Below are 144,179 nucleotides of genomic sequence, written 5' to 3'. Positions count from 1 at the left end.
TTCTGCTGCGAAAATATGATATTGTTTGCAACCGCTCAGTACTTGTGTCACTCTCAAAACTTTTGGCCATGGCTGTCACTTCCACCGCTGCCGCCACTGATCATGTCCGGCGACTGCTCCTAGGTACCGGTTATTCACTGGGGGGCAGCGCTGATCTTACATGTCCCCGGCAGCTGCTCCTTTCTGCAGTCACTGGGGACATGCAAGTTCAGTGCTGCCCCCTATTGAATACCCAGCATCTGCAGAGAGGAGGACATGCAAGATCAGTGCTACTCCCCAGTGAATACCTGACAGCTGCAGAGGGGATCAGCTGTTAGGAACATATAAACATATCAGCCTCCGCCCTCCAGTGTGTCCTGACATGCAATATATGGATTTATTTACTATTATTTTTTAAAGTAAAATAGTGTTGGATGAGTTTTAAAGAGATGTTCAGAACCTAATTCAGTCATAAAAAAAAACAGACAATTTTTTAATTAGCTAATATTATTTATAAAAAAAAAAACATTAAGTGGTTACATTTTGTTGCATGCAGGGTAAATACTGGCTGCTTCCAGTCCCTCTGCTTGCTTGCACCCTCCCCCAGTATCTGTCATTCTGCTGATCACTGCTGACCAATCAGCACAACAGGTCCCCCCACCCAGCAGCTGCAGAGATTAGCAGCCGTTGGGAAGAGGTAAATTAACCTCCCCCCTCACCCAGTGTCTCAGCAACCAGCGCTGCCCCATGCTCCTCCTCCGCCCCTTACCTCACTGTGCCCTCCCAGAGCTTAAAATAATAAACAGCACAGGTGGGTGGAGGGATGGATTCTTCTGCAGCCGGACCCTGGCGCCCCTATGCGGCCGCATGCATGGAGTGTGCATTGGGCCAGTCCTGCCCTCACCCCCTAAATTGTACCGGATGCCTGAAGCCATTGTAAAATGGAAATTCGCGATGTTCCCGATGTTTGATTTTTTTTTTTTTTTTTTTTTACAAATATAGAAAAAAAAATAAAAAATCTTTTTTTATTAAATCATTTTGGCAGGGACGTGCAGTTAGGGGAGGCAGAGCCTCCCCTGTCATAATGATTAAAATAATACAAATATCTATAACAGATTCTGTGTCACAAATATCTCCTTTGCATTATTCTATAGTAAAAATCAGTCCCACTCACAATAAAAAAAAGCAGGGGAAGCTGAGGGCTGGGCCATTCCATGGGCTCTATTTTCAATGGGCTTTTACAGTTTAAAAGCCCATTGAAAATGGACGAGAAGTGGCACGTATACAAATGCCTCATTGACAGGGACATACTTTCAGCCTACATGAAAGCACGCCAGTCAGTCAATTAGGCAGATGTGATTGGAGAGCGGATCCACTGTCATCGCTGGGTGGGTATATGGCGGGGACACAAAGGAGGTGCGTGCGTTAGAGGCGGCGGGACCCAGCAGAGATAGCTGGAATGGCGGCAGGCCTGGATCAGAGAGCCATTTTGCAGATATCGTAGCGGTGCAAATTTTAAAAATGGCGCCTCGGCGTAATTTTTTGAAATTCAAGATGGCCGCCATGAGCCAAACCGCTTGCAACGTCATTGCACCGCCCCCTCGGCTGCCTTAAATAAGCCAGCATGAGGTAGGGTATGCAGTCGGGAAGCCGGCTGTCGGGATTAGGTCCGCCGGCTTCCCGACTGCATACCCTACTTCGTGCCATATCCCAGCAAGGGTCTAAAGACAGGCGTCGATATGCCAACGCCTGTCAGACATACGCCGGGAGCCCGACGCCTGGCATCCCAATCGAAGGGACGCTGGGCGCAGAGCACGGATAGCTGCAGGGTTTTGGGGTGGGTTAGGTTTAGGGTTCCCGGGGGAGACTTAGGGTTAGGCACCCCCCCGGGAAGTTAGATTTAGGCCAGGGGAAGGGGGGGTTAGCGTTCGGCACCCCTGGGGGGGGGGGGACTTCAGGTTAGGCACAGGCACTTAGAGTGGGGGGGGATTAGGGATAGGTACTGGGGGAAGGTTAGGCACCCCTAAGGGAGGATTAGGGTTAGGGGGTAGAAATAGGTTAGTCAAGCCTTACCTTAGGACGATCGGGATTTCCTCCTCTGCCGGGATGCTGCTGTTGGGATTCCAACCGCCTGGCATGGGTCCGGCGGTAAATCATACCGATTCCCGAGGTAGCAGCTGGCAGTACACCAGCATAGAGGTAGCGTGCAAGAGCTCCTGAAGACAGCCCTAGGAAGCCAGTGGCCTTGTAAAAGAGTTTAGAGGTCGCCGCCCCCCAGGTGAAGACGCTGGAAGCCCTGGGGAAGTGGGCCAGAGGAGGCCCCCCAGGTGTAGATGCCAGAAACCCTGGGGAGGCAGCGGCCATGCAAAAGAGCTTCAAAGCCACTGCCCCCCCCCCCCATTATCCCCCTGGCTGGTTCCGCCTGATGCTGGTTGCGGTTATATAGGGGGAACCCTACGCTTTATTTATTTATTTTAAGAAGGGGGTGTTAATCAGCCAGTGCCTCCCCAGCCTTTGATCTTACCTCACGTCACTGCATTTTGGAAAAGTTGAAATAGATGTTCTTCAACTAATTCACTCATAAAAAAAAAAAAAAAATTTCTAAAAACTGCTCAGAAATTGTCAGTTAAGTGGTTAAAAAGAAATACTGTGTAGCCAATAGCTGGTGCAACAATTTGTAAAGCACTTTATTTAGTACGTAAAATTGTTTGAACTACCTTATGACTAAAATGTCTGGCAGATCACCAACCTGGCAAGATAGGAATAAAATGTTCTCACTTCTGATGTGGCATTATAAATGGCAGCCATTAGTTATCTATCTCTCTCTCCTAGAATATTCTTGCATTCAGTTAAAAAAGCATTAAAAAGGAGAATGTAGTTGACATTCTGGCACGCACAAAATCGGCGCTTACAAGCCCAGCGCTGAAATCCTGATAAAGGCACAGGATTCCTGCTGCTGAATCCCGGCAGATGCGATACCAAAGATAAGTATTAAGGGTTAGGTTTAGGAAGTAGGGGGTGGGTCAGGAGAAGGGTTACCCATACTTGCCTAGTTTCAGCTCTCTCCTTCCGGGAGGGAGCCGTTAAACTTCCACGGTGGGGGGGCGTGTCGCGTCTGAAAGGGGGCATGATGTGGGGATGCTCCATTGAGAGTGGAGCATGGGGTATGACCGCGTGATCGCGTCATCATGGCCCCTGCAAAATTGACAGCATTGTGAAGCAGTGGGCGGGGCCACAATGACATGATTGAGAGGGAGTTTCTATTATTAGCGCTGGGGTAGCCGGATTGGTCAGCAGCCAACGGTAGGCTTGCCTACCTTTATGGGGAGCCAGGGAACGGCACACGATTTTCGGGAGGCTCCCGGCCAAATCGGGAGGGTAGGGAAGTCTGGGGTTACCTTAACTGCAGCCGTCTGCATTTCAGCCACCGGCATTACAACTGCCGGCATTGGGTACGTCTGAATCGCGTACCCAACCCATTAAAAGGATGACCTGCTGCACGCTTGTTACATGGCTATTTTGTATAGTTGTATTCTTTTAAAAAGGGTTTTAAAAGTTCAATTTATTGAAAGCAGATATTTGCTTATTGAATTAGAAGATTATTAGGATGAAAGCATAATTGTTTTCAAAGAACACATCTTCAGAAAAAAAAATTCCAAGTGAGGTTTTTGGCTAGGTTTGGTTACAGCACAAGCTACAAAACAAAGATTTGTCAGCATATTTCACAGCTACAGTTTCCACATCAGCCAATTAAATGCAGAACAAAAATATACAAAACACTTCTGTTCAAACTCATGTTACAGAGTTGAACCCATGCCATTGATGATACCAGATAAAGTTGGTATCCTTAGCACACCGGTTTAATCTGCACAATTACCATGTATAATATACAGTACATTAGCAGTTTTATGTCAGAACAACAAGGAGCACTAAAGGGTCTCTTGCAAAAGTTTGACATTTAATAAAAAAAAAAGTGGGGGATGGGTCTGGTCCTAGATTCTCACAAAGTGACAAAGTGCAGCCTGGTGGCGCTGGAACACATCGTTACACACTATTAAGGGGAAAAACCCTAGTCTCTAAGGACCTCATTCAGAGGTGGTCGTTAGTTGCAAGCGGTCGCCCTGAATCAGGGCGGCTGCTTGCATCCTGAACGGCCGCCTCCTTGTCGATCGTTAAGCTGTGGGTTATCACCCACAGCTTAACGACCAACCAGGTTGATGGTCACGATGGTGATCACCATCGTGACCATCGGGGCTTACGACCAGACCCTAAAGGTTGGGTCCGGGCACTTGTAAGTCCCAGGGAGCTTTCTGCTCTGACGGAGTAGGAAGCTCCTCACTGACATCACTGATGATGTCAGTGTGGCCGCCCACAAAATGGTAGGCGTTCGTAAAGGAACGCCTCCGTTTTGGAAACCACCCCCCCGACCCACCTACCAAACGGGGGCAGCTGTCGATCAACATCGACAGCCGCCCCTTTGGTAACGAGCTCTGGAGCGACAGAGTTTTTCTGTCGCTCCGGGGCTTGCGCACGCACAGTGCGGCCGCTGCCCGTGCGCAGGCCAAACCATCGAGTCGGTTACGAGCGCATCGGCGCTCGCGACTGACTCTGATTGAGTTCCTAAATGTATTTCTCCTAAATACATGCATTTGTTTCCTCCCTGAAGAAGTTCAAATGCTTTTAAGAGGAGAAAAGAGAAGATCTCCAGTCATTTAAGATGTCGGGACACACACCTTAGGGGGTTCCATCCCCCCCCCCCCACATACACACACACACAATAAAACAATATTGTCCCTGTATACTGTTTATGAAAAACATAGGCCCCTTTAGACAGGTTGATTTAATTTTTCCCATAATTAACATGAATAGTGTCCTCTTATTTAAGTTAAGAGATAATTTTTTGACACTTGTTGCCCCTGTAAAATTTTCTGCAGTGTAATGGTTTGAATACATACTTAACTATAATCTTATTTTCTTGATCTGACATAATCTATCAGGGAAGGCATGGGGGGAAAAACGATCAACATTAAAATAAAAAAAAATAAAAAAAATGCTGCCAGTTTCCTTGTTGCTTTTTTTTAAACTAATTAAAAAAAAAAAACTAATACATTTCCTCCTTAGTCTCGTTTCAAAATACCAGGATTTTCACACAATATTGAAAATAAATTGTATTTTAATTAGGGATGAGCGGGTTCGGATTTCTGAAATCCGAACCCCCCCGATCCGAGCCGGGAACAGAGTCAGGCTCGGGTTTTCCCACCTGACTCGGACCTGAAATCAAGGCAAAAGGTCATCATCCCGCTGTTGGATCTCGCGGGTTTTGGATTCTAAAAAAAAGGTCCCCGCGTCGGCGCCATTTTTCACTCCGGCTGTGGACAGTGAAGAGGGAGGGTGGGAGTTGTGCTGCTGTTGTGCATAGGGGCTGTGTCCACTCCAAAGTCCATAGGGGCTGGCTGGGCTGTATTGTGCTGCTGTTGTCCATAGGGGCTGTGTCCACTCCAAAGTCCATAGGGGCTGGCTGGGCTGTGTTGTGCAGTAGTCCTAAAGGGGTGCTGTAGTGTTGTCCAGGGGGTGCTCTGTCCATCAGGGGTGCTCCCCCCAAGTGCAAAAGAAAAACAATTTTTTTTCTGTTTGTGTGCGCTGTAGCCGCACGTGCATCAACAAAGTAGCAGCGCCATAAATCAAGGGCCGGCTGGATAGTCTGTTGAAGGGTGGTGTAACCCCCAAAGTGCCTGAAAAAAAAAATAATCTTTTTCTGCGTTTGTGTGCATCTTAGCCGCACGTGCATCAATATCACATAAATGGAGGACAAAAATTTGTCCGATAAAAATAAAATAGGGAAAGATCAAGAACCACTTCCTCCTAGTGCTGAAGCTGCTGGAACTAGTCATGACAGATGATGAAATGCCATCGTTGTCTGTAAAGGCCGATGCCCAATGTCATAGTAGAGGGCATATAAAATCCCAAATGGCAAAGTTCAGGAAAATGACCTTAAAATTTTTTAAATAGTCTAAGGATAAACTTAAACTTTCCAATGTGCAATTTACGACACGGAGTGGCAAGGAACAGCTAAGGTCCTCCCCTATGTTCATGACTAGTGGTTTAGCTTCACATGACGATGGAAGCCCTCCTCCCACTACAAAAATCAAACGAGTTAAGCTGGCAAAAGCACAGCAAAGAACTGTGCTTTCTAATTCTAAGAAGATATCACAAATCCCCATGGACAGTCCAAGTGTGGCAACGGTTGCGATGCCTGCCCTTCCCAACACTGGACGGGAAGAGGTGGCTCCTTCCACCATTTGCACGCCCTCTGCAAGTGCTGGAAGGAGCACCCACAGTCCACTTGCTGATATTCAAATTGAAGAAGTCACTGTTGAATTACCAACAGGATGAGGATATTGGTGTAACTGGCACTGAGGAGGAAGTTGATGAGGAGGATTTTGATGGTGAGGTGGTTTGTTTAAATCAGGCACCGGGGGAGACTGTTGTCCGTGGGATGAAAAAGCCCATCACGGTCATATGCCTGGGCAGAAGACCAAACATTCCACCTCTTTGGTCTGGAAATATTTCTATCCAAATCCGGACAACTATCTTGCCATATGTAAAGGTGGAATAAGTAGGGGTAGGGACGTTAACCACCTAGGAACATCCTTCCTTATACGTCACCTGCAGCACGTTCATAAAAAGTTACTGTCAAGTTCAGAAACTGTGGTCAAGACAGTAAGCAATCCAGGGACACCTAAATCCCTTTTTCCTGTTGTATCCAAGAGCCTGCAAACCACACAGTCAACTCCCTCCTCATCAATTTCCTCCTCAGTCAGGATCAGTAGTAGTCCTGCAGGCCAGGTCACTGGCATGACTGACTCTCCTATCCGGGATTCCTCGGGAGGATCCTGCATTGCTACGCCAACTGCTGCTGTGAGTCATTCATCATCCCAGAGAGGAAGTAGGAACACCACTACTTCTTTTACTAAGCAATTGACCCTCCAACAGTCCTTAGTGAGGATGAAGTACGACAGCAGTCATCCTGAAGCAAAGCGAATAACCAAGGCCTTGACAGCTATGTTGGTGTTAGACGTGCATCCGGTATCCACCATTAGTGCAGTGGGATTTAGACAATTGATGGAGGTAGTGTCTCCCCGGTACCAAATCCCATCTAGATTCCACTTCACTAGGCAGGTGATACCGAGAATGTACATAGACGTCAGAAAAAGTGTCCTCAGTGTCCTAAAAAATGCGGTGTCCACTTAACCACGGACATGTGGACAAGTGGAACAGGGCAGACTATATGACTGACAGCCGGAATCGGTATGGAATACCGGCTGCAGCATGGCCGGCAGTTCGATTCCAGGCCGCAGCAGCCCAACAGATCAGCAGAGCCCGGCAGCGGAAGCCCGACAGCGCTGGAAATCCCGATCGTCCCTAAGGTAAGTATAAACTAACCTAACCCCCTAACACTCCTTAGGGGTGCCCAACCTCTCCCCCAAGTGCCTAACCCTAATCCCCCCCTTCCTAACCTTAAGTCCCCCCCGGGTACCCTAAACCTAACCCTGCCCCCCTGCGGCTGTCCGCTCGCGGCGCCCGGCATCCCTTTGATCGGGATGCCGGGCGCCGGTCTCCTGGCATCAGGTAAATGACAGGCGTCTAGATATAGATGCCGGTCATTTATCCTATGCCGGGAGACCGACTGCATACCCTGACAGCCCACTGAGTAAATGTATCACCTTATGCAGCAAAAACAGCAACGTCACCAGTAGCAGCATCTCAGAAATGCCAGCTCGTTCCAAGGCAGACTACGCTGTGTATCACCGGTTTCAGTAAGAGGCACACCACCGACAACCTCTTAGAGAAACTGAGGGAAATAATTGCCCAGTGGCTTACCCCACTTAGACTCTCCTGGGGATTTGTGATATCTGACAATGCCACGAATATTGTGCGGGCATTACATCTGGGCAAATTCCAGCACATCCCATGTTTTGCTCACACAATAAATTTGGTGGTGCTGAATTCTCTGAAAAACAACAGGGACATGCAGGAGACTGTGTGGCCCAAAAAATGTGTCCACTTTCGCCATTCAGCGACTGCGTGGCGAAGACTGAAGCACCAGCAAACACTCTTGAACCTGCCCTGCCATTACCTGAAGCAAGAGGTTGTGACATGGTGGAACTCAACCCTCTATATGCTTCAGAGGATGGAGGAGCAGCAAAAGGCCATTTAAGCCTATGCATCCACCTATGACACAGGCAAAGGAGGGGGGTATGCACCTGACTCAAGCGCAGTGGAGAATGATGAAGTCAGTTCAGACACTGCCAGCTTGAGTCAAGTCATTCCCCTCATCAGGCTTTTGCAGAACTAGCTGGAGAAAGTGAAGGAGGAGATAAGATGGAGCGATTCTGCTCGGTATGTGGGACTTGTGGATGAAGCCCTTCATTCGCTTTGCCAGGATTCGAGGGCGGCCACTCTGTTGAAATCAGACCACTACATTTTGGCCACCGTGCTCGATCCTAGATTTAAAGCCTACGTGGTCTCTCTTTCCGGCCGACACAAGCCTGCAGAGGCGCAAAGACCTGCTGGTGAAAACACTGTCAACTGAAGTGGAACGTGACATGTCAACAGCTCCTTCTTCATTTTCTCCCGCAACTGGGACTGCCAGGAAAAAACTTAGCTATCCTAAGCAACCCACTGGCGGTGATGCAGGGCAGACAGGACCAAGTTTGGACATCTGGTCCGGACTGAAGGACCTGGCAACAATTTCTGACATGTCTACTGTCACTGCATATGATACTGTCACCATTAACAGAATGGTGGAGGATTACATCGGTGACAGCATCCAAGTAGGCATGTCAGACAGTCCGTACCTGTACTGGCAGGAAAAAAAGGCAATTTGGAGGCCCCTGTACAAACTGGCTCTATTTTACCTAAGTTGCCCCCCCTCCAGTGTGTACTCCGAAAGAGCGTTTACTGCAGCCGGGAACCTTGTCAGCGAAAAGTGTAGAAGGTTGCTTCCACAAAATGTGGAGAAGATTATGTTCATCAAAATGAATTATCAATTCTTCCAGGGAGTCCAGCCTCCAGAAAGTACACAGGGACCTGTGGTGGTGGATTCCAGCGGGGACAAATTAATACTCTATGAGGATGAGGATGTACACAACACTGAAGAGGGTGAGGAATCGGTGGATGAAGAAGATGAGGATGACATCATGCCTCCGTAGAGCCAGTTTGTGCAGGGACAGATTAATTGCCAGCTTGTTTTGTGGGGGCCCAAACAAACCAGTCATTTCAGCCACAGTCGTGTGGCAGACCCTGGCGCTGAAATTATTGGTTTGTTAAAAGTGTGCATGTCCTGTTTATACAACATAAGGGTGGATGGGAGGGCCCAAGGATGATTCCATCTTGCACCTCTTTTTTTTTTCTTTGCATTATGTACTGTCTGGGGCCTAGTTTTTCAAACTGCCATCCTGTCGCTTAGCATAGTCATCCAGCTACATCGGTGCAACCTTTTGGCCTAAAAACAATATTGTGAGGTGTCCAGAATAGACTGGAAATGAGTGGAAATGTTATTGAGGTTAATAATAGCATAGGAACAGAAAAAAACCCAAATTCTGTGATTTTAGCTGTTTTTATGCTTTTTTCCAAAAAAATACATATCCAAAACACAAAACCGAGAACCCAAAATATGGAAGGGTGGTTTTGGCAAAACCAATCTAGATCCAAAAACATGAAGATCCAGATCCAAAACACAAAAAGTGGCCGGGGCACACCCCTAAATTTTAATAGGTTCACAATTAAGGCTTTGTTTGAAAAACAAAATTTTTGGTACTTACCAGTTAAATCTCTTTAAATAGCACTATAGGGACATGGCATGGATGGGATCAGCATTGGGAGGGTGTGCTGGCTCCTGTAGTGCTATTTGGAGGCTCCTTCAGCCGAGTTGGCTCCCAACTTCGATATATTAATGTATGTGCTATTATCATGTGGCATAACAGTATGCAATTATGTGACTAAAAGTGGATGGTATTATCATGTAGCGTTAGGGACACCGGTACAGAGACGCCTTGACGTGGCCCGGCGCTTAACATATCTTTGCAAATATATGCAACAAAGATCTCTGGATTTCTATTATCATGTAATATTCAAATCTTATTGCTGGGTGTATATATATACTAAAGGGTAGTTTTTTTTTTTTTTTTTTAGAAGTGGAGATGTTGCCCGTAGCAACCAGACCTACTTAACATTTATCTAGCACCTTCTACAAGATAATAGCTAGAATCTGATTGGTTGGTATGGGCAACATCTCCACTTCTAAAAACCTGCACTTTAGTATTTATACCCCCTGGTCTTTTGTAGTGTGCTGGTGGGAGTTAATTTTTTTTTTAATTTCTAGTCTAAAGTAAACAGAAAAAGCCAATACTTTCACCTTTATGGATCCTAGTCTGAGACCTAAAGAGAAACTATCCTGTAAGAAATAAAGCATTCTAGGTAAATAAAAAAAAAAAGAGAAATGCGACACTTTCCCTTTTTGCACCAATCAATATACCATTTCTAGATTTTATGATAATTATCTGCAGAAACCTTTTTCGCATCTATAATCATAGTTTTGATTAGGGAATCTGAAAACCCTTTTTTCCCCTTTAAATATCTTGGCTTCAAGAGCCATGCCAATTTTAATTTCTGAATTTCCCGACATAAAATCAGACCTTGTGACAACAGATCCTGATGTAGAGGGAGCTTGACTCCCAGCCAGACGGCCATTTTCACTCTGTCAGTGTACCACACTCTTGACCAGTTTGACGTTACTAGTATTATGGAATTCCTTCCTTTGTTTTTATAAATTTTCCTTAGGACCCATTGAAGCATTGGAAATATGTACTGCAGTCGAAATTCCCAAGGTACTACCATAGCATCTATCAGAAATGCTGAAGGATCCCTGAAAATCTGACTGACTGTCTTTGTTGAATCAAGAAGTCATCAAATCGGTCTCTAGCTGTACCCATTTTTTCTAGCAGATTCTGGAAAACTTCAGTGTGCAGACCATTCTCCTGGGAGGATTGTTTGAAGACTAAAAAAAAAAAAAAAAAAAAAAAAAAAAAGTCTACCTCCCAATTTTCTTCCTCAGAATAAAGACTGCTGATATAGCCGTGACCCTGGTCTCTGCCAAGCACATGATCTGAAGTTTCCTTCATGGCTAAGGAACCAGAAGAAAGTCTTCCACCTTCCTTATTGTGTTCAGAACTGCTTTTAGTTCCAACACATTTATGGGAAGCCTTGTTTCCTTCTCGGACCATAACCTCTAAAATGGTGGTTTCCCATGATCGCCCCCCCAACCCTGGAGATGATCATCTGTGGTGATCACTATACCAGTCCAGGAAATGGAAGCTTCTGCCTTTTTTCAGGTTTTCCACATTGGACCACCACCTGAGAGAATGTCTTGTCTCTGGCGACAGGATAATGACCTGTTTTGATAGGTGATGATTGGAACCTGACTAACCCCTTAAGATGTTTAATTGGAACATTCTGGAATTGAACCTCGCATATTGGATAGTTTTGAATGAAAAGACCATCTTCCTAACAGTTTCATGCAATAAATAACGGAGTCCTAAAATCCTTTTGACTAGCTTCCAAATGTTTCTGATCTTTTCCTCCGTCAAACACTCTGGCCAATTCGCTGTTGAATTGTAGACCCAAATTTGTTGAATTTGTCAACTGAGATTCAACCTGGATTTCTTCCAATTGATAACCCAACCATGGTACTGTAACACTTCCAGTGCTCCTAGGAGATCTGACTGAAGTGCCTCTTCTGACTCTGCTTTTAACAGTAAATCATCTAAAATAAGGAAATCATTTATATTCCCATCTTTGTTAGAACACCTGACATAACGGCAATTACTTTTGAATACATGCGGGGCTATTGCTAGTCCAAAGGACAGTACCCCAAACTGCTTTTCTCAGATTGCAAGCCTTAACAGACTGATGGCCAAAAGAGTATACAGAGGTAGGCATTCTTGATGTTTATGCACCCCAACATCTCATTTGCTTCCATTCCATTGATGGCTGACCATACAGACTCGATCCTGAATTTGTCAATTTTTAACCTTAAATTTAACTAATTTAAGACTGGTCTGTGACTGCCATCTGGTTTCTAAACCAGAAAAAGGATTGGAATAAAGCCCTATTTTTCTTTGGTATTCGGTACAGGGATGATTACTCCTGAATCCAAACAGACTCTTTATGGGCCGATTATAGTCTATATATTTCTGTCTGTTGGCCATCTTGTGGTAAAGAATGTTCTCAGAGTTGGACCAAAGATGCTGATAACCTCTTTCTATAATATCTGTTACCCACTTGTCTGTGAAAGATATCCTCCACTGGTCTCTGAATGACAGTAAATGGGCACCTACCCGAGAAACCTGAGGGTAGGCACTGAGCACATCTACCCCTACGGTCAACCCTCTTAGATAGGGTAAGAGGCGCTTGTTTCCAAAAATACAGCCACCCCTCCTTTCCAAAGGAGTGTGGTTTGATCCGGTTTCACTTCCTGGATGCGGCTGCCCAGTGGAGTCATGAGGGGGGGCTCGGGGAGGTGCTGGCTCCCCCTCAGGTGACAGGAACCGGGTGCTGCACTGTACTGTAGCATTAAGTGCAGCACTCGGCTCCTGTCACAGTGAAGGAGCTGGCACTCCGCACCACCAGCACCCCACACCACCCCAGTGATTTTACCCACGGCACGGCCCGGGCAGCGAGACCACACCCGTTAGCAAGGCCACACTCCCTTTTCAGCAACACGCGCATGGCATCCCTCCCTGCACCGGGTGTCACAGCAACTTCCTGTTCTCTAATGCCGCCGACCTGCATCATGGGAAAGCCTGCTGCCCTTCCCTGCTGGCAGTTGCAACATGCAGTATGGGCACCCGGCTGCAAACCCCAGCTCCTGTGGACCACACCACGGTGCCTCCCGCCACGTCTGCTTGCAGTCTCTGTTCCTCCTCCCCCCACCAGGCCAGCACCAGCCCTGCTGCAACCCTCAGAGATGACGGCCTCTACCATATGTAAGCAGAGGATTACAGTCACACTCCACCCAGAAACCTGAACCAAAGGGTTAAACTGGGGAAGCAGAGAGAACAGAGAGAAAGTAAAAAAAATATATTATATTTATTTTGTATATCGTTGTATTTGAAACCTTCATCAGTTAACAAAAGGTTTGAAATAAACACTTTGAAATTCAAAGATGGCCGCCATGAGCCAATCACGGCTCGCTGCGTCATCGCCCCGCCCCCTCGGCTGGCTTATATAAAGCCAGCGCGGGGCGCCGTCAGGCCAGTCTGTCGGCCGAGTGGCAGCTGTGAAGAGCTGCCGAAGAAAGAAGATGCCGGGGAAGACCTGGATTAGCGGCACCCTGCAGGTGAAGTCACCATGAAAGTCCTGGGGCAGGCGGCAGCCAAGAAAACTAGCTTAAAGTCTGTCGCCCCCCAGATGAAGATGCAGAACAATAAAATAAAACAAATGGTGTCTTTTTTTTTTTACATTTCTTTTGCTGTAGAACTACAGGTACCAGTGGGCCCCTAATGTCCTGCATACTGATACTTGTGATTCACCAAATATCAGCATGTGGGGGAGGCTTGCTAGGAACTGTAGTTCCACAGCAAAAGACAATATTTATCATCTATTTTTTACACCACATTTCACAAATTTTGCTGCTTCAATGTTTTTAGACCTTTTTGTCATTTCATAAGTGTCAAAGGCTTTTATAGACCATTACATTAAGTTTATGTAAAGAGTCAATATTTGCAGAGTTGACCCTTCTTTTTCAAGACCTCTGCAACTCGGTCTGGCATGCTGTCAATCAACTTCTGGGCCACATACTGACTGATGGCCGCCCATTCTTGCCTAATCAATGCTTGGAGTTCGTCAGAATTTGTGGGTTTTTGTTTGTCCACCCGCCTCATTGAGAACCACAAGTTCTCAATGGGATTAAGGTCTGGGGAGTTTCCTGGCCATGGACCCAAAATTTAGATGTTTTGTTCCCCGAGCCACTTCGTTATCACTTTTGCCTTATGGCAAGGTGCTACATTATGCTGGAAAAGGCATTGTTCGTCAAACTGTTCTTGGATGGTTGGGAGAAGTTGCTCTTGGAGAATGTTTTGGTACCATTCTTTATTCATGGCTGTGTTCTTAGGCAAAATTGTGAGTGAGCCCATTCCCTTGGCTGAGAAGCAATCCCACACATGAATGGTCTCAGGATGCAGCTTGCGTCTTCCCATCTGACTTGGATTCCACTTCTCATGGGTTTTGGATTCTAAATAAGGTGCAGCAGACGGGACCCGGCACCATTTCCGTCAGGCACTCTGCTGTATGCTGCAATGTACATAGGCTGTGCTGTTTACAGACTCACAAGTGGCTGTGCTGCTCTTAGTCAATGTACATAGGGGGTGAAAGATGCTTTATGTGGTGTTGTGAGTTTGGACACAGCACAGCCTGTATACAGCAGAGTACAACACAGCATACAGCAGCTTGCAGCCCCTATACACATTGACTAAAAGCAGCACAGACACTTGTGAGTCTGTAAACAGCACAGCCTATATATAGCAGAGTACAAGTGGCTGTGCTACTCTTAGTCAATGTGTACAGGGAGTGCAAGCTGCTGTATGCTGTGCTATACTCTGCTGTGTCCATCAGTAAAGACGTTCATGTGCATATATACTGTAAGCCCTGTGACTCCACAGTTAGAATTGAGTTGCAACAAAAAAAAAAAAAAAAAAAAAAAATTAAAAAAAAGTTCAATTCTATTGTTTTTATGGTTTGGTGTGCCTTACGCTAGTGTGCTCTGTTCACGTGCATATATAAGCCCTGTGACTCCACACAGTGTGAGCCATGTGCCAGGTTTGAACTGCCACATGTTTGCGCCGCCCACTGCTGTCGCTTAGCTTAGTCAGTCAGCTCGCTCAGTGCAACCTTTTGGTCCAAACTGGATGAAAACAATATTGTGAGCTGTGAGGTGGTCAAAATTGTCTGGAAATGACTGTTATTGAGGTTAATACGTAAGGAAAAAAAAAAGGCTAAAATGTGATTTGAGTTTATTTTGCCAAGATTTGGAAAAAATTCCAAAATCACAACCAGTCGCGCCAGTTTGGCAAAACCAAAACCGGCCGGCGATTTAGAGCAAAAACTAGCAAAAATGGTCCAGCGCACATCTCTAATATTTACCATTTTTATTAACCCTTACGTTCTAAAAAGAACTTCTGTGCAACTATTAATCTTATTCTATCCTGCTGACCGATTATGCACTTTATACCATATTAATTGAACCCTTTTTTTCAGTAGATGCCTTCAATGGGTAATCATAGAAGGCATCTACTGAAATAAAGGGTACCTCTATTGTTATCTATACAGAGGTTACTATGTATATAATATACCAATATAATCCTATCCTGCAATGGAAGCCTTCCATGCAACCCCCTCTCCAAGGCTCTCATCTCCATGCTTTTTTTTGTCCATGCAGTCTACCAATCTTCTAGCGATGACTTCCAGCAGAAAAACATGCCAGGTGACAGCACAGGTCGTCTTAAGCACAGTCACTAGATCTCCAACCAATACGAGAACCTTTTGTATGATGAATTCAATATCAGCTTTTTTGCAAAAAAAATAAAAAAACAAATACATGCATCATTCTAAGTGCTAGATCTGCACTATTTTTTTTTCCTAGCAACCCCATTGTTTACAGGAAGCCAAACTAGGAACACTAAATTGTGTGAACAGTCAAATGACTAAAAACTCTGAAACCTCTAACAAATGTCTTAAAAAAAAAAAATACTTTAGAAAAACTTGTTTAAATAGATTAAGACAGAATAATAAAACATTTTAAAATTTGTTTTAACTTACAATGCCTTCTTCCTGTCAGGATGCAGCCATTGCTAAGGCAGCATTGAGTTTGATATCACTGTTATCTGAGCTCTTGAAATCATCTCAGTTTGCTTCAGGCTTTCAATGAATTTAGCACTGCAATAGCTCCAACCAAAATGTATGTATTCAAATTTACAGGTATATGTATATTATTATAAAATATTGGGACAACCTTAAACTTGACCCTGTTTCTACAGAAAATTATACCTGAAAAAACAGATATAACTTTCAGAAGAGCTCCTACACTTAAAAATCGATTAGCAACTTATCTGTACTAAGAAGGGGGGATGGAAATTGGTTAGATAAACAGAATGGCCTCTTCCCATGTTCACATTGTAAGTTATGTCAATATTGTGATAAGAACAGAAAAGTGTTTTTTTGTTTGATAACACTGTCAAGGAAAATCAAGAACAGGAGGAACTGCCTTACCACGTGTGTGGGTGTGTGTGTGTACACACACACACACACACACACACACACACAAAAATATAATTGGGAAAAAGACTAGACAGCTTAAAATACGCATCTTAGAACATACACGGAATATTAAAAACAAAGTATTAAATCACAGTGTGCTTAGACACTTCTTCGAATGTCTGAATGTAAACCCATTAAGGGAAGCATACTAAGGAATTGAACACGTAGAATTAGACGAGTGCGGAGGCAATATTTAAAAAAAAAGAGACAATATAAATATATAAATAAAATACACCAAGCAGCATTTTTTAATATATAATTAATCGGGTTACATACAAAATTGATATGTTTAGGTTTATATACTTGTGAATAGTTACCTGTTCAATTGTCTCCATCATGACCAATCTCTGTATAATCTAGGTTTCAAAAATGGTTATTGAGGCTACAAGAGCAGATCCCATACTTGGTGTTTATTTTTTTTAAGTTATTTATTTTTTATTATTGCTCTTTTATATTGATTTTATTGAATATATATCAATTTAGATACTGTAGCAGTATCACCAGAGATAGCACTGGTGAGCAGCAGATTCTGTGTGGGGCAGGAAAGATCCACCCACACAGAGGGGAAAAGGATTCTGGGAAGAGGTGTAATTGCTGCCTTGTGGAGAGAGCTCAGGTGCAGGACCACCATGAGCAGCTGCGGGCCCGGGTAACGGGACATGGCCATGCCCCTTCCCAGTAAAAAATATTATAAATTTTTTTTTGCAGCGCCGTGTGCTGGGGAGGGGGGGCGCTTTGAGCCCCCTCAGCCCGGCGCAAAGCCAGGGGGGGGGGGGGGGCGTGATCAGTGTGATCGCTCCCACCCACAGGCATAGACTGCTGTGGCTCAGCAGCAGTCTCCTACTACAGCTCAGCACACGCTGTGTGCTGGGCTGCTGTGAGGTGGGGGGGTGGTGCCGGGTCCAGGCCCCCGCCAGGCCCCTCAGGAAGCCCGGGGCCGGGTAACCTGTAGCCGCTCCACCCCCCCCTCTCAGCGCCTCTGCTCAGGTGTGGGCTGATGAGAAGGCAGACCAGTCAGGCTGCCATTGGAGATGGTCTAATTGGGACTGTGGCAGCCAAAGAGCCCAGTGAAGCTAAACAACCCATTGGGGACCAGGAGGCCAGAGTCCTGACCTGGAGGAGGCAGGAAGGGACCACAAACCTCTCAGACTGTGTGACATTGAAGCAGCTGGGCTGCAGGCTAAGGAAGCCAGGGCCTATACCTGTAGGATACAGGGAAGGCTACCAAGCCAAGCCATGCTGGAGCCGGCAATAGACCTGCAGAGAAGCAGGCAGAGACTTTGTTGGCAGACTAGCTGCACCATGATAGTCAGTGGTCAAGAAGTGAGTTAGACGCCCTAAACAGCGGCTAGGGTGTATTTTTTACTTAAAAGCAGTGTGTGGACCCTCATTAAGCACCTAAACACCGCACCAATCCACCCTCTACTGAGCTATTTACCCCAAGTTATCACAATACATATAATTATTATATTCTTTATATGGTTTTGTATTTATTAATTCAAGATATTGTATTTTAAATGCGAAGATAACCAACAAAATGGCAGATGCCATGTGTGACACATTATGAATGCAACCAAGCTAAATGAATATGTAGGTTATGTAGAATGGATTGATTGATTTACACAATATTATGGTGTTGGTCTCATGTGATGTGCTTCCACATCTCGCACTAGTAGTAGCAAAGTGCTACTGTCAGGTTAAAGGAAAAAAAAAAAAGAAAAAATAAACTATAAAATGGTGCAGAGTGATCCAGCAAACCACACCCACTAAGTCGTTCTGACGAAACGTGTGTGGGCACATGGTACAGTGACGTCATCACATCACTCAGGAATTAGGACCAGCAACCTGACAGTGAGACCTAACACTACTCTCTGAGAGATGGAGCAAAGTTCGAATGGCCGCTGACAGGCCATCTATTCATGCTGATTTTCTTTTACTTTGATGTAGGTTTTTATGAACTAGGTTTTAATTATACTTCACTATATAGCGCTTTCCTTCTCTGTCTTTGCCTATATGTATAATAGTTAATTTAGAATGCCCCTAGTCACAAAGGTCAGCATGTACCACATCAAGTTTGCAACAATAAACTTATTAAAATGCATACGGATTTGCTTTACTTACCGCGCTATACCCCTACATGTGGTGTGTGTACCTTAGTCTAATAAAGATTTGGATGGATAATGAGTGAAAAATCTGTTTAATGGTTAAACACAGTGTCAACCACAGAATTGTAATACAAATATTTGTGACAAACTATACAGGTGTAGAAAAAGATTGTATCGACTGAAATACAATATCACAACCCTGTAATAAATGTACAAATGAACAATATACTCTCAAATAATGACGATACTACAGAGTATAGGCAAGAAAATGAAACAGTATTACAGTAAATGCATTTTCTTTGCTTTACTTACCCATACATTTAAACCCCTCATGCATAAATCTAAGATAATTATGCACTGTACATACAAACTGCTAATTGTATGTTAAGTTTCAGTCTAAAATCCAAAGTGAGGAAAAGGAGGGAGATGCAATCGGGAAGCCGGCTGACGTAAGCCAGACAGCAGTCTTCCCGACTACTTTATCCCGGCGAGGGTTAAATGACAGGCGTCTAAACCTAGAGACGCCTGTCATTTTTCTGACGCCGGGAGACCAGCACCCGGCATCCTGATCGAAGGGATGCCGGGTACCACGAGCGGACAGCTGCGGGGAGGGGGGAATGTTAGGTTTAGGGCTCCCAGGGTGGACTTGGGGTTAGGCACCCCCCAGGAGGGTTAGGCTAGGGGGAGGGAGGGTTAGGCACCCCCAGGAGGAGGTTAGGCACCCCCCGGGGGACCTAGGTTTAGGCAGCGGGGAAGGGGGGGGGGTTAGGTTTAGGCACCCCTGAGGAGGGTTAGGTTAGTAAGTACTCACCTATGGACTATCGGTATTTCCAGCGCTGTCTGGCTGCCGCTACCGGGATCTCTTCATTTGTCTGCCTGACGCTGCCGGGATTCAAACTACCGCTTCCAAAAGGAGGGGCTGCTGGGGACAGAGACGGGGAGGCTACTATGGATAAATAAGGGGCGGCTGCTGGGGACTGAGAACTGGAGGCTGCTGGAGACAGAAGGGGAGCTTCTGGTGACAGATGGGGGGGGGGGGGGACTGCCATGGAGGCAGCTGGGGACAGAGAAGGGGGGCAGCTAGAGACAGAAGGAGGGCTGCTGGGTACTGAGAAGGGGGCTTCTGGGGACAGAGAGGTGGGCTGGAGACAGCAGAGAGACTACTGGGGACACAGAAGACACAAAAGGGGGGCTGCTCGTGCTGGGGACACGTAGCGGAAACCAACTTCTGTTTCCTTTCGGGGTGAGTGTTAGCAGCAATACAAATTAATTCAAACTAATATACTTCTACAGTACTGTGTGTGCGCATCCTAAAAGGTGCGTAACAACTTGCAGATCTAAATGAGCGGTTGAACGATTAAGACATTGTAATCGTTCAATCGCTCATTAATCCCGCTGGTCGTTTCAGACATCAATCATCGCCTGAACATGCCGGTCAATCTGCCGATAACGACAGATTGGGCATGTTCGGGGATGACAGAGTGCCTGAACTGAACGACACATCATTCAGTGTAGGCACAGCACAGGAGGAACGACTGTACGATTACAATGTTGTAATCGTACTGTCGTCCCTCTATTGGCAAGTGGATACGCACCATTAGGCTGCTTCTTTAAGGATACTGGAATCAAAATTTGGTTACAGGTTATCAGAGGAAAAAAGTGACTTCTAGGACAGTGGTTATCAAACTGTTCCCACACAGTTCCCATTTTCCAGTTCACCAGGCAGGTGCTCAGGTTTAGTCATTACTGGCTGACACATTTTAAAAGATCCACAGGTGGAACTAATTATTTCATTGATTCTGTAAGGAGACATAGAAAACATGTACTGTTTGGGGTCTGGAGGATAGAGTTTGAGAACCTGTGTTCCAGGGACCATTACAGAGGTGGAGGGCGCAAATTTGTAGTTCGAATTGGGGAGTCGAACATCCTAGCACGTGTGTGTGTGTGTGTGTGTGTCTTACACATTATTACACCCAGACCTTCCCGCACAGCACTCACCTGGTCAATAAAACTGTGACCTTGTCACCTCAGCCTGCCTGGACTCTGCTGAGCATAGAGTGAGGAGCGGCTTCAATATTTGCAAAGCACTGTGTGTCTGCCTGGCAACAGGCCGAGCCTGCTGGACTCCGCAAAACGTCCGTAAGAGGAGGAGCTGCGGCTGGGCATGTGCAGCAGCCCTCCTCCATCTGCAATTTTTGTTACTGCCCTATGCCTCCACTCCCTGCTCCCACTGCTGCTAGCTGTATGAGCTGCCACCCAATCGGAGCTGAGAGGTCCGGTCATGGTAGGGCAGCCAAAACAGGGCTGCCAGCGCTGTCTGCCCGTCACCGCCGCTGCCAAGTTGAGCTGGCCCTAGGGCTTGGAATGCACGCCCCTAGGCATTTGCCTAGCTTGCCTATACCCATGGGCGGCTCTGAGGGCACTGGTGCTACCACCCGCCGATGTATTTACCGCAACCACGCTCAGCGTGCTACAATGCCCAGCAAGACTTTAAGCTTCAGGTTGCTGTCACATATATTCCGCATACCACTGTTACAGCGATATCCGTGTCATTTGCCATTTGTTGTTCTACCCAATTTAATAAATCTAAGAACTGGTTAAGCTGTACCATGTGTGGACTAACTGCCACCAGCACCAACAACTGTATTACATATTTAACACCACATGTACCTTGGCCAACGTGCATTACACCCTGGATTAACTTTTTCTGGAGGACTACTACTCCCAGCACATCCGCTCGCATTTCATATTGGATAGCCACATTAACCCTAGGAGGTTGTGTCACCCAGTAACTATCAAAGCTTACTCTGCTAATAACTTTAACAAGGCTACATCCTGTGTCTTGTCATATTTCAACTGCAGTTTGAAAAGCGCAGTGGGCACCCAGTCCTTAGAAAAATTTTTTTCCTATCATAAGGTGAAATAAAAGTATTTTTAAGACAGGAGAGACTTTAGGTCATTCAAACAGTGACCATGGATAGAGAATGTTTGCTAGAATTGCAGTGGAGCTAGTCGGAGAGACTTCAAATAATGGTCAGCAGCAGGTCACTTGGGAAGTGTGGAAAATTATTTAATTATGGGGTTGATTCAACTGTGGGCAATGCTAGCGATGTCCCATTACTATGGCTTTGGAACAGCAAGAACAGTACATCAAATTGCCCTCAAGTCTCTCAGATTTTGCCCAGCATATTTTGGTTTGCATATTTTTGCATGCACCCCTATGGTGCTGCATTCTAGGCGATCCCGTAAATGCAACATTGCCTGCAAATTGAATTGACCCTATGAGTTTAATGGAGGGAAACCAGATAGGTCCCAATCAAGGATAGGATGGGCAAAGCACTCAGGGATGTGGAGAAAGATGGGGGTTCCTAGAACAGATGCTAACCAGGTCCAGTACATGGCAATATGAACAGCAAGGGGAAAGAAAAAAAAATGTTCCAAGTGGCTATCTAAGCAAAGGTCTATAAAAGGTTATTGATTGTTCATAGTCGCTAGTCACTATTTAGCGCTGCAACTCTCTTAAGAAATAATTGCTTTCCAGTCCAATCCAGGGCTGTCTTAACAGCAGTGTGGGCCCCTATCCACTCATTCACAGGAAAAAATGTAAATGGTCAATAAAATTAAACCCTCCTGCATGCCCATCAGACCTCCCACACGTGCAGAGAGACTCTGTCTGACTGGTCTGAAGCCAGCGGATGAAGTGAAACTGGGACTCAGGTAAGTACTCGTCATGGGGGGGGGAGGTTAGATCGGAATGCAGTGCACCGACGGCGTCTCATAAAAATATCACAAATTTACCAAATGGACGCAGCTGCAGGGTTGGTGGGCCCCTATAAGCTTCGGGCCCTTGGGCAACTGCCCAACAAGCCCAATGGAAGAGATGGCCCTGGTCCAATCGTGTGGTTCCAAAGCACAAAAAGTTATTTATGTAAAGAAAAAGTAACACGATGAAAGATTTAACAATTACAGTAAAAAGCAATAAAATAGTACAAGCCAATACATACGCATGAGCACTGGTCCCAGTATACAGTCATCAATCCAGAAGCCTGTGGTCATCAAAGAGGATGTCTTTGCAAGGTATATAAGCGGTGTCCCGATCCCAGTGAAGAGTTCAGAGTTAAAGGGACTAGTTGACAAGTTTCCATTGGTTCTTGCTTCTGGATGATCTGGTCATTGGTCGGTTCATACGGTGTCATCAGGGGTATGGCTCAGTTCTCCAACGGTCTTTGTGTAGCTTCCCGCCGAACAACTGGTTAATACTGGCTACAACACTATATGCATGTTATAACATTTCTATCCAATAACTCCCTATCATCCATAACTAGCGGACGCATGATGAGACTTCTTTGCCGATACGGATGTCTGCAATTAAACAGGGATTTAGTAGGATACCAAACATGACATGTCCACTATCTTCTAAACCTTAGATCTCGTTTAAGTACATATTACATCATAATTATTAGCTAAAAATACCTTTAATAACACTGGTTATTAACTATAATGTGTGGGAACCATCTTGCACATATGCATCCACATATGTGCGTCTGTGTTGAAATTACTATATACACAAATGAGCATCCATGTGTAAGTATGTGCATATGCATATGAGCATCCGTATATATATACATTTATATGTGTGTGCGTTATGTGCATCAGTGTGTTTGTGAATACGCAGTTTAGCGCATTGGATTGCGCGACGCAAAGTAGCGTCCTCGTAAGAAGTCTTCCGACCATAGACTACTATATATCGTCAGATAATTGTACGACGATCGCAACCAATTATTTGACAAGGTAATCCAGTGTTGGAAATGCCGGAAGATGTACCAGCTGGTCCTTATAGTGTCCAGTCATGAGTGATCGCGCGCAACAAGGCACTGAGGGTGGCCCCAGGAACAGCGGTGGAGGCAGCACTCGTGTCTTCAGGTCACCGGTGACAGGGGCAAGCAGAATTTTCTGGGAGAACATATACATTTCACAAGATCAGATTAGAGTTGCAATCTCCTGAGGTAAACAGCAGTCAATTAGTAGCACGCCATCCAGGGTCTTGGTTCAGGTATACCCAGCTAGTTTTATTTGAGAGCACAAAATAAATAAACAAAAATATAAAAATAAATCCTAGCCTGTCTGAATCTAACCAACACTGGGCATACAATATACAATTATCTGTCAGACATCTGTCCAATCTGGCTGGTTGGAATGAAAACCTGGTAATGTATCATCATCATTATCCTTTATTTATATGGCACCGCGAGTGCAGCGCCTAACAAATTACATATACAAATAATTTGCCAAGCGACTTACAGTACAATACAATATAGGACAAGGACATGGATAATATACATTGCAACATCAGTGACCATAACACCTAGATATGCAACAGAGCGTAAGCAACCAAGTGTTAGGTGCCCTGGTGGGGGGTAAGTAGTAAGTAAAGTAAGGAGAAGCATAAGAGGGTAGAGGGCCCTGCTCGTAAGAGCTTACATGCTAAAGGGGAGGCAAAGAAAGAACAGGTGTGACACAGATGGGTAAACAGGGAAGGAGCATGTTGCAGCAAGTATGTATGGGAGAAAATGACAATCAACCATATGGTCCCAAACACTGGAAAATGGACACAAATGATTGTTCAAATTGGTTAATACAGTTTGATTTAACCAATTTGTCTGAACTATCATTTGTGTCTGTTTTCCAGTGTTTGTGAGCAAATGGTCGATTGTCACTCTCACAAACTACCAGATTATCATTCCAACCAGCCAGATTGGACAGATAATTGTATAGTGCAAAGGTTCCCAAACTTGTTCCTCAAAGCATTTTAACAGTCCAGATTTTAGGGATATCCATGCTAGACTACAGATGACTTAATTAGTACCTCAGTCAAATTAACCACTTCTGCTCAACCATGGATATCTGTAAAACCTGAACTGTTGGGGTGCCTTGAGGACCAAGTTTGGGAACCTCTGGTATAGTGTATGCCCAGCATAGCATACAATTCCCTCTCTCAAGTTGAAAAGACCTGGGGATATAATTACTACAGTTTGGGTTTCGAAAAAGAGGCTAGATAAATAAATACAATCTGATTGGTTGCTATGGGCAACAACTCAACTTCTAAAAACCCACACTGTAGTAAATAAACCCCCTAAGTGTCCAACTGCAGCATTTAGCACAGCACTTACAATCACAAGCAATGGTCTCAGTTTCTCTCTGCAGGCCTCAACTTGCTCCCCAGGCAGTGAGAGACTAGAGAAACTGATTCACCTTTTATTAGCCTCTTACAGGTGGTCTGGCAATCAAGGTTGCTAATTAGCAACCTGTATACCAGCCAGAAGCTAGGAAGCATATATATCTCCCCTTGATAACTTCTCAGTGTGAATACTAGTGGCTTAAGGCCCCCATACATCAGCAATTGATTGTGACAATTCTGCAATCGATAAAAATCTTTCCCTTTTTCAAATCGATTGCAAATTGCAGAATTGTCACAATCAATTGCTGATGTATGGGGGCCTGTACTTACTACCTCAGTCAGTCAATTTGATTTACCAATCTGTGCTGAGCAGTAATATCGCTAATGTCTGGACTGGGAGAGGACCATGAGGACCGGGTTTGGGAAACACTACTAGTTTTTTTTAAAGCAGGATTAATTTAAAATATTGAAACCATTATTCACTTGATATGAAAGAGCATCCTTTACCTCATTTAGGGGCCTATTCATTATGGATAAAAAAATAAAAAAAACTCGACTGATAATTATGAGAGCATTCACTGCAAATATCCGAGGCATTCATCATGCCTCCTTTACAGAATTATCACTTCCGAAAAACTGCTTTTCGGAAGTGCAAGATACTTCCCCTGTCTGCTCCCATCACCTCTGCTCAGCACCACAGGAGCCAGCTCACCAACATTGGGCTGCCAGCCTCATCATTCCCCAGTGCCCCCCACACTGTCTCCTCAGTGTCCATGCTCCCTGCCCACATCCTCTCCCCAGTATCCACTGCCCAGTGCCCGCTCCCTCACAGCATCCTCTCTCCAGTGTCTCATCCCACCTTTCCCCTTCCACTGTCCACAGTTGTTTTTTTTTGGATAAGACAGTGGGAGCCAGCTTACCAGCATCGCGCTGTGAGCAACTACTAGACTGAGAGCAGCGAGCCAGTCTGCAGCTGTAATTCCCCTGAAGCAGTTTTGTTCTCAGGCTCCAGGTGGCGGCACCTCTCGCTCCCTCCAGCCCAAAGACACAGCAGCCAGCAGGTGAGTCCTAGACTGAATGGGCATGCAGCAACGGGTGGAGTGGGAGGGTTGGAGATCGAGCTGACTGCCGCAAGTAGGACACAGACCTTTTTCACTGCACAAGGCGCAGTGTAAAGGGTAGCTTGTTGTGTACTGGTTGTGGTTTGCCATCTCAGGATGGTGTAGTGTTTCACTGTCAAGTTCTGTAAAAAAAGGGATTTTCAGAACTTTTAGTATAGGAATGTAGAAATCATGAATTACATAAAGTATGGGGACTGGAAGTTATTGGGGCAGATTTGTAACCAGGAGATATGAGTGATATCTCATGCGTTACAGGAATGATTAAAGACCCAAACACAATTTATACAAAAGAAGATGCAGTGATCATGCTGAGCGAAAACAAAAATTGTGGTTCCCAAGAACCCCTCACTTTTAAAAAAATTGGGGTCCTACTCCAGTTTCTGGGTCCCATCACATATTATGGGAGGTGAGGTCAGGCAGCAGTTGGGACAGTACTGGGGGCAAGCAGCAGTTGCAGCAGAGCTGGGGGTATAGGCAACGATAAGTTGGGGTAGAGCTGTGGGTAGAGGGGAGTAAGGGCAGGCAGTACCACGGGTAGGGAGAAGTATGTGAAGACAGCCATTGTGACAGTGCTGGGGGGCAAGGAGGGAGCTAAGGCAGGCAGTGCTGGGAGTAGGGAGTGGCGGAAAGGGTAATTAGCAGCTGTTGCAGTACTGGGGGGCAAGGAGGGGTGTTAGGGGCATAGGTAAACAGCAGCTGGGGCAGTATTGTGGCAAGGTGGTTAGGGACAAGCAGAGCTGTGGGTAGGGTGGGGGTAAGGGTCCTAGATAGCATCTGGGGCAGTACTGGGGGTAGGAATAGCAGCTGGGGCAGTACTTGGGGTAGGGAAGGTGGTAAGAAATAGCAGTTGGGGCTAGAGGCCTCCTGCATGCAGAGAGCTGGGATGGAGCGCAGGCAGCGCTGCTGTAACCAATGAGGATCCACCAACACTGAGGTCAGGAAGGGCAGAGTACGCTGGTGGGCAGGAAGGGAAGGAGGTGCTCCAAGGTGGTCTCCGGTCAGTGGCAGTGATGGATGAGATGTTGCCGGCGGCGATTGGTTGAGAGAGGCTGCTGCCAGTAATTGGCTGAGAGGGCCTGCAGGACGCGCTGTGTGTGCCAGCAGTGTTTGGTTGGGGAGACGTTGCGGGCAGTGATTGACTGCTGCAGACACAGCACGTCCTGCTGGACCCCCTCAGTTTTAAAAACCAGGTCCTCAACTGCCCGTATCGCGTAAAGACGCGTTATAGTGCGTATTTTGTGATCACTGAGTGAAAATTTAAATTTTCACCTGCTTTTGTATCAATTGAGTGATGATGAATAGCCCCTTAAGCTGGCCATACACCAGACCAACTTTCCTCCAACCATCCAACTAGTTGGTTGGAATGAAAATCCTGTAATGCATGGGAGCAAATAACAATCAGCCATTTTTTTTTTTTTTTAATCGGTACTTGTGTACTTTACGGACTCATTGCAGAGAGAACCCAATTAATGTTTTAAATGGTACTTGTGTACTTTACGTACACAAGTACCGAAAGTTGTCCCCACCTAAAGAAGAAAATAGTCCCCTCGCGGGCTCGCTACAAGGTTATATTCCCCCTCTATACCCACTTGGATGGTAGGGAATGACGCTGGACACTGGCTGATGACGTCAGGGTCCTCTCCGTTAAGGGGATTTAGACATTACCATGATTGATAATAATAAGTGTAGGACACTTGGGTTCTCTCTGCAATGAGTCCGTAAAGTACATAAGTACCTTTAAATCAAACAGATTTAACCAACTTGCCTGAATGACCTTTTCATGTTTTCTGGTGTTTGGGAGCAAATGGCTAATTGGAATAAAAATCCGGTAATGCATAGGAGCAAATGACAACCAACCATCTATTTGGATGGTTGGAGGAAAGTTAGTCAGCTTATTACTTACAGTGTAAGTACTTACACTGTGATTCTTAAATGCTTACCAAATCCAGTTTAAAGTCCAAGAACCCAATTTTACAGCTGTCACTTCCACAGTTAAATGGTTTGGTGCCACTCACACCTCTGCACTGTTTAGGCCAGTGATTTTCAACCTTTCAACTCGAGGAACACTACATAAGATTTAAAAATGTGTCAAGGCACACTATCCGGCCATGTGGCGTGAATGACCAATGAAAAAATCATACACATTGGTTCCCACATAAAAAGAAATACACACACACACACATTGGCCTCCATAGGAATAAAAACACTACAGTATAAGTGCGCTGAGTTGACCGTCACAGCACACTAGTGTGCCGCGACAGACGTTGAAAAACACTGGTTTTGGCACTTTAAACACCCTTGATGGAGCCCATTTTGAGTCATACAAATCAGACTTCAACATCAGTAATTCTTCATGCAAATATATTTTTTTTAATCTTCCTAAAAGTTGTTGGTTTTCCAACAAGATTACAAAATAAATAAATTCACTGCATACTAGTTTGACTGGTTTACTGATGTCCCAAAAAAATATTTATATAAAAAAACTTTATGGTTTACTGATGTGTATACTCCTTTCACTATTTGATTATATTGGTTTATATATTTTACCTCGGATATGCATACAAACTTGGAAGCAAGGGCTGTACGAGTCCCTCAGGTCATCGGTACAGATTTTTCCATCAATTACAGTTTTGTGTTCAGTGATCTTACTGCGGACAGATGAAATCCAGCCCTATCCGTAATGGTCTCATGCAAGTTTCTTTGTCACCACTACAGATACTGTGTAAACCAGTGGTTCCCAAACTGTGCGCCGTGGCACCCTTGGGTGCCTCGGGACACTTGCAGGGGTGCCCCAGGTTGGTGGTCCAGCACCAAATCAAATTTTCTATAGTCAATGTAATGTAAAAATGTGAACAAAACTGAAGTTCAAACCTGTCTACCGCTACATAACTGAACCTAAGGATGACCGATAAGCAAAATTTATTTCACTTTACATTTTATCAGAATTTCTCTATAAAAAAAAAAAAAACTTTTGGCTTAGGGGTGCCGTGAAAACAATGCAGTATTGTTGCTACTCCCCATTTGGTTATGACCAACATGAAGGGAAGAAGTGCAACATATGGTGAAGGGCTTTGACCAGACTAAGGGGACTTGAAGGTGTAAGCTCTTGACAGAGACTGGCTGCGCCCATCAAAGTCTGGTTCTCTATTAAACATTTATCCTAAGTTCAGCAAACAGTATGCCTTCGTGACCCTTGATCCTCTTTCTGTTCAATGTACTAGATCACTGCAATCAAACATTCAAAAAGCATTCATCATATAAGAAGTCAGCACTAGATTGTTACTTGAGTCATGATTTTATCATATTTTCATATTTAAATTTACCACCCATTTAAGACCATGATCTTCATACAGAAAATTGTGCGAAATACAAGAAAAACAGGAATGCTGTGAGAAATATACAACACCTCTAGAAAGACAATAGATTAGAATTAAGACAAAACAAATGGATTTCAGTTAGGTTCTATGGTCCTGTACAGCTCTTCAGTTTAGACTCTGGTGCTGACTGTCATGCTCTGCAGCTGTCTGCTACAGCTCCTAACAGGTTCTGCAACCTAGGAGATATGACAATGTATGCCAGAAACTGTAGCACATTAAGTCTGTAAGCAAAAGTTGGGCTAATCAGCCCATTAAATCATCAGACTACTAGAGATTAGCACTGCAGAGCATGCAGCCATATTGGTCTCCAAAATGGCACAAGTCAGAATATGATACTACCAGCACAAAGGCTTGTAGAGGGAAAGGTACAAAGCCTAGTGTAGGTTGAAAGGCTAAATTTCATACACAAAATGGATACATTTTACAGAAAGGATTTGTACACATTCAGTCATCATATACACATGTATCAATTGCATAGATATAATTTACATGACTTACACTATTTTATAAATTACTTTTCATAAGAATATAAAAAGACACCATAAATTAATTGAACTTATTGATGGAAGATCAAAACCCTCCTGTATCTGTAGGCACTGCAGTACTGAGTGTGCTAGTGTGTTTCATCTTTAGTATTATTGTACACATAATCCCTTGAGATGTAAGGCCTAGAATTAAGATGTACTATTGAAACCTTTAATACAGTAAACCCAAAAATGTACTAAAAACTTAACTAGAAGCTTTTTTCCTGAGTTCATACTAACACCATAACTGAAAGACATGGCATAGGAGTTAGTGACCCTACTGAACAGGAAATATTTTAAGTGCCTTAGAAAATTAGTAAACATGACAAAAAGATTCAGTGTTTAAGCATAAATTAAAACATTTTGCAAGGGATGAAAGCTGAATATACCAGTCTTCACTTTACATGTGCATTGCTAGCTCATTCTCTGGGGCACATAGAAGGGTTGTGGCAGTTTGTGGTGGTGTGGTGGTGGGGTTGTTGGGTCCTTGACCACAGCTCAGTCAGGTAGTAAGTGAATGCGCTGACCAATAGCTTTCGATAGGACCATATAGGTCAGATCCCCCCCGGCTTTGTAGAGACTGTGGTGGTCACCAATTAGCAGCAGCGGTACCTGAGATTCCACTTGAAGGTCCTGCTCATTATATATGCTCATCCTCAAATGTTTTGGCCTGGGACTTCTGCACAAGCCCAGACATAATCCTACCCTTTCCTACGCTGTGCTACAGTGCATTTTCAAGCTTCCAAGGGTTTAATGCCAAGGGAAACAGAAAACCAAAAATAGTCAAACACCCTGAAATTACATAAAAGATATTACGTTGGCATGTGGTTCTAATCGGTTTACCTATTTAAGTTAAAGTAGAAGTGTATTTTTTATTATTATTATATTTATTTTTTAACAGCCACCAAAAAACTAAAATTACTATGCCGTAGTGAAGACTAAATCAGTCACTTGCATCAAACTGCAAGATGCCAAGCTGTGGGTTAATAAGCAGAAGGCTGCAGTTTGCTATACATTCTATTCATATCAATGAAAGATAATGCACTGGAAAACTGCATAGTTTCTGCAAGACAAATTTCAGGGATCCAAACAAGAAACAAAATGAATGGACACTTCGGATGAGCACCTCAATCGCATATCTAAATATATTTTAGGGGAGAAACAGTGCTTAAAATTGTGATACCTCTGGATGCCAGAGGATCTAGTATGATGTTGGTTCCTCAGCCAATAAACCGATCACCACACAAGCTAAACTGGCAAGAAAGCTACATCTGTTGTGACCAATAAGAGCACCTTCATACTGTAAGATCTTAAAGGTTTCAGCAGTTGCCAATTTAATTATAGTTCACTAGCATCAGTTATAATAATTTACTATGGAACAAAGATTCTTTGGACATCACGGCAGTAGCTTAGTTTTCCTAATTTCCTGAAGTTGAATGTTCTTTTGTGTAGATACCTCACCCAGCTGGTGACATCTATCTGAAACCCACCAGTTTAGCTCAGTGATTAAAAAAAAAGTGTCCCTTAAAATCAGGTATTCCAAAGGGTCCATTAAAGTGGTCATCATGATATATCAGGTTTGATGTGAATAGTATAGATCTTGAATAAGTTTTGAGTCATCAGAATATTGATCTGCATCAGTTATTTCACCTTTATCTTGCAGGATGCTTTCCTGTTTCTAAAAGATTTAAAACATAGGAAAAATTAATAAATGGTCACATAATTTCTAGATTAATATTGGTTACTTCTAAGGCTGTAAAATAGTCTAAGTGAAATGTGTCAGTTTATTAATTTATTTATGAACAATGGCTTTTAAAAACAGCTGTGTTCATTCTTACCTTATGTGATGCTGGTCTCATTTCACAAAACAAATTATAACCTAGGTTTATAATAAAGCTGCAGGCTGATCATAAGTGACATTAGCAAAGACTAACATTTCATAAAGCGTTTTTTAGCGACCCATTTCATTATACTAGTTTGTTACAAAAGCATAGGGAACATTATAGTTTTATATTGTAACAGTGTAAAATTGAGAAAGAATGGCAATGGATCTGAAATGATGAATGAGGAGGTACAATAAGCACTGTATGGAAATACAGAGCCTGGCAAATCACAATGAAGTATAAAACACATGTACAGTTGTCATATGGGCAAAACAGATTGGTAAATTTTGATTTTAATGTGTTAGTATGATTAACTTCAACAAGCAAACATAACATAGCATGCACACAGAGGTTCCTTGCCTCTTCTGTAGTAGTAAAACTACTAAAAAAACAAAAATGTTGCTTGAAGAGCCATCTCAATATACAGAGGAGCTTTGTGAAATGCCCCTTGCCCATACATCGGACAATCCAGAACATGTCATCTGCACAATAAACCTCAACTAGTTTATGTTAACTGTGCAATAGGAATTTAATCATATCTACAACTGCTGTATAACACTGTACAGTAGCTCACCACTCATGTTTACATTAACAGGCCAATATGAGAGAGAATGCAGCGTCATTCTTGCTAAAATTCTGTACACTTCTTTTGCTGAACACAAAGTATGCAAAATCTCACAGATGAGACCAGCAAAATAGTTGTGGGTTCAACAAACTTAGGGCCCCATTTAATTACAAAGCATGACCCCTTTAGGGCTCACTAAAAGGGTCATGTCATCTATTCTGTATTCAACAAACAGCGGTAACCTAAGATTACCGCTGTTTGTCACAGCATTGTTCTCACCATCTTTAGACGGCGAGAGAGATGCGGTTCCCATTGATGGCAATGGGTACCCGGCACTGCCTTTCCGGCTTCAGCGAAGCCTTCCACGAACTGCCGGATCCCAGTGTCACGCACATGCACATTACACAGGAGCCCATTGCTGGCAGTTAGGCTGCCAGCAGCTGAGCTGAGGATCTCGCCAACAAGGAGGACTTCGCTAGACCTCGCCGGAGGGGTAAGTATTGATAAATACTAGTTGCACTAGTAGTATCAGTGATACTAAACGAAAATGCCACTGGTATTAAGATTTGTTTTTAAATGGAGCCCCAAATTAGAAAATATAAACATATAAAAATTAAGGGGGAGATTAATAAAATTTTGGAGTGAGAAAGTGGAGAGAGAAAGTACCAACCAAGCAGCTTCTAACTGTCACTTTACAGGCTGTGCAAGAAAAATGACAGTTAGGAGCTGATTGGTTGGTACTTCTCCAATTTATCTCTCTCCAAGCTTTGATAAATCTCCCCCTAAGCCTCTGGAATAAATAGCATAGGATATATTGGTATGCTGGAATGTACCACTGAGCTAGACAATAATAGAACTACTGACTATCAATATATAGATATTCCTACTACGGCCATAACTGTGTGGAGTTTGTATATTCTCCCTGTGCTTGCATGGGTTTCCTCCCAGACTCCAAAAATATACTGGCAAGTTAATTGGCTCCCAACAAAAATTAACCCTAGTGTGTATGTGTGTGCGTACATGTGGTAGGGAATATAGGATTGTAAGCTCTACTGGGGCAGGGACTGATGTGAATGGCTAAGTACTCTCTCTGTAAAGCGCTGCGGAATATGTATGAACTATATAAATAAATATAAATGAAAGATTCCGAGTAGGACGCATCTACACTTCCTTTTCCATATGGCTGCAGCATCCTACTCACTAGCTTATGATAATGAGATATTCCGCCTGTGTATAACGACCATCCATGTATCTGCATGTGGCATGCCAATTGGTCCCCTGTTTATTCATCTGCAACAGTTATCCTTCATATTTGAACATGCACCCACTCCATGCTGGCTGCACATTATCTGTCTGAAACCGGCATCCCATCTCCATCCGTAAGCTACTGAGGTTGGCTTACACACCCATCACATTCCCACTAGGTAGACCAGTTCCCTGCATCTGCATGCTCACTGCCCATATACCACAGAGAATCCCCATTTCACAGAAATAGTGGTCCAATCAGTCAGTCTGCATTTGCTATATGTCCAACCAGGTATGTATGCCAGCTCTGTTACATGCACAGTTGCAGCTTTCTGCAGCGCATCCTGAAATCCACAATATCCATCTGCAAACCCGCTCGATTCAAACTCCGAACCAGGCCCATAATACTTACCCCTGTCAACTGAACAAATCTTTATTTGAGGAATCAAGGAATTCATTTGTTCGATTGTGGTTTAGGAAATTGTGAGATTTAACACAACAGGGAACAACATTCACCAACATTTCTAGTGAGCAGAAATTTAAAGTTCAATAAAAACTAGCGACAGGGAAATTACTCTCCTAGTTTGGCGATCATCAGTGATACTTTAAAATTCAATGCAATTCTTTTTCCAGGGATACAGTAGTCAGTATTCATCATCATCAGTTGTAAAGCATGCAGTAGGCTAGTCTATATTAGCAATGAATAATATTAGTAGCACATGTCTTTTTATACAAGCATCTTAATTAAAATGTACTAAAAAAGAAGAAGAGGTAAAAAAATAGGGTAATATAATATTATTCTTCTAAAATATAATGTATTAAAACTCCCTCAAAGAAAAAACAAAACAAAAAGTTTACTTTTTACCTTGTACGCACCTATAATTTGGCTTCCAGTATCACAGTTCCATTAGAAGAAGTCAACTTTTCTTTTTGGGCTTTACTGATATCAAGATTTTCATCAAGCTTTTTATTACTACTCCAAAATAAGAATTTTTCCTAAAAAAATAATTAGTCTAGTTTGTAATTTAGAATTGAGGGCAAGGAGAAACATATCAACGTTAGCTGTAATAGGCTTAAAATGTGGAAATCTTCAATTGATGTATAGGAGGGGTTAACGATTTGTTTTAAGAACACAAATCCATAAAATTAGGAGATGTAAATTGTGCTTTGGATTGTTCTTGGATTTGTCATCAATATGGAATTTATTGCACAATTACTGTAAATCAAAGGCTAATATTAAAAATGAAATGTTTAAAAATATAGACAATTTAGAGGGGTCAGAAAGATCAGTGCATTGCAGGATAGGGTTAGCTCTAGTATCAAAATAAATAGACCAAAAAAAGAAAAAAAAAAAAAAGTGAGGAAAAAAAACAAACAAAAACCTTAAAATTCATGTAGTATTGCTTCCAAATGTAAAAATGTTGGGAGAATTAGATGATATAAAAAGAAAAAAAAAGTTGCTTTCAATTTTAAACAGCTCCAATTTAGAGCAGTTTCTGTGATTCACATTGTGGGTTATATAATTAATGGATTGGTTTCACCCACATTTACACAATACTGCAGGCCTACGCATAATTTAAAAAAAAAAATGGAACACTGCATTTTTATATTTTCAGCTGATTTAATCAGCTGACGATGCGGATTCTTAAATCAAAGACTATCTTCCATTTATCTTTATGTTTATTGGGGAATCAAGGACCTATTGTGGCTGACAACTTTGATTAACTAATTAGATTTGTTTCAGATTGCTTACGCAAGCAATATTTTAAATGAATTAGGATGCTTTCAATATGGAACAGTTGTAAAGGAACATTTATAGCAGAGACTGAAATTGAAAAGATTTGTAACTTTAAAAAAAAAAAAAAGTAAACTGCATTCATTTTTGAAACATGAAAGAAAAAAACAGAATAAATGTTAGTACATTTAGTATCATGGTCGATATAGATCACTCTGCTGTATGAAAATAGCATATCAAGAAGGCAGTAACAACTACCACAGAGACATAAAGAGGGTTCTAATCAAAGGTCAGAATAAAAGACACTCATGATAAACATGATGCTGATACAATGACATAATGCAGATGAAGAATGACATGAACAATAGCAACTTGCCTCTGTGTGTGAACAAGTCAAATCAGAAACATTTACAACAGTTATTATCTTTAATAAATCAGTCATTTATGGATGATCACAGACAGTCCTTGATTTACATACACTGCTCTCCATATGGATGCTTGCTGTACACACCGGCAAGCCATACTGGATGTGGTAACAAGATACCATTTATAGTTTTAGAAACACTAATACGCTTAAGTGTAGTGGAAGGTGGTCAGTGCATGGACTGCAAACAGTCTGACCTCAGAATTATAAGAAACTGTAAGAAGAGTAATACTTATCTGATAAACGTATAAGTACTCATATCTAAAATTTTGTTGGGCACATGCAAAGCATCCTGCCAGAATAAGGTTTAAAATTAAAGTAAAATAAATGAAAGTGCACATTTTCTAGCTAATAAGAAAAACACAAAGACAAAAACAGTGCCATTGTAACCCAAATCAAGATATAATTTTTTTCATTGTTTTAGATTTTGTTAAGAGAAATAACTTTGAAATCCGTTTACAGCAATGCTCAACGTTCTCTTACACACTGATGTAAAATCTGAGCGCCTCGTAATTGGATAGTTGTAGAAGGCAGTACAATACCACCAGAAGACATGAGGTACAATAGCGGTGTTATGTATAATGGTAATTAACATGCTCTTTTGCCTTCAGAGCAATCGCATGACTTAGTAACTGCCCACCTTAAACAGCATGGCAAACTTGGTTATGGCTCCTGACTCATAGGTTAAGTATCACTGCAGTAATTATTAAATTATCCAAAGTTTAGTATAAAATTTTACTATATTATTTTAAACCACATTACCAGATACTTAGACCTTATGTTGCCAAGGAGTTTAATCCACATTTTTCTTATACTCAATGATGTGAATTATAGTGCAGTGATATTTTATAGGTGTTTATCGTGTGTGGTTTAGTCTATAGTCCTGATCCAGAGATGTACACGAATGCAATCAACTGCATTATCTATCACGGATCGCTGCTGCTAAAATGCCAATACCTTCCAAAGTACAGCCTAGCATACAATCAGCTCCAAACTATCATTTCTTAAACACAGCCTGCAAAATGTAAGTTAGGAGCCGTTTAGTTGGTGATATATATCTCACAATTTTATCTCACATCAAGCTTTGATACATATGCCCCTTAGACACTGTTTCAAGTAAATAATCCCCCACCTCACATAATCATGCACACATTAACGCAGAGGTTCCCAAACACGGTCCTCAAGGCTCCCCAACAGTCCTAGTTTTAGAGATATCTATGGTTCAGCTAAGATGACTTAATTAGTACCTCAGTCAATTTGATTTAACCACCTGTGCTCATCCATGGATCTCTCTAAAACCAGAACTGTTGGGGAGCCCTGAGGAGTGCGTCTGGGAACCTCTGCATTAACTAAAAGGCTGGAAATATGGCCAGTAACTATTTTGCTTTGCCTGAGCCGTAAACAAAAAGCATGGGGTGATTTCTAGAGGTTGAGTAAACCTAATGGTAACACAGAAGCTCTTGAACGGAACTCCATGCAGAGGGTAAAATATTAATTATGATATATATATATATATATATATATATATAGATTTATACAGCTATTTTGGGATAAAAGCTTATTGCATTAAATAAAACATCTACCAGAAATCACACATGGTAAGACTCTGGCATGTCTGTTGCCACCATATGGCAGAGGCGCTTAAATATCGACACACCTTAGCAACTTCTGTAAGTATGGAGACAAACCTGGCTACAGTACCGGTTTCTATAATTGCAGAGCGTTAAGGCATGTCATTTACAAAATGCCTGCCAAACATACTAGAATAGACCATTAAAAAGGTGCCCTTTCAAGAACAAGCTGTACATTTATTCTGTTTTGCGCTCTGTCAATTTCCACTAAAAGATAGTTTCTATATAGTAAGATGGAAAGAACAGACGTCACTATGTGATCCAATGTTAAACTTTAGACTAATGTAGACTAATTAGAATACAAACATCAGTTACTATAATAAAGGCTAACATGGGTACTGGTAAGAAAATCTTTTAAATTCACTGCAACTTTTACTTCTATATAGTTGTTTAACTATAAACTGGTGAAAAGTGCCTGAGATAGTTTATTAAGCATTGCATTTCATGAAGTTTATATTGAGACCCACAATAGAACACCAAGAGTATTAATGCGGCCTGCAAGAGATTGTAAGTTTATTATATAGTGGAGCGAGATGGTTTCAGAATTCTTACCTTATTTACAAACGGAAGGATTGCTGCTATCAGTATAAAAAGGAGACCCAGGGCAATGAGGATGTATTGAAGGTAGTCAAGCACAAGAGGGAGCACAATGAGAATGTTGTAGTAGGTAGTATACACATAACCATCAAGATATCCACTCTGCAGGAAAATATATAGGTTACAAAAACATTGGCTGAATAGTAACAATAAAAAAAAAATAATAATAATTGTTCCTCTTATTTATAGATTTTAAAAGGAGGCCACCAACTATGCACTTGCTAGTTCCAAGTCAAGGCATTCCAGATTATGTGCACAATGAAATTTAGATTATCCAACTATCAATTTGCAGATCACCATAACAGACATTGTGTTTGACTACAGGGCAAGAGCAGGTTTTTTTTTTTTTTTTAGAAAGAGAGAAACATCCAGTTTTAAAGGGAATATGAGGTTTATGATGTTTATCTACAGCCACATGCCTGGTAATCACATCAAAATCTGGGATCCATTATTTAGGGTAAATACAATTAAAGTACTACAGAACTACAAGATATGGAAAAAACTACATTACTGATGACAATTTCCACTTCTCTGTATAACAGTTTACAAGTACTATATTTATCATAGATATAGAATCAGGAGTGTACCAATACAGGGTTGCAGCGATTGTAATACCAGGCCAGTGGTATGACACCAATATCACGGCTGGGCGTCCAAATCCTCCTTACCTACAATAGTGTCTAACATTCCCCTAGTGCTGCCACTGACACTCATGCCCACTGCATAATTTTTGTTGACCTGCTTCTCAATCAAGGATTTCTGACAGCCAATGTGATTACAGGCTACAAGCAGCTGCTCTCTTCACCACTGGGCCAGATTCAAGGGCAGCATAAGGAGGAGAATAGGACGGATCCTTAAAAAGTGTTGTCACATGGGTTGTATATGGAGTCGTAATATATAGGCAAAAGTTAACTTTTCTTGTAAAATGATGTCTGGCTAGTATGAGGGTTCAGGGATTGTGTGTGTACAGGGAACAATAACATAGATCCTGTGTTTTCCATGCACACTCGTTTTAATCAGTTAACAGAAGTATTAAAATGTACTAATACACAGAACCCGATTCAGATGTGGATGCAAATACCATCACAGATGCGATCGCTCATGGATTCGCAATTGCGAAAATATTCTAATGACCCGCTCAGCGTCCAGTGCTTAGAGACGCCCACTGATAAGCATCTCGTATCCGCCGCTCACATACAAAACCGGAAACATTGAAAACAGATCATGCGGCCATCAGCAGACTTAGGGGGAAACTCAATTAGCCCAGATCAATTTTCGTGGTCGAAGAACTGGACAAATGTTGTAGCTTTGGGCAATGCAATTAAAGCCCATTTTTTGTGCCCAAAAAAATTCTGTTTTCAGGCGAACACACATAAGAGTCTGTGATAAGTTCATGGACCTGTGAGCTTCACTGCCAGCTTCACAAAAACAGGCTAATTATTGTTGATTTTTTTTTCGGATGCCTGCTGAGGTCCTGCAAAAAAAAAAATCCCCGATATGTGCTGCAGGTGGCCTCACTTCGGGGATAATTGGATATTCCCGGGGATAAATTAGTGCACAGTAATTTACTGCGGCTAATTTAATTCCTCCCCATATGGCTCTCCAGACACAAACAGTCCGACACGCCTGCATTTGTCTAACCACCCCCAAACACTGTCACTTTGCGAGTCCTGAGTGAGCGTATTCGCAATTCAATGCTGCGTGGTCGCAGTACGGCATACGCATGTGCAATGGCTAACAATTTCTCAATCTGAGTAAATATCCGAGTCAGGCCCTGAAGGCCAATTCTAGGTGTCTTGGCACCCAGCGCCAACCTTACCTCCCCTTCCCTCTCCTGCAGCTCCGTCCCCCTGAGCTTACCAATAATGCCAGCAGGAGGGTGGAGGGCGGCGTTAGTCTGGACCCAGCCAGGTAGCGGATGCTGCACTATGCAGCGGCACCTAGCGCCCGTGTGTCTGCACACACTGAACTTGTCTGAAGCCGGCCCTGGGCCCATAGTACAAAATTGTGGGTAGTCTTTGTTTACTTGCTATTCCTGATTGACACGTGAACTTATAAAAAAAAAAAAAAAAGTAGTAGAAACAAACTCACAGCACTTTAAGTTTGATATTATTCATCATTTTAGGTTTCAGCCTTTGGAAAAACAACAAGCTGAAAAAGGTAATCTTAAACTCACCTCTGAAAACCACAGGATTGGTAAAATTACAGGCTTAATTTTTCCAGTTTGCCTAAAAAAAAATTAAATGGAGATATTCGTGTTGAAATTGTACAAAGCATTGCACCAAAACAAAACTACAGTACATGCATTTTGTTTCCCCAGTTTGATATGACCAGTAGTATCTTCTTACAGCCTGCAGGTGGCACCAGAACAGTGGCTATACATAGAACTAGGACTTTTTGTTGTGACATCTAAAGATGAAATTTTAGAAGTGACAATTAAACAGTGGTCAATGTAACCTCAGACTCCAGTTCTTCACTCAGTGGTCCTGAGCTGTTGTAGCACATTCACTGCAAGGATCAACATGTGTGTTCATAGATGCTCTTCTGCATACCACTGTGGTAAGTTTAGTTACCATCGCCTTCCAGTCAGCTGGAACAAGTCTGGCCATTACCAAGAAGTTTACTCTGCAAGCCACATGCAGGTACCCTGCGCAGCGGCCACGCTTCCATCTATCATTAAAGCTAATCATCAGGGTGCCAGCTAGATATTAAGTTACTTAAAAAATGCCTTCCTCACAATGTGTTCGCTCTCTTCTACATTAGGTAGAGGTAGGATGCTGAAATGCTCCCTGTCAGTAGTATAAAAGGAGCTCTCTTGTGTACTATCAGTGTGGAACTATCAGAGCGGCTAATTTGTTTTTTCCTCTTCAATGACAAGAGGTTGCCACCAGAGTGCGCCTTTAGTAGGACTGTAACCTAAAGCTGTTACCATTGCAGTAAACCAGGAAAAAGACTAAGGGGGGATGCACGTTCCCTGCCCAAATGGCACCTTCTTCCACCTTGTGGGTGCCTAGCGAGACATGACACTACATCCTGCTTCCCCAATGCATGTTCAGGGGTGCCGGGCCAGGACAAACCCGCCATATAGAAAGGCATAGGACCAATTGTTAAAATGTAGCACACATATTAAACCTTCCTTTTGCTCGTCTGGTGCTTGTTCAGTGAGGTCATTTGCACCAGGGAGCTGCTGCACAGGGCATCTCTGCCCCCTGCTATGGCAATAATGGTTCCTGAAGCTCATTTTTTTTTATTGTACGAATTAGCAGTTACTTCCCTTATCCATGTAGTATTAGCATACCTGGAGGGAGCGCAAACCTTTCTAGATCCTGCAAGAATGATAAATTATTGTTCAGTTTTTGCAAGATCCGGCCCTGATATTACCGGCGCCGTAATCCCGATGCCTACCACAATCCCAGCTACCAGGATACCGAAGCCAAGTAGCGGAGTGGAGGGTTAGTCGAGATGGGGAGGGTTAGGTTTAGGGTGCAGTGAGGGGGGAGGTTAGGTTCAGGCACTATGGTGGGAGAGGGGTGTATAGGTATAGGGTTAGGCACCAAAGAGGGAGGATTAGGGTAGGGGGAGGGGTAGCATACCGAATAACAAGACGTGTAAGTATGCTAGCCCTGTCGGGATGTTGGTGTCGGGATCCCGACTGCCGGAATCCCATACAGATTCCCTTGAAACACAGGTGTTGTATCTGAGGTGGGAGCAAAGCAAAAGTAAGTTTGTATCTGGTACAAACCATGTTGCAATGCAAGGGGTGCAAAAACATTTATATTTTTTGTATGCAGGGTAAATATCTGCTTTTTCATATAGCCCACAAATGCTGGACAGATTAATTTAGTTTTGACACGCCCCTCTCACAGCAAAATATCTCTGCACATTTTAAATCTTCTTTTATCCAGGTGCAAAGTTACTTGCTGTATATTTGCTTACTCCTAACCCAGAATCGGCCACCTATTGTAGTTTGTGCGGAATCAGTATGAATAACCGCCGGCCCTATGGCGACGCTGGAAGGCCAGCAGGCGTGAAAATCCCGACAGGGGATTAAGGCAAGTATCCCTAACCCTACACCCCCCTAACCCTCCCTTAGGGGTGCCTAACCCTAACCTCTCCCTCTAGTGCCTAAACCTAACCCCTCCCCCCCCCCCCGTCCCCACAGCCTAAACCTAAATCTCCCAGTAGGGGGAGGGGGGGGGTGCCTAACCCTAACCTCCCTTCCCCTAGCCCAACCCTCCCAGGGGGGTTGCCTAACCGTAAGTCCCCCCTGGGAACTCAACCTAAAACGGCTGTCCACGCCCGCCGCACCTTCGTCCGGTATGCCGGGCTCCTGGCGTAGGGATAATGACAGGCGTCGGGATTTCGATGCCTATCATTAGACCCCTGCCGGGATTTGACAGTCGGGAAGGCTTCCTGACTGCATTCAGTTTGTGCTTGTACCAAATCGTGAATGAATTTTCTTCTCCAGTCACCACCTGAAAATGGTAATACAATTTCCTGATTAATAATAAAATGTTCATACTACTTTAGGCAAGAAATTTGGAGGAGAGTGTAAGTAAGTCATTTAACATTACTAAGATTAGACTATTTATAATTTAACTGTTTGGCTAGAAGGCGAGGTACATTTGGAATATAGTCTCATCCTTTTGTACCATAAACAGTTGTCACATGCAGAAACTTCTATGCAAAAGTCTCTATTGCTGTAGGACCTGCAATAATACTGTAGAAACAACCTATTACTATCTAACTTTTGTCCAGATATCCATCTAATTTAAGGGCTTACCTTAAGCAGGGAGGCTTTTTCACAAGAAGCTGAAGCTTAAGCATTGAAATAACGAATATGTGCACAGAAGCATTGACAACTAGGCAAGCATTTCTTAAGTGAGTATTGCTACTGGGTAGCAAGCGGCAACAGATCAACCTCTTTGGAATGGGGAATACTCAGGACCTATAAAGAAGGACTCTGCTTGCAGCAGACAATAAAACTCACTACCTACCATTCTTATCTAGAGACAAGAAAAACCACTAAGAAAGGAGAATAGCTCTCCTATGAAATTCAAAAATATCATCCATATACTCCCAAGCTATATCTTACTATAGCTATATTCACACTGGATAGGGAGGAAAAGGGCAAAGAAGCAGAGGAACCACAAACTACAATTGCAGCCTGTACAGAATTTCGGAATTGCATACAGTAAGGCATGTCGGACACAGTGTCTGATCAACCATTAGGTTGATCAGGATGCAACCTACGGCACAGGTATTTTGGGAGTGTCACTGCATTTCTTTCACCACCCTATGGAATCCAGAGAATCATAATTACATGCTGTAATGCTACTACGGCTTTCCACAGTGCCCAATGTTAACCCCACCCAAGCAGGCTTGGACATCGGTAACAGCTCGGAGGATGTTGTGCATGAGCTGAGAGTATAGCTGCTGGTGAGCACTGATGGGATGGCCCAGGTGGGCCTTCAGAGAGCAGCCATAAGCAGGGAGAACTAGTAAAAAGGAATACAAGATGGGCAGCAGGGACAAACAAAAATGCACATCTTAAGCCCATGTTTAGTTTGAGGTTTTACTATGGCGATTACAGCAATTATGTGGCGATTATAGCCATACAGTTCTAAGGACAGACTAATCCTACAGTGTACCTGTATCTCAGTGTACCCCATTGTTAAGTTGTCGACAGCAGCCTGCGTCTGTACTGTATAGTAACACTGTATTGTATGACAGCCTCTGGAATGTTACCTGCAGTGTATGGTGGTCCCTAAAATAGCTGCCTTTGATGTGAGTGAATGTAATCATTTGGGTGGAGGGGGGATTTGGATGCTATAAGTAGTAGCCTTTAGGTGTCCTAGGATAAACAACAGCTATGAACAAAATTGTAGTGTACAAATAATGACAAGTTATTATATAGGGCTTTAAACCATCTGCTATAGCATGTGAGCCGGGGTATGGCGGAAGCCTAATATTTACTTAAAGCACAAGGCACTATGTACTGTAGATGTGAGAAGCCAATGCAAAAACAGATTATAAAAAAAAAGCCTTTTTTCCTCCCTTTCACTTTGGATTATTTTTTTATTATTTATAATTAACAGAAGTGAGAGATACTTACACAATGCCATTGACACCCATTGTAAGCATACTGATCTGCATCTTGACTGACACATTCATTGGAATTCCTGTGAGCTAAAAAAAATAAAATAAAAGCGATGCTTTATATCACCAGTTATACACTTTCTAAAGTTCTACTCAAAAACAGGATTACCTTATTACTTTTATTGGCATTATCAGTTCTAATTTATAATCAAGAGTACAAGCCTAATAATTAAAAAGAACTACAAAATCCAATCTTTATAAAGTAAGAACATTCTTAAATCAAGAACAGTTCAAATCAGTGTTCTATTGGACAGTAGAATGCAATAGGACTTGCAATTAATGGCATTTTGCCATGACGGAGGAGGGGCCTAATGAAAAAAAAAAAAAGGCCAGCTACACCCACAAAATATCCAGCTTAATCTTCTCTCCCAGAAAACAGCAACTAAAGCCTGTAAGTATGGGTTGCAAAATATTTTATTACTTTTTTTATTTGTATAAGGCCTTAGAATAGAACATTGATGATCCTGGTCATTAAGAAGGATCACAAAGTTGAAAAAGCATGGTTCAGAGTGAGTTACCAAAGGAATGTCACGCAGGGTAAAATGTCACAGTTCTCTCAAGATCACATGTATACTGAAACTGTACAAGTCTAAAACAGATTATGAATGAATAAATGGTATTGTGTAGAGATCAAAGCTTTTTTTTTTACCATACTAATGGATAGCATTAAAAAATAGCCAATTATATTTTTTTTTATAGCAGATGTTAAACGATAACATTGTGATCCACTGAGCATTGGAAGTATTAAATCTACATGCCTGCACCATGGCTTACCTTTCGACTCTACTAATTTGGATAGAACAGTCCCCATTTGAGGTGAACCAAAAAACCTGGGGAGGTATGTCCAGTTTACTGAATAGCAGAGTAGTGGTGTACAGGTGCCTCGGTCACAATTGTGCATGACATTGAAGGAATATTTATAGGTAAGGGAAAGATAGATCGAGGTGGCACAACTCTCCAGAAGTGATTGTTACATTACCTAGGGCATACCCAAGCACAATGACATATCTATAAATATACTTAACTCTCCGCAGTCCTGCATCTGCCCGCGGCCTGGAGTGGCAGAGCAGCAAAATTCACTAAGAAAATGGCACGGTGACCATTTTCCTAGAGACCTGCGCATGCCAGAGAGGAGGGGGCCCACACGGAGGCTGCACACAGGCCTTCTCCTCTTAAACCACCCCTGGCCAAGCCCCTGTGACTTGTGACCATACTGCCTTCTCATGCATACAATATAAAGACAAAATAGTAACAGCGCTACACCTTTTGACTCTAGATGTTATGCTTAGTTCAGGCAGATGCCTGTACCACGTGGCCTGATTCTGCACGTGGTACAAGCATCTGCCTGAACGAAGCATAACATCTACAGTCAAAAGGTGTAGCGCTGTTACTATTTTGTCTTTATATTGTATCCAATGGTAAGGGAAGAACACCCTTTGTATATAGCAGCTCCCTAAACAAAAAATAGGGTGGCAGCCCAGTGTTCAGTACTATTTTTTGGTATTTCTTCTCATGCATACGCCTCAATAACCTGACTTAAAATGCTGGAGGTATGCCATGCTATAGAAAACAGATATTGTTGACCGTGTGTATGCACCATAAGGGCAGTCTATAGTGTTGAGAAATGTTTATTATTAATAACAAACGGCACAGAAGCAAATCTTTAGAAAACCAATTGACAGGGACTTAGACAGTTGCTGGGTACTGAATTTATAGGCAGTGCCATTAGCAATATCAGATTGGTCTAGAAATTAACTAGTATTGATTGCATTGCAAGGGTCTAAAAGCTGCCTGTAGAGGGAGCAAGAAGCTTGAACTTCAGGTCATTATTGTTGCTAAAGTATGCACACAACGCTTACTTGGGGGGGCATTTTTCACTTTATTTCACCATTTTTAGGACCATGATGAAAAGCGATTTATATAACCAGATGGGTGGCTTTTACACTTAGGAAATATCTGTCTGATCTGAAAAGGGATTGGCAGTCTAAAGAGTTCATTAATATAGGGGTAATAAAAGCTCACTTTGCGATAGTATATCTCCACATGATTAAAAATCTGCACATTTTATTTACAGCAAAGGCAAGATATTTATTATGACTGCAGGAGTGTCAGACATGGATAAGTCTAGTAAAAGGAGAGACAATATTAGTAAACACACTGTTGTAAGTGTCCCAGCTTTACTCCTGCTAGAAAGATTGAGGAGACATTTTATCATAAAAAAACAAAAAAAAAACAACCAAATAATGGATGAATGCAATTTTAAACTTGTGCGTATATAAAACAAGTTTATGGGGGGGAAAAAACAAAAACACATTTCCTCCATAGTAAAATATATTAAAAAAAGGTTTGTCCCTATAGAAGACAATTTTATATACTCCCGAGCAAGCTTCTGGAACTATATTCCAAATAAGACTTCTGGTCTGAAGGGTTTGTAGTGGACAAGTTAGACGAGTATAGCCTGAATGACATTTCAGACTAAAATATCTGTATCCAATACATCTATAGAATAAGCGAGAAAGCGTCTGTCTGTCCTTTATGCATGGCCAGTTTTGGACCTAGCACCACCAAATTTGTCATGGTGGTGTAGTTTGACCAGGATTAGGTTATTGAATTTAGTCAGGGCCACACACTGTCACCCAATCCCTAAAAATGGGGACACTTAAATTACACAGGTTCCAGGGCTGGCTCAAGTGGAAATTGAAAAAAAACCTGTGTGAAACTTTATGACTCATGCAAGTTCATATTAAATCCAGAGTTAGTCGTTTTTAAAGTGACCATATATATTAGTCAGCCCTCTGTGCTTGCATGCAAAGGAGTAACTAGAACTTTGGGGGCCGCATAGCAAGATCTTAAAAGGGCCTTCCCCCACACGTAAAAAAATGCACACTTTTGCCACCACACAGTTATACCTCTTATACACATTATGCCACACAGTAATGCCCTTTCCATATTATGCCACATAGTAGTAGTGCCCCATATAACACATGCCACACTATAGTAGTGCCCATTACACATTATGCCACACAGTAATGTCCTTTACATATTACCTTCCAGTCTCCCTCCAGCAGCTTCTCGCCTCCCCATGTGCCATCAGCAGCCAGCAGTTGTGTATTTGGGGCTGGGCTGCAAGCTCATTACAGCTGGTGCACCGAAAAGGCAGCAGCAAGCGCCTGCACAATTTGAATCTGGTGTCGGTCGTGAGCCAATCAGAGCTCACAGACCAACAGCCAATCAGGAGCCACCACTGCTGATTGCCTTGTGACCAGCGGCGCTGTCCCCATGTCTGCCTGTCGGTGCGACAGCTGTAATCAGCTGGCGGGCCAGCACCAAATAAACACCACTGCCACCAGGGCCCCCATTGGCGGCCCTAACTTGACTGGCCCACCTGGTGTGTATGACTAGGTGCAGGGGGAGCAGCGGGCCACAGAGGCAGCTTGGGCATTATAGCAGTCAATCCCCTTGCACCTACGAAAGGTATGCCACTGTTTGCATGCATGTTAGCAAATAGTGGGATCCTTTTCAGGATCAATGGAATGGGGGTATAGGAGAAGACAATGTAAACAAAAAAGGCTGCAGGTGTACTTCAGAGTCCAGTCTTCAACCCGGGCAACACCGGGTATCCCAGCTAGTAATATAACAACCCATCTTGCTGCCACCCAAAAAACGCACCTAACAGCTGCACATACAGTACCTACTGTATCAACCACTTTGTCATCCTTTCCAAATGGACTGCTTCTCAATCACAATTTTTAAAATTTTGAATTGGTCTAGCCTGTAAAAGGGGACAATTCAATTTCAGGAGACGTGCACACGAGGGGATTATGGTACATCGCAAATCTTTCAATACACTTCTATGGGATGCAAGGAAAATTGTGCAATATTGACGGCCATTGAATTGCCCTCTTATAATCTAGTGCAATAAGTCTGTCAACATGGCTAAGGATGCTTAAAAAGTTTAATGGAAGCTTTATCTTTGGGTTTTCACTCTACATTGTATCCCTCAGAAACAAGCCACTCTCCACAATGGCTCCTGGCTCAGGTATCATTTACATTTTTCGTTCAGGGATAAAATCTACAACGTATTTATTTTCTTTAGGTTTCCAGCTGCTATTTGTTTTTCTCTTTTTTGCCACTTTCGTTAAAACACTGCTTGCTTCTGTAATAGAGATAGACAGATAGCTCTATCTGCAATCCAGTTATATTAAAACTTCTGTCTTATCAACGCTTTCCGTACTAGGTCGCAGTCTCCCCCATCACTGCTCTGCAGGTTTGAACGTATTACGCCAGTTCATTTGTGACTGCAGTGCAAGGAAAAATGGCTGCCCCACTTGTGATTTGCACAAAAGAGCAACGTGCAGCAATTAGTTTTTTGTGGTCTGAGGGCGTGTCTGGTGCCAATATTTATCGAAGATTTTGTGCACAGTATGGAAAAAGTGTTTTGTCGCACAGAAGTGTGTATGAATGGATACAGAAGTTCAAGGAATGTCACACAAGTGTCAGCCATGAAGGAGCTGGACGCCCGTCCACGTTGATAACATTGAGCTTGCACGTAAACGGATTCTGTTGCATAGACGAGTGACAGTGTATGTTGCAAATCATTTGCAAATCAGCCATGGCTCTACCTATGCAATAATCCACAACAGACTTGGGTTTGAAAAGGTTTGTGAGATATGGATACCGAAACAACTCATGGAAGAGCACAAACAGAAGCATTTGGACATCTGCAAACAAAATTTAGACAGATGAAAGTTTCTTAAAAAAAAAAAAAAAAAAAAAAAAGGAAGAATCAATCCTGATGAGACATGGACTCATCACTACGAGCCTGAGAGTAAATGGTAGAGTTTCGAATGAAAACATTCTCAATCGCCAAAGAAGAAAACGTTCAAATGTCAACCATCAGCTGGAAAATGGATGCTTACAGTTTTCCGGAATTCTCAAGGGCCAGTTTTGGAACATTATCAGGAAAAAGGTTCAACAATCAACAGTGCTCGTTACAGTGAGATGCTCACTGAAGAGATGAAGCCTAAAATTCAAACAAAACGCAGAGGACTGCTATCCAAGGGTGTCGTGTTGTTGCATGACAATGCACGTCTGCACACCGCTGTTCATACGGTCGACGCTCTACAAAAACTTTGTTTTGAGGTGTTAAAGCATCCTCCCTATAGTCCAGATCTTGCCCCATTAAACTATCATCTGTTTGGTCCCCTGAAAAAAGCCCTAAGATTCACGTCTGATGCAGAGGTGAAGACAGCGGTGCATTCGGGGCTCGCAGCTCACATTAAACCACCTGCCTAATACTGTGTAGGTCCCCCTGGTGCCACCAAATCAGCTCTGACCCTTCGAAAAAAGGGTTCTAAAATTCTGGCACCACTGTCCGGTTATATCCTCTGTATTTATACACAAATGCAGAAAATGATGGTAATCACCATCTAGGGAACTGTGTCACATTTTTAACATCATGTATAGAATTTGCTAGACTTATTAAGAGTGTGCCTCTTTTCCAGAGTATTGCTTCTCACCATTTGATCATAGCCAGCATTAACTTTTTCAGCAATTTGCGCTACAGTAGCTCTTCTGTGGATCGGATCAGATGGGCTAGCCTGTGCTCCCCACGTGCATCAATGATCCTTGGGCACCGAGGACTCACCAGTTGTCCATCCTTGGACCACTTTGGTAGGTACTAACCACTGCATACCAGGAACATCCCACACCACAAGACCTGTCATTTTGGAGATGCTCTGACCCAGTTGTCTAGCCATCACAATTTGGCCCTTGCCAAAGTCGCTCAGATCCTTACACTTACCCATTTCCTGCTTCTAAGTAGGGATGTGCAGGCTCGGATAGGTTCGAATTTGCATGCAGAGTTTGGATCTTTCCCTCCAAAAAACGGGACTCAGAATGAGGCAAAACGTCACCTTGCATGGACAAACATCATCATTCCTGGACCAAAAGTCCAGGAATGATGAAGTTTGTCCATGCAATATGACGTTTTGCCTCTTTGAGTCACGTTTTTTGGAGGGAAAGTTCCGAACTCTGCGTGCAAATTCGAACCTGCACATCCCTACTTCTAACACATCCACTTCAAGAACAGAGTGCTGACTTGCTGCCTAATATATCCTATACCTTGACAGATGTTATTGTAACTAGATACTCAATGTTGTCCACTTTAAATCGGTCATCAGTGGTGTTAATGTTACACACTATTTTTTTCCTACATCTGAACAATAAGTTCATAAAGACAAGACCACTTACCATAAGTGTTAGCAGCATTTCAGACTGCTATATAACAGTTGGGCTTATGCAGGGGAGAATTAGAAAGTGTTCATTACTGATGGCTTTACCTTGAGTTAGGTGGGCTATGCCCCACTGAAGCATCGGGATTGGGTGCAATCAGGATGAGCAGCAAGCAGTCCCCCTGTGCAGCCCAGCACACAGCAGAGTGTGCTGGGCTGCTCAGTTGACAGGGAGGAGGCATTGGACCCGGCCCCTGCTGCACTACTCTATATTAGACCATATTTGACATTGACAACATTGGACTTGCACCAGTTAATCATCTAGTATTTTTCATTTATCACATTCTGTACCAAAGTTTAATGCTATTATAATGGCAATAAAAACAATGAACAAATAAAAAAACAGAAGGTAATATTTGACCTAAGACTAGAAAAAAGTATGGTCTGTGTTTGTCTCTTATGATAATGAGCCTAATGAATTTATGAGTTTAAGTGCCTCTTATCAAAGTCACTGCTCGTGTTGCAGCAATATGAAATCCTTGTACTATGGAATAGTGGATGCTTAAAACTACACGCAACCGCCTGCTAAGATATTGTTGTTTTTCAGAAATGAAAAAACACATTTAAAGCTTGAAAATGTTTAATCCAACCATTTTTGTATTGGAAACAGTATTGTTCAATAGTCCTAATCCCACTACATAGCCCATTATGAGAAAAGATAGGAACAAAAATTCAGGAAGCGACCAGGTTGTGAACCCTGGAATAGACAGAATGATACTCTGAATTTGGGGCAAGGGGCTGATCAGTGAGGAGGGCACATTTTAAATTTTGATGGGAAAATTTTTGTATACGATGCTATAGCATCCCATATGCCCCATCAATGCCCCTCAGACTACTCAAACATGCCCCTTCAATTGGATACCTACAGGAGGAGTTGCGATTGCCGATCAGTCTGTCCCAAGGAAGATGAGCTGGTTCTCCCAATGCACATTTTGACAGCATTTGGGGTGACCTTTGGTGTGGCTCCCCTATTTGAACATTCGACTGTGCTGCAGCCCCACCTCTAGGTTTTTTTTTGCATTGGAATACTTCACTTGCTTTGTATTTTTCATTTTCTCGAACATGGCAATTGAGATTTTGAATGTTTAAAAGGAAAATGATGCCTGACACCATTGTCCCCATCACAGGACACAAAGCCTGCTTGTTCCGATCTCATGTATGATACTCAGCTAATGGCTAGGGAGGTGCATGAACTAATTGTGAGGCAAGTGGAGGATAACTGGAAGGAGTTCTCCATGTCCCACGACAGCAAGGGGGACCACTACACCAGCTCAGCTGAGTACCTCCTTGACATGTCCCAACCCTTTACTTCTGCTGGTTTATGTGAATTGGTGGTGGCTGGGCAACTGTTAGAGTTGGTCTTCGAGGTTTACTGCAATGGTGAGTACTACGAGAGTTTCGGTGCTGAACGTCACCCTGTAAGGAGGCTACGATTTACGCAGGACCTCTCAAGGGGCCATTGCCATGAGTACCTGCGGTGTGAACCTCAAAAAGTTTTCACCACATCACCCTCCTCAAGCCAGACTCCTATCACAGACATCACTTCTTCCTGTCCCCAAGAAGGCTCCTGCTAAGCATTGTGCCAGATAAACACACTCTAAAAGAAGAAAGATACTTCAGGATGTGGCAAAGAAATATTCGCAGACTAATCCTACTAGAACACTCGTTTACACCAGGGCCAAAAAATGAAAGTAAGCATACAAGTTAAAATTGTATGAAGGAAATTAAAATATCTAAAAAAGGTCTACTCTAGAGAAACCAGGTACAAGAGCATATTTTAATTATATATATATATATATACACATACACACACACATATATATACACATACATACACATATATTTTCATTCATTCTCTTTGCTACATAGGTCAGAGTAACAATCCTTGTACCTCTGATTGTAAAGATAAAAAGTAATTGATCATGAGAATTGTGAAACCCATTTATCAGCCAAACATATGATGCTCCAAGATACAGTATGGTTACATAAGATTAACATGATGACATTATTATTATTATATTATTAATATAAGGCTGTTCAGTCTCTTCAATGTGCGAGCACTCATTTACACCAGGGCCAAAAAATAAAAGTAAGCATACATGTTAAAATGGTATTGAGGAAATTACAATATCTAAAAGGTCTACTCTAGTGAAACCAGGTACAAGAGCATATTTTATTATATAATATATATATATATTTTCATTCACTTTGCTATATAGGTCAGAGTGACAATCCTTGTACCTTTGATTGTAAAGATAAAAAGTAATTGATCATGAGAATTGTGAAACATGTTTATCAGCCAAACATATGATGCTCCAAGATACAGTATGGTTACACAAGATTAACATGGTGACATTATTACTACTACTATATTATTAATATAAGGCTGTTCAGTCTCTTCAATGTGCGAGCCCCAACGGCTCCCGCTGCAAGTGAGACAAGACAGCCTTAGAAGAGGAGGACTCGCCGCCGGTGTAAGTATGGGAGAAGGGGGAATGCCGCAGCAGTGATAGGGCAACAGCCAAGAGGGGACATTAAACTAATAATACCACCACCACCACTATTTTCTTCCAATAGGTCTGAAAGTACTTGAGTAAATTTTAGTTTTTTTTAATCATAAGTATTAATAGACCAAAGAAATGAGAGCCAAGTAATTGGGATAGACCGAGATATATATACATATTTTTTTTTAGAAATTAAAAAGGTGTATTAATGAAACACTTGTGGGTAAGTCTGTATTTGAAGGGTTCTAGAGTGGAGGCCTCTTGAACTGTGCGAGGAAGTGAGGTCCAAAGAAATCCGCAAAGCTAAAAGCTCATCCCCCAAATAAAGTAAGGGATATTCCAGGAACTTCCAATAGTCATTCATCTGCAGACCACCACAAGTAAGTGGAGATGTAAGGAATCAGAAGCTGTGTCAGGTACCTTGAAGCCTGGTTATGTAGGGCTTTGAAAGTCATTAAGCCAATCTTGAAATAAGGTCATCTCAGGAAGCCAGTGAAGGGAAAGGAAGGGTTATGTGGCAGAAATAGGGCTGGTTAATCAAGACAATTTATATTAGGAATAATAAAGCACAAGTAGAGATAATTAACCTGTCAAATAGAAATGTGAACAGCACACAATACAGGGTGTCCCTAAAGTCTGGACACGGTAAAAAAAATATATTTGATGCGATTTCCTAACACAGATTTAATATGGCTTTGGCGAAAGAAGAAAGAATTGAAGTGGTACTTCTCAGGGGACGTGAAGGATGGTCATATCGAAAAATAGCAGATGAATTTAATGCACGTCATTTTATTTATTGAACATATGTTTTTTTGCCTATGTGTCCAGACTTTTGGGACACCCTGTATTAAGGGTTGTATTTCTAATTTAAAACAACCTTGACAGGAAAGATACTATTCAGTTAATAATGACAATTGTCCATCTACGCTGTAAACTCACCTCAGGAAGCAGAGAGTTGAGTTTTATTTTCATTCCCAAAAAAATACAATCTCCATTAGAGGCTGTGTTTCAGCACCAGAGCCGTAACTAGACTTTTTGGTGCCCTAGGCCAGAGAGCATTGGCATCCCCCCATTTTTCAAATAAGGACCTAAGACACGCCAAATAAAAGGGGCATAAAAGGGGCATAGCCTCATGGGTAAGGGCCATTACAAGTCTGATTTGTCCCATACCAGTGTTCTCTCTGTCACTGCCAAACACAGGGCCCCATTTACAAACAAAAAGAAATACCAGCTGGAATTTTCGTTTAGTATCACTGTGATACAAACGAAAATTCCACTGGTATTTAGTAATACTTAACCCTCCGGCGAGGTCCCGCGGAATCCTCGTCCTCGAAGAGGTCCTCTGCTGGGCTGCTGGCAGCCGAACGCTGCCAGCGACGGGGCTCCAGGGTCATGCGCGACGGTCCGTCTGCGCATGTGCATGACAGGGAGTCTCGGCAGTGCCTGGAAGGCTTCGTTGAAGCCGGAAAAGTACCGCCGGGTCTCCATTACTGGCAATGGGGCCCGCATCGCTCTCGCCATCTTTTAGATGGCGAGAGCGATGCTGTACAAACAGCGGTAATCTTAGATTACCGCTGTTTACTAAATACAACAAGAAGGTATAACCCCTTTAGCGAGCGCTAAAGGGGTTATATTTCGTTTGTAAATGGGGCCCACAGTGTGAATCCAATGGCTGCAGTGATGATACACAGTAATTATACAGTATAACTCCCCAGCCCTGCAGCAGGATTTGTCCATCGGACAGCCTTTCACAAGCCTGGAGCCGGCAGTGTAGATCAACGACTGATGGTATAGAGAGCGCTACTTGTAATGTATATGCAGCAAATATCAGCGACGGGGAGATCTGTGTATGTACCCTGTGCCGAAGGCTGAACTCACCAGCAAAGGGTAATCAAGGTGTGCTGCTAACACCTGGGTCGGGAATCAGTGGCTGTGTTTAGGGCTGCGATCATAAATTGTGGGGCATGTAGCTATGTGTATTAAATAAAGGAGGATGTGACTGAAGGTGCTTGGGGGATGTGGCCAGATGGATGGGGGAGTCAGCCAGGGAGGAGATAGGGGCGGGTAGGAAATGCCATGGATAAAATAAGAGGAAGCTACAAGTGAGAATAAAAAAAAAAAAAAAAAAAATGACAGGCCTGAACAGCGCCCTCTGCCCTGCCGTGCATTGCCATGGTACCTGTCGCACTGCCCTAGTTACAGCCATGTTTAGCGCACCAAATAACAACTAAATATCTTGCTATGTGAGTTACTACAAACCAATCTTGTTCCAATGAGAAATATACAGCAAAACATAAAAAAACACAAATATAAAATTGTCCCTAGTACATATTCATCAGTAAATTACACTACGAAAAAATGAAAATCTATATGTATGTATGTACACACACACCTATATAAAAAAATGTTTTATTTATTAATTAATTTTTTTTTTGGGGGGGGGGGGGCGCAGCTAAACTTACTATAACAGTTCTGCTAAATAATTGCACTATTGATTATCTGTACAAGTAAAAGTGCTGATTGGACTTAAAAATAAAACTGCGCTCGAGTGTGTAGGTGCCACAATGGGAAAAATATAGCATGTTCAGTGTCCTCCCTCATTTAGTGCACCAGACAATACCCACCAAGAGCCCACATAACTTGAAAGAGAAGACTTACCCCTTTTCAATTAGAGTGCCCCTGAGAATCTCCCATCCCAGGACTATCATAATGATTACAGTGCAGGAGTTACTCTCAGGTGCTCGTCAGTGGCGTATCCATAATGGGTGCGCGGTGCCTACAGGCCCCTGGGGGCCCAACACTACATTGGCATCAGCGAATCTCTCCTGGGTGCAGTCCCCTTTCCCTTTATAGCTCCGGCTGTGTGACTATCTTTCCAGGAAAGATAGTCATGTAATCGGAAATCGCATCGACACAGCAGAAAGCAAAGACTAGCACTGTGCCAGAGGCTTGGCTCAATTCCGCGCATGCACCATCTTTCAGATGATGCCCCAGTTACTGGTAGCACAGGTATGAGGGGGGGGTTATGCTGCATGCAGGCCGCCTCATCTCGTGAAATCCCCTGGTGCTCACACAAATACCAGAGAATAAATTCTCAGGGGTCACATAAGTCACTTGATGTCAGATAGATCACAGTGCTCTCTACTTCATTCACTGGCTTTTAAAAATGTATGCAGCATAGTGCATGGAGGAGTCAGTCTTAATGAGTTACTCAATCCCAGAGATAGGGGTGGCTTTTAAGTCCCCCCTCCTTCCCCCTCCCTCATATTTGTGCCCAGACAGTGAAATTAAAATTCTATATACTCTGCTGATCTAGAGATTACTATTCTCATATCTGCAAAAAATAGAATAAAAAAATCCTCCCTATTGAAAAAACATTCTGCAAATATGTTCACATTGAAAAGATGAAATGATATTTAAGGTAATTGTAAAAGCCTATCACCACTGATGAAATGATATTTGAGGTAATTGTAAAAGCCTATCACCACATTCATAAGCTCAATAGCTTTAAACTTGAAAATGCCTGGATGGCTACTGCAAGAGTCATGTGACACTGTGGTTGTTGAAAGACACCCATCCCCCTCAGGTGCTTTTATCATTTGGTTTTAACCAACACTGCTCTATTAAGATTGCAGGCACCCACCAGTTCCAACATTGTTCATTAAGACACTGCTATATACAAACCCATCCTACAACATTTTTATGCAGCCACCTCTCTATGTACAAGTACAATAAGGAGTTCTTTTTAGTAAGCCACAAAGAGACTCAGATGTCCTATGGGAAGCACCCCACCTAGAAACTTCACTTGTGCCACAGTTTTCAGAGTGTTTCCAGATGTCCTGAATGCCTCCCATTTAGTAGAATGGAATTCCCGTTGCCAACAGAGGCTGCAGTACTCAATATCAAGATACATACAAAATAATGTTCCTATTGTCTTCAACATAACCAACTCTCAAATGAGCAGCTGAATAATGTGGTGCCTGGAGACTACAAACTGCTTCGCTGCCAGTGCCAATCACTGTAGGAAAACATGATTTTCGCAGATAGCATATGATAGTTTGTATAGCAAACTTAATAGTTAAAGTAACTGTACAACATGGTAATACACCTGTAGAAAAATACATTTTATACACCGATTATCTGCATCTGTAATAGTAAAAGCAATAAGAAAGTTTTTATGTGGCATTTCTCTTTTTGCCAACAGTGTGTTATCCTTTACAATGTTAGATAAAAGAAAATAAGAGTTATGGTATAACATGCCTTTGTTAACTCTTTTTCTTCGAGGTCCATAGCCATTACGTTGGGGTATGAATCCCGGTCACCAAACAGTTAATGCAAACGAGTTCTCTGCTCCCAGGATGCACCGGGGTTCCTCCTCATATACCCCACCCCCTGCCTCAGGTAGCCAGTGCGTTACCAAGCTCAAGCAGGCAGAGACAAACAAAGGGTAAGAAAGAAAAGACCTATACTCACTAGTTCAGACTCTTGACAAAGGTATGGATGGAAGACCATGTGGCTGCTTTGCATAATTGCTCAGCAGAAGCACCCCGGCGGGCCGTCCATGATGGACCATACTTGCCGACATTCAGCTCCCTCCTTCCGGGAGGGAGCTGAATGCCTGCATTGTGTGGGGGCGTGGCCGGGCTATGATGCCGTTTTGGGGGTGGGGCCGGGGGCGTGACCGCACAATCGCGTCATTGTGGCCCCGCCCCCTCTTCACAATGCCGGAAAAAAGGCATTGTGAAGCATGGGGCGGAGCCACGATGACGCGATTCAGCGCGAATCGCGTCATCGGGCCCCCGGCAGCGGGGGTTTTTGCTAGTAGTCTGGGGGGGGTAGGCAGCAGCCGGGAGGCTTGCCTGCCTTTCCGGGGGGTCAGGAGCGGCATCCGATATTCGGGAGGCTCCCGACCAAATCGGGAGGGTAGGCAAGCCTGTAATGGACCCACCGCCTTAGTAGAATGTGCCGTCACCGAATCAGGCACCCGCATACCAGCCTGTGTATAAGCCAATGAAATTGCCATGCGAATATATCTGGCCAGTGTCTGTTTACTGGCTGGCCAGCCACGCTTACGACAACCATAAAGCACAAAAAGTGAATCGGACTTCCTCCATATGCTCGTGCGTTTAACACATTCTTAACGCACGGACCACATCCAGGGAAGCCTCACCTTGTGAGAGACTTGTGCCCTGAAATGCTGGAACTACTATTTCTTCATTAATATGAAATTTAGACACCACTTTCGGGAGGTAACCCTCCCTAGTACGTAGCACTGCTCTATCTTGATGAAATACCAAGAACGGCTCCCGGAAGGAAAGCGCAGCTAAATCCGACACTCTACGTGCAGATGCCATAGCAAGGAGGAATACAGTCTTTGCTGTTAGCCACTTGATGTCTATTGAAATTAAAGGCTCGAACGGAGGAGCCTGTAAAACCTTCAGAACTAGAGTCAAGTCCCACGGAACAACAGGGGAAACGAAGGGAGGCTGAATCCTCAACACCCCCTGAAAAAAAGGTCTTTATATCCGGTCTCAAAACAATTTTATGTTGAAACCAGACTGAAAAAGCTGACACCTGTACCCTCAAAGAGGCCAGGCGGAGGCCTTTTTCCCGACCGCTTTGAAGAAAATCAAGCACGCTGGATATCAGGAACTTCTGTGGATCATACCCTTTCAGTTCACACCACTGAAAGAAAGTATGCCAAACCCTATAGTATATACGGGCTGAGGATGGTTTCCGTGCCTTCAACATCGTCCGTATAACAGACTCGGAAAACCCCTTCTTCCTCAAGAGGGAGGCCTCAAGAGCCATGCCGTCAGTGATAACCGATGAAGATCCGGGTACCAGCAGGTACCCTGTAGTAACAGATCCGGTCTCAATGGCAGAGGCCATGAGTGTCTACAGAGAGACTGTAGATCTGTGAACCAGTGCCGTCTCGGCCATGCTGCAGCTATTAATATGACGGTGTTTCCCTCTTGTTTGATCTTTTTGACAACTCTGGGCAGAAGAGCAAACGGGGGAAACCGATATACCAGCTTGTAACGCCACTTTACTGTCAGTGCGTCTACAAACTCTTGTCCAGGATCCGTACCTGGGAACCTTGTTGTTCCTTCTTGATGCCATCAGATCTATTTCTGGTAGACCCCACCTGTCCACAAGGTTCCGAAAAACCTGTGGATGTAGGGCCCATTCCCCTGCATTTATCTCTTGCAGACTGAGAAAATTGGCCTCCCAATTCAGGATTCCTGGAATGAAAATGGCAGATATCGTGGGCAGATGAGTCTCTGCCCATACCAGGATCTTTGATACCTCTGCCAAGGCAGCCCGACTCCATGTGCCCCCTTGATGATTTAGGTAGGCGACCGCGGTGCAATTGTCCGACTGTATCTGCACCGACCTGCCCTTTAAGATTTCCTGAGCCTGCACTAAAGCTTTGAATATAGCTCTTAGTTCCAGAATGTTTATCGGTAGCTGGCTTTCCGCCACTGACCACTTTCCCTGGAAAGTGTGTGACCCCGTCATCGCCCCCCAACCTTGAAGACTGGCGTCGGTTTTGACTAATGTCCAATCCGGCACCCAAAAGGGACGACCCTGTCTGAGATGCTTTGTCTGCAACCACCAGGTCAGGGACAACCATACCTCTGGAGAGAGACGCAGCAGCTGAGACCTGATCGTGCGATGAACCTTGTTCCAGCAAGACAGAACTAATTGCTGCAGTGGTCTGGAGTGGAATTCAGCGTATTCCGCCATCCTGAAGGTGGCCACCATCGACCCCAGGACCTGTATGGCAACTAGAACGGATATCTGCCTGTTGCAAAGCAACCTGCGTATTCGTGATTGTAGGGCAAGGATCTTCTCCTCCAGCAGATAGAATTTCTGCACCACGGAGTCCAATCTCGCTCCCAAATGACACATCTGTTGTACTGGCAGGGTGACGACTTTTGCCAGTTTATGATCCAGCCGTGACGGTACAGACATGATACAGTCAGCCTCAAATGATCCTGTACCTGCTGTGTGGACTGCCCCAGCAACAGGAGGTTGTCCAAGTAAGTCAAAATCCTGACGCCTTGGCGTCTGAGGCATGCCATCATCACCGCCATCACCTTGGTGAATACCCGAGGGGCTGTGGACAGGCCAAACGGCAGGGCCTGGAACTGAAAGTGTTCCTCCTCTACCACAAAACGAAGAAGTTTTTGATGAGTCTGTGTGATTGGGATGTGAAGGTAGGCATCCTGTATATCTAAGGATACCATATAGTCCCCCTGTTCCATTGCCAACACAATCGATCGCAATGTTTCCATCCTGAACCTGGGGGCTCGAACAAATTTGTTGAGCTCCCTCAGATTCAGAATAGGCCGGTATGACCCATTCGGTTTCTGAACCAAGAACAGATTGGAGTAAAACCCCTCTCAGAAGTGATTCTCTGGCACCGGAATCACTACTTCTGATGCTAGCAAGGCAAGAATAGCCTTCTGAAGGGACAAATCTTTTCCTGAACCCACCTGCGGGTTTACACAAAAGAACCTTTGCGGAGGAGTCCTCCAAAACGTCAGGGCGTAACCCCGGGAAACAACTCCTCGAATCCAGGCATCCTCCGTTGTGAGGTGCCAGGGCTCTGAGAACCGAAGTAGTCGGCCCCCTACCCTGGGATCCCCCAGGGGGAGGCCCGTCCCATCAGACCACTGGTTTATCCTGGACCCTAGATCCTGGACGTTTGTTCTGCCAGGGCTTCCTGGGTCCTGCCTTTTTTGGTGGAAATCTCGCTGAGGGGTGACCTTTGGCCTTGCCCTGCGGCCGAAACCGCCGAAAGGACGCCCTCCTCAATTTAGACGAGGTTGCTGATGGCAAACCTGCAGTCTTTGAGGCTGCCATGGAGGCTACAATTTTGTCCATTTCTGGACCAAAGCGAACACCTGTGAATGGAAGGAATTCTAGGGCCTTTTTGCACCCGGCATCTGCCTTCCAATCCTTCAACCAGAGGATTCTACGTGCCACCACGGACTCTGCTGAAACCTTAGAGGAAAGGATCCCTGCATCCAAGGCGGCATCTCCCAAATAAGAGGCCCCTTCTCTAACAAAGGAGATCATATCCAGTTGCTCCTTAGAGGCATCTGGTAAAGACTCTGTTAGAGTTTTGGCCCACTCCTCAATAGCTCTTGCTACCCAGGCGGTGGCCATAGCTAGGCGGGTGGCCGTTCCTGCCAGCGAAAAAATTGATTTGAGACAAGTCTCCAGTCTCCTATCCGTGGTTTCCTTCAGCGAAACTGCTGGGATTAGCAGAGTGGTACATTTAATCAGCTGTGCCACATGCGCATCAACTGATGGTGGATTCTCCCACTTGGCACAGTCCTCTGCTGGAAAAGGATACAGAAGCGCCATTCTTTCAGAAGAATGGCTCATCTTAACCGGACGGACCCAGGCTTCCTCCATAATTTCTGATAAATGTTCAGACTTTGGGAATTCTGCCTTAACCACTTTATGGCGCTTAAACAGGGGGGCTTTCCTAGGCGGAAGATCCCCTTCCTCGATATTTAACACCAATTTTACCGCCCTGATCAGAAAGGGGACATTGGTTACTGGGAAATGATCATCATCCTCCTTGGAGCTAGACTCCTGTGAAGAATCCTGTGCCTGTTCCTCCTCGGAGGAGGCACTGGAGTACTCACCCATATGAGGAGATACATGGCGCCTAGATTTAGGCTGCTTTGGCTTGACAGCCTGAGGCTGAAAAACCCCTGAGAATGGTGCCATAACCTTACCAGCACCAGGGTCCATCCAAGGCGGCCACATCATGTGCATAGGATGCATCTGCTGAGGCAAACCCCAAACCGGTGGTACCGGGGCAGCCAGCCGTTCCACCACCTGAGCCATAACCTGAGAAAATGACGCCCAAGGGGGCTCAGGGCCTGAAACAGGCAAACTTAATTGGTGTGGAGGCTGTCTGAAACAGTTCCCACAAAGCCCATTTTGTAGAAAGTCCTGTGAGGACAATCCTGCCTTGCAGGCTATACAGGATATCAGCAACGGGGCTCCCGCCCCCTGACCCTCAGACTTCTTAGAACCAATGGCATAGTGATATGTCTGAGTGTCTATGTGCTGCTTTCTACTCTCAACCCACACACCTGTAGCAAGGGAAGGGGAGAGACAGTGACATTATACAGGAATTACAGTTCTTTTACAGAAGAAACAGTATCCATAAACAATAACATGTCATTCATAAATACTCCGTGAGCCATATGCATATAAGCCCTCACTACCACAATCAGCCTAAGCTTAGGTAGGATAGAGCCCTGTAAATACCTAAACCAGCAGTAGGCAAGGTATACAGGGAGACTGCCCAGCGTCCTGTAGGAGCAGCGTTCAGAGAGCAACTGACATCCACGCTGGCTGCCCTATATGGAGGCTGGGAGGAGCAATCCACAATCACTGTGCCAGAGGACTGAACTAGCGTGTGGATTGGTGGAGGGGCCGCCGGGGAAGCGTACCTCCCCTATGCTGCTTGGACCTGCCCGGTAAACTGACCTGGCCGCCGCCACAAGCCCCGGATGGTCAGGAACATCATATCCCGGCGGTCTAGGCTAGGAAACAAGCCGTATGCCTCCTGACTGCAGCGCGCCTCCGGCCAGTCTCACCGCCGAAGGCCGGACTGCCACGTGGTCCCGGCGTCAGCGGAAGCCGCAACCACCTGCTTACCTGCCATCCCCTTGATCCGGTTGTGGTCCAGGGCCTGAGAGCCCCTGCCGAAACCCCTGCCATGGACCCACCAAGGCTAGCGGTGCGACGAAGGAGGAGGTAGTTGCAGCGTGTGGCCGGTGCGCCTCCAATCAGGTGGGAGGCTGCTTCCAGAACAGCTCAGACCACCCGCTGAGATAGAGTGTAAACTCTCCCTTTTTTTTTTTACTTGTCTGCAGGACTGCTCCAGCAGTCCTATTGTCTATGTGGTGAAACACCAAACAGGAAGAACTGGCTACCTGAGGCAGGGGGTGGGGTATATGAGGAGGAACCCTGGTGCATCGTGGGAGCAGAGAACTCATTTGCATTAACTGTTTGGTGACCGGGATTCATACCCCAACATAATGGCTGTGGACCCCGAAGAAGAAAAACTGGGAGAATGTCTGGATTACTGGTGGTGCTGTGTATCGGAGATTCATACACATACTGTATTTCTACTGAAGATTTCAATACTGCCTAGGGCCCACGAGCAGTTGTGTACTTTATAGCCAGCTTAAGCTGGGTACACACTTTGCCGGCGAATCCGCCGACACAGCGGCCGATCAGGTAAGCTCAATGTGTGTTCCCCGACATCAAAACTGGATGGGCATTTGAATTTGCCCACCCAGTTAAGCGGTCAGCCACCGGCAGTCCCTGCAACTGACCGTCCGTACAAACAGGCAGATGTGCAGGTATATCAGCCATCTGCTGTCATCGTTCACAGATTTATCGGGGGTACACACCAGACCAGCTCACAATATATCGGTTCTTAGATTGAACGGCCGATATCATCCAGTGTGTACCCAGCTTTACTCAGGTCCAGTGTGTAGGAGACAGAGACACAGACCTACCAATTACTGCAAAAGCAGATTATTCTGTCCACTACAATTTGCACTCCACTTGGTGCTACACTGCTGGCTGTAAGGACTGTAGGGTACTGCAGCTGCTGAAACATACAGATGAATATACTTACAGGATGTAGGTCAAGGAAGAGCGAATGTAGTTTTTCACTTGGGTGTAGCCCATGCACAGCCTCCGCAAACCCGGGGTCAGCATTGTAGAAATGAGGAAAAGATAAAAACAAGGGAGCATCTGGTAAAACAGAAAGATTCTTATAAACCAAACAATTGAAATTAAAATGTAAATACATCCAGGGAACACAGATAATCAATTGTTTTAAATGCCAAATAAATATATCTTATATATGGGAAAATGCTTTTCAGCAGCTGCGTGTGGAGCCTTAACAAGATGCACTTGGTAATAGGTGTTTAGCTGCTCACTCAGTCCTAAAGGTATGGGCCAATAGCAGTCAGACTTACTTGTTTATGAATAAAAACTGCAAGAATAGACTACTATAAAGATGGTTTGTGGTTATAGCTGGTCTGAGCTCATCCAATATCAATTACTGATTTAGGTTAGTGAATTAAAGGAAAACATACTAATCGAATACAAAAATGAATTACCCCAAACTAAAATGTTTACATGATTTTGCAGGCTGAAGGTCAGTCTCCCAGAGTTGGATTACAAAAAAAAAAAAAAACTGAGTAAGTTGCATACTGCAAATCACTTTAATAGTTCAACACACACGGCATATTTATCAACAAGAACACCACCATCATCAATTCCTCGAAAGCAGCAGCACTCACAATCCATCTCAATGAACATTAAAATTATAACATGTCCTAAGGTTAAATCTACATTTTGGTGTTTATATGGAAGTACAGGTTGAGTCTCCCATATCCAAATATTCCGAAATACAGAATTTTTTTTGTCTTGACTTAGATAATGAAACCTTTGATTTTTGATTGTCCACTGTACACAAACTTTGTCTAAGGCACAAATTATTAAAAATATTGTATAAAATTACCTTCAGGCTGTGTGTATAAGGTGTATATGAAACATATCTGAAGTTTATGTATGTACACAAACTGAGTCACAAAATTATTGAAAATATTGTATAAAATGACCTGAAGGCTGTGTGTATAAGGTGTATATAACAAATGCATGGTGTGTGTATATTTGGGTCCCATTCCCAAGATATTTAATTTTGATATGCAAATATTCCAAAATACGTAATATTCAGTTATCCAAAATACAGGGGTACTTTGGATATCGGAGACTCAACCGGTATTGCTTAAAAAAAAAAAAAAAAAAAAAAGTATTTTTTGGGTTCCAATACAGACCACTACCTATTGGACATGTAATACTGTACATGTCCAAAGATAATCAAAATGGATTTAGAAAAAAAAAATAAAAAAAAAAAAAAATAAAGAAAAAGTTATTTAAGTGCCATTGCTTTCTATAAAAGGAGAATGCAAGTTAGTTATTTATATTCAGAGTTCATGTAAATTCTCCAGCCAAACTTCCATAATGCTGTCAATTTTATTTCTTACTTGTGGGCAAAAAGTTTCAAGTAGATGATCAAGAATAACTTATGGAGTAAAGGGTTCTACCCACTATGAGTCAGGGCAACTAACAATTTCCACATTTATTAGGTTGAGCTATAAAACTAAAACTTAAGAAACTCATTGAAAGGAAGAAATATTCAGCATCATTAAACAAACACTTAGGTGGAATGGTCTTGCATAGAGTGGCTGCATTTTCGTTTCACAACGTTCTCTTTATTTGACCTGAGTTGAACATGTTTATGTAGTTAAATCAATGAAGAGTCTGTGCTCCACGTCTGCATCACATCTTAAAAACGGTTGAAGGCTCATCAAGGCTGTTCTATTCTATATGTATAATGCGGATTCTAAAGAACTAAGCGCCCCATTTAATAAACAAGATCTATGCTTATTATCACTCATTAATTATCTTAAATGGTACTAGTTCAGTCAGCTCCTAACTTTACAAGTTGTTTGAAAAAAATATAGGAGATGATTGGTTGGAACGCCATTTAAGATGAGATAACAAGCATACCACTCGTTATTAAATGGGGCCCTAAATTATTATCTACCTCTATTTTCCATCTCTTCCAGGTTACATTACCATTACCTCATATTTCCTATGTCTCTGCATATCTCACTCATTTTAACTTAATCACTCAACCAGTGAGAAAAGCAACTGACAGTAATAAAGTTACCAATAAAAAAAATGAAAACAAAAATATAATATTCCTACTAAATCTAGTGTCCATATCAGGCATAAAGAAAGGCTATAAGGCCATAGTACAGTACATTTGGATATAATTTGGAGGTAACAAACACTACCCCATATATTGCTGAAAGTATGAGAAGGAAATTTAATACAGGATTGAAATGCATTAACTGTATATTCACTAAATGATCACTGCTGTTGCAGAGAGCTCCGGAGGCCAGCTTGTAATTAAAAAATAAAATAAAATTACTAGTTCTGTAAGAACTATACCAAGATTCTCACTGTGTGAGCAACAGATCAAAACCACCATATTATAATGTGTTGGTAACTGCTTGCAGCAAAGGACAGATGACTGGTAACAAAATCAGAGTTCCATCCCCATAATGCACCATATGAAATGTACTACATTATAGATTTGTTTTTATTACCTACCAAAAAAAAAAAACAGTTTCCAAGCTTTAAATAACAAACCATCACTAAAGTACTGCAAACTTCTAAGCCATTAAAGCATTTCTCACTGCATGGCTTCATTCCATCAAATTAATTCATAAAGATCAGATTTCTAAGGTTACTTGTCCAGTCTCTATATGGAAAGTTTTGTTGTACTTGGAGGACATATGAGGAAAAGCTTAATATTGTGTCCTCTAATAAATATTACAGCGCATCATTCTGTAAGGCATTATCAAACAAAGGAATTGTCAGAATACCACACATTTGCTCTAGTGCACTCAGACACAAATCAACTGCAATTTCATATGTACAAAACCAAATTATTAGTATTGGGGACTGGCCCTAAAGGCAGGCTTTTACATAACTGGGGCAAAAGTGGGCCCATTACAAATGCCCAACAACTATGAGGAGATTAACTTAATCCCCATCTACTATAGACAAAACAAAAACTCATGCTCTACAAAATAATAAACAAAAAATCTGAAAATCTCCTAACTTGTCATATCATCCCAGCTACATGGAAAGCACGCATTTATAAAAAATAAATTTCTCTGCAATGTGCAGGCATGATATTAGCTGCATACATTGGATCAGAATACGCTACCTCAATATTGGCATTTGTATTGCTCACCGCTATGGGTTGTGGGGGAAAACTAGCAGCCAAACAATGCAACTGTTCAAACAGCACCAAGCGGTATATGGACAGCTGAATCGGCTGCATGAGGTCTTTGATAACCTTGAAATGCTATATTCTTCGTAACAAATTGGATAAGAGAAAGAAAAAAATAAAAATAAAATATCAGAAGTACATACTAAACCGACAGGTGCTGACGTTCATCACACCAGAGGCGAGACATGGGCAAAACCCTTCGTTTGGAGGATAATCTGTTCCATTTGCAAAGAGATAGTCAGGGGTAGTGTATCGATAAGTCGGTATACCTCGAAAAGATTCCTCTTTTTCATATACTAATGTCAAGGACCTGTAATATTTGAAAAAAAATAAATAAATAATCAAAGTATTAAAAACAAAATTGGATTTAATTTCTTGTGGATTACAAAACCTGAACACTGTCTATAGCAATAATGCAGACATCACAAACAGATTATATGATAAGGTTAAATTGGCTAATCTAGAAATTAGAGATCGCTTCTGCATCTAGCCATCTTACAGTGCTTTAATGACTGGAGCCACTAAGATGGTGGTAATCAATACAGAATGAGAAAATCATACTGAAGAGGATGTTCCATATCTAAGCACATTGCTCTGTGAGAAGCGACTTGACAATGACTTACTGTGTAGCCATGAAAGTGGTGAAAGTCACAGACTGGCACACACTATCATGTAAGAGAGTGTAGTGTATTATTGTTCTTTTGATAGCTTTACGACATATGGTGTACTTGTCTAGTTCCCACTTCTGGGGAGACTTTGGTAATCCAATAATGTAATAAAGAGAAGGATGCCAGGAATGACATGTGAATTAAGTGACATTTTATTCTTTCCTTAGAAGCTTGCGAAACAGCCCTATAGAATCTACGCAAGTACAGATGTCCTTCACTACTACGATTAAGCTGTCCCTTTAGGGGTCATGTTTTAAATCATCTAATACTGGCAGATCCAAGGTCAGATGTACGTTCTCAATGTCAACATTTTCATCATGATTCTCTGCAGTGGTGGATATTGCAAAATCCAGTAAAATGACAATTCTTTCTGCATTGGAAGAACTTTGGTTTAGAGCACATTACCTGCAAGCGTCTGGACTGTAAAACTGTAGAGGTTGGGAAGGAGTCCGGAATGGGGGCCACATCTGACCAGCAGTTCCATTGATCATATTGGCTTCTTCGGATTGCCAGAAATTAACCTATGATTCATAACCCATCAAGAATATAAAATACTTTAAACAGGTAACTTTACATACAATTTCTATACACGATTAGTTTACTTCTATCGGAGAGGCTTAATTCAAAAGCAGCTAAAATGAATTGTGACAGTGTTTGAGAAACGACAAACACGGAAAAAAAATAAATTTATGACAATTTCTAAAATTGACGGATATAAAATTTTTTAAAACCCATACTAGACAAAGAAGAAACAAATCGCTAATTCTGGTCCATTAAAATGGCAATTTTGAAGCTCTATTTGGATAACGATAATACACTCTAAGAGTAATCTATAGATTATTCATATATAAATAAATGCAAAGCCATTACCTCTTTGAGTCCGTTCCATGTATCTACAATTTGGACTTTGTTGATATCATCTACGCCAGTGTGGACAGTAAATAGGCCCGAGGCAGTGTTATTAAACTGCAAACAAAAAAAAAAAAATTATCCTTTTTGATTGTAATACAATTAAACATCTTTCTAGACATTTAAACCATGACTTTGCAGTGACATTAAAGTGTAACACCTTCCAACGTTTACTGCATGCAGCCTCTACCTGGAACCAGAGCCTATTTTCAATGATGCTGCATAAGTCCCAAGATATGGGCTAGCTCCCCATAGACTAAAGACATATGTATGGGGGCCTCTGGGTTATTTAAGATTCCTTGCCTAAAGCAGGCAGCGAGTCACAAGGCCTCTGTGTGGCTCACTACCCGGGACCCAGAAAATTTCAACATGCATAAGTGCCTGCTTGACAACCTTCATGAAGAGGGCAGCACAAAATGCTTCTGTTTTTTTACCATATTTACATAAAGAGAGGGTTTAAGGCTTTCAGCAGACTGCATACCATGAGGAATTTTACCATACAGTGCCCTCTACTCACCATGGTAACAAAGCAAGTCATATGCCACCTCTCTGCGCAATTCTGAATACAGATGGAAACCTGCAAGCAGCGACCAACTTTCAGGATTGCAGCAATAGAGTATTAAGGCCATCTCCAATAGGTGGAGTCTGCAGCATCTAAAAAGGGCGCATACTAGATGGTAGGGGCTTATGGGAGGGACTATGTAAAAATTCATCCAGAGCGTACAAAATTTAAATATGTTTAGAGTTAGCCACAGAAGAATAGGTATACGAGAGCATAGGAAATTGCAAGTTTAGAATGTCTTTCACCCTCACCTCCTGTAACAGATGCCAGTCAGCATGAATGGCGAGCTGCACACAGTAAACAGTGGTGTGAATAACATTACAAGGGAGAATGCAAGGAGCTGATGGCAAACTACCACTTAAAGTTCTAGACCCGGAGACTCCAGAATGACCACATTCCCTCCAACAGCAAGCTGCAATGCAATTGACCTGATGTATTATGCACAGGAATTTACAAATTGAGGGCCCGATACACACTTCGGAATAGAGTAAGAGAGAGCAAGTAACTGTACCTGGAAAAGCCATGCTGCAATTACATGATTTTTTTTGCATGTGGAGTAAATACTGGCTGTTTTTGCATGTAACCCACAGTTGCTGACAGCTTTATAACAGGTTTAAATTTACACTGCAATTTAGATGTCAGTTTGGACACGCCCCTCCCAAATCTAAATCTCTGCACATGTTACATCTTCCCCACCTGTAGTGCAGCATGATTTTACCAAGTTGCATTTACTTGCTGTATTCACAAATCTGAATCAGGCCCTAAGCATGGACTTAAAGGCTACATGAAAACAAAATTTTACTCAAAAGAAGGATAGAGTTGGCTTACATCTGTAAATATGCCAAACTTGTCCTTGAAGGGAAGTGCGCCAGGGAGGATTGTATTTATAAAATTCAGAAATGGCTCATCATAACCCCACAAAATATCCTTTACTGTTCTGTTCATAAATGGCTCCAGGCCGAAACTTGTAAATGCTCCACTAATGATCCATTTAAGTGGCATGGACAGATCCTTCATCATTATTGCAGAACCCTGCAAAAAAAAAAAAAAAAAGTGGATGTATGAACTTTTAAAATACAGGTGTGGTGAGACTACAGTCAGAACCTCACATTACTACTGTGCTGACAGGATTATAGGTCTTCCACCATCCCAGTGGCAGTGTCCTCAGTACTCCACACCGTTCACATTTTCCGGGTCACCTAGCAGGTGCACAGGTGTATTCTTTAAACGGACACATTTTAAAATATTGGAAAAAAAAAAAAAAGTTTCCCTCCAGCATACTGCAAAATAAAACAAGCACAAAGGATTGAATACTACATGATAATAGAAATCCAGGGGTCTTTGTTGCATATATATGCTTAAGCGCCAGGCCACGTCAAGGCTTCTCTATATGGGCGTCCCTAACGCTACAGAACAACTGGGCCTAATGGTTTTTCACAGGTGCTTGGGAGGGTGTGCTGGTTCCTGTAGTGCTATTTTGAGATTTCCATCATGTAGTATTCAAGCCTTTTTGCTGTTTTTTTTGCAGTGTGCTGGAGGGAAACTTTTCTGTAGTCAGAGTAAACCCCTCCCTTTACAAACACCTGTAAAAAACCATTAAGCTGATATGAGCAACCACTATTTTATATTGACATTTTAAAAGATCCACAGGTTGAGCTAATTATTTAATTTGTGATTCTATGAGGAGACCTGGAAAAGGGGATTTTTGGTTACTTATCATTGTATCCTTTTCTCTGAATCAGGCTGGGGGACATTGGACCATGGGTTTATAAATTAGGACTGCAGGCACTTAAATTAAATCTGTAGCTTTAAATCCTAACCTCTTACCTTCTGCAACCCCAAGCAGTAACCCAGTGAAACGGTCGTAACAAGAAAACAAACTAGTGTTGAAACAGAATGGTCAAGAACAAGAAACCGCACAACTGAGCATGAAGTAGGGAACACAGCCTGATTCAGAGAAAATAATTCAACAGTAAGTGAACAAAAAGCCCCTTTTCTCCTTCATCAATGCTGGGGGAAACTGGTCCATGGGACGTTCAACAGCCACCCCCTGGGGAGGGTATGCTTAGACTGCCTGACCAGAGACCCGCAAGCCCAAAGTGGGCGTCCCTGGACCAAATACATAAAAATTGTAAAAATTAGCAAACGCGTGGACAGAGAACCAGGTAGCTACACGGCAGATTTGCTCAGCTGAAGGCCCATGTCGCGCCACCCAGGTGGTCACCACCGCCCTAGTAGAATGAGCAGACACCCGGTCCGGTGTCAGTCACCCCGCACCAGAATAGGCATGAGTGATGGCGTAGCAGGTGCAATGGTCTGCTTAGTAGTCTGCCAATTCTGTGATCATTGTCAAGAACCAGCAGGGAATCAATACGATGGATGGAAGAAGTTTTGTCGAAATGGATGTCATCCAGGCCCTCCGGATCCAAATCGTCCCTGTCCCAGAAAGCCACGGATGAAGAAAAACACTGAAAAGACAATTTCCTGCTTCAAGTAGAAAGCCAAAATAACCTTCAGTTGGAATGAAAGAACCAAACGGAGTACCGCCCTATCATGGAATATGAGAAATGGCGGCTTGCAAGACAAAGCACCAACTTGGAAGCCTGCCGAACTGAGGAAAAAGCCATAAAGGAATATCTAATTCCAAGTAACAAATTTAAGGTCCACAAAATCCAAAGTCTTAAAGGGAGCCTGCTTAAGAGTCAAAAGAGCCAGGTTAGGATCCCATGGAGCTACAGATGGGTGAAAGGGTGGTTGAACCCTTTCACACCCTGTAAAAAGGTCTGAACCGCTGGAAGAAAGGCCAAACGCCGCTGGAAATAGACCTAGCCAAAATTTCAAGGAGCAAAGTCGTAACCCAGCCTCTAAACTTCCCTGTAGGAAGGCCAATAAAAGAGGAAGGCAAAACCTGAAAAGTATGAACCCCGCGCCCTTCACACCACAAGAGGTACTGTAGATCTTCCAAACCCTGTAGTAATTGTACAACAAAACTGGTTTCCGGGCCCTCATAGTATGGACCATCGAAAGTGAAAGCCCCTTATCTTTCAAGTGCCTGGCCTCAAAAGTCAGGCAGGTAAATCCAAAAATCGAGAAAGGTCCACGTGCCGAAACAGACCCTGCAGCAGATCAGGAAGCGGCAGATCGCTTGAGAACGTCAGCGTACCAGGATCTGCGTGGCAAGCCCGAAGCCACCAGAATCTCCATCATTTGTTGATCCTTGACCCGCTTGGGAACCTCAGGCAACATTGGGACTGAAGTCCCACGGAACAGTCAAGCATCCACCACAAAATCTCTTGGGTCCCTGGACCTTGCACAAGAGCGGAGAACCTTGAAGTTGTGATGAGGCCATTAGGTCCATCTCCAGAAGACCCCGGGATGGAACGACCACTGAATCCACACTGGCTGGCCAGCCAGGACGGACTGGGCCTCCAATAGAGCTAAAAAGATGGCTCAGAGGTTGAGCACACTGATTGATAGTGCCATTTCAGACAATAGCCCAAGACCCTGAAATCGCAGATGTAATGTCACGGCACCCCAACAGAGTAGACTTGCGTCAGTGCTCCAATCTGGGGGACCAAGGATCGACCCTGGAGCAAATGATACCAGCATCAATGCAGGGACAGACCAAAAAAAAAAAACCTGGTAAGAGGGACTCCGTGCACCCTGCCATACTGAATGGTCCAGAAGGTAGAGACCAGATTGGATCCCTCTCACAGCACTGTCCCAATAGAAGCCCATAGACTTCTATAGGGTAACACCAATCAGGCAATGGAGTTACCCACCGCAACTAAGCATTCCGGGGCTTGGTGTATATGAGAAATGCGGTCAAAGGCACATTTTCCGGGGTTTGCTGCATCCCGCCCCTAATGGTTTCAGACAGTGCACTTGAATTATACATGGTTGCTCTATTACAGAGTTCGTTACCTGGCAGAGCAGGACCATGGATGAACAGACCATACATTGTAGTAACAATGTCTGTAGGCTGACCTCTATAATGGTCAGCCAAGTCTCTGATGGCTGGCCACACTGCTCTGGAGGCTGGCCATATCCTTTAAGTATGGGCCCCTACCACTGCCTTCCCCTGGTGGGCCCTTCATGCACCAGAAAGTCTACCCCTAAGAGCCGAACCCCCGCTGGGGAAAAACCAGCAGACTGGCCTCTATTGGACAATCCGCTTTTTTTTCCTATCGAGGTGAATATCCCAAAAATGTGGACCCTGCTGTTTCGGGGCAGCCACAGGCAGAAAAATGTTTCTCCCCAAGTAGCTTGGGCAATAATGGTATCGAACTCTGGTCCGAAAAGAACACCCCCACCGAAGAGAAGAAGGAGATTCCAATAAATGCTTGGATTCGCTGGCCGCATCACAAGCTCCCTCTAACAGCGCACCCCTCCCTCCCGTCCCCCGCGGTTGCAATCCGGCAAGTGAGTCAGCTCCCCGCAGCTGCTGCACTTGGGGGTTCTGAGGACAGAGTTTGAGAACAGTGCACTATCCAATGCTCAGCATACAATCTCTATCATACACAAACTTATATATGTAAATATATAGAATGTATAACACATTTCATTCAGTAGTCATTAAAACTGTACAACTTTTATGTTGGATCTAAAATAAAGTGGAATCAAAGTAATTTATTTTGTCAGAGGACGTTAACTGTTCTAATTAAGCTTTACAGTGTTATTGCTTTTAAAAAGAAAATATATTACCAGGACAAGAATGTTTGGAACCACTATAAAGTCCTCTTCGGTTCCTGCAGATTTTTCAGGATTAAAGTGAAGAATTCTATATTCCATAAATGAGACTGTTCCATTTTCATGAAAGGTTATGTTCGCTTTCTGCTTTCGTTCACTGTGAAGGAAGACAGATAGGTTTGAATTCTCTGCAATGTGCCGCAGACTGCCTCCAGATTGGCACTTACATGTTTAAAAGTTAACATGTATGTTACAAACTTTAATACAGGTGTCATATGTGCACAGGAGCTATAACAAATTAAATTTGTCAACCACTAAATTAAAGGGAAAACAAGAACATAATAAAATGTAAAGAAGGGGAGGGGTGCTAATGCATTATGTAAAACCTGCTCAGAATAGAGAGCACTGATAAATGCATGATGCCTAACCGATGAACAACTCACAATATTTGTGTACAATCTCAGTATAAACGGCAGGTAGGAAACGCAGGCGTGCCAGTGCGTTTGAACGCTGTTGCAAGGGCGTGCATAAATTTTCCACTACGATGCCGTATGCAGCTTGTGTACTCACCGCGTGCAACTAGGTTAGCAATTCCCGAGTAAGGTCAAAGCTTGTGCAAGTGTGCGTGAGGCTGCAATGGTCCTCGATGTTACCGATGGTTTTGCAGTCTTGCTAAGTATTACGGATGTGTGTAAGGTAAATTGGACATCCTTATGTTGTGCTGCAACAGCAAAGCTATCGCAGTGGATTAGCATACTATCGCAGCGAGACCGCATGCATAATCGCTATTGCATTCACAGTTGCAATCAGTAATGAATTAGGCCCTGAGATCACTGAGGAATAACTCAACCCTTGCCACCAATGAGGGAGGAAGGACATTTCTTAAGAACATAACAATGAAGCATTTGATTTGCATGGGAAATGTATTCCTAAGGTCCACTTTTCTATTTCAATTTAAAATTGGATTCACAATATAATTTAGCTTCATGCAGTTGATAAGTTATGCCATATAGCTAAACTTTTCTAAATGCAGAATCAGGATGTCATGCGCACACGCCACTGATTTGCCACAGCACAAAGGAGGTAATGGTTCCAACACAATTCATTTCTGCCCGCACGCTGTAACACAGCACAACTGTTGTACACAGGAAATGGGGATGAACTACCCATACGCAACACACAAGGTCCATTGAGCATTGGAGAAACATCAACTAGTAGGGAAGGCGACAAATTCGTGATGTTCTGTAGAAGATAGGCATACTGGATCTATAGATTGGAGTCTTTACATCCCCATTCAAGCCATGGGGTATCACTGAGGAAGCAGACGGTCAAAACGCCGACCGCCGGCATCCCGACAGTGAAAGCCTGGCATGGGACCAACGATAGGAGTTTAAATATCGACGTCTATCATCAGCCCCACGCCGAAATCCAGGCATACGAGAGGGTTAGGTTTAGGGACTCCGGGGGGGGACTTCGGGCCAGGCACCCACCCGAAAGGGTTAGGGCTAGGCGAGGGGGAAGGGGGGTCAGGCACCACCGAGGGGAGGTTAGGGCAAGGCACCCCCCCCACCCTGGGAGGGTTGGGGTGCAGGGAGGGGGGGGGGGTTGTTTGGTTCAGGCACCCCTGGGGGAGGTTAGGGTACTTTACCTTAGTCGGGACCTTCATCTGCCGGTCTTCCGGAGTCAGGATTTCATCCGCCGTGTTTACATCCGGCGGTAATGGATGCCGGTTCAGTTTGAATGATACGATTGAACTGAACAACATTTAAGCTATTAACCAGAAGATAACCACCTATGTTAAAATCTATTGTTAGAACAGCATGTGCAGAGTCAATTAAACCAGCAGTGTATCACTAGAGTTCCCTCTGGGATAGGCTGTTTGTTTTTGTTTTTTATCGCATTTCACTATAAAGACAAAGTATGTTTGGCTGATGATTTATACTTCTTTGCTGTATTGATTTGTTATAATCTAGTGTATTCAATAACCTTATAAACTCCTTCCTAATATCAGATATATAAACTTAGACTGTTTATATTTATATACGAGGTGATAGAAAGAAGGTGCAAAGTATTTGTTTTTTTTAAATGTATAAAATCCCAAAGTGTTTTAGTAAATTGTATGCCTTTGCATCCGGATCTGAATAGAGTATAGATATAATATAGTTATATATTAAGTGTCCATTCTAGGTCCAGAGCCCTGTGGGGCAGGCCACCCGACCGTAGAACTGGCACTCCCGCGTGCGCCGCAGGTCACAAGAAAAGGGGACGGGTCTTTAAGACGCGCTCACTTTTCGTCACTCTTGGGGGTGTGCCCAGCACTTACAGGCATGCTGGCCTGCCCACAGCTCTCCTCTCACTGAATAGCATGCGCACGGAATCTATTCACTGGTGGTGACCGCTGCATCGCAATTCCCACCTCCACGGGACACTGTGGCCCGCAGGTGAGGATGGCACCCAGTAGGTTGTATTAGCAGAGTGCAACCATAAGGGCAGGGCACATTCTGCCCTTTTGAAATTGGGCAGGGCGCCCCGCTAAAACAGACTAGCGGGAACTGTATAAATTTTCAGGTGTTCTTAATAATGTCTATGGGCTAATATTTAGTTTAAACTAAACATACTTTCAATAAATTCTAAATATATTTTCATTAAATGTTTTTCTTTATATAGTTGCCTCTCTTTTTTAAGAGGACAATTTCCGAATATATAATAAACATTTTTATAAAATTATACATATACACACACACACACATATACATATACACACATATACATACACACACATATACATCCCTTTTCCAATGCAAAGTTATTAAGAATGCTACATCAGTGCAATATTTTAACCAGAATATTGCATGATGGGCCTGAATCGGCACAGATCACAATTGCGAGTTGTGCAAGTAGATCAATGCGGAGACATAGGAGACATAGGAGACATAGGAGACATAGGAGACATAGGAGACATAGGAGACATGTACTAAGAATGTGATTTTGCAGAACCGGTTAGTTCACTGCGCAGATGTACTCATTTCTGGAAAGGGATAAATTACCAACCAATCAGCTCCTGTCCTTTTTATTTCAGTTTATCACTCTCCAATTTATCACTTTCCAGAGTTTAGTACATCTGCCCACTGTGAACAGGAACTGCTAAATCACATTCTGATGAAGCCGCCGATTGGTCATGGATGCGGGGAAATGTGTCATTGCCACAAGGAGCACCACCTGGATACTTTTTACAAGTTTCTGAGAGGAGACTGCAGCCATTTCTTGAGGATTCTATCTCCACTGCATTTTAGGACTGCACCAGCAGCCAGGAGGTACTTCACTGCAATCTCACTCCAATCACTGAGGACGTGGTAAAGAAACACTATAACCATACTAACCCCATCTCTGAATAAGCTACATAACTTGCTCAATTCCTTGCCAGGATGGGACATTGTGTTATCACTAAATGAACTGTTCTATAACATTTCTTCCAACTAACAAATAACTAACCTTTGTGGTACACAAATTCTAATATTGCTTCATCTGAGAAGTTAAACCCATTCATTGTGCATGGACTGGTTTTGGGATTATTGATACAATGCTTTATTCTTACTTAGGGTGATTGTTTTTATTCTTCAAATGCTGGCTGGTGTTTTAATTTTATCTGGATATATAAGATTTTAAAGAAATATTCCATATTTGACTACTAGCGCTTTCTATATTTTATGTTTATTCCTTATAAGGGTTGAGTAATCCCTATTTGAAGGCCGCAAGTAAACAAGTGATTGCACTAATTGTTCATTAGCGCCAGGTCTTCTTTTCTCTTTTTATGATTAAGACATACCAACCAACATTAAGACCATTGAGACAAAAATGTGCTGGCCTCTCAAATTGGCACGGTCTCCAGCGTTATTGTCAATTGGCACCTGTATTTGGCTTGCAGGGTGCCTCAAACACCACCCTGCAGCCTTTAGAGTCACCCAGAGCATCGGTAAGAAACTCCAGACAATTCTCTTTTTTTGGTCCCGGCAGCCCCACCCCCTAGACGGGACATCAAAGCATCACCTGTTCTGGGGCGGCACAGGGTGGAATATCATCCTACTATGGCACTGCAAAACAATATTGTTTTGCCTAAACCTGGACTGTTTGCAGGTATACTGTATTCGACAGCATACCTCCAAACATCTGCGATTTAAAAATCGCAACCCCATGTGCCGATACACCCTCTGTTTCATCGAGCTGGGGGTGTACTATGTAGATGCCAACAGCAGTTTGCGCTAGCCCCAACAGGACACTGCGGCCCATGGGTGGGACAGTCTCTGAAAAGAGGGACCATCCTGCCCAAAGTGGCACAGATGGGAGGTATGCAACAACTTTTTTATGCTCACCTACTTCGGAGTATCTCCATGAGTCATGTGTGACAAATCGCAAAGTAATGCTTTCCCAGCAGTCAAATAATTCACACCTTGGCAAGATTAACAACAGATTTTAAATTAAGCATTGAATATGTTGCCTAACATACACATTAATACAGGTTCCTCACACAGGGAGAAATGTATGAAACCATTGAAAGTGTGGTAAAAAAAAAAAAAAAAAAAAAATGATGATAGGTATAAACTTGTTGCTATGGCAACTTCACTTAATTTATATAATGTACTTCATAAATGCTAGCTAGAAAGCAGATTGGTTGCTATAGGCAACATCCCCACTCTTTAGAAGATTTGATACATTTAGCCTCTAGTAAGGTTTCTGCATATTCAAATACCACTGTACCTGTAAACATAAGGTCCACGTTGTTCAACCCTTGGCTTCTCTCCCAAAAGAACTTCCTTAGTATTCATTACTTCAAATACGTAGATGGACATAAAGAAGGGGACCGGGAGATCCCTCCACATTTCATAAGCAAACCCACTACTGGGATTTATGCGGACATTCTGCAAAAGAGAGAAAGATTAGACTATCATTAAACAAAAGCAAAATGTTCCTATGGCTATAATGCAAAGTGGTCATTTTATCACGGAAAGCCAGAAGCAAGAGTCAGATAAAACTTTAAAACAAGGCATTGAGTGTGGAATACTATATTCTAGATCACAGAAAGGAGTCCTTGTGTGTACTCTACCATTCAATTATGTAAATCAGTGAATAAATGAAATATCAAAAACCATAATAAAAATCAATTAATGCTACTTCTTTCTCAATCCTTCAGAAAGTATGGGAATAGTCAGTCATTGGAGATAAAATAGTAGGAGAATGCAAGGGATGTAGTTAGCTTATCGACAAGCACAAAGGGAACAGCAGTATGTTGAACATGACATGTTAATAATGCGTTGTAAAGCATTGTAACAGTCTCGGCTTTACAACTGTAAAACATCAGGTTTGAAATCATGTTTAAAGTTCTAAAGCTGAGACATTTACACTGCTGCACATGGCATTACTAGCATCCCGGCATGCCAGTTTCAACATACCACTCTCCTCCTTGTTCTTTTCGACATTCTGAACGTTGATAAACCATTCCCACCCACCCGAAAGTGCAGTATATTAAAAAATCAAATATTTCAAGCTGCATACTTGAAGCACATTGAGAAGATAATCTAGTCAATTCACAGGTTGTTTCCACAAAACAATTTAGGACCAACTTGCCTGAATCCATTTATAGTGGTATGAGGTACTTCCACAATGGAACTTTTTCTGGTATGTAATAAAATTCCTCTAAGCGTTCCATGTAGAATGAAAACGATCTGAGGTGCAAAAGGCTGCTTAGGTGTACTAAATCACAATAATAAATTGTGAATTATTAGCGTCTTGTGCATTGATATATATATCAATGCACAAGACGCTAATAATTCACATCAATGCACAAGACGCTAATAATTCACAATTTATTATTGCAATTTAGTACACCCAAGCAGCCTTTTGCATCTCAGATAATTATTCTAATTTCTAAATGAAACATTGCTTGGAGGAATGTTACATACCAGAAATAAATAAATAAATATATATATATAAATATATATATATATATATATATATATATATATATATATATATATATATATACACACACACATATACATATATACACACACATACATACATACATAAAAAATAAATCATTTTATATCTGAAGCACCAATTATGTGGGTTAGTGGGTGGTGACACTACCCCATCAGCAGGCTCCATCAATGCAGTGTTCTATATCTATAGATCTTTCAGATTTCCTGAAATTTCGTCCACTCAAAAGGTTCCAACTATCCATCCAGTATTACAAGATACTAGATCCAAACTAATCTTAGTCATATGCTCTCATCTCCCAACTAATGGGCTCCTGGCTGCTACTATGGAGTGCTTTTTTTTTTTTTTTTAAAAAACACACACAATATTTATAATTACACACTATAGATCCTCACACAGTACAGTGGAGTAGAAGTCACTTTTAACCAGTTAGTGATACAGTAAGATTTTTGCAATGTGTCCTACAAAACAGAGAGCAACAGCATGAAAGAAAAAAAACAAGTCCCAGGTCTGGTATTTGCAATTTTTATGGAATTTATAATCAAAATGTGTTCAGGAGGAAAAAGGGTCAAATATCTGACCAGTCCAATCATCCCCTCCCTCCCTTCGCCCTCAGCCACACACACAAAACAAAGGTCTTTGAACCAAAAGGTTGGCTGAGGCACACGTACCATGGAGAGAAGAGTGCAAGATGGAATTGGTATGGACAAAACGTGGGTATTTGGAATTCGTAGCCCTCTGAATTAAGCTGCAAAGGGCGTGAGGCTCTGCACAAAAGTCTACATACCCTTATTGAAATTGCAGGTTTTTGTGAAATAAGGCCTGAAATCATGATAATTCATTACACATGTAAAAAGTGAAAACCAAATAGTTTACGGAAAAAAAAAAAAAGTGAAATGAACACCACCACCATGGTTGCACAAGTGTGCCCACCGCTTAATGAATACTTTGTGGCAGCACCATACTTACCCACTTTTGAAAAAGCATTTCAGGGAGATTGTGAAAGTAACACCTATGAGTGCGGTGGTAAAGTGGACATGTACTGCTACATCTGAGATGAGTGTCGTAAAACGAGCCCCAAAGCAGTCAGTAATATCCATGAAAACACACCGATGCTTTTCAGGGTTTTCTCATCTATTGTGTTTTACAAGGGGTTCCATATAAGTGTCAGAGAAACCTTGAACATGCATGCATGTATGACTGTCTGCGCGCATATATGACTTAAAACAGGAGGAAAGCAGTAGGATAACAGTCAACCTGAAGTCTCTACTACTGTAAAAAGACTGTTTTGGCTTCTCTCCAATCACATGCTTTCTCCATGTCCTGGACACTACTTGCTAGGCACCCGGTTTGAACATTGCAAGATGATAACACTTGCTTGATACACCCGAGTGTTCTAAGTCTTTACCCTGGACACTCTCCCCAGCTGGGACTTAGTGTCCTGGCTGGGAGTATCTGTCCATATACCCCAACTCTCACCCCAATACCATAACCCTTAACACTAATACCCTATCCTTCACCCTTTTATTCATTACCAGTTATTTATATAGCACACACTCTGCAGCGCTTTACAGAGAATATTTGGCCATTCGCATCAGTCCCTGCCCCAGTGGAGCTTACAATCTATATTCCATATCACACAAACAAGGGTTAATTTTGAGGGGAGCCAATTAACCTACCAGTATATTTTTGGAGTGTGGAAGGAACCTGGAGTAAACCCACACAAGCTCAGGGAGAATATACAAACTCCACACAGTTAGGGCCGTAGTGGGAATCAAACAAATTACAGTATTGATTAATATATAATCTATGATGAAATCAAATACCTTTGGTGTGTGTGAAACAACTGGATTAGGTGGCACATTTTACATATAAGAAAAGTATCATACTGAGACAGAATCAAAGAGCATTGTTATTGGACAATTAAAGAAATCCCACAACCATCCTACATTGTCCGTTTAGGTGTTGGAAAAAAAAAAATAAAAAAAAATCTCTAGTCTGCATATCAAACACCTTTCACTCACTAACATGCCATCAGGGAATCTAGAAGTGTTCTTCCAGATGGCATGATGCGGCAGACCTGTTCCATCTTCACTACGAGTGTGTAGTCTGACAGCTAGCAAAACCTTTCCAATAAGCTAAACTACACTAAATAATCTAAAGTATGGTGTATTTATTGTAGCAAGAGTATACACTTGCATAAAGCTGAGAAAAATGTATCAAGCAATTGTACAATAACATAACATTGCAAAAATTGCAGAAGGATGGGAAACATGTTACAGGTTCAAGTTGCAACATTTAGAAAGAAAAGCAGATGTTAGTGGCACAATACAGTATGTTCTCATTATTACTGTGACCAGGAACTGACTTTTCCAATTTGTTTTGTACAATAAGAGTCAAATGGGTAACTTATTGAGGAGACTGCAGAGTTATGATTGGTTGCTACAGGACCCCACTATTTTGGATAGATGGGTCAGCTGATCTGTAGCACCCTATTGCTGACATAAGTGTGGAATCATCTGGTTTTGTTGCAATTGTAGCAAACACTAGTTCAATTTCTTTGAGCTCAATGGTCAATTCCGATGTAATGAGTTCAGGTAGCTCAGCAGCATTAGCCGCTATTGCTCTGACAAACACAGACAAGAGAATATTACTTTTTTTGTGAATGTGACAAATTGTAGCAGTGGAAATACTCTAACTGCCCTGTCTACAAATTAAAAATTTTCCTTTAATCTGGGGGCAGTGGGGTGTCCCAGGTCAGATTTCTCACAGGTTATGGTCTAATGGGTTCATTTTGTGTAGACTTCACGCATTTGTAGACTTGAGACATGATGTGCTGCAAACTGTTTGACTCGAACCTCTGTCCGTGTACTGGAGACCGGATAGACATGATATTATGTGCATTGCAATGAATCTTGAGGTTAATGTTCTGAACAGAGTACATTGCGGATTCTTCTGATATATCAGAAGAATCCGCAATCTCCAAAAACTGCTTCAGCTGTGGCAGTGCAGCCTCCTTCTCTGGATCAAGTTTCTCCAGGGTTGCTTGATTCTTGCTGCAATTTTCTGCCTCACTATTTTCAGTCGTACTTCTTGCATGGCAAAAGGTGGCTTGTGTTTCTGTGGCTTCACCTTTTGCATTGGCAAGGATGGCTGCATTACTGACCGATACAGACTGAGGAACCAAAAGGTTTGTGATCTTGTCTCGTGTAAAAGTAACTAGCTCTGTTGCATCGTGCTGTTGTGAAGAGGTTTGCCATGTAACCAGCTATATTGCTGTATGCAGGTGGCTGCGCTGACAAGTCTATAGGTCAAGTGTTCATATCCACTTGTTGGGTAGCTGTCGTGGGCATACAGTCTAGAGACTGCTGAATTGTCATATGCAACTAACTGTCCTGACAGGATAGCAGGTCGCTGTAGGTAAGAATGTATGTGCTCCTCTTGCTGGCAGCTACCATTTTACTCTTCTGCTCTTGTGTAGTTGAACTAGATGTATAAATAGGAAGTATTGTGTATTTATTGTAATTAGAGGGAGGAGTGTGTTAAATCTGAAAGAAAAATAGACAAGAAAATGTGCTATTATAATAGGAATACATCATAGAACACAAACATCTGTAGGATGTATGAGAAATATGATAAGCACATGACAGGATCAAGTTGCAGCAGTTAGATAGGCTAATGGTAGTTGCACAGAAAAGGTCACAATGCTGGAGTGGATGGTCACTAATAATGCCAGCATAAGACTAAGCTTGCCAGCAGTGCAGATATGAGGGAGAAGCGAGAACATTCAGTTTCTGATCAGAGTACAGGTGGGAAAAAAATATAAAATAATTCTGCTCCTTCCACCTAAAATGGACTTTTATCACAGGTTTTCCAATGGCACCTGCTGCTGCAGAGTCCACATTGCTCCTCCCTTACTGCTCCTCTTTCCATAACCGCCGCCCAGACCTCTGATGAACCTGCATTCTGTTAGGGCGTTTGACTCCCACAACCCCCATCGGCAGATAGATTGAAAACCACAATTGCAGTACTACACCACTAAAATAAGGACTCAGACAATGATGTGGCATTTAAAATATGGGCAGTCTTTTTATTTAAAACTTCACATTATCTAATGGTAGCAGAAAGGACATATGATCAGTGACTAGGACATCTTATGCAAAGGTCAGATCCCTTCTTAACGGCAAGTAAATAAGGTCTCCAAACACACACTTGCCGGGCCAATTAACATGTTCAATGGCAATCAATAGGGTCTCTACCTCCCATACCAAGAGACCATATAATGCCTGTCCAGTCAGCCACTGCTGCTGACCCTAGCAGGATAAAATCAGTCAAACCAGTGTATTGAAAAGGAGCACAGCCAGGTGTATTTGCAGAAAAATATCTACTAGACTGCTGTGCTTTCCCACAGGCCCATAAAAAAAAAAAAAAAAAGTGGGAAATTCACAGGAAAATAAAATAAATGAGGCAGATCCCTGCCTCGCACTAGGCTAAAAACAGACTCCCCCAAACCCTGGTTATAGGCTAGATATCTAATGTGCTTTATGTGAAGAAACATACATAATCCCCCATCTCCTTATACCTTATTTTACACTGCAGCTAGATTTCCGTGGGAGAGATGTACCAAGCTTTGGAGAGGGAAAGTACCATTCAATCATCTCCTAACTGACATTTTCCAAACACAAATTGTTACATGTAAAATGACAGTTAGGAGCTGATTAAGTATCAACCAATCACTCTCCACTATCTCTTTCCAATGCTTAGTAGATTTCCCCCAGAGTATGTAGTATTATTAACACTTGTCAATTTTACTAATAAGTTCTAAATGGTGCTTCACACAGTATCCAGGTTTTAATAAAAGTTAAAAAACTGCTTCTACATTTTAGTAATCATCTATTAATGTTCATAAAGATTGTTACATGTGGTAATATGCAGGTTTTAGTTTTTGCTAGTAATATTGAACATCTGGCACCTGAAGACAAATGTTGCCAACCTCTGGACTGAGGTAATAGGCTGACCACTAGATTGAGCTCACACAAGTAAGTGATGCTGCCCGAAAAGCATATGTGTCACCCCGCAATAAAAAGAATCATAAAACCCCTATTATATTCTACTTCATATAAGGCAGAGGTGTTACATCGAACAAGCATATAATATGAGATATGGTAAGAACTTACCCTTGTTATCTCTATTTCTACGAAGTCCATAGGGTTCCACAGGATACCTTGGGGTATAGGTGTGACGTCAGTCGCAGGGCACCAAAGAGTTAAGCTTTCAGCCTCCCAGGATGCACTAGGTCCCCCTCCTATACCCCGCCCCCGGGCCAAGGCACCTCAGTTAGTTACCAAGCCATAGGCCGGAGGAGGAGAAGGAAGAGAGAGAACAAAGATCTGGACACATACAAGAATCACATTCTCACCAGAGGGAGACGGAAAACCGGTGACCAGAGCAAAGCCCATCTGCAGCACAGGTGCCACAGGGCGGGAGTCCTGTGGAACCCTATGGACTTCGTAGAAATAGAGATAACAAGGGTAAGTTCTTACCATATCTCATATTTTCTACTTCAGGGTCCATAGGGTATCCACAGGATACCTTGGGGATGTCCCAAAGCAGTATCCTTTAAGGGTGGGGACGCTCCTGTGCAGAAAGGAGAATCCGCCGCCCGAAGGAAGCATCCTGAGAGGCGAAGGTGTCAAACCTGTAATACCTCACGAAGGTATGGACAGAAGACCACGTAGCAGCCTTGCAGATCTGAACTGCCGAGGCACCACGTCGAGCTGCCCACGAAGGACCCACAGACCTAGTGGAATGAGCCTTCAGAGAAGGAGGGACCGGTAGGCCTTCATGAAGATAAGCTTCAGAAATAGCCATACGGATCCAGGCTGCCAAAGTTTCCTTTGAAGCAGGCCAACCCTTTTTACGGAAGCCATAGAGGACAAACAAAGCGTCCGACTTCCTAAACGAAGAAGTGCGGTCAACATAAGTCCTTAAGGCCCGCACAACATCCAAAGAGGCCTCACCCACGGAAAGACCCGGTGAGTTAAAGGCCGGAACAACTATTTCCTCGTTAACATGAAACTGGAAAACAACTTTGGGAAGAAACTCGGGCCGAGTGCGGAGCACTGCCCTGTTCCCATGAAAAACCAAGAAAGGGGGTCTACAAGAAAGAGCCCCTAACTCAGAAACACGTCTGGCCGAAGCAATGGCCAGAAGGAAAACAGTCTTAGCTGTTAGCCATTTAATATCCACAGAGCCCAGTGGTTCAAACGGCGGTCCTTGGAGAGCCCTCAGGACCACAGCCAAATCCCAAGGCGCCACAGGTGGAACAAAGGGCGGCTGAATACGGAGAACACCTTGCATAAAGGTGCGCACATCCGGGATTGTAGCAATCCTACGGTGAAACCAGACAGATAGGGCCGAAACCTGTACCTTCAAAGAAGCAAGGCGAAGCCCATGATCTAGTCCCGCTTGCAGGAAGGTGAGAATCCGAGACAGACGAAACTCCCGCGGTGCATAACCTCTCGGTCGACACCACTGGAAGAACGTATGCCACACGCGATGGTATATCCTCGCGGAAGACTGTTTCTGAGCTCGTAACATGGTACGCACCATAGAGCTGGAAAACCCCCGGGACCTCAGCATGGCCGTCTCAACAGCCACGCCGTCAAAGACAGCAGTGTCAGGTCCGGGTGAAGGCAAGGACCCTGAGACAGAAGGTCCGGTCGTAGCGGCAACCGCAGAGGACTGTCCACGGACAGACCCTGAAGGTCTGAGAACCAGTGCCGTCTGGGCCACGCGGAAGCTATCAACAGGAGCGTCCCTCCTTCCTGTTTGAATTTCCGGATTACCCGTGGAAGAAGGGAGACCGGAGGGAACAGGTATGCGAACCGGAACGTCCACCGGACGGACAGAGCATCCACCAGAGACGCCCCTTCGTCTCTTGTGCGAGACCTGTACACCGGCAACTTGTTGTTGTGCCGGGACGCCATGAGGTCGATTTCTGGAAGACCCCACCTGTCCACCAGTAGTTGAAAAACATCCGGGTGCAGGGACCATTCCCCTGGATGAACGTCCTGGCGACTTAGAAAGTCTGCCTCCCAATTTAGCACTCCCGGGATGAAGACCGCTGATATGGCCGGAAGATTGCGCTCCGCCCATACCAGGATCCGAGAGACCTCTACGAGAGCCGCCCGACTGCGAGTTCCTCCTTGCCTGTTTATGTAGGCCACGGTGGTAGCGTTGTCCGACTGGACCTGCACCGGGTGACCCTGGAGAAACTGCTGTGCCTGCAGGAGAGCATTGAAGACCGCACGGAGTTCCAAGATATTTATTGGAAGCTCCGCTTCTGTCGGCGTCAACCTGTCCTGGAACAAGTGTGGACCCGAAACTGCTCCCCAGCCCCGAAGACTGGCGTCCGTTGTCAACAGGACCCAATTTGGAACCCAGAACGGACGTCCCTTGTTGAGGTGGGTTGTCTTTAACCACCACGCAAGGGACAGGCGAACCTCCGGGGTGAGCACAATCGTCTGGGACTTCAGAGACTGAGTCAGCCCGTTCCACTTGGACAGGATCAGGTGCTGCAGAGGTCTGGAGTGAAACTGGGCGTATTCCACCATGTCGAACACCGACACCATGGAGCCCAGTAACCTCATCGCCGAGTGTAAGGACACCCGGCGGCTGTGCAGACAACTGCGCACCCTTGACTGTAAAGCAGAGATCTTGTCCTCCGTCACGAAGATCCTTTGCTGTCCCGAGTCCAATAAGGCTCCAAGATGCAGAATCCTCCGAGACGGGATTAGAGTGGACTTCTGCCAGTTGATTAGCCAGCCGTGCCGTTGCAGCAGTGCAATGGTCAGGTCCAAGTGGTGTAACAGGAACTCTGGAGATCATGCCACCAATAACAGGTCGTCCAAGTACGGCAACATGCGGACTCCTTGCAGCCGCAGAGAAGCCGCCATGACCGCCATCACCTTGGTGAAAACACGTGGTGCTGTCGCCAGGCCAAAAGGTAACGCCCGAAACTGGAAGTGGTCGCTGCGGATTGCAAACCGAAGGAACTCTTGATGGCGCAAAAGAAAAGGGACATGCAGGTAAGCGTCCTGTATGTCCAATGACACTATGTAGTCCCCAGGTTCCAGCGCCAGAATGATGGACCGTAGGGTCTCCATCCGAAACTTCGGGACCCGCAAAGACTTGTTGAGTGCTTTGAGGTTGAGAATCGGACGATATGACCCATTGGGTTTCTGTACCAAAAATAGATTTGAATACAAACCCTGGCCCCTCTGGGAGAATGGAACAGGCACTATAACTCCAGCCTGGAGCATAGTGTGCAATACCTACCGCAGCTCCGTAGCCTTGTTCCGGTCTGATGGTAGACCCGTGGTGAAGAATCGAGCCGGGGGTCTGTGCCGGAAGGAGAGGGCGTACCCGTGGGAGACCACCTCCAGAATCCAAGTGTCTGTCGTAGTGAACGACCAACACCGGGAGAACTGCAGCAGGCGGCCTCCCACCCTGGGATCCCCCAAAGGGAGGCCCGGACCGTCAGGCCGCAGGCTTGTCATCTGGCTTGGGGGCCGGACGTCTGGTACTCCATACCTGTTTCCGGGGCTTGACCGATTTCTTAGGGCCAGCCTGTCGAGGAAACGACTGTGGTTTGGGCCTGCCCTGGGCCCTAGATGACCGAAAGGACGATGGTCCAGAACCAGAAGGAGCAGCGGCCGACAAGCAGATTTGGCTGCCGCCAGCATGGCCACAATCTTATCCAGATCCGGACCGAAGAGAACTTCTCCGGTAAATGGCAACGCTTCCAGACCTTTCTTGGAATCTGCGTCCGCCTTCCAGGATCGCAGCCACAAGGTGCGACGAGCAGCTACCGCTGCTGAAGAAATTCTAGACACCAGAGTACTAATGTCTAGAGGCACCTCGTTGATGTAGGTGGCCGAATCACGGAGATTGCCAATCAACTCCGCCTGTTCGGTCGGACAGTCGGATTCAAAAGAAGCCTCTAATGAATCCGCCCAGTGCTCCATTGCTCTGGCAACCCAGCAAATGGCCATAGCCGGCCGTGCTGCCCCCCCTGCAAGGGAATAAGCGGACTTCAGGCAGATTTCTACCTTGCGGTCCGTAGCATCCTTAAAGGAGGACATGGATGGCATCGGCAATGTGGCACTACGGACAAGACGGGTCACGTGAGAATCCACCTGTGGAGGGGATTCCCACTTAGCAAAATAATTATCCGCGAACGGATAAGCCGCCAGGCGTCTCTGCGGCTGGTATCTTTTGCCAGGTTGTTTCCACGCCTCCTCTAAATGGTCCACCAACTGACCCGAAAGAGGAAAGACTGTGGCATCGCCCTTCACATCTTTGAAAAAGGCATACTTAGATTTAGCCGCTGGGGGAACTTCGTCCTCAATCACCAAGGCTGTGCGGACCGCCCGAATAAGTCCAGGAATATATACTTTGGACTTAGCATCAGCGTCCTTAGTATGGAGAGGTTCCTGATCGTAAGGATCCAGAATCTCCCCATCATCAGACGTCCCTTCGTCATCCTCATAAGGAGCGGACAGAGACGCCACCGGCCTTTTATGAGGCCGCATCACAGACTCCCCTTTTTGCAACACATCCGACAAGTGCTGTACAGAACTCGTCAGGGAGTTAACCCACGCTGGCTCCTGAGAACCCGGGAGCGGGGAAATAGGGAGACTGTGGGGTACCACCAATTGTCGTGGGAACCCCTGCATGGGTGACGACACCACAGACTGCTGGGACAAACCCATCGGAGTAAACGCGGGCTGCGGAGCTAACTGGCCCACTAAAGCTGTTAACGCCTGAGCGATACAAGCCCAGGGCGGCTCCTGTACCGGTGCTGTAACCGTAATAGGCCGCGCCATGGACAAACACTGCCGGCAAAGGCCCTCCGCGCTACCCTCCCCCTCCGCTAACGGTACTTTGCACGTGGTACACTGTAGCCGGAGGGGAAAATCACTTTCAGACATGATGGCACCACGTATGTGACCTCTCTCACCAATTAAGTATTAAATAGGCGAGAGACCACCCTGCAGCACCGCACTGCAAGGGCTTTAGCAGAAAGAACAGGGACAGTAATAAAGCTGACAGTTTTGAGAAGATAAAGTTACAGGCAGCAGCGCTAACAGTCACATACAATGCAGAGAAATAACAATTCCTGCACTAACAGCGCTGATCACTCAACTACACAGACACAGGGCCTGGTAGGACACAGCACTGCATACACAGACCTGAGCCACAGCGGAGGAGAGGTATGCGGGGGGACCCAGACCACGATGCTTCCTTCCAGGCTTCCAGCAGCGTTCACCATGCGTTGCAGAGAAGATGGCCGCCGAGGAGCAGAGAGAAGCTGGCCTGGGGAAGGAGCGCTGACACAGGACCAGTCAGCACAGTGCAGAGAGGGCTGTGTGCAGCGGGGGAGGCGCCGGCTGTGAGACAGGGAAGGCGCGCTCCCCTGGCATGCATTTAACCCCTGGGACGCTGCAGCGCTACCGCTCTGCTGCGATCCGCTGTCCCAGGGGGTAGTGGAAAGCGCAGGTTCAGTACCTGGCTCCACGCTGCAGCCAGTCCCCAGGGAGCCCCCTGCCTGGGGACTTAGGACCATGTGACCAGCGGGGACCCACCGCGGGACCCCGCTGCTTACCTTTGTCCCCCTTGGATCCGGCCATGGTCCGGAACATCTGGGGTCACCGCTAGCTGTGACCCCAGATGCTCACCAGCATCCCCGGATCGGTACCGGCGTTCTGGTACCGGCGGGGGTGTAGGGAAGACAGCATGGACGTCAGGACTGACTGTCCATGCTGTTCATCCAGATGTGCAGCCACAGCTGCACTGAAGAAAGCTTCAGGGGCTCTTCTAGCCCCCACTCCGACAGGTGCACCCGACGCCGGCCGGGCACCAAACTAAACTGAGGTGCCTTGGCCCGGGGGCGGGGTATAGGAGGGGGACCTAGTGCATCCTGGGAGGCTGAAAGCTTAACTCTTTGGTGCCCTGCGACTGACGTCACACCTATACCCCAAGGTATCCTGTGGATACCCTATGGACCCTGAAGTAGAAATACTCCAAATAAAATCCACAGAGGTAACGGATGTTTTTGTTTTTTTTTTGTCTAGTGTAAAAAAGATGAAATGGGATAATCCACAAAGTTGCCTGAAAATGCAAGTGGCCGCTTTAATTTAGTATAGTTTAAGGACTATTTAAATGAACATTTCCTACCAAAATAACCATATGAAACATTTTATACAGTTTGGCTTCTGAAAGGTCCCCATTAGCAGAATAAAAAAAAATAAAAAAATAAAAAATGATGTAGTAGTTACTATTGACAACGTACCATATTTGGCACATTTTTGTTCTTCATCTTGACCAATGACCCAACAAGAGCTAGATCTGCTGAGCATTGCAAATGCTATCAGTATTTACTGTGTCCAAGAGATAATTTTTCTGGAAAGGTTACAGTTAACTATAACTTGGTGCCATGCCATAGTCATGTGGAATAGTTTTATAAGGAAACTATGTTCTGGGAATCTAAGATTGCACACAGCGGTGCAAATAGGTCTAACAAAATAGAGTAGCACTCCCCACTAGCAACACTCCAATCTCTGCAGTACCTAGGTTTACAAAAGGGCAGAATCATAAAGTTTCTCTATTTTGTGCATCCTTCTGGCTTACTTCCATGCTTTTCAGGCAAGCCTGTTTATTATCAGGCAGAGCTATTATTTCCCTTTCCCTTTGACAACTGTACAGAGTGCAGATATATCTGGGAATCTTCATATTTTAATATCTCCTTATTCTATATGATAAACACTATTTTTTCTTATTTAAATATTAGACAAGCAATATTTAAATGTGTTGCTTCTGGGGCCCGGCCTGAAAATACAGTATGCTTATAGCGAAATTCCCAGGTGGAGAGATGTGTGATGTCTTCATGTGATAAAGTGTAACAAACTGTATCCTGCTATACATTTTGCATAGTGTTCAAAGTCCTTCCAAAAATTGTTTGCTGTGACCATCCCCCTCTCAGAAACACACACACACGGTACCTGTATGCCTGGATTGACCGTGGCGACAATGCACTAAATGCCAAGTGCCGATTATAATTATATATTACCAATGCAAGAGTCGAACAAGTAAAAATGCTCTCTAGCTAGCAATGGCAGTGTCAACTAACTCCATAACCAGAGAATTACATTTTTATCAATACAAATAAGTTTGAATACATTTTTTAATTACTTGCACATTCAGTATATAAAATTAAGGATAATGCAAAAAAAATTAAAAATAAAATAAGAATCCCAATTTTAGATGGTTTTCTTCATTTAACTTTCAACATTTGGATTGCACAATGTCTGAACAGAAATTCAGCCAACATTAGCAAACAAGACCCTGAAACATGTTGCAGATGACTGCTGAATTTATCAGGTCAAAGAGGAAGAGTAATATGCAAGCATAAGCAAGATATCAGTCGGCTGATGGAAAAATAAAACAAATCATCACACAAGATAGAACTTGAAAATGTATAGTATTGAACCCTTACAATGTCACCCACTATATTTAGAACCCCGAGATAAAGGGCCTTGGGAATAATCTAGAGGCATCAAAAAGGTTTTTCACCTTCACCCTGCTTTACATGTGTGAACTACAGCAAAGTTTACTGAATACAGAGTGTTATATTTTTTCCAGCATGACTGGAGGCTGCTGCACAGGCATATGCAGTCAGCTTTGGCACAGTGACCATATAGAAAGTATTTTAAGTCAGCAGCTGAGTGTGGGCGTCCTTACTCAATTTTCTATTGTGGTTACCATATAGAAAAGCAGGTCTCTGAGGCACCATGGAAAAGAAAAAAAAGTTCTTATTTGTGAAATCCTTTTCTTTGACTCCATATGGGGCACAGAGATCACACACACACACACACACACACACACACACACACACACACACACACACACACACACACACACACACACACACACACACACACACACACACACACACACACACACACACACACACACACACACACACACACACACACACACACACACACACACACACACTTCTTCCTCCACTAGGGGGCACAGGGATAATTCTGTGACATCCCAAAGCTGTCCCCCTATGGGAGGGGACACTCCTGAGCTGCGCTAAGAACATTATGCCCGAAGAATGCATCCATAGATGCAAAAGTGTCAAAAGCATAGGAAACAAATGAAGGCGTGGACACAGGATCAAGTGGCTGCCTTGCAAAGCTGCTCTGCAGAGGCACCACGGTTAGCCACCCAAGAAGCTCCCACTGATCAGATGGAATGGGCAGTCGCCACGACAGGGGAATCGACCGAAGAACAGGTCTGGCAGATAGTCAAACAGAGCCACCTGGCCAAGCTCTGCTTAGTAGCCAGCCAGCCCAGCTTGTGAAACTCACACAGGACAAACAGAATATCTAGTCCTGTCCACATAAATCTGGAGAGTCCTCACAACATCCAAAGAGGCCTCCTCCAGCAAAGAATCTGAAACTCAAAAGACGGGACCACGATATCCTGATTCATATGAAAACTAGACACTCTTGGGAAGATAACCCAAAAGGGTCCACAAAATGACCCGATCAAAGTGGAAAATCAGAAATTGGGAGCAACACAACAAGGCGCTCAAGTCAGACACTCACCAAGCAGATGTGATGGCAAGCAGGAAGAGTGTCTGTTATATAAGCCAACTTAAGTCCACTGTAACATAGGACTAAAAAAAGGGAGCCAACTGTAGATCCCTAAGAACCAAAAAGACAAGTTCCAGGGAGCCACCAGAGGAACAAAGGGTGGCTGGACATTGAGAACTCCCTGAAAAAAAACGTACGCACATCAGGCAGAAGTGCAATCTGCCTCTGGAAGAGAACAGACAGCACCTGCACCTTCAAGGAAGAATGTTGTAGGCCCAAATCCAGACCCGCTTGTAAAAAAGGAAGGGAGTCAGGAGAGGCGGAATGACCTCGGGTTGAAGCACCTGGCCGAACACCAATCAAAATAAGTCTGCAAAAACGCAGTGATGCGCCGAATAGGGCTTCCGAGCATTAAGCATGGCATGAACAAACCTTCAGGAAAGTCCTTTTGCTCTCAGGAAGAATGTCTTAAGAGCCACCCCATCAAGGAGAAGCAGGCCAGATCCGGATGACAGCACGGGCCCAGAGACAGAAGATCCGGCCACAGGGAAAGACCCAGCGAGGAGTCGATGGAAAGGCCCAGAAGATCCGCATACCATGCCCGCCGTGGCCAGTCTGGTGCCACGAGGATCACCATGCCTCCCTCCAACTTGAATTTGCGAAGGACCCACAGGATCACAAAGACCTAAATGAGCGGAAAGGTCTACAGTACCCCCAAAGAGTCTACCAGGAAAGAGTCAGAATCCTTGGTGTGAGAGCAGTATCTCGGTAATTGGTGGTTGCAATGAGACGCCACTGTGCCTGAGTGAATGTCTTGGCGGCTTAAGAAGTTCACCACCAATCCTGGACTCTGGGGATGAACACCGCTGGCCATGTCAGAAAAGGATGCCCTGCCCAGAGAAGAATGCGGCTGACCTCAGTCATGGCGCTGTGACAGAGTGCTATCCTGGTGGTTTATGTCGCGTTGTCAGACTATCTTGACTGGACGACCCTGGACTACAGGATGTTGGACAGTTGACTCTCCTGAGACATCCATTTACCCTGTAACGTCCGATGACCAATCACTGCCGCATAGCCAAAGATTTGCATTAGCGGTAAGGAGGGCCCAGTCCTGTAAAAAAAACAAAACAAAAAACACAACAACCCCTGGCGCTACCACAGGGAAGGCAGGGGTGAGATCTGTTCCACCATGCTAGGATGACTAGCGAAGGAGGACAAGAGTTAAATTGGGCATAGTCCACCATGTTGAAGGTGCAGACAAGAAACCCCAGGACCTGCATACAGGAGTGGATTGACACCAGACAGTGGCTGAGGAATGTGCCAATGTTGGACTGCAGAGCCAGTATCTTGTCTGCAGGATGGAATACTTGCTGAGCCCTGGAATCCAGTAATGCCCCTAAGGTGGACTTCCGCCAGTTGATTATCCATCTGTGCAACTGTAGAAGATACACCATCAAGCGGATGTGGCCCCGCAACCTCCTGAGACTGGGCCAGAAGAAGGTAGTCCAGATAGGGCAGGATTCGGATGCACCTGCAGCGAAGATGCGCAGTCATTACTGCCATGACTTTCGAGAACACACAACACACCCCTAAAACTGGTAGTGATTGCCCTTTACCGCAAATCTGAGGAAGCACTGGTGGCCGACTCATACTTTGGAATATGTAAACAGGCATGCTGGATGTCCAATGATGCCACAAAAATAATCCAGTTCCAAAGCCAGTAGCAGAGATATTTCATGCAGAACTTGGGAAATCAGAGGAACTTGTTCAGCGCCTTGAAGGTTGAAGACGGGCCAAATCGAGCGTCTGGCTTATGGATCAGGAAGAGATTGGCTTAGAACCCCATACCTCTCTAAGACAGGGAGGGCAATGACCTGAGGCCAGGAGGGAGCGAATCGGCCCCTCGAGAGCTCCTAGCTTTCCTGGGTGTGCTGGAAAGTAAAAAAAAAAAAAAAAAAAAAAAAAACACACATAACCCACCACGGGCTGGGGGACGCCTCTGAAAAGTTAGAGCGTAGCCCTGAGAAATTATACCTCTAACCAGGTGTCAGTCGTTGCCCCCATCCAAACCTCGGAAAAAAGCAGAAGCAATCTCCCACATTGGGGTCCCCTGGTGGAGGCCTGCCTCATCATGCGGCAGGCTTGGACACAGGGCATCTGGTGGACCAGCACTGCAAGATGGCCATTTCAGCGGTGCCTAGAGAGAATATTTATGAAGAAGTCAGCCAATTAGTAATTTATTTATTTCATGCAGCAATGATATTTCTTACCATAGTGCAAAAGAAAATGCAAGTATCAAAAAACAAACAAACAAAAAAGGCTTGAAATAGGGCTGTGCAATGATATAGCTGCTGGTCCAGTATTTACCTTGTAGATAAAAGGATACAACATAGGCCTGTATTCAACTAGAGGCGAAAAGTCAGAAAAGTTTCGCCTGTCTGACTTCCCGCCTCCTTCGCTTATCTTCCTATTCAATTCCTAAAACAGGTGAAAACGGCAAATTCGGAACAGCCGGAAAGTACTGTCAGAAGTGGGGAAAATCAGTCTTTACCCCAACAAAAGATGTACTAACATAGGGAATCAATGTAGCGGTGTACCAATAGCCCTAATAAAATTGTTTGGGGTACTTAAATAGTTTAAATTGCTTCTTAGCATCTTTGCAAAAGTGGTGAAGAATGGCATAAAGCAGTATTTTTTGGTGAAAATAAGGAGTCCAGTCAAATTTGGGGTACTTGAAAATGGGTGCTAGCATATTTTTAGAGACGTCAAAAACGCACCTGTAAGCCTAAAAACACCTGACCCATCCTTGCAGACCCCCCAAGAAGTCTATTTCACTATTTTTTATGCTTGTCCCCCTACTTTTTCACCCCCAAAATGAAAGTACTTTTTTGGGGTGTTCTGAGGTAAAAAAGTTTTTATTGATTTGACCTTTGGGGTGCTATCCCAAGGGTTCTAAGTAGTTTCCCCAAGTTTGCACCCCAAAATAACAATTTTGCACTTTTTCCTCCTGCTATTCATAGGAGATGATACTTTTCAGCCTATTACAATGCATTGAGTTTCCGCTTAGGCCAAATGTCCTGGAATTGAATATGGAGATACTCTGAAAACAGGCGGAAAGTCAGAATCTGTGGAATCTTTTCACCTCTAATTGACTTGAGAACAACTTTATGGGCCGGATTCAGTGTATCGAAAACAAAATCACAGCAAAGTTGTGTCATATTGTAAGACCACAATAGAAGAAAAAAGTAAAGACTAAGCTTTAATCTCTAAAACAAGGTTTCCCAACTCCTGTCATTAGGGAACTCTAACCATGCCAGTTTTCCATATCCTCTTACTGGAGCACAAGTATATTAATCGCCAACTAAAGCTGGGTACACACTATACTAGAACATATTTATCAACCTTGCAATCTCCAATGGATCGCACTGGCAATTGTATAGTGCAGACCTGGCCAACATATGGCTCTCCAGCTGTTGTGAAACTACACATACCAGCATGCCCTGCTACAGTTTTGCTATTAGGGAATGCTAAAACTGTAGCAGGGCAAGCTGAGATGTGTAGTTTCACAACAGCTGGCTAGCCACATCAGATGGAATGATGCAACCAACAAACACAATGTACTTACATTAAGCATGTAGAGCTATACGTATGTATTGCATTTTCGTAAGATGGATCATGTAGAGTGTACAGCAATGTGATATTTTGATACAACGCTTTGGTGTGTACCCCCAGTTTAAAAAAAATCGAAGGGGAACAAGGAGTAGCGCTAAATAAATGTAACAATTTCATTCATACACATATGGAAATCATTGAAAACAATACATTCCAGGATACATATATATATATTAAAATAGTATATAAATGAGAGCATTGATTGCGGATTGACAGCAGATACCCTGAGACACTAATTGATTAAAGGGAGCCTATTGCACTGATGGTTATTACTCACAGGAATGAGAGTTCCACAAATGTCCTTAATTAGCGATGGTCCCACAATGAGGTTTATCCAACGCAGAGAAGCGGACCTTATGGTAATGAGATGGCCTTGAAAAAGCTGCCCAGAGCAGCAAAACGCGTAGGTGCTCACCCTGATTGCACTCGGGACACTTGCCATTGGATTATCTGCACTGTTCTAGTATTTACAGCGGCGATCTTGGACTTTGAATCAGCCATTTCCAGCCCACCTCATTACCATCAGGTCCGCTTCTCTGCGTTGGATAAACTTCATTGTGGGACCATCGCTAATTAAGGACATTTGTGGAACTCTCATTCCAGTGAGTAATAACCATCAGTGCTGCTTTGCTGGACAGTATTTTTAGCATCAGTGCAATAGGCTCCCTTCCATCAATTAGTGTCTCAGGGTATCCGCTGTCAATCAGCAATCAATGCTCTCATTTATATACTATTTTAATATATATATGTATCCAGGAATGTATTGTGTTTTTAATGATTTCCATATGTGTATGAATTAAATTGTTACATTTTATAATATTTAGCGCTGCTCCTTGTTCCTTTTCGATTTTATTGGAGATTAACTGTCTCCTTTTTGCAGCTGCTCGGGGCAGCACCACATGTCAGCGCCTTTCTATATTCATTTATAGTTTTCTTGCTATCACATTTTAAAAAATCCTCTGGTGGTACCATTTATATCACATATGAGGAGAACTGGAAAACATGAAATATCAGGGTTCCCTGAAGAGTGGAATTGGGAAAATACTAATCTATCTACTCACCATCTCTGGACGGCAGCAGCGACTTTTTTTATTCAACAAACTTTATTTACAAACAGCCAACCTGACACAGCTCAAGTCCTGCTTCTCCAGTGAGTAGAAGCAGATACCAGCAGCTACAGGAGGTGATATCCGGTAAGTGACATCTTCTCTTAGTAATAACTGGGACACTTATACCTGCCATAGGTGTTTATGGCACCGCCAAGTGCCCCAGGTGCAGTGTGATATTGTAACCTGCACTTAGCGCTGGCAGAGAAAATCCCTTTAGTACATACTGAGAAGCGGTATATACAGGGATTTTCTTTGTCTTTAGCGTTTTTCTCCCCTCAGTAACTAGACCCCCAAGAGTTACAGTAAGCCATGTATAAGCAAATAAATTTGTTGTCGGAAGGCATAGCCCAGTTTAAGAGAAAGACTAATATACATGAACGAAAAAGTGTTGTATACACAAATCGATTGCAAATTGCAGATATGCCACACTCTATTGCTGATGTATGGGGGACTTTAGTCAGTGCAGTCTCTGTGGAATATTGGGAACTAAAGACTGACTCAAGTGGGAATAATAAGCTGTGAGAGTTAAGAAAGCATGTGAAGTGTGGTGAAGTGTGGTTCATATAGGCACCTATCCCAACAAATAGACATCTGCTCACCGCAAACCAATCAATTTACTTCCGGCTAGGACAATGTTCATGTGTGGTGATCAGGTCATGCATACCAAAACTGATTGCCAGGAGGGAAGGAGAATAGAGGCTGCCAGGGCGGAATCTGAAGATCCCTCTCTGGTGATGCCCTCCACATAGGTGCAGATCATTTAATGACTACTGAAGACTGCCATTTCTGTATGATTTCAGGGATGAATACACTTAATAAACAGGCCCCTTACAGTTGATAACATTTTGCAAAACCTTAAGCTTTTGAGTCTGGCAGAAAAAAAAAAAAAAAAAAAAAAAAATGTAATTACTTACAAGCTACTGTACCTTTCAACAAATGCACAAAATGATTTGAAAAGTTTGGACGCTAAAATTCCCATCCATATCCCTTGCAATTAATTGAACATGGCTTTTTTTTTTTTTTTTTTTTGGGGGTGGGGGTGGATGATATTAGAAAACAATTAACTCTCTGCACTAGAAAACGTCAATCAGATTTGCGCTGGAGTGCTCAAATTGTAGTTAAACTGGAGGCAAAAGTCCAGCCTAGAGAACAATCATCTCTCTATTGTATTTGTTCACACAAACAGTTAAATGCTGAAAAGAGCCTGATCCTGGCCTGCAGGTCAGAATGTACGATCACAAGTGAGCAGGAAAGTTTACTACAAATATATTATTATTATTATCAGTTTCTTATATAGCACAGCATATTCCGTTGCGCTTTACAATTGTAAACATTAATAGAACAAAACTGGGTAATAACACAGATATATAGGTAGGAAGGCCCTGCTCGCAAGCTTACAATCTACTTGCCAGTGGTTGAATTACCACCTCTGCAAAAAAGGTGCAGATGCTGCAAGGCCCAGAGGTGAGTGGCTTCACTGTGCATGCGCTTTCCCTGAAGAGGAGAGGGCAGGTCCTCGAGAGGGTGGCTCTCCCCAAAATTTTAGCATGGTGCTCAGGGGTGCAGTGTTCCACCCCTTTTTCTTGGAAATGTATATTATTTTTCCTTTGGTTTACATGCACCAAAAGAATGTATTTCCATCACTAATATATGAAGATATAATAAGATGCAGGAAAAACAAACAGGACTACCAAATGCTCAATAGAAGCAAGAGATGGACAGGACATTTTTAAATATCAAATGCTATCATCTTGTGGATTTTAGGTTATTGCATATCCTTACAATTTTAGATACTATTGATATATATCCAAATATGAACTTTTAAAATATAGTTTAGGTTAAATAAGTAGAACAGATTTATTTTATTTTTTTTTTTAAAAACACACAACTGTTCTCCACCAAATTGTGAAATATATGGACAACTAGCTGAAGTACCCGGCATTGCCAGAGTTTAAGTCTTGAAGTTCTTATGTTTTATTATCTGATGTCAGCCAAATCCATCCAGTGGAAGTCCCAGAACAGGCTCCTTGGGTCAAAGTTCTGCCCGATGCACTCTGCCATGAGGTCCGCCCAGGGCCCCAACCACTCCTTTAGGCATCATATACCAATTGCTACCCCTCTGAGCTTTTCATCCAAATCCATCCAGTGGAAGGCTCAGAGCAGACTACCCAGGTCAAAGTTCTGCCTAGTATATACCAACTGGATGTCTGACAGGAACCTCAACCACCTATATGTCTTCTGGGATCCAAAGTTACCACTCTGAAGTTTCCGTCCAAATTATCTGAAGTCAACCAAATCCATCCAGTGGAAGGCCCAGAACAGGGCCCCCGGGTCAAGGTTCTACCCAGTGTACACCAAAGGAAGGTTCGACACTAACCCCCATAAAACCTGGCAAGTATCCAACTGGATCACCTCACGTTGGTTTCATCCCATTTGGTGCAGGGGAGTCCGAATGCACAACCGGACAGACAAACAAACCAACCATTGAAGTTTATATTTAAGATTCACTGATTTGGGTCTTAATGGGTCTAGCATGAGGCAAAAAACTAAGTCAAACAAACTAGCTGATTTAATTCTGTAAAAATAGTTTCTTTAAATAAAACTTTAAAACAGAAGCTCTTTTAATTTTCTATGATGTGAATTACCTGTTCCATTCACTAAGCAGTCGAGGATCACTGTAACAATTTTAAAATGTAAAGATTAGACATCAAACATTTACTTTGTTGCTGAGCAGGGTCAGTCCTCAGCACTTTTAATGCTGTGTGTCGCAAGTTATTGTCTGGTGTGTCAAGCAGGGCAAGATTAAGGGGGTGAGGGGGAGGGGGGGGGGGGGGAGGAGACAGGGGCGGTCGTCCCTGGGCCCCCACACTTGGAGGGGCCCCCCCACTAGCAGCAGTGCAGCCTGCACCCGCCGCTAGTGTCCCCACCGCTAGTGTAGTGTAGACCGCAGTGAGCGTGGCCACACTACACAGTTCCAAACACAGCTGTGTGTTTGACTCATCGGCTGCTCTAACAGACTCATTAGCTGCTGCGTCAACGGAGGGAGCAGGCTGGAGCTCACTCATGAGCTCCGCCTTCCGGCTCCCCCTGCAGCATGTGATGATGGGAGAGAAGTCATGACTCTGACGTCTCTCCCATAGTGCAGTGGAAGAGCCGGCGGTCGCGTCAGGAGCGGGGATTCAGGTAAGTTGTGATTTTTTTTTGTGTGAGCTTGTAAAAAAAGCACTACATTGGGGTTGGCCGCTACAGGGGGCACTGCATAGGGGGGCCGCTACAGGGGGGCCCTACTAGGGTCAATGCATAGGGGGGACAACTACTAGTCCCACTGTATAGGGTGGGGCTACTATTGGGGGAACTACATGGGGGGGACCTCTACTGGGTCTAGGGGCACTATGTAAGGGGCACCATTACTGGGGGGCAATATATATAAGCACTGCATAGGGGGACCACTACTTGGGGGCACTGCATAAGGGGAATTACTACAGTGGGCACTGCTACTGGGGACATTGCATAAATGGGCCCCCACAAGTTTGTTGCCCAGGGGGCTCCACAGTCCTTAATCCAGCCCTGGTGTCATCTACAATGACACCCCTATTGTGTCGCACACAATGGCAGCAGGGTGAAAGGCTGGGTCCTGTGCAAGGATGCGCTCCAGCCAATCAGCAGAGCAATCGAAGGAGCTTGTACATTCCCGCTCTCCTTCTACTCCACTGGATACTGTATTGGGAGTCATCCGACTACCAACGTCGTCAGAGCGAGCAGGCAGCAAAGAAGTGTCAGCATCATGACGTCTGTCATGAAGAGGAGCCAGCAGCTGCAGACTCAGTAGAACTAGGAGGAAATTAAATCCCAAGGGTAAGAAAACTACTATGGTTAAAGAGAAGGGGAGTAGGGAGAGTGAGTAAAGCTCAGGTGTGGTGTTTTTTTTTTTTTTTTTCAGAGGGGTCCAGCAAAATTTTAACACCATAATAAGGTTAATTAATGTATATTTGTCACACTTCAGGAAAAACAAAAAACACACCAACTGCACTCGTACATCGATTCATACGCATTCCTGACATATATAGGAGAAAAGTAGATAAAAAAAACAAACAAAAAAACACCACACAGCAGAATGGATAATACAAAACCATGTAGCACATATATACCAATTAAAATACTAGAATCAGCATCAAAAGAGTATATCAGAGGCAATAGAGTATTAGTGACCATTATTACAAAAAAGTCGGCGCTAATCTTAGAAGACTCAGAGTGGCGATACAAAGTCACTAGATGCAAGTAATACATTCGAATGTGTCAAAACCTACATAGATTTATGGTTTAAAAAAAAAAAAAAAAAAAAAGCCAACTATAAAGAGCATACAGTAATATATAAACAGTATTAAAAATTATTATATAAATATATATATATATATATATTTCTTGATAAAAGTCTAAGCGACTGAAATGTTGAGCGAATGTGCCCTTGGTTGGCGTTATTCTTTATTACAAGACCCGTGAGTGCCACTGTGTTTTGCTGCATATACATGAGTATTTTATACTATAGATTGCACCAGGGCCATTATAATGCGTTAGCTGTGGAGTGGAGTGAGTGAGAAAATATATGGGAGGTACCAGTTCAGACAACCAGCTCTACATACCTTAATCAGATTGCCGCATTATGGCAGTGTTCCTTAAGCCAGTCCTGGAAGTACGTAAGTGGTATCACTACTGACTACTTCACATTGCCCCATTATATGGCTTACACAGCATCCATTTTTTAACAATACTGCAGCGACTTCTGGTCAAAGCTTTTTCTGAACATACAGCACTTACAGTATTACTGCAGAGACCTCAAGCTTGGCCAATACTTCCTTTAAAACGATTAAGGACAATTGCACATAAAGTAACAGAGGTTGTCTATTGTTTTACATGACAGTGCACACCATGTAAATAAGAGGCTTTATTGTGACATTTCCAATCTGGATTATTTATATCGAGTCTGCATAGCGGCAATCCTGCAATCAGCTTGATGCATGCTAAATAGCTGATCTACTGCAGGGGAGTGAGAACATAAACCATTTTGTTCATTTGGAATCCCCTGGTGCGATTAATTTAATGTCCTCAATGCATTCTAACTATGGCGAACAGGCAAATTACAAAGGCATGTTTACTCTGTCATTTTTAATATTTTATGGTTTGATACTGGGTTACTGTTGTTTTTATATTACTGTATGCTTTTTATATTAACTTTAGTGTTCTAAAACCATAAATCTATGTAGGTTTTGACACATTTCACTATAACTTGCATCTAGTTACTTTGTATCACCACTCAAAGTCGAAGATTAACATTGACTCTTTTGTAATATACGTTTGCTGTAGTCAAAGCTGAACACCCTAGTCTTTCTCCATTTGGGTGATTGATATTATACATATTGATTCAAGGTCTCCCTTATTTAATGTATTCATTCACTGGGTATACAGCGCCAGAGGGTGTTCATTTTTGCAATATCATGCTACCCATCCTCCAAAAATCTAATATCTATTCCTAGGATGGTGGTCCAGGGGTCTTTACATACAGGGGGGATCCTTAAGATGCTGGAGCATATACATCAAGAAGGACAAAGTAAAAAAAATCATAAGTTATATTCTACATAAAACCGGTTTTGTGGTTAAAACTTCATCAGGAGTGTTATAAGCCAGTGAGGAAACACCATGAAACCGTTCCATTACTTTAAAAAACCATTATGAGCCATGTTACACTGTGTGCAGAAACATGCAAATACAAGACATTAAATAAGTACTAACAGATAATACTGGGAGTTTGTTAATATACTGGGTGAGAATTTGCGCTTTGCCTCTAGGCTGAGCAGTCAGCTGGCAAGGTGAGTCTTAAGTGTCAGCCTGGCACATGACATACCCTTAGGACAGAGGTTCCCAAACTCCAGACCACCTGCACTCAACGGATAGCTTTAAAACATGAACTGTTGTGGTCCCTCGAGGACCGCATTTGAGAACCTATGCCTTAAGGGTTTCTAAAATAGTTTGGATGAAGGCACAAACAGTGTATAATTTGCCAAAGTAAAGCCTAAGGCACCCCATTTATTAAATGATCGCTATTGCAATGAGTTCTGGACAGGACATTACCGCCCATGATTGCATTGCAATATGCAATCATAGCTGCCGGATGTACCACCTGGGACACAGGCTCCAAAAAGGAACCCGTCCCTCCGATGTGCCCGGAGAGCTTCTGCGCATGCACAGCCACCATATCCGGGGAGGAGGAACACTCTGCCAGCTAATTGTTTGGTGTTGCCCACAGGCTACAGCGGCTAACGCCATCTTCAGATGCACCGCATTCCGAATGTTAGTAAATTTGGCAGAATCACATCCCCCATAGAAAGCTATGGGGGGGGGAGATGCGGCTGCCTGCGAAAATGGAGGGATCACAGCAAGTATCTGAGATACCTGCTGCGGTCCCTCCGTAATACATCCAGGGGAAACTTAATATTTGATGTTCGCCCCGGGTGTTTTTGGGGATTATTCCACAAATATCCAATGATAAATGTGTCCAAGAACCATTATACTTTTAAATAAATGCCACAGGGGTTCTAACTAAAATAATATGCAGACCGCCGCAAGAAGTCCACAATTATGCGCAACTCCTTGGGGTACCAGTGGCCATAGGGAATCCTCCATTACCACTAGTGAGGTTTTCGCACATTGAGCGATTTTGCCACTGCGCGTGCATCAAGATACATTACCGTAGTTGCAAGCGGTGAGTATTTATTCGCAGTGTGACAGTCAGGGAGCATTTGGGGGAGGCAACAAGGAATGTCGGCAAAGAACACAGGAGTGCCTCATGTTTCAGGGGAGTGCCACATTCTACATCTGTGATCACATATGCAGCAACAATGGCTCCAGTGTCTCAGTTACAGCAGCCATAGACTCTCAGGAAGGCAATGTTTTCAAGAGCTGCATCTGATGCCGCATAGGTGTACGCAGGCGTGAACTGCTGCAAAAAGCTCAGGTGGGTGGGCATCTCACTACAAGTCCTGGTGCCCTGTTGCATTAGCATATCTTTGCATATCCACAGCTGTAAATATGCAGTAGCGGCAGAATTGGTGTTCAAATCTGAAACAGGCCCAAATTTTATTTTGTCTACACGGTAAGTTTCATATAAGTGAAGACCATGGAGTTCATAGACCAGTTAGAAAATCACAGTAGAAAAAAAAAAAACCACACACTGGGAAATTTATCAAAGCTTGATTAAATAGGAGATTTGTTGGTATTTTATCTCTCTCTGTCATTTTTCAAATACAGCCCTTTAGAATGTAAAGTTGTTTGGTTACTACTTTCTCCAAGTTTTGATAGATCTCCCCAATAATCTGCACACAATATTATTATTATTATTATGCTCAGAAAGCCGTGTGATGCTGAGTAGACAGTATGCCAGGCCATATGGACCAATACGAAACTGTAAGCATGCATCTTTCAGCTTTTCTTATTGTTCCTCCCACTCGGTTATCTTACCACCTATTTTAGAACTACGAATGATAACTTCAACTATTAAATAGGTTTTCTTCCTAGTATTGATTTTCACAACAGTATCGGCAGTTTCTATTACACAAGTACTTCGTGTGCTGTTTCTTTAAGTTAGAGATTTACAATATGCGTATTTACAATTGCCCCACTGCAGAATGCTTTTTGTAGATCCTAAACAGGGGCGATGCTACCATTAGGCAGCTTTAGAGGCGCCAGCCACTGGAGGGTGCCGCTGAGTCCACATGGGAAAAAAAAAAAGGGAGGGTGTCTCAGTCACTGCTGGGTCTTCTGATGACTTAGGCTGATGCAGGTGTGTATGTTAATGAGTGAGTGTTTAATGAGTGCAGGCAGGGTGATGTGTGTGTGTGTGTGTGGTGCTGACATACTGTATAATGGGGCACAGATGTGTGTCAAATATATATTGGGGCATGAATGTCTGGCATAATGTATTGTGGGACTACGAAGAGAAAGAAAAAGCGTTCCTATGTGGGGCACTCATGAACCTCAGAGTAATATTTTATCATGTTCCATTTCTCCTGGGATCCAACAATATACTAAAATATCATTTAATATAGTAAAAATTATACCAGCAAAAAATATAAAAATAAAAATGTGGACACAAACAGTTAAAGTGATTAAGATAAATATGAAGCTTTCAAGACTAATGAAAATGTATTATCTCCATTGTTCCTCTATAAAGCTCACATGACACAAAATTGCCTTATAGGTTAAACATACCACACCGCTTATTTATATATAATATTCTCCTATAGAGGGTCCTCTAATCAGGATTCAATTAATCTACACAAAAAAAAAAAAAGAAGAAGTGAGTTCTGTGACCACAATGCTTAATTATTCATATTATTAATAGTTGCTGTATAAAAGTCCATAAATGGTAGTATTATTCCTGTTTGTTCATCCAAAATTGGAGTTCGTATTCAAGAATAACTATATTCCAAAAATATCACTTTTGCATATGGTCATCTTTTTTGTGTGTAATATATCACAACGCGTTTTGGTTTAATCTGACTTAAGAATTGTCAAACCTGGTACATCACTATCATATTATTTGTAATGAGTTCCACTGTCTCTTATCCAACCCTGAAGCGGAGTAGTCTTATATCCAAATTTCAGTATTTAGTACAGTATACAAGGGCTCTGGATATTTATGTTCTATTATGACAACTGTTGCAATTTACTTGAAACAGGAACTCATTCTGTTGATTAATGATAACAGTTCTTCTAGTACTCGTGTCTCCCACACACTATTCAGACAGTGTTGTGAATGTAACGATCACATGGGCAGTCTAAATTAAGTCACTATTATCAAATTCATGTGTTATTACATTTTACATAAAATGGGAGAGTCTTTGCAATCATATTGTGCACGCTAGCAGCAAGTGCAGCGTGTCTTCCTGACGCGCATTTTGCTTGGTCAGGTTATTCATAGGTTTTAGACTGCACATGTGATCGTTACATTCACAATGCTGTCTGAATAGTGTGTGGGAGACGCATGAGTACTGGAAGAACTTATCAAAATAATGAATTCCGGTTTCAATTAAATTGCAACAGTTGCCATAATATAACAAAGATCCAGAGCCCTTATATACTAAATACAGGTTGAGTCTCCCATATATCTAAAATGCTTGGGGCCAGGGGTATTTTGGATAACGGAATATTCCGTATTTTGGAATATTTGCAAATCATAATGAAATATCTTGGGAATGGGACCCAAATACACACACACACACGTGTTATATATACACACACACACGTGTTATATATACACACACACACACACACACGTGTTATATATACACACACACACACACACACACGTGTTATATATATACACACACACACACACGTGTTATATATACACACACACACACACACACACACACACACTGCTTGCAGGTCATTTTATACAATATTTTCAATACCCTTAATGGTGTAAAGCAAACTTCGTAGATGGAAGCATTCGAAATTTGACGGATGTACAGTGTAAACACGGCCAAGAGCTTCTGTTGCTCTGATACCAGGATGGCCATCTACAGAGACTCCCCGTTTTCTGCGCATAAAAACTTTGAGAAGCACTCCATGTGTAATATTTTGGCAGCTCACTGTACAGCAGGGTCATCCATTTGACACAGTTCGAAGAAAGAAGTCAATGTTGCTGTGTCTGCTGGCAAAGCCTGCTAAAGCGCTCTTCGATAATAAACATTAAGATCATGACAAAATATGACAACACAAAAACGCTTGCTCCGAGGCCCTACCCATGTGCAGTGAGGTCCCACAATGTGTACAGCAAAAATTGTGGGTTTTAATTAATTAAAAATTAACTAATTCATTTCGATTTCAAATTTTTTTAGTTGCCTCCGCCGTGTTTTAATAGGCTCGTATGTAAAATTTCACAATCTTGGCTTGTAAACTGAATTTATATAGAAAGACAAATTTTCACTTTTATATAGCAGATAATTATTTTTGGCTCAATGGACAATATTACCTCCAAAAAAAGGGAACGTCGATGGGTAGCAGAATCTCTTCATGGGATGGTGGGAGGATGTAGTGGTGTGGAACAATAATTCTTACGTTGAAAATATACTTGTATGGCTAAGATTTATAGATTATATATTTTATTTGGGGTGGGAAAGAGGAAGATCTTAAAATAGTTCTGTGAACATCTTAAATTAGAATTTTAAAAACAGATCCCTAGTTTTTAATATGGATTGCAAGGAAGTTAACTTTTTAGACCTAATTATATATAAGACAGGAGAAAAACGTAGCCACAAGGAATTACGCAAAACCCACTGATAGCAACTCATATTAAAGTGAACAGCCATCACCACACAAGATGGCTTAAAAACATCCCTAAAGGGACAAATTTGCAGAGTATGCAGAAACTGTACCAGTGAGGAGACTTAATGACCAGGTGAGAAGCTTAAACCAAAATTAATTGTAAAAGGATATAAAAAGATTATAGAGCATACCATTGCAGTGTTCGCAAAATATGCGATATAACACGTTTTTACGCGGTACAGAGAGTGAGGGACTCAGTTTTTAAATATGTCCGGGTCCCGCAGGACGCTATGAACTGTGGCAATCCTCAGCGTCTCCTCAGCTGCCCAATCCCCGCCGGCAGCATCTCCCCAGCCAATCATCTCCACCTGAGCTGGTGACAGGCGCGGTGTGTCACCAGTCGCATCATGCTGGTGGCGCGGAGCACCGAAGGGGAGTGAGTTTCAACTTAGGGTGGAGACTCTCCGCCGGAGAGCGCTCGGTGAGGGGAGACCCATTACCAATTTGTGCAGGGGCGCCCTCATCTCGGCTGCAGGATGGAGACACGCCGCAACGGTTCTGCCAAGCCGCTCCACCCAGGTAGCCAAGATACTCACCGCCCCACCGTGGTGACAGATCCAGAGGAGATGCGGAAAGACCCTGGCCACGGCTGCATCCCGCCCTCGCGTCAGGTGGCCATATGTACGGCAATGTCAGGATAAAGGGTGTGTATTGCTGGGCTTAGCTCCCTCACCTGCTGTCGTTTCATTCACTAGTATTGCGACTATGGCAGCGGCTCCAGACTCGTCACTTTGCTCCCTTTCTGCTCAATGACTGGAGCTGTCTGCAAATTGTACCATTTATACCATCCTGCTCAGTATCCCACATTACAGCTCTAGACAGCAAGGAATGAATGTATCTATAATAGGAACCTTGGTATGATGCACAACATGAGACTGAGCCTATTCGTATGTTTGCATTAACACACGCTCCATAACATTTATTGTTCCGCTTTAATTACGGCCTGAAGTTCCCTCCCTAAACCAAGCACTGCCATCCCTTCCCCCCCCCCTCAACTCACTGGTCTATCGCAACTGTTACATGTACTCAGCACTGCCAAAGCTGCCACCTGCCCCAACTGTTCCCTGCCCATCGCCCCTTCTCTGGGGCTGATTCAGAGATTTACGTTCATCAGACTAAACATACATCTGATTCTTAGGGGTCCGCGCATGTGCAAAGCGGGTCCTGTGGATCTCGCTCGCTGGAACCCCCCACCAAGCCGCAACATGATTGACATGCTGCAGCATTTTGGGGCATGCATGGTCACTGTTCCCGGAAACGGGGGAGTGAAGACCCAGTTTTCATGGTGGGACAAGGCCAGGGTCTGCACCAACGGACGCAGATTCCTGCCTCTTACATGGCCAGTACCCAGTCAGTCTGCGGGAAGCTTAAGCTCCTGAAGCCTGACCAAAGAAGCAACCATTGCCACAATCTGCCACAATGGTTGTCCCAGCCGCTTGTGTGCGGCTCTGCAAAACAGTCCATCTTTGTATCCGGCCCTTTGCTCTCAGCACTGCACCTGTTGGCTATGTGAGATCAAGGCAAAGCATTATCTGTACTAAAAATATTATATGTCCCTTTCCATAGTTTATGCTATGCGTAGGGCACGTGGGGTTGTCTAATGGCATATGGGGAGTTTAAAAGCATAAATTGTGATGGGAGCCAGAAACTGGAGTAGGACCCCAATTTTTGAAAGTGAGGGGTCCCAGGGACCCACTTTTTTTGCTCAGCGCAATCACTGCCATTGATGAAATGAAAAATATTCCACAGAAGGACCTTAGCGTATAAAGAGAAAACAAATCCTAAAAAAAAAAAAAAAAAACCCCACACAAAAAAGGTCCCCTTTAACACTACATACAAAACAAAAGCATATTTTTAGAAAGAATTGGTACTTGCTACAACAATAGCGTTCCCGCTAGGGTGTTTCCAATTTCTGAAGGGCAGAAGACACCCTGCCCTCCAGTGCGGCACTCCGCTGTAACAGCCTGCAGGTTCTGTCCTCCTCCCGTGGGGCGCAGTATCCACTGAGTGAGGAAAACAGCAGAGCAGCGGTCACCGCCAGGGAATGGACACCAGTCGCATGCGCCCTGCATCCCTTCACAATGACCGCAGCGCCCGGCATGTCCGTAAGGGAAGCGGTATGATTTACCGCCAGACCCCTGCCCGGCGGTTGGAATCCAGAGACCAGGACATCGTCAAAGCTAATTATTAGCTAACCTATTTCTAACACCCTAACCCTCCTTTAGGGTGCCTAACCCTAACCTTCCCCCCCCCAGTGCCTAACCCTAATCCCACCTTCCCCGCTGCCTAAACCCAAGTCCCCCGGGGGGGGGGGTGCCTAACCTTAAGTACCCCCCGGGATTCCTAAACCTAACCCCCCCCCCCCATGCTGTCCGCAGTGGTGCCTGGCATCACTTCGAACGGGACGCCGGTCTCCCAGCGCCGGTAAAATGACAGGCGTCAATTTAGACGCCTGTCATTTAACCCTCACTAGGATAAAGCAGTCGGGAAGCCGACTGTCGGATTAGGACCGCCGGCTTCCCGACTGCATACAGGGCCTGATTCAGAGCCGGACGCTCTGACCAGAGCGCTCGCTCTGAATCAGGGCCCTCCTCCATTAAAATGGAGCGTCTTCCTGGACGCTCGTATAGCTGTGGGTGACCACCCACAGCATATACGAGCGTCCAAAAAGATGGTCGCGATGGTCTTGACCATCGCAACCATCGGACTTGCGACGGAAACCCTGCGGTAGGGTTTCCCAGCCACAAGTCCTGGAGTGATTTTGGCTCTGTCAGAGCCAAAATCACTCCCACTGACATCACTAGTGATGTCAGTGGGGCCGGCTTCAGACGGTAGGCGTTCCCATGGGAACGCCTCCGTCTGGCAGGCACGCCCACCAAAGGGGGCGTGCTGTCACTCACCATCGACAGCACGCCCCCTTTGGTGCGAGACCCGGAGCGACAGCTTGGCTGAGAAATATAAAGAGGTGTAACCAACCATACACTGTCCAAAACACTTTTTAGAGAAGCATCAGGGTTCAGTGAATGGAATCAAAAGTATTATGGGTATTAAAAAAATAAAAAAAAGTTGAAGCCAATTGGAGGACAAAGGAGTGGAGACATTTTTAACCAAGGCAGAAATTAGGCTTATACAGTACATGAAGCAAAGACACTTCAACCACACGGTCTGAATGCGGACTTTAAAATTAAATGGTTCCTTTAAAGAGATTTAGGATTGGGCCATATAGATAGATATTGCACTTTTTTCATTACTTCTGATTAGTTTTAGGTTTATTGGATACTTTTAAAATATGATCTTTTTACAGAATACAAGACTTTTTTTTTTTTTTTTTTAAATCATGTTTTTATAGTGGATGTATTTCTTTTGATACATGGTCTTAGAATTACTACATTTTTTTTTTTTTTTTCATCCTTCTCTTTTTTATAGGCGCTCTGAAATAATTTTAAGCCCTATTATTGGATTTATCTGTATTCATGTATTTATGTTTCCACTCCTAATTCGTAGGAATTATGTTTAATATATTTTTTGCTCGTGCAGGTTTATACTCCACTACATTATAGATCAGTGGCCCCATTGGGTATGATATGTCACCACTCAAGAAAGTCTCAAATGCTTAAATTCCCCATTCATTTATATATCTTAAGGTGCATACACACGTAACGATTTTGTAACCAACGATCTGTCAGATTATACCTTGAAACAGTGAACAATTTTTGAAGTGTAATGAACGATTTTTATAACAATGAACGAAAAATGTTCCTTCCCTTAATTAAAATCGTTATGTTGGACAGTCTGAAATGAACTACAAACGGGAGCGTGCTTGAACGATTCTCGTTCATCGTTATAACTCAGAAACTGAACGATTTTTTGAACGATTTAGACGTAGTTATAGTTAAAACATTAAAAAAATTGTTACGTGTGTATGCACCTTTACGGCGACAAGGATGCATGGAATATAGAGAAAATGGGGTTAATGTGGGTGGCTGGAGTCTGTGTGGCTCTTATAGTGTATGTTGTGGTAAACCTCCATGCACTTCCACGTTATCACTGTACTCCAATAAATCTCAGAAGTAGTCAAAAGGAGTATGACGCGATGAGCTTCAGGGAGTGGAAAGCATGGCCAATATAGAGGAGACAGCCACGCAAATACAGGTGACACTGTGCGTTCCAGGGGATGGCATTCACGGCGATCTCGTGTAACGAGACCTTGCGCAACAGTCGGGAAAGTGGGAAGAGGAAATGGCATGTCACGTGATGCATTCCAGGAGGTTCAACCCGACGCAGTAGTTTAAGCCTGCACCACCATACATGGGGACTAGTAATATATATGAATTCAGGATAAGGTAAGTAATTACCTACACCTTTATGCTATACACTTTATGTCTATCTAGAGATTCTGGATAGGAAGTTAAGATTACTAATTGATAGAACACGCCCCTTGATGAGAGAAAGGGGTGGAAATAGTCACTTCTGCTATAAATACTGTATATTTTACAAACTGAAATGGAGGTCAATTGTAACGAATGAAACTTTAGGCTGGGTAGACACCTACCATATCTGCAGATCGAGTGATCTGCAGATATATCTATAGAGGATTGTTGTTCATACACAGTGAACCACCATCATCTGTCATCTACCTGCAGATCCCGCTGGCTGTGTCACGCACCCCCCTCTCTGCGGCCTCTGCAGCAAGTACACACGGCCGCCCGCAGAAACAGCGAAATGCCCCAATATATCTGCATATATATTGGGCATCGGCTGTGCACCAGAGCCGATGTGATATGTCTGAACAACATCGCTCACAGACATATCTCTGGTACACCCTGGCTGACGCACACATTGATCGACCAATATATCTGCCAGTGTGTACCCAGCATTACTGTAGCCTCTCATACAAAAAGGGGGGGGGGGGAAGCTATGTAGGTATCAAAAGCAGCATTTTCCAGATCAGATAAATGCTCATGAAAATGGAGCATCTGAGTGTTTCATAAGCAGCAACAAATAAAATAATAGCAGATCAGAAGTCTCCTACCTAAATATCAGATATGTAAATTCAGGGGAAGAACAGTTTGTGGGCCCCATAGCAAAATGTGGGGGAAGACCCACCAATAAGTTCAGCCTTGCCAATTAAAGATGTTGACACTGGGGTCAGTGAACCAAGCCTTGGATAGAGGTAAACTGGACAGACATCGATAAAGTACCAACCAATCAGCTCCTGTCATTTTTCAAACAGCCTGTAACATGAAAGTTTGGAGCACATTGGTTGTTACTTTATCTCTCTTAAAATGCCTAGTACCATAGACCCCACTTTGTTATGGTACAGTTATGATTTTCAGAGACTATCTGGGGGTAGCGTACCAATTCTGAAGTAACTGCCTTGTTTTGTAATGCATCCTTCATTAATTACTTGAGAGAGTACTGCATATTTACGATTGTGAGTGGATTGCAGTATTCTACAGAAGTGAAAATGAGACAAGCTTTTAGTGGAAGGCAGGATTTTGCCCTTTCTATACTTTGTTCATAGTCGAAAACAAACATTCAGGAAAAGGATCACTAAGTCTCGTTTTGTGTTCTACAAAAAACAAAACAAAAAAAAAAAAAACTTATGTTTGCTGTAAGGGTTTAAAGTCTGCTACATACAGAATTCACGGTTATGTACTTTGCATTCTGAGACAAGGTTATGTACCATGTGAAATTATGCTGTTGTAAAGAAAGTAATTATGATTAAAAAAAAAAAAAAAGTTTGCATGAGGGGACCTATTCAATGATTAAAGTGGGTAGAGCTGTTTGAGGCCAATTTACATTCATTTCCACAGAAAAGAAAAAATAAATAAGACAGCAACCAGTATGTAGACACTGGGGTCAGACTCATTTACATATATAAATATTTCCTTTGCAAGTGCATTAATATATCATATACACTAATCGTTACGTGACCAAATATTGCTAAAAGAAGAATAGACACGTCTCAGATTTACTTACCAAATTCAAACAAGCAAATTATTTAAATTATGACATAGTAACCAACCTTACACAAGTTTTTCTTTTATAAAGTGGACAGACACACACACACACGTGTCACATAAAATTTATCAGAGCACTTGCATCAGTTTTTCGACTAAGACGCATTTTCGGACGAAAGACGCTCAGCGCAGAGTTGCACAGGGGAAGGGATGTTTCGCGCAAATGCTGCAATTGTGTATGAGGAGACATCTGTAGTCATTACATAGATATTCAGAATTTCTAAAAAGTTAACAGTGAAAAGGTCGACATGGAATTAGTTTTCACTTTACATGCCACCTGACACTATTTTACACTATGGAACTGTGGGCCAAAATCAGAGTTGTGCTGCGCTTACGTTACGGTGACAGTCACATTACTGGAGATGCTGAACCAATCTCCAAGAGGCAGGGCATGGTTTGGATGGCAGAAACATTACTGAAAGGATAGATGGAGTATGAAGACGTGCACTGTGTGCTCAGCCAGCAAGTGGGCAATATCTGCGAGAGTCTACCACTATTGACGCCCAATCTCGTCCGATCTTGGAAACCAAGCATAGGTTGGGCCTGGCTAGTACTTGGATGTGAGACCCCCTAAGAACACCGGGTGTAGTAGATGTTATTACTAGGGATGTGCGCCGGACCATTTTTGCCGGATTTGGATTCGACACACAGTAGCCCTTTTACACAAACCCCACAGTAGTGCCCCCTATGCAGTCCCCTTAGTAGTATGCCTCCCACTTAGCAGGCCCCCAGTAGTAGTAGTATGCCTCCCACTTAGCAGGCCCCCAGTAGTAGTAGTATGCCTCCCACTTAGCAGGCCCCCAGTAGTAATAGTACTAGTATGCCTCCCACTTAGCAGGCCCCCAGTAGTAGTAGTAGTATGCCTCCCACTTAGCAGGCCCCCAGTAGTAGTATGCCTCCTTACACAAAAAATAAATATATATATATATATATATATATATATATATATATATATATATATATATATATCTTACCTGAATCCCCGATCCCGCCGCCATCCGCTCTGCTGTCGCGTGCTGAGGAGGGAGCCGGAACTCATGAGAGAGCTCCAGCCGGCTCCCTCAGTGCAGCAGCCAATGAGAGTCTGTGACTCTCATTGGCTGCTATTACAAACACACAGCTGCCGCTGGCGGCTGTGTGTTTGATCTGTGTAGGGCAGACCGCTATCACAGCGGTCTGCCCTACACTAGCGGGGCCCTGACGTCAGAGGATTCTTTTGCGAGAATCCGACATAAAGAGGCTGCGGCTCGGCCTCGAACGGGGATCAGAGTCAGGCAGGGAACACCCGAACAGCGTTTGGGTGGACTCGGATCCCCAATGTTCGGAGCGGTTCGGATTCCACAGAATCCGAACCGCTCATCTCTAGTTATTACCAACATGCAAGAAATGTTGTCCAGAAGCTTTATTATGGAAGTGATCGAAAGAGCAATGACATTGAAAGAATTGGGAATTAAATCGGACTGGAAGAATTTTTGAAGCTCAACATTATAATATATATATATATATATATATATATATATATATATATATATATATATATATATATATATATATATATATTATTTTTTTTTCCCTTGGAAGAAAATTATTCACATTTATTGGGATTTATTAAACCCAATAGACTGCATATCTCAAATTAATAGTCAATCTAAAATAGCATATATTTACTTCTGTCTTGTTTGCAGTATTATTGATATTTTTCAGAAGGGCTCTTTCAATTTATTTATTATTTTTCAATAATCAGGTGTGCCCCTTATATATTTTACGTCACAAATTTTGTGAGCTAAGAAATCCTTTTTTAACCATATAAAAGGTACATTATCCATGTTGGAACAAAGGGCGGAAGTATCACCAAGATATACCATCGCAAAAGGGTCTGTGACGCTAGCGTACAAAGAAGACTAGCAGGCGCTATGAGGTGTTGCATGTGATCTGCAGAACCAGTGAAGGAGTCCAGGGGGAGCATCATCAGACTGATGCAGGTCACTGGGGAGCGCGGAAGGACGAGTACCCGTGGCTTCAGCCGGAAGTGACGCTTTGAGCTCGGGCAGAAGCTGCATCAGACCACACGATGTCAGGTCGGAAGTGCCCTTCCAAGACGGATGTTTTCACTATTAAATTAGTATACTAAAAATATAAATTTTAGAAGATTATGATGGCGTTCAGACTATTTATATGGACAAATACATGTCATTGTTTAAATCAGCCTAATTTGAACTTTTAGTGCAAAAATGGGCGGGAACTGGATACTGTGGCCAACTACTCCTAATTAGTCTCCATTAGTGAGGTATAAAAATGCTGTCTCCCCACTATGTCTCTACTCCCTTGATGAAGTCTTAAGCAGACAAAACACATTGGAGCCTGTGTATCCTGCTACATTAACTATTTAAATTTTTAAACCAGTTAAGCAGCTCTTTATTGTATTTTTTATTTTGCTGTTTTTATCCGACTGTTAAATACAAGGCAGATTACTTTATGTTTTTACTCCATTAAATATCACTTTTTATATATTTACCTCATTGATTTATCATCACTGTTCACCATTATCATTTTTAGCGATATTATATAGTCATATCATTTATATTTGAGACATAGCACTTGCACTTTATTGAAATATAATCACGGCACTGATACATTTATACATGAATTTATGATTGGTCTTTTGTATATTCATTTATTGCACTTTAGATATAATAAGGTAGAGAGAATTTTATTAAATTTGAAATGGTTGATCTCAAATCAATATAAAAAGGATTTCAACATTTGTCATTATTGCAAAGTATTACTCTGCACCCACCAGGCTACTTTTAATGCCACCTGGCTTTCAAAACTAAGAACACGATGTTACCTTCCCCTATATAGCACAAACCCCAAAATCTAGAAACTATCCAAAACATTTCAGACACATTCACAGGTATGCTGGAAATTATTAATCTGTGCAACTAGTCAGCAAACCAATCAGAAGTTTCCTCACCATCGTTCGAGAAAGAGGTGGTGGGGGTGAGGGATAGCGCTCGTTAAAACAAAATTATAAGTAATATGGACTGCACCCTATTTTCAGTAAAATAAAATAAAAATTATACATTGGAACTTTTCATATCAAAGTCAAATGGGCAATTAAAACAAAAAAAATATATAATAAGTAATTATTATTTCTGTAACCCTGTTAATGCTCTCAAAAATATTCCAGGTTCTCTCTCTCAAAGATGCCGTTTAGTTTTAGAAGTGGTTAGGTTATGACATATACAGCTGTGAACTGGGCCATTAAATGAGCAAGTAAAAAAAAAAAAAAAAAAAAAAAAAAAAAAGAGGGGGTAGGCTGGAAGAGTTTGATGATATAGTACTACATTCATGAATCCAACAACCATGTAAAAGGAGGGAGATTTTCTCTCAACTATAATTGTAGATGATCATATTACATTTACAAGTTTCTTAACTTGGGGGAGGGAGATTAACTAGTTTGCGCCTCTTGGCGTGAGTGCCACAGGCATCCGTTATTTCTGCTCTCATTCTCCTGAGGCATCAAGCAGAAATCCGCCCAAAGTTGGGCTTTTGGGCAGCATGCCCAGTAGTTTGCACAGGTTTAGTGGATTTCCGCAGGTAATCCCAGTGCATTTGGGACATATCACCCATACATAGCACCCATCACTGTAGACCAGAGGCTCCCAGACTCCGCCATTACAGTTCAGGTTTAATCCATTGCTTGAGTCCTGATGGTTAAATTAAATTGACTGAGGTACTAATATAGTCACCTGTGCTCAACCACGGATAACCTTAAAACACGGACTGTAATGGCAGAACTTGGGAACCTCTGCTTTAGACCATAGCTGCAGGTGCCAGTAAACCTCTATAATGCTGTACCAACTGATTCAAAAAAGGGGGGGGGAATTTAGTTCTCTTAATGCTATAATGGTGGAGTCTCCCATATCCAAATATTCCGAAGTACAGAATTTTGGCTTGACTGAGATAATGAAACTTTTGATTGTTGATGGTTCAATGTACACAAACTTTGTCTAAGGCACAAATTATTAAAAATAATGTATAAAATTACCTACAGGCTGTGTGTATATGTAACATACATGAATTTCATTTCTGTACACAAACTTTGTTTGAGCCACAAAATTATTGAAAATATTGTATAAAATTACCTGCAGGCTGTGTGTATAACACATACATGCATTCTGTGTGTATATTTGGGTCCCATTCCCTAGATTTTTCATTATAAAATGCAAATATTCCAAAATACGGAATATTCCATTATCCAAAATTCCCCTTTTCCCAAGTATTTTGGATATGGGAGACTCAACCTGTACTTTGTCCTCATGGAACCTCACTGGGAGTTTTAAAAGCAGCATCAGGAATATAATAGTACCATCTGTAGATCTATTGCTAATCAATTAACACACTAGACCAGGGGTTTTCAACCAGTGTGGCCAGTGGAGGTGTTCCCCGTTGGCCCATAGGGAACAGCTCCAGTGACCATGGAAAACCTTGACCTTTTGGGTCCTGAGGATAGAGTTTGAGAACCTGTTCCTTAACAGTAACTTTTGAAGAAAATAAAAAAATCTTTTCTTGCAATGTACCAACTAGGAAGGAACATTGGCTAATGAACGTCCTTCCACACACTGACTGACAGTGCTCAGATAAGTCATGTTTTTGTAAGAGATGACCTTTGTTCTGCTTAAGCATGTGAGGATGATTCAAAATTCTAGAAATGGGAAGATATCAAATGCAAGGCATTTAAAAAAAACCAAAAAAAAAAACCCACCACACTGAATTGTGCATTACCGGGGATATCATATGAAAGCAATGCTTTACGCTTACGGGTACATTTATGATTTAGAACAGACTGATTAAATTGTCTACCAGAGTTCTTTTGCACTGTAAATACAGTATGCAAAAAGGACAGTTCACGCTGATCATTGTGTACAGGTACCCAAATTAGTGAAGGTGCACATACCTATGTTGAAGTTATACAGTATTCAATAGCGCTCACAAACTTCCACTCTTGGCTACTTGGTACCTTGGCAGCCACCAAGAACAAACAACCATTTAGTTCAATTTTGATTATATTACCCAGCGCTCACCAATATACCTACCATAGAGTGAGTGTGTCTAGAAGGCAATACTGTCACAATGACAAGATAAATAATCCTGCTTTAATAAAATGACAATTTATCCTTGCTGCATCCTAATAACTGGTGCAATATTCCTGTTAATTTCCATAATCCAATATAATTGTTTATTTAAAGTCACACAGCTGTATAGCAACTAGCAATAATTGGAGAAGAAGTCTAATAACTATTGGCTTTGCAGATATTTGGCTCGGATTATTGTTAATTTTGCAATGTTATTCTGATTTGTACCAGTCTGTCTTCATCCTTCCAAACTCCTTTTCCTTATTCTCTTTACTGTGAACAAAGAAAATAAAAACAGATGATACCACAGGTATATTTAAGAATGGGCCCATCCACCAATGGCCATCATAATTCATACTTAGCCAGTGACTGTTCTCAGAAACACCTTGTGCAAACAGAAAATAAAATACAACCAGTCAGCCAACAAAACTTGAGTCAGTATGAATGACCACCAGTTCAAATCCCGACAGGGGATTTAGGCAAGTGCAACTAACCCTACCCCTCCCCTAGGGACGCCTATCCCTAACCTCCCCCCAGTGCCTAAACCCAAGTCTCCCAGGGGGGGGTGCCTAACCCTAATCCCCCCTTCCCCTAACCCTCCTGGGAGGGGGGGGGGGTGCCTAAACCTAAGAGCCCCTAACCTAAACTTCCCACCTCCGCAGTTGTCCACACCCGCCGCCCGGCTTACCTTCCTGGTATGCCGGGCATCGTGCTCCCGATGTAGGAATAATGACAGGCGTCGGGATTTCAACACCTGTCATCAGCACCTTGCCAGGATTTGACAGTCGGGAAGCCGGCGGTCGGCATTTCAACTGTCGGCTTCCTGACTGCATCCCCTTAAGGATATTCAAAGGCGCTTGAGCCAAATTTTGCCATGGATGGGCTATGGTAGCCAGCAACTCAACAGTTACATTCCAGCCACCTAAAACAATTTGCAGTCAACTTTAGAATGACCAAGAAACCACTTTTTTTTTTGTTTGTTTTCAAAGGAGAATCAAAATATGGATAAAGCTCACAGGTCAGGTGTCAATGCAGTTGTGTGGTATACATTGGTCCCTTGATACAAAGTATATCAATATTTGAATGCCACACTGATGTTGCCAATCAGTTGCATAACTTAGCAGCAGCACAGTAAGTGAGCTTGATTGGCAGGATTTCTTAATGCCTAAAGTCTAGGACAGCTCTGGTACACTTCCAAAAACAAGACTTAATTCAGCAGCCTTCCTAGAAACAGATTCCTAACCGTTCCAGCATCCAGAGGGTGAGATTGAAAAACAAGCTGTTTCGGAAGAGTCAAGCAAAGGTCCTAGTGCTGTACTTGTGGCATATTGTAAAAGTATCTGCACTGACAGACTCAGGTTAGCAAGTACAAATCACTGTCTGCCCTTACGATGCGCCAGCTGTAATCAGATGGCGGGCTGGCACCAAATCAACATTGCTGCCACCTGGGCCCCCCTCGGCGGCCCTGCCTGGACCGGCCCACCTTGTGTACGTGACCAGGTGCAGGCAGCTCCGGCACAATAGCAGCTGCACCCCTTGTAGTTACGCTATGGTTTGCATGCATGTTCGCAAACAGTGAAGGTCCTTTTCAAAATCAATGGAATGGGGTTATAGGGGAGGACAATGTAAAATAAAAGGCATACTTAAGGATCCAGTCTTCAACCCGGGCAACGCCAGGTATCCCAGCTGGTAAATAATATGTGAAGTGTCAGTTTACGAGTCAGCCAATCACCATGACAGATATCCATACTAGTGTTTAGCATTTTCCAAGTGTGCATGCAGAGCAAAACCTGTAGTTTTTGTGCATATTCCCGGACTATTTTTCTAGGCTGACGTTATAATACCATGGTGGAGATTTGACGGATCAACAGCATTTAACAATAACTTTCATTCAGGACAACTTCCTGCAAATCCATGTAAAGAATTAGGCACATGGTACAGCTCGTAATAACTGTACAGTAATGCCTTTAAGTCAACTAAGGACGGGCATTGTATAATGCAGATTCAAATATTAACATAGAACTTTACAACCAAAATATGGATTTGCCACCAGTCCTAAAGATCAGATTAACTGAAGGTATACAAAACATAAAAAGCTATTGTCTAGGATTTCTTAAATTTGTTGGGAAAAAAAAAAACAAACAAACAAACAAAGTATGAATTCACAATGTCAGTGAGAAAAAAAAATAAAAATGGATGGACTGGCATAGTATAAATAATGGTGACAGTCTAGCAACACTGGAGATTTATATAAGCAAATACAAAAGGATAACCTACCAGACTTTAATTGGATCTGACAACAGAACACCAACAGATGTAGGTCACATATTATCCTCCGAGGCAACTGGAGCAAAAAAGGAAAGGAGTGGGCAGAAAGTCTAACCCTGTGATTATGCCACACAGCATGGTATATTAAAAGAAGTCCTATTTAGAAAGCTTCACTCACACAAAAAAAGCCTGTGCAACATTCTGAGAGCTGTAGGCACAAAGTGATATTAACAACTGGTGAGAGACATGATTCTATTGATGGGATTACTGCCGCAATTACCCTGTGTTACAGACAGGCTTCCAAACAATGTTTTATAACAAGGGAATGTGTTCCTCCTGTACATGGGCAATACTTTAGCAATTTCTGTGTACAGTTATAGATACTTCGTGTCAACCACAGCACCAGTCCTGAATCAAGTGCATACTAGGTTTTAAAATGACACATTATATTTTCATATTGTGTTTAAAATAGGTTGTGCAGCCCAACCCCCCCAACCCCCTTTTTCTGTGTATGTGTGTACTTAAGGTACACTTGTTGGTGAGGCCACTTCTCCTGGGCTAGCACTCTTCCTACCTGCCCTAGGTGATTTTAATTAGCACGGGTCCTGTGCATTGCAATACACACATGTAATGGGCACTATTAGAGGTAAGACCTAGATAAATTTATACAATGTGTCAGTATTCGGGATGTTAGGGACCCACCTGATGAGGTTCACCTTGATGTGGTCAAACATCTTTATCCAAATATGTAATAAGAACCTCAATTTAAAAACATTTATATATTAGAACAAATATAAATATATATTTTCAGTGTTCTTAGTGCTAAGAGTGTGCATCCGCTTTTCCCCCCACATTATATTTTCAGCAATGGAGTATGATAAATAGGTTGGCATATATCAAAGTCAGACTTGCACTTGTATAGGTTTCTATCCACTAGCATCAGCAAACCAACCTGCTTGCCAAACTACCAACAGCCTACTAAAGCCCTGTCGCTGATGGTATGGGGATATTGAAAAGGGCTAATAAATAACAGATCTAGAATAGAGAACTTTTTGCATAGAAAAATGTGTCTCCCAGAGGATATAACAACATCTCCCCCTCTACAGTACAAAGATGCAGGGAGAGCCGGGTTAAAACGCTATGGGGCCCAACGCAATATACTGGTCCTAGGCCTGAATCCAATAAATTTGTCAAAATTGACAACTGGTTAGTATAATATGGTCCCCTCAGTGCCACACGAGCCATAGCCAGGAGGCTAGTTGCCTAATAGTTGATTTGGCTCATCACGGTAGCAGAAAAACATTTGTTTTCAGAACCATCTACAAAGAAAAAAAAAAAAAAAAAAAAAAACACAAATTGCTATGCGACTTATTGCCAGTCTGGGACTTCTGCGTATGTGTGACCTTGCACTGCAGATTAAATTTTTTTTTCAAAAGTTAGAAACAGAAAAAAACTAAATACTCTAGTTCTGAATTTAAGATGCTTTGTATGTAGATGGACCAAGATGGTTAGACATTTCTGGTTTAACACCTTTTATTTAAAAAAAAAAAAAAAACCCACACGAGAAATCTTTGTACTTGCTTAAACAGCAAGAGAATGTTTAGCTTCCAGCTGAATTACATTCTTTGTGTATTATAAGTCACACACATGGGATACTCTAAGGATCCGGGTACAGGTTTGACAGTACTGTAGAGATAGCAGATCTTTTGCAGGCTCATACTAGCTCCAGCTAATTGTAGAACCATTTCCACCTTTTTCCCAGACTCAATAAAGTATGCATAAAAGCAATGTATTATAGGGGAATATGGCCAGTCCCTTTATGGTATAAAATATCACGTAGTTTTAGATTTTAAGGTTACTCCGTATAATGATTAAGTTATAAAACAAGTTTGCGCTCCGTGTGAATGAAGTGCTATTCTCCTGCAACTCCGTTGAGAATCTGATGTCAAAATACCCCACGCTCTAGTTTGATAGCGAAATTGCCGTTGTGCGACAGGAAAAAGTGCTCATCCCACTCCCTTCAGTGACTAACTTTAGTACAACAAATCATTGCTCTAAAATGACAGACTTAAATACTTGTTAGGCCGTTATGTTAAAGTTACTATAGTTGTAGGGTCCAATACATCAAACACAGTGGTCAAATAAATGTATGACGGCAGTTATAATTTTCTTTGAATTCTTAAGCTTAAAGTCGATACAGTTTGCAAGTTTATTTAGCTTTTCCGCCATATACGGCTCTGTACGCAGGCACACTAAATAACCAGTGTACAGTTTGACAAAACAAAGTGTAGCTGGCTTATGACTGCATACAAAGATTGTAGTCAGTCAACATGATTTCCTCAATAGTGCCAGTAAAACAACAAAAACAATTTCAATATTGGGATTGTTATAGGGCCCCCCAATCCCAGTATCCAAAGGTCTTGTTAGGGGGAACACTTCAAAATAAATAAAATGTCAGTGATACCAACTTGGGGGTTGACGACAAGTCTAGTCGGATGGTATATGCATGTAGTTATGATCCAACAATTCAAACAAACAGTGTGTCTGATCTTGCTAACGCTAGGGCAACCTGACCAGTCTGGTCGCTCAGAGGTTGACCAAGCAGCATGTTCACCATAAGCCCTTCATTTATTAATAGCACTGGTATTATAAAAATTAATTATGAATAGCAGCTAAAGCCTATACATGTGAAACACTTCAATGTTTGGTACATGTAGCCAAGTAGGCGGATTAGCTTCTACATTTGATTTTGTGGACTTACCAGAAAATTCACAAAAGTGCTGGAGCTTGATCTATGCAATTGAATAGATCCTAGCTTTGTGACTATAGTATCCCCTATACAACAAACAGAACCACTTTCATATTAAAAAGCACCTGTAATCTATTCTCTATGCAAATGAGGGAGAATTTACTAGGAACAATATAAAAAGAAAGCTGGTTTAGGAGTGAAAGACCAGTCCACTTTGACCAAACAAGCGATTCCAGGGTCCTTCACTTTACTAAACTAGGTAGAATCCCAGTGCAAATAAAGGGCTTTGCCAAGTATTTGTCACTCTCCACTGTGACTATATGAATGGAAGAAACCTGTACATGTGCCGACAAGTGCAATGGCTGGGAGCAGTAACAGAAGTAAATGGGTGAAAAAGTTTCAAAAATAAAATATTAATTTGATAAAAGTATGCTGCAAAACTAATCTAATCTAAAGAGCTTCAAATAATAAATTATCTTAAAAAGGAACATTATTTTGTATATCTTATCTGAGTGGAACAAAGACAAACCTTTTGTCCAGTGGTACTTCTCGTATCTTATCTATTCACTGTGCGACTTCAATTAAGGATTATTAATCCAAGTTATCCTAACCATTACAAAGCCAGACAAAACTGCAGCCTATGCCAATGTATTTTCTGTATAATCAGATTTACAGAACTAGACTTTTCCCAGAAGATGGGAAGAAAGACAAACGTATTCAGCCATGTACTGCTTTGAAGTTTCTCATGAGTAGCAGCTGCATTACTACTAGAGGTGAATAAATTAAACCCTCAAACCTGTTTATGTGGTTATGTAAAATTCCATTGACGTTACATCTCACCATCATGGTATGATCACCAATAAGGGAGGTTTCCAGAGTAGAAGATGTACTCATCGTATACATCACACTGCTTTAATTCACTATCTTCACCTCCCCACACAAAATCATGTAGTACAGGTTGTTACACTCATGCACAGCAGCGTCCTTGGCTGATGGTCATGTTTGTCAGATAAATCAATGTTTACTATCTTCAACCAAGATACAATCTCTAATTGACAAACCTTAAATCGTAATCACCAAGACCCCTTATTTTTATGGATTACATTTACTCTAAACATGCGTATATATTTAGTAGTAGAATTTATTGTCACAGTGTGTGTCACTGTTTTATGTCCTGATGAAGGGGTGAAAGGCCCCAAAACGTTGATTGTTTAATACACTCGTCTTTTACACTAGCCTGGGAGTGCCGCCTGTTTGTTCATTTTGAAGTACGTATGGACATTTTGTTTCCATAGAGGAAGGCACCCCAGCCAGTGCATAAAAAATTTAATAAAAAAAAAAAAATATATATATATATATATATATATATATATATATATATATATATATATATATATATATATATATATATATATATATACACACACACACACACACTGCATTGTTTTATTTCTGAGCACTCTGGAGGAGACACCATGGAAACTGGTGGGAGGGTCAGAGTTCAGACCCACTCTCATTACATACCATAATTTGTGACAGCATTCGGCGGCATGGCATCGGACACAATATCCCCAGATTGAGCTGCATGTACAGCCGACTTGGGATATCGTTAACGACCTGAGGGAGCGTGCATTGTGCATCAGTGAGTGCATTCACATTGGATGTGATGAACGATATATCGTTCAACGATATCATCCAGTGTGTATGATATGAGCCTTTAAGGTGATGCAGAGGCCACACTTTATTGTATTATTACTGCATCTATCCAATCAAGTGCCACCTTCACTCAAACTCTGCAATGATAATCATTTGAAATGCTAGCCATGTCTTCAGTAACCCCTCTAAGGCAGGGATATTCAACATGTGGCCTTCTAGCTGCTGTGGAACTAGACATCCCAGCATGCCCTGCCACAGCTTTCCTATTCAGGCATACTAAAATTGTGGCAGGGCATGCTGGGATGTGCAATTCCACAGCAGCTGGAGTGCTGCATGTTAAAGAACCTTGCTCTAGGGCTAACAAAATGTTGTTTCATGGACAATCCTACCACAACTTTAAAAAAAAAAAAAAAAAAAAACACACATTGCAGTTGCCAGATATTTCTGTTTTGTTACTTGGTTTTTGAGGACAAAGTGAACATGTAAAATAATGTTAACATTGGCAAGGGCACTGGTGCAACGTAGGGTTCCCCTGGCACCTCAGCTTTTTTTTTTTTTTTTTACCACAGAGAGCAAATATGTTTTGGAGAATTCTTCTATAGATTAAATTATATACTGAATGAAGTGTATTCAGATGGCTTTAGGCAGATCACTACACCATAATACTTACATTAACACTAGGGTCATTTGCTAGAGATCATATGACCCAGCCACTCCCTACTGAATGTGGGATATATTTAATTTACAACAGAAATCATATCCTCCTCATGTTTCAAATGTACACTGAACATTACTGAAAGCTCGGCTACCTAAATAATTTTATAGCGACCAGACATCCAAACAAAATGATTATGGAAAACACGTTTCCATTTTGATAGCTTGTGCAAGTATTTGTGCTCCATTACACCAGCAACCCTGCCAACAGTAACTTTCATTTTTATTTAATTTGCACAAGGCAAATCACTATACATGTATCCAACATAACAAAAGTCACTGTACAGTACTATTAGTACACTAGGGGCCGTATTCAATTAGCGGCAATAATACCGCCGGCAATAATATCAGCTGATTTTTGCGCTATATTATCGCCAGCATGCGCTCTCCCGTTTTTTCACAAAAAAAGGCAAATACAGGTAGGTGCGATAATTTAACAGGCGAAAACATCAGGACATGTAGGAATATGCATCTGTACCCCCAAAAAATGGCTAACGTACTGTACATCGGAAATCAATTTAGAAGTTTATTATTGGCCGTAATAAAGGTATTTAGGCGACTTAATATGCATCAGCTGGCTGTAATTTCCTTTTTTTTTTTTTTTTTTAAAGTGTTAAAAATTATAGAAAGCTACTTTTTTCTTCCAAGAAATTACTGTTGCACATGAATTGTGGGTAAGTTAAAATGGGTGCAAGTATATTTTCATGTCGTAAAAGCACACTTTTAAAAACAGTTACAAAAACACCTGCTGAAGCCACGTGCAATGTTTAAAACACCTGTCGCATCCATATACTGTAGCACCACAAAATACCAGACCCAATATGTTAATTACATTTTCAACGATTTTATTTTTTCCACTCAAGACTTGACCTGTTTTTGGCCACATAACCAAAAACTTTTGGGGCAATTTATCATTGCCAGGGGGGGGGGGGGGGGGGGGGCGGTTAGGTCTAAAGGGTTCTGAAATAAATCCCAACATGTCAGGCAAAAATAGGGATTTTGCATTTTTTTCACTTGGTCTGAGAAGGTGAAGACCTTTTGCCTGTTTCACTCTATTACCGCGATATCGGCACTTCTCTAACCTAATTGAACACACACATCCCCCCCCCCCCCCCCCCCCCCCAAATGAGAATGACCCATACAGGAGAAAGAACAAACAAGCTGCAGCAGATTAGCAATCCACTGAACCAGAATTAACTGCCACGGTGCCCCCTTAGATATGGAAATGGGCATCCAACAAACAAGTGTAGAGGCAGAACGCCCATGTCTCTTAGGATAATTAGCATGCACTGCTGCTCGCAGATTCCTGATCATCAGGTGTAGGACCTGCACGCAGTCTGGCAGCAGAATGTCAGTAATTGACAGTCTGCTGCCATTTGTGGCCTGCGAAGGAGCGGCGACGGCCTCTGTATCCCAAAACTGTCACCGCCATTGGGGGGGTTAGGAGGTTTCCTGCATCTGCAGTGGCTGGCTTGCGTGATCTCAGTCACTCAGCCAGACTATGATAGAAGAGACTATCCGAAGCTGCATCCTTGGACGCAGCTCAGATCAGTAATACATGCAGGAGGCATCATGCCTCCTGCTGCAATACCATATTAGTGCCACCATTATCAGCTGCGACAGCAAATCCGTCCGCTGCTGAATCAGGCCCTAAGTGAACGGCAATACGACATTCCAGTCCTTTAATCAGACTTTATATACTAAATATATAGGACATTGTTATTTTAATGAGACACTTGGAGAATTTATTAGTCACAATTTTATAGACGGCCAAATCCTTCCAAAAATGTAATGGTTTGGGATCTAAATTAAACTAAATACTTGGCAGACTCCTAACAGCAATACAACAAACGTCTATAAACAACAATGAATAAAATTTACAAAAACTTTTAGTAGAACTTTAAAGGACCATATTGCAGGTTAATAAAAAAAGAAAAAACAAGAAGACAAACCGTAGAGAGCAATCCAAGCTGGCAAAAATTACAGCGCTGGTAAATTATACCCTTATATACAATAACAGAAATAAGAAGCGCACATACAGTACAAAGCAGAGCATTTTTCAGAGTTTTTGGTCTGGACTACATCTACAGAACAGAAAAAAGTCCCACCACAGTGTTTAAATATAAAAAACTGCAGCATGACAAGTTGGTAGAAGCATGTAACGCTACGCTGTAAAAGGAATAAACACTGCCATAGCAATCACTGGCGATTTTCATGTGCTGTTTGTCATTTCAAAAACCAGATGAAAGTGCACATGAGGTCCATTTTTTTTTTATTTTTATTTTTTTTCTTTCCTTAGGAGGGGCAGGGGTTCAAAATATTTTTTTTTTTATAGGAGTATGCCAGAATGAAAAGACTTAGGAGTCTATTTACTAAGCAGTGTTCAGAGAAGTGTGAAGTGAAGAGTGAAAAGTGATAAGGTGCCAGCCAATCAGCTCCCAACTGTCATCTCACTGGCTTTGTGTGAAAAATGACAGTTGGGAGCAGATTGGCTGGCACCTTTGCACTTCTCTTAACACTGCTTAGTAAATAGACTCCATAAAGTACTTCATTGTAAGAGCCCAAGTCAGGATAAATAAAATTACACTTTGAAATGCTGTTCAATGTACACAAATATCCAAGTTCAAGGATAGAGATAACAAAGTTAGGGGATTAAGAAAATCATAGAATGACATAAGATCTCCCTCATTCATCTACAAGAAGCGCTTACATTATGGATTACAATGAAAGGTATAGTGTATGAAATAACCTCTTGTCGCTGTATAAATAATTCAGTCAGGCTGTACAGTTGGCATGTGCTTATTTAAGGACAGAATCCTGGGTGGGGAACAGAATGGTCATTGCTACACTCTGGAGGAAAGGGAGACGTGTAGCCCCAGCAGGAACACAGAACTGTGTGCTGTGCACGTGGATCGGATGAGGAGGTCAGTCATTATTTTGGATTTCCTCAGTCATGTGAGCCCAAGCATCAGTCAGATCAAAGAGATATGGACTATTACCATGCCGCATGCTTGTTACTCTTATGCCTACAGTGCGCTTACCTTCTCCACTTGTTGCTGCATAATAACGGGGACCATAAACACCAGAACTGTCCCGAGAACCACTAGCAGCAGGCCGATCACCCCGAGGACTATGGACTTCTTATTGCTGGGAGCTCTCATGGCTCAGACGGGCAGCAGGGTAAACACAACGCAGACTGGAAGCCGGTGTCCCACTCAGCTCTCTCCACTTCGCCTTCAGCTCGGGAGACATCCTCTCACTGAGTTTTATTGCACAGGGAAGGCAAAGGACCGCCCTGTGCAAGCTTACCCAAACTCACCCCACTCTCCAGCGATCCATGGTGTTTGGGAAGGCCCCACCTGAGGGGAGGAGGCTGGGAACTCGGGCCGGCCCCACTGCTGTCTGTCTGTCCGTCCCTCTCACTCACTAGTAAACAAACATTACATTATATGTATCCACCATCAAGACAAGTATCATGTAGAGGAAGGATCACTCCCGAGAGTGTGGACACCCCGATCTGTTATTTGTCTCCTTAATAAATCAATGACGGATTTTTATCAGGCGTCCTAGAGAGTCTGTTATACAATTGAATTTGTTATTCATCATTTCAACAACACCGGACTATAACGTACATAACTAAATTAAAGCATTTTCCACTTTCCCACATAAATAAGGAAATAGGTATATTTACTAAGCGATGGATTTTCAAAAGTCACGATTTTTGCCGATTTTGCCTGCCACATTTACAAGGGCAATAATAGTATATGAAAAATCAGGCTTGTTTTGCATTAAATATTATTACCCTTTTAAATTTGACAGGCAAACATGGAGGGCTTTGAAAATCCACTACTTAGTAAATACTAATATAAACCATAATGTTGATCAAAAGTTAAAATGACATACTCTATGTGCAACAATTACATCGTGCATATTGGGTGCTGATTTGTTCTGGTTTCTGTATAAACAATTACATTCTAAATAAGTCATATAATGTATTACTTTATTATTATGGAAATATATATATTTTTACTTTCCATATGAAATAGAAACTATTCTCTATCCCTCCTCTCCAAAAATTATTATCTTTATTTGTATTATTTTTCTTTCCCATGAAATGTCATACACAGACTCCAATGGAACAGTGACACGCAGTGGCAATTATGAAAACTTGTAGACTGTATTCTTCATATGGTCTTCCTTGACACTCATATGGCATATCTCTATTCAGATTCGGTATGATTTACCGCCGGTGTTCAAATCCCGGCAGCAGAAGCCTGACACAGGTGGAAATCCCGAACGTCGGAAAGTAAGTATAAACTAACCTATTAACGTAAGTATAAACTAACCCTCCCTTAGAGGTGCCTAACCCTAACCTCCCCCCAAGTGCCTAACCCTAATCCCCCCCTCTAAGTGCCTAAACCTAACCCCCCCTTCCCCGCCGCCTAAATCTAAGTCCCCCGTGGGAGGGTGCCTAACCTCCCTCCGGGGTGCCTGGCCCTAAACCCCCTTCCCCTAGCCTGACCCTAACCTCCCGGGTGGGTGCCTAACCCTAAGTCCCCCCCGGGAACCCTAAACCTAACCCTCCCCCCCACGCGGCTGTCCGCGCCCGGCATCCCTTCAATTGGGTTGCCGGGCGCCGGTCTTCCTGGGTAGGTAAAATGACAGTCGTCCAGATTTCGACACCTGTCATTTAACCCTTGCCGGGATTTAGCCGTCGGGAAGCCAGCGGTCGGCATTGCGTCCGCCAGCTTCCCGACTGTTTCCCCTCTATTCATTGCAGAGAGGATCATTCAAAATGTATTAAGTTAGGTAGAAACTATGGGGCCCTATTATTAAAAATCGCATTTGCAGTGCAATCTGGGCGCAATACTAGCGCTCATGATCGAATTGCTGGATGCGATCATAATGCCCGGATGTATGAAATAGCACATGCACGGACAGGGGACCTTGCACATGTGCGGACTGCTGCCCACACATGCATGGTGGCCATTACTGTAGAGGGTTCCTATAGTGTAGTTTTTGCGATGTATAGCCCCTAGGCTAGCAGCTTATGCCATCTTCAGATGGTGGCCATTTATATATATCTCACTATGTAACTGAAAAAAATGTGCTATGTCCCCTAGCAATGGAATGAACAGTTGCCAGAAATACTAAGGGAAAGGGGTTCAATGTACCAAGGCTTGCCCTGTGGGCCTGATAGTGGACGGATTATGATAGGGGCATATGATCTCTGGGCCTGTTTCAGAGATGTATGCAAACCCGATGGCAGCAAAAAAGGCAGTCACATACCAGTAGCTGACACATGCAGCAACTGGTTTTGTCAAGACTACGTGCAAGGCCAAAAAAGTAACCTTATAGGAACAGCGATGGCTGTGCCCGGAGGCAAGATAAATGTTGGTGCCCCCCCAAATTAAAATGTACCACCCACCCAGCACCTATGCCAGCCCCAGCTGCCGTGCCCCTATGCAGTTCCCCCAGTAGTGGTCCCCTTGTGCAGTGCCCTCTATAGAGGTCCCCCTATGGAGTGCCGCCTATGTAGTGCCCCCCAGTAATGGTCCCCCTATGCAGTACCTCCAGTAGTGGTCCCCCTTTGCAGTGCCCCAATAGTAAGGGCCCCTGTAGTGCCCCCAGTAGTAAGCCCCCTGTAGTGCTCCCAGTAGTAAGCCCCCTGTAGTGCCCCCAGTAGTAAACGCCCTGTTAGTGCCCCCTGTAGTAAGTTAGTAAGGAACGGAGTGAGCTCCGTTCCTCCGGCTACCACCGGGGGGAAAGAAGGAGCTGGGCTCCCGCTGGTAACACACTCAGCAGGCACCCGGCAAATAGGGGGTGCGACCGCAACCCCCCCGTAGTGACGCCGCTGGAGGTGGAGCGCCGATCAGCGGCGCTCCATCTCCATAGCAGTGCCCGGAACGGCCCGGGGGACAATGGAGTCAGGTGCCCCCTTAAGGGCTGGAGCCCGGCGGCAAATTACTCCATTGTCTCCAGGAGTTCTGCCACTGAGCGATGGCATGACACAGCGCTCCGTCTGTATAGACTGGACAGTGGTGTGATGTGTAGTTCCATGCTGAATTTAGCAGCATGGCATCCTTTATCGCATCGTCCAATCTGGCATTATATAAATAAAGGTTGACAAATCTATACTATATAAAAGCAAAAATTTGTCCATCTGTCTTACTATACAAATCCACAGTTTACAAGCCACGATCGTGGAATTTTACATACGAGCGTATTAAAACACGGCGGAGTCAACTTAAAAATTTTTAAATCAAAATTAATTACTGTCAATTTTTAATTAATGAAAAACCACATTTTTTGCATAGTATTCGCCCTCTACAGATCAGTGACGGAATTACAAAAGGATTTATCTTATTTACTATTTTTTCTTTTCTACTCTACTAAATCGAAATTAATTACTGTTACTTTTTAATTAATTAAAAAACACAATTTTTGCATAGCATTCGCCCTCTACAGGTCAGGTACGGAATTACAAAAGGATTTATCTTATCTACTATTTTTTCTTTTCTATCTTCTCTACTATATCAAAGCAAAAATGTGTCCTTCTGTACTTCTATCTTTCTATACAAATCCACAGTTTACAAGCGTGACATTTTACATACCTGTCTATTAAAACAAGGCGGAGGCAACTACATTTTTTTTAAATCTAAACGAATTACTGTTAATTTTTAATTAATTTGAAACCACAATTTTTGCTGGACACTCATTGTGGGGCCTCACGGCATATGGGAAGGACCTCGGAGCAAGTGTTTTGTGTTGTCATGTTTTGTCATGGTCTTAATGTTTATTATCGAAGACAGCTTTAGCAGGCTTTGCCAGCATTCTCAGCTCTCTGACTATACCAAATTACGCAACAACATTTACTTCTTTTTTCCAACTGTGTCAAAATGATGACTTCGCAAGGACCCTGCTGTATGTGAGCTGTCAAAATATTACACGTAGAATGCTTCTTCCAAAGTTTTTCTGCGCAGAAAACAAGGAGTCGCTGTAGATGGTCATCCTGGTATCAGAGCAACAGAAGCTCTTGGCCGTGTTTACACTGTACATCCTACAAATTTTGAATGCTTCTATCTCCAAAGTTTGCTTTACACCATTACAGGTCCTACTTCCTTCGAAGACCTTAGGACTGCTGATGGGGAAGTTTGTCACACTATTCGTGAGGACTGCCTAAGGAGAGCTTGGTTGGAGGATAATGTGCAAACAAACATTCTTAAAATCCTGGGCACTGGTGGGTACTCCAACTAGTAATAAATAAATAGCAACTTTATTAAAAGTTAACGTGTACATTTACACTACAACAATCTACATCAGTTTTAAAAATATGTGTGGAAAAAGGGTCACCGCTGCCTAATCTATTATATAATGGGATTAGGGGGAGATGTGTGATGGAAGGCATTTGTGGGGTCTTTCTTTTGCAGGTGCTGTAATTCTCACATACACACTTTTCAGTGACAGAGTGGGTGGAAGGTTTGTATTTCACCTCCAATATAGAATCCATCCACCATGATATGACTTCAGGTCCCACCTCCCTCTCACCCTACCCTTCTACCAGGGCTGCCATCTTTGTTCTCATTTACAGTGGTCTCTGGGGCTGAAGTCTGTGCCCTCCTCTTCTCCACTCCATTCCCCTCAACCTCCTCTGATCCCTCTCCTTTGAAGCATCTTCTTACATTGCCTCCTTGGTCAACTTATCTCACTCTTCTGGTACCTTCAATTCATCCTTCAAGAATGGCTTGGTCTCCCCCATTCTTAAGAAACCATGTCTTGACCCTTTCCTCCACCCATATTTCTCCCCCCACCCCATTTCTTGTGTCCCCTTTGACTACAATCTCTTGGAGAAGATGGTATACAATTCTCATCTCCTTCCTCTCCTCCCACTCTCTCCTAGACACTCTCCAATCAGGCTTTAAGCCTTTTTATTCAACCAAAACTGTACTAACCAAGTTCACCAATGACCTCCTCATCGCCAAATCCAAAGGCCAGTTATCTATTCTTGCACTCCTTGACCTCACAGCAGCATTTGATACTGTTGACCATCCCCTTCTCCTCCAAACCCTTTACTATATTGGGCTTCACAACTCAGCTCCCTCCTGGTTGGCCCCCAACTTGTCCAACTGTTCTTTATCTGTATCTACACCCACATCCTCCTGCCCTCCACTATCTCTTCTGTTCAGCGCTCCCCAAAGTTCTGTCATTGGCCCCCTTCTCTTCTCCCTCCACATGTCTTTCCTCAGTGAGTTTATCAGTCCCTATGGACTTCACTGCCATTTCTATGATGATGGTTTAATTGGGTACACCCATATTCCATATAGATTATACAATTCTTTAAGCAGGGCCTTCTCACCTTTGTCTTCTATATAATTATGCTACATGCTTACTTTATTTATATATCTATGTAAACTTATATATTCATTGTCTGTAATTATATTTCTTGTCAGTTTTATCCCCTCATATGGTGCTTTGGAACCCATGGGTCACCACATAAATAAAAGATAATATGTCAGGGTTGGAGAAAGATGTGATGGCTCAGCACAGCCCATCAGGCTGGATGACTGGTGTTTGCCAAAATAAAGGGCTACCCACTTTGGCACCTGTACTCTATTCTCTATGCAAATGAGGGAGAATTTACTAGGAACAATATAAAAAGAAAGCTGGTTTAGGAGTGAAAGACCCTTCCACTTCAACCAAACAAGCGATTGCAGGGTCCTTCACTTTACTAAACTAGGTAGAATCCCACTGCAAATAAATGGCTTTGTCAAGTATTTCTATCACTCTCCACTGTGACTATATGAATGGAAGAAATCTGTACATGTGCTGACAAGTGCAATGGCTGGGAGCAGTAACAGAAGTAAATGGGTGAAAAAGTTTCAAAAATAAAGTCTATGAGTTTGCTAAAAGTATGCTGCAAAACTAATCTAATCTAAAGAGCTTCAAATAATAAATTATCTTAAAAAGGAAAAGGGAAGGAGATCGTGAATTGTGCCTTAGGAAATTGGAGGCAAAATGGATCCACACTCTGGACACGGTGGCCCCTAGAGGCCTAAATGAATATAACCCTTTGAATGTTTTTCTCAGATAGGAGTGCTGCCTTGGTCATTTTATCTATTTTTTCTATTTTCTTTCTATTTTTGTCTGCATGGTTGATTAAGAATTTTCTAATTATTACATTTTTGCCCTTGAGTTTTATGTAGAAAATATAGTAAAATTATAAAAATTCCAAAAACCATTAAAAATCCTTATAAAAAATATTTTTGATAATATAGCCTAATTCTAAAAATACTACTTTAGATTGTACACTATTCTGATAAGATCTTCTTTAATATGCGTTTTTTTGCCATGCTGATGCTTGGGATTAGGTGTTTGTAACTGGGTCTCCTTGACAAGCCTGCCTTCTTAACTGTCGCTTTTAGTGACCACAGATTTGTCTTAGTGCATATCTCTGGCTCTTTGTTGCTTGAGTTGTTTGGATTGCTTTATTGTGTGTCTATATTCAACCCTTGGCTGTCTAAGTAGTTGCCCTTCCTTGTAGAATGTAGATTTTTGTAATTTGTTCTGGTGCTCATGGAGACAACTTGGTGCTATCTAACTTTGATGTGTATTGCTGTTTTGATACTGATTTCCAGTTTCAGGACATGCGTTCCAAGCTGTGGAACGCATGACTTCCGGTCTGGATACTGCTGATATTTGGACATTACCTGTGTCCACAGTGCTGCATTGATGTACTTTTTTAGCCCCCCTGGGTTTTGTTTACACACTTCCGGTTTCGGAGCATGCGTTCCAGGTTATGGAACGCATGTCTTCTGGTCCGGACATTGATGACATCTGGATACAGCCTGTGCACATTGAGCTGACTCGATCCACCTGACTATGCCCTCCGGGGCTTTGATGACGCATTTCCGGCTTCGGAGCATGCATTCCAAGCTGTGGAACGCATGACTTTCGGTCCAGACACATGCGGTTGTCAGACACGTGGGTTAGGTGGCTACTTAAGGAGACTCAGGTAAGGAGATTGTCTGATGATATTCCAGCTGATGATATTCCTCTGACAAACTTGCTTTTGTTGATGTTCTGTTGCCCTGGTTGTATGTCTTGAGAAAGGTCTCTTCTGACCGAAACGTCGACTGACTGGAGATGTAAGCAATAAATTAAATAAATTACCTGTAAATTGACTATTGCTCTGGCGAGTGGCCCTTTGTTTTTGACTTACCTGAATATATCTGGACCCGGAGTGGTGCCAGTGGGGAGCACCCCGAATTTTGACCAGCTGTGGAAGATGTGAGTGCGGATCTTTGTTTCTATATAATATAATATATATTTTGTCATATATATAATATATATATGACAAAAGCACTTGTAGGGTCATAAACCGGATGCATGTATTAAAGACCACAGGAAAATGCCTGTGATTGAAATACAGACTTGATAGTGTTTGCGCTTTAGTTAAAGCCCCTGGGGTTATGGATGGGGAGTGAGGGCAGGCTCCATCCATTAGGCCCATTTCGAGTCTTCAGCCTGAGAAAAGGCTATTTAGCACTTGCACCTGCATGAGGCTGATAAATGTGCATCAGGGGTTTTACTCAGTGTCTCACTACCTGGGGAAAGAGGCAGCAGGCCTGTTAAGAGACATTGTGATTTATGACGGTGAGTACTGTGCATATGCCTATGTTTGTGGTAGGAGCATTAGGCCTGATGAGAGAGGGAATCTCAGTGTTTAGTTAGAACCCAAACAGGTTAGGATTTTTTTTTATGTTTGTCTTTTTCTGCACAATAATACACCCAGGTTATTGCCGGGTCAAACCGGGTCTTAGTGGAAACTCCAAAAAACAACCCGGGTCAGTTGACCTGGCAGTCCTAATAACCTGTGTCGAAGCGCACTGTAAATGGTGCCTGAAGCCAAATCCGAACCCGGGATGGACCCGTGTTCAAAATCCTGGGTCGGACCCGGGATTTAGGTGTAAAAGAGGTATAAACTAGCTTAGGCTAATTTCACGGAAACCCTGGACTGGTGTGCTGTCCTGGCTGCTGTGTTTTGAAGTGCCCATCTATCCCATCTACCCCTAGCTTGATAGATTATATATATATTATATATATATATATATATATATATATATATATATATATATATACTGTATACACACACAGCGGGTAAAATAAGTATTGAACACATCAACATTTTTCTCAGTAAATATATTGTAATGGGGCTATTGTAATGACAGTTTCACCAAATGTTAGCAACAACCCATGCAATCCACACATGCAAAGAAATCAAACCATAGATGTCCATAAATTAAGTTATGTGTAATAATGTGAAATGACACCGGGAAAAAGTATTGAACACGCTTAAATGAAATGTATTTAATACTTCGTACAAAAACCTTTGTTGGTAATGACAGCTTCAAGACGCCTTATGTATGGAGAAACTAGTCACATGCATTGCTCAGGTGCGATTTTGGCCCATTCTTCCAGACAAATATTCTTCAAATCTTGTAGGTTCCGGGGGCAACTTCTATGAACTCTGGGCCTGATTCAGACCCGGTCGCGAGCACTGAGCGCTCGCAACCGGGTCGATGGTGGCCCGCAGCGCATGCGCACAACGGAGCTGGCTCCGTAGTGCGCATGCACGAGGGGGCGAGCTGTCGATGTTGAGTGACAGCTCACCCCCTTTGGAGGGCGGACCGGGGGGTGGCTGCCCAAACGGAGGCGTTCCCGAGGGAACGCTTGCCGTTTGGGGGCGGCCCCACTGACATCACGAGTGATCTCAGTGGAGAACTTCCAGCTCTTTTAGAGCCGAAAGCTTTCTGGGGCTTGCAATGAATGATTGGCGCGATGGTCTGTAAGATCCGTGATACCTGCATCTGTTTAAAAAGAAAAAATGGCGTGGCCCCGTCCCACAAAAAACAACCAGCACCAGACTTTGGAGACCCAGTACTGGTTGTGCTAAAGGTGCATACAGAGCCAGGAAAGAAAGTTGCAGATGGAAAAGGAAAATAAGATGAGTGGCAGCAATAAGGCTAGATTTAAGTGGGCAGAGGCTAGAGTAAATAAGGCTAGAAAGGAGATGATAGATAATGAGTATATGGATGAGAGTTTTGGTTGTATCCAGGGTGATGAAGAGCTGAATTATGGAGTAGAAAGACTCGATAATGTCACATAGGCAGCGAACTTCAGGGACAGAAGAGAGGGTGATGATATCAACACACAGAAAGAGATGGGGAGGTGGAAGGATCATAGAAAAGGGAAAAACAATGGGTTCAGTCTTGGCCATATTAAGTTTTAGGAAACATTAGGACATCAAAGAGGAGATAGCAGAAAAGCAGTGTCATAGAATTGTGAGTGTTAATGTTAATGTTTTCAGATAGTATGTATTAGCATAGGGACAGGGATTCGGAGTCTAATACACCAGTAGTTTTTGCCATTGGACTCTTTCAAGGAGAGTTTGCCTTCGCTGAGTATGGTATGCTGGCCACAGTCCCATGGTCTGGTTACTAGTGTGATAAAAGGTACCAATCACTAGAGAGATGTGAGCAAGCTGGGATCTGGTACACTTGATTAAACCACAGGGGTAAATCAAGGAGAATTTAGAAGGAAGCGAGTTGGTACACTGGGAGGTAACAGATAAGTCAGGCAGACGAGCCTCGTACAAGACCAAGAACGGGTCCTGCGATCTCACTCGCAGATCCCCAGGCCACAGCATGATTGACATGCTGCAGTATTTGGGGGGCAGAGCGGGAGGCGCAGCTGGCCAGTGTTCCCAGAAATGGGGGTGTGATGCTCCAGTTTTCTGGGATGGACGAGGCCAGGGTCTGCATAAGTGAACAGCGATATTCTGGTCTCGCAAGCTGCCAGGAACATACGTATTACCGATGGTCTCAATGGTGATCTTAGGCAGCGAAAACGGGCTCTGCACTCGGATTGCAGATGCAGCAAAGAAGTGTCTATTTCCTATAGACACCTCCTGCTGCATTTCAGTTGGAAGGTATTACAGAGCCATTTCTTTGCGGCTGTGTAATACAGTCCATCTCTGAATCAGGCCTATTGTCCACACTGCTAGACAGGGGTATGTCCTGCTTCACACTACCTAGTGAACGCAGTATTGCTTGTATATTTGAAGTTGATGGGAAGGGATTGGAGATGGGCCTCACACTGGCAAAAATTATACCCATGCAATTTCAGTGGTGTGCCACTACTCTTTAGTGAGCACTACTATTGTATTCTCGGGGTGGTTCCTTCATGCCCAGTCTGATATTGTATTCAAAGGAACGATTTTAGATCAGGGATGTGGACAGCATTTGTTAACACCATCAGCCAGAGGGCCTGATTCATTACCTATCAGAACTGCGATTACACGCGCAATCCGATTGTTGCATACTGCGCATGCATGTGCGCGAAGATTCCACTGTGATCGGACTGCGATCGCAGTGAATACGCAGACCCCTCGCAGAGTGATTGACAGGAAGTGAGGATCTGGGGGGGTGATGGGGGTCGGCAAAACGCAGGCGTGCCAGTCCGTTTGAACGCCATACAGGGGCGTGCATAAATTAGCCATTGCAATGCCATATGCAGCTTGGGCTTCACTGCATGCGATGAGGTTAGCAATTCCTGAGTAATCTCACACCTTGTGCAAGTGTGCGTGAGGCTCGTGATGTCAGTGGGGCCGGCTTCTGAAGGTAGGCGTTCCCTTGGGAACGCCTCCGTCTGGCAGGCACGCCCCCGGCACGCCCACCAAAGAGGGCGTGCTGTCAATCAACATCGACAGCACGCCCCCTTTGATCAGACACTACGAGTGAAGTAAAGTCCTTCGCTCGTCGCGTCTCGCGCATGCGCACGACGGAGCTCCCTCCGTCGTGCGCATGCGCAGTGCAGACCATCGACCCACTTGCGAGCGGACAGCCACTCGCGAGTGGGTCTGAATCAGGGCCTATGTTCAATATATTTGCAAAGCGCCAGGCTGCGTCAAGGCCTGGCGCTTTGCAAATATAAGGACCCTTTTAGACTAAGCAAACTCCCGGGTTGCTGCACATTCACGTGCAACAACCTGGGATTTTGCTGCTAGTCTAATACCCCTTTCACACTTGCTGAAATAACCCGGGTTACTGTAGAGAGTGAAAGGGCCAGGTTGGAATAAGCCTGGTCGAGCAACCCGCCATCTCAAACCTGGTAAAGAGATGGTAACGAGCTTGGGTTCAACCCGGGTCCCGTTCACAGCATTGGCACTTGGAGATCTCATCTCAAAGTGCCAGCTTGGCACATAATGGGTGATGACGGTGACATCGACCCGGCAATATGCCGGGTCGGGCCGCCAGTCTGAAAGGGTACTCAGCCGGGGTGGACTCATGTACAAAATCCTGGGTGCGACTAGGCAGTGCAATGTGAAAAGGGTATTAAGGCCCAAATTCAATTTGAGGCGAAAAGTGCAGACTTTTCACCTGCTGGACTTTTCGTCTCCTTCGCCTGTTTTCCAGGTGGAAAAGTATCGCGCGCATGCCCGCTATTCCCCGTATTCAATTCCAAAGTAGGCGAAATCGGGAACAGGCGATACTTTGATCGGCGAAAAAATACAAGAATTTTCTGGAAATAATTGTAGGACCCCCTAAAGATGTCCAGACCTGTGGGGATCACTATGGGTACCCCCATTTTTGCCTGCAAAAAAAAGTCGGGTTTTTAAATAGCCGCAGCAGGTGTTTTTTTTCCCGACTTTGAAGAAGTGATGCAGAAGGTCACTTAGCTTTTTTTTTTTCATTTTTAACAGTGGTCCCATCAAATTTGGGGAACCTGAAAATGAGTACTAGCATATTTTTAAGTCCCTAAACTAATTTTTTAAAACTTCTGCAAAAAAACACCTTCAGCTAATAGCCTATTCTACAAAACACCTTCCGCATACTTACAGAATACCCCTGAACCTACTTTTTTTAAACATTGTTCCACTTTTTTTTTTTTTACCCCAAAATTTAAAATAATTTTTTTGGGGTGTCCTGTTTTTTTTTTTTTCCACATTTCATTTTAGGGGCCATTCCCAAGGGTGCAGGCTATTTTTTTAAAGCCTGCACCCCCAAACCCCAATTCTGCACTTTTTTTCACCTGCTAAAGGGAAGTGAAAATTTATCCTTGTTTTTTTCAATTGACGTATTGCACCATCTACGAAAAAAAACGTGAATTTTTGGGAAATGTGCCTGGGACCCCCTAAAGATGTCCAGACATGGGGGATCACTATGGGTACCCCCATTTTTGCCTGCCGGTGGAAGTCGGGGTTTGTAATAGCAGCAGGTGCATATTTGCAGCTATGAAGAAGGGGTTAAGAATAGCACTTAGGAACATTTATTTTCACAAAAAAATAAACTATCAAGTTTGGGGTACATGAAAATGGGGGTAAGCATATTTTTAAGTCCCTAAAGTTATTTTTAAAAATTCTGCAAAAATGTACCTGCCGCTACTCTGCGCAATGAAAAAACCACCTGCCGCATACAAGGGATCCCCTGTGGATTTAACTTGTTTATTTTAGAAGTGTTTTTTTCATGGGTTTTTTTTCACCCCCCCCCCCCCAAAAAAAGTAAATTTTTTGGGGGGGTCCTGTTTTTTTTTTTTAATTTGACAGTTTATTTTTAAATGACATTCCCAGGGGTGCAGGCTATTTTTTTTAAGCCTGCACCCCTAAACCCCAATTCTGCACTTTTTTTGCACCAGCTAGAGGCTGTCGAATATTTATCCCCGTTTTTTTACATTGACTTTTCGCCCCGGCGAAAAGTCAATGTAATTGAATACGGGCATAATTGAAATAGGCGAAAATTACGTCATCGGCGATAAATTATCGCCGATTCCGACATTTCGCCTCAAATTGAATATGGACCTAAGTCTCAACCTTAATGGAGCATACACATGGTCAGATTTTTCTTTTGAACGATATCGTTTGAACGATTTTTTTTTTTCCAAACGATTTGAACGATTTTGCTAATGATTTACTCAACGATTTGAACGATATCTGAAGAGAAAGACCGATATCTGACAAATCTGACTGCAAACATGTTAGATGTCAGAAATCGTTCTCTAACAAATGTGAACGCGCATCGTTCATGCTTGTACACATGAACGATTTTTTTCAGCAGATTTGAACGATTTTTAAAATTGTTATCGTTCAAATCTGATGAAAAATCTGACCGTGTGTATGCACCATAATTCTCCATGGAGTATTACCATTAGGTCATGTTTTGAGGATTACTGTCTGTTAAAGCAGATGGAATAAGTACTGACTTTGCCTAATAGATCAAGCCACCTGTGCATGATTAAAGAAATTCACAAAACATGACTTGTTGGTAGTACTTGAAGACTGGAATGGCGAACATTTGATCTAGTACAGTGGTTCTCAAACTCTTTTCTCATGACTCCAAACAGTTCACATTTCCCATGTCACCCAGCAGGTGTACAGGTGTATTCATTACACACCGAAACATTTTAAAGTACCACAGGTGGAGCCAATTATTTCCATTGTGATTCTGTGAGGAGACCTGGAAAATATGACCTAGTACAGTGGTTCCCAAACTGGGTCCTCAAGGCACCCTAACAGTCCCTGTTTTCAGGATATCCATACTTAAGCACAGGTGACCGTTCGCTGTTTGCGGTCTGTTCACGCCTCTATGTCTGAACGAGCGAGCAAAACTTGCGTTCGTTTTTTGGAAAAATACGCCCCCTGGCCGCTCGCATCCTACGTCATGTCCGCTATTTATTAGATTAATCGAGTACATCGACCAGGGTATGAACTGCTCGCTATTCTTGTGGTTGGTTTTTGCTACCACAATTTTGCGAGCAGTTCTGACTCTAAAATAACCCAGTGACGTGTTCAATGACGCTGCTGTTTTAAATATGCACACCCATAAAACGCCCGTTTTGACCTTTAAGCACGCCTGCGTTCTGATTTCCACTCCCCATTTTCAAGCACCTTCCCCTGTTACCACCCACATACGCCTCTTTCTGTCACTCAAAATAGCAGGCATTCGCTATTTTGCGAGCACATGAATTTCGGCCGCACTGACTGGTTAGCGCATGCGTATAACGATCCGTACGCATGCACAGTTGGGCAAACATCGCTCGGAACGAACGAACAGCCGCTTACGAGCGGCTCTGAATCAGGCCCTTAATTAGTACCTGTCACTTTGATTACACCATCTATGCACAAGCATGGATATCCTTAAAACCTAGACTGTTAGGTCACCTTGTAGACAGTTTGGGAACCCCTGATCTAGTACACTGTCCAAAATTATTGTTACACTCTGGGGTTGCTATGGGCAACACATCCACTGGGTTCTCTTAATGTATCCCTCCCCCTCTTCCCGCCAGGCAGCTGGCATGCC

At 43.1% G+C, this 144,179-nt stretch overlaps 1 protein-coding gene across 3 annotated transcripts; it reads right to left on the bottom strand.

Moving 5' to 3' along the window:
- Positions 1-30,968: 30,968 nt before the first annotated feature.
- On the bottom strand, positions 30,969-130,173 carry SCARB1 (scavenger receptor class B member 1). Of its 3 annotated transcripts, none has more exons than XM_088482124.1 (13): positions 129,867-130,173; positions 78,205-78,365; positions 73,465-73,606; positions 69,589-69,792; positions 68,160-68,255; positions 67,695-67,810; positions 66,765-66,931; positions 63,379-63,497; positions 43,854-43,927; positions 39,915-39,966; positions 37,694-37,840; positions 34,228-34,347; positions 31,251-31,336 (listed from the first exon to the last, which is right to left on the bottom strand). In XM_088482124.1, exons 1-12 carry the CDS (start codon positions 129,984-129,986, stop codon positions 34,228-34,230), a joined length of 1,518 nt encoding a protein of 505 aa, XP_088338250.1. In that variant the 5' UTR covers positions 129,987-130,173; the 3' UTR covers positions 31,251-31,336. The 3 variants fall into 3 exon arrangements, with proteins under 3 accessions (XP_088338252.1, XP_088338250.1, XP_088338251.1); XM_088482125.1 differs by having other exon boundaries at positions 31,256-31,336; positions 34,217-34,347; XM_088482126.1 differs by lacking the exon at positions 34,228-34,347 and having other exon boundaries at positions 30,969-31,336.
- Positions 130,174-144,179: the final 14,006 nt, after the last annotated feature.

The sequence above is a fragment of the Taudactylus pleione genome, unplaced genomic scaffold (assembly GCF_031769625.1).
Source record: "Taudactylus pleione unplaced genomic scaffold, aTauple2 ptg000282l, whole genome shotgun sequence".
Taxonomy (NCBI): domain Eukaryota; kingdom Metazoa; phylum Chordata; class Amphibia; order Anura; family Myobatrachidae; genus Taudactylus; species Taudactylus pleione.
Note: the sequence above shows the minus strand (reverse complement) of the source record. Positions and strands in the feature narration are given on the sequence as shown.

Excerpts from the sequence above, each read along its gene's own strand:
- SCARB1 (XM_088482124.1), bottom strand. The coding sequence starts at position 129,986 with ATGAGAGCTCCCAGCAATAAGAAGTCCATAGTCCTCGGGGTGATCGGC. Across the intron at positions 63,498-66,764 it reads CGTCAGCACCTGTCGGTTTA|ATGCTCCCTTGTTTTTATCT; the intron begins GTATGTACTTCT and ends CTGTTTTACCAG. Across the intron at positions 37,841-39,914 it reads CAATCCTGTGGTTTTCAGAG|AGTGGATATCTTGATGGTTA; the intron begins GTGAGTTTAAGA and ends ATTTTCCTGCAG.